Source organism: Channa argus, chromosome 11, assembly GCF_033026475.1.
Source record: "Channa argus isolate prfri chromosome 11, Channa argus male v1.0, whole genome shotgun sequence".
In the NCBI taxonomy this organism is placed as follows: Eukaryota; Metazoa; Chordata; class Actinopteri; order Anabantiformes; family Channidae; genus Channa; species Channa argus.
This window is the reverse complement of record NC_090207.1, coordinates 24,928,517-25,072,695: the sequence shown is the minus strand read 5'-3', so window position 1 is coordinate 25,072,695 and position 144,179 is coordinate 24,928,517. Positions and strand designations below refer to the sequence as shown.

General features: G+C 40.5%; 3 protein-coding genes across 8 annotated transcripts; all 3 read left to right on the top strand.

Moving 5' to 3' along the window:
• Positions 1–57,208: 57,208 nt before the first annotated feature.
• Positions 57,209–103,941, top strand: tncb (tenascin Cb). 3 transcript variants are annotated; one of them, XM_067521396.1, is made up of 23 exons: positions 57,209–57,588; positions 70,352–70,932; positions 72,281–73,501; positions 75,173–75,436; positions 75,535–75,650; positions 76,186–76,339; positions 79,796–80,065; positions 80,446–80,631; positions 82,104–82,193; positions 82,407–82,670; positions 88,869–89,144; positions 92,587–92,859; positions 94,077–94,199; positions 94,847–94,990; positions 95,078–95,197; positions 95,643–95,786; positions 96,900–97,030; positions 97,171–97,303; positions 98,069–98,220; positions 100,038–100,134; positions 100,438–100,599; positions 101,135–101,298; positions 102,404–103,941. In XM_067521396.1, exons 2-23 carry the CDS (start codon positions 70,446–70,448, stop codon positions 102,512–102,514), a joined length of 5,082 nt encoding a protein of 1,693 aa, XP_067377497.1. In that variant the 5' UTR covers positions 57,209–57,588; positions 70,352–70,445; the 3' UTR covers positions 102,515–103,941. The 3 variants fall into 3 exon arrangements, with proteins under 3 accessions (XP_067377497.1, XP_067377498.1, XP_067377499.1); XM_067521397.1 differs by lacking the exon at positions 92,587–92,859; XM_067521398.1 differs by lacking the exons at positions 88,869–89,144; positions 92,587–92,859 and having other exon boundaries at positions 57,210–57,588.
• Positions 103,942–106,109: 2,168 nt separating this feature from the next.
• Positions 106,110–108,837, top strand: b3galt8 (beta-1,3-galactosyltransferase 8). Its single transcript, XM_067521399.1, has one exon. The coding sequence runs from the start codon at positions 106,261–106,263 to the stop codon at positions 107,212–107,214; it is 954 nt and encodes a 317-aa protein (XP_067377500.1). The 5' UTR covers positions 106,110–106,260; the 3' UTR covers positions 107,215–108,837.
• Positions 108,838–112,754: 3,917 nt separating this feature from the next.
• On the top strand, positions 112,755–133,190 carry zgc:162952 (PKc_LIMK_like_unk domain-containing protein). Of its 4 annotated transcripts, XM_067521909.1 has the most exons (11): positions 112,755–113,055; positions 113,420–113,524; positions 114,843–114,915; positions 123,301–123,494; positions 123,896–124,017; positions 126,195–126,243; positions 126,580–126,729; positions 128,963–129,136; positions 129,375–129,458; positions 130,459–130,545; positions 131,214–133,190. In XM_067521909.1, the coding sequence occupies exons 3-11, from the start codon at positions 114,885–114,887 to the stop codon at positions 131,316–131,318; spliced, it is 996 nt and encodes a 331-aa protein (XP_067378010.1). In that variant the 5' UTR covers positions 112,755–113,055; positions 113,420–113,524; positions 114,843–114,884; the 3' UTR covers positions 131,319–133,190. The 4 variants fall into 4 exon arrangements, with proteins under 4 accessions (XP_067378010.1, XP_067378009.1, XP_067378012.1 ...); XM_067521908.1 differs by lacking the exon at positions 113,420–113,524; XM_067521911.1 differs by lacking the exon at positions 114,843–114,915 and having other exon boundaries at positions 112,756–113,055.
• The last annotated feature ends 10,989 nt before the right edge of the window (positions 133,191–144,179 follow it).

The following is a 144,179-nucleotide window of genomic DNA, read 5'->3' as shown; positions in this document are numbered from 1 at the left end:
TTGGGAAAGTAAACTCAATTCATGTAATTTAACATGGACCCCTGCGATTTTCTTTTGAAGACAAAAACAAAACATGAAACTCCATAACCTAAGTTCTCTGTTCACTCTGAATATAAATAAACCAAGTGGCCCCAAACTGCACAGAGACTGCACAGATGGAGCAAAACGCCTAGAACCGAAATAATTCCTGGGCAGCATCAAACAAAAGGCCAAAACCTCTACCAGGGGAGTTTGGGTCTGACTCTGACAGTGATAATTGTAGAACATGGAGCTAACAAGACATCCCAGCAAGGACTGACTGCAGAGAAGCTGAAATGGTACTGAGGGACGTGGTCAATGTAAGACAGGTGTGCCCGGCTATTAGTAGGAAAACTGAACAAAGAGGGGGTGGGGCTCAGTGAGAGAGAAGGGGGAGAGAATATGGTCCAGAGAAAGGTTCAATCAATTCAATTCAATTCAATTCAACTTTATTTATATAGCGCCAATTCACAACAAAGTCATCTCAGGGTACTTTACAGAATAAAGTCAAGATTATAAAGATATATAAAGAGAACCCAACAATTCCCCCTGGAGCAAGCCATAGGCAACAATGGAGAGGAAAAACTCCCTATAACGGAAGAAACCTCCAGCAGAACCAGGCTCAGGGTGGACGGCCATCTGCCTCGACCGGTTGGGGTGAGTGGAAAGGAGAGAGAGAAAAGAACAGAGCAACAAAAAGCAACAACAAAACATCGGGCAGATTGGTAGGACCAGTAGCTGCACGCTGGAAGACACACAGCTTCAAAGCCGGGGGACACCTGCAGAAAGGGACAGAGAGAGGGGGACAGAGGAGGACAAAGACAACTACGGGAGAGAACACACAGAGTTAATGACATACAGTGGTGACAATTGCAGGGTGAGAGGAGAGGAGAGATGGACAAGAGGAGGAAAGGAGCTCAGTGGATTGGGGGGTGGGTCCCCCAGCAGTCTAAGCCTATGGCAGCATAACTATAACTATCTATATGCTTTATTAAAAAGGAAGGTTTTAAGCCTAGACTTAAAAGTAGAGAGGGTGTCTGCTTCCCGAATCTGACCTGGGAGCTGGTTCCACAGGAGAGGAGCTTGATAGCTAAAGGCTCTGGCTCCCATTCTACCTTTGGAAATTCTGGGAACCACAAGTATAAGTAATCCTAAATCTCATTTGGGTCAGGCCTTGGCATTGTGTGTTCACATTTAGTGTATGAGTGTCCCGATTCACTTCAGGAGCAGGAAGAAGCCGAGTGAAACTGAAGGTGTTCAGGGCCACACTAAAAACCAGGGTTATGGTTAAATGGCCTGTAAAAATAGATTAACATGTAATTAACAGTTAGTCAACGAAATGACTTGGTGCAGTCCGATTCATATTTTCATATATTGTATTTAATCGTATTCAACGCTTTCTGCATTGCGTCACTCCACTGAAAGCAACGTGGGCAGCCAGCGGATGAAATTAGGTTGCTAATGTTCATGCGTTTTACCTGTAAGCTGTAACATTAGCAAGTGTGGACTGTGTTACAGAGGTGTCCCCATGTTTCTACACTCTATGGTTTTGTCGGGGGTTAACTAGAGGGTTAACTTCAGCCGATCAGATCAAAACATGTCAACAGACTGACCATTGACCAATCAGGTCACTGACTGGTCATCATTCATACAGGATCCTGACAGGTCTAAAAGTGATAAAAGAACAATGAATCAGAGAAATTGGTTTCCTGTGTCAGAGGTTATGGGTCATTCCAGTTTGAAACTGTTTCTTACCAAGTTTAAGAGACTCTATCACTAAATAACTAGCCTACATAACCATGATCAAAACTAACTGCTCATAAATTCTTTTATTCCTGACAGAATATGTGACAGTGTTGATTCTTTTTACAACTCAAATCATCAATTATTCAGTATAGTTTCTAGCAGCAGACAAGACCCTGAAATGGAAAACCAACCATTATAATAATCGATATGCAGTATTCTGAACCTGTCTTTAATATTTGACACTTATTTCTGAGTGTTTTTGCAGCTTTTTATTCTTTTCTAGTTATGTGATAATATGTTTAATTCGCCCAGCAGGATATTGTTTCATCTCTTTTGAGGTATTCATTGATGATTCTGTGGATGCTGCTTCTAATGAACAACTCTGCCTCTTTCACATGGACGGTGTGAAACGCCGTCCAGGTTGTGGTGTAGTGTGATCACAGTGTTTCAGACTCTCACAGTACTCTCAGTTAAGGAGACCACTGTCTCCTTAACTGGCCAGCTGTTTTTTCACCTGTACGGCCCAGATGTTTTGTTTCCTGTGTTCCTTTCCTGCCTGTTTATTTCACCACATACCCATGCGTGAACTTTGCTCCCCTCTTGATCTTACATGTATATTTACCTGCCAGCTTTTACTGTCTTTTGCATATTTTTATTGCCACTTCAGCAAATTGACCTTTTATTTGAACTCCCGTCTGTCTCTCCTGGCCATGCATTAAAGTCTTGCAGTAGAAATCCTATGAATAATCATACGAATCTTTCAGCATCTGCTTTCTGCGTTTGTGCTAATGAGTGACGTGAGATTAAAGGATAGTCTTTGTTTCGTTAGATATCCTATAGGCGATTGAAATTACAGTTCTCCGATGAGAATGGTGAAGCTGAACCAAAACCGTTCCAACAACACTTCATACATTTCTGCAGCAAATCTCAGAAACAAGACGTCCATGCTATGAGCACAAAGGCTCTCTATTCTCTGAGCTCTGTCCTGTCAACCAAGCATGACCTCTACAGGCCCGAGACTGACTGCTAAGAGAGTCAGCAGTTCAGCTCGGCTGGGGGACTTGGTATTTTACGCTTGCACTGAGATAGTTTTCTAGATGTCATATTTTCATTCAAGGGTGACTGCTATAAAGGAAGTGCAGGCAGTTGTCATAATAATAACCTGTCCAACTGAGGCACGTTGTTCAATGGGGGTTTCACGTGGGCACATATCAGACTTCACAAAGCTATTGAAAAATGTGGATGTGGAAAGTGTGAAGCAATCATGGATAGACTACGAAAACTAGCTGCTGTGTGTCAACCATGTTCTACATCCCTCCAGTAGCCAGGATACTGTCTTCGACTGGCTTTAAAATTTTCCATCTTTGAGTTGTTCTCCTTATACAGTACATTCAAAGAGACCGAACCATGAAACTTTTACTCTGTGTGTGCATTTGCAAAGAACCCAACACCAAGTCTACATTATGCTAGTTACAGTTGGAAACACACCTTTAGGTTTTCTGCTTCCATAACCAGAACCTTTCCAAACCAACCTCCTTGGACCATCCATTGTGACCAAATGACCATACAAACCAAGCGGGTATTACATCATACATATCATAGTTAATTTGCTTTCTGTTGAAACCTTTGAGGTACTAAAAGTAAACCAGTGAGAATGTTCTGTGACCATAGTGTAAGTACTGTTTGTGGACCATGGTTTGAACCATTTTGTGGTTGCTATGTTTAGCTATTGCCTCTAACACTGCCACATTTTATACAGAAAAGGATCTGTGATCTTTAGATTCACATTAGTAAGTAAATTCACAACAAATTATGACTGAGATATCAGTAGAGGCGTTTTTCAAAATATACTGACCAAGTGCATTCTAGGTGGTCAATGAACTAGGCAATGTCACATGGTGAGCAGTAATGGCCATACAGTAGATGTAGTGTAGAACTTTGAATGAATGCGGGATGTAGCTGCACATGATCCACATTCATTCAAAGTTTCATTTGTGCAAATTCTCTGAAAATCATGCTACGCTGTTGACTAATGGGCGAGTATCAAATCATCTTTGCAGCAACTCTGAATGGCCACAGAAGTGTTGAAGAAAAACACCTACAACTGTTGTTTTTTTTTTTGTTTTGATTTCATTATGCTCATAAGGAAGAAATAACTTTTTTTGTCAGGGATGGTTACGTGCCGGTCTGCTCCCTAATGGATCACATTTTAAATTCTCACACTCACACTGAAGATACAGCCATTGTCTAGATGTACATGTTTGCAAAAAGCAAGTATATCTAAGGCAATGCGCTGTATTACCTGAGTGACAGACAGGCTTTGGTGAAAATGGGCATTTGAGGTGGCGATTCAGAAGTCTATTTGTGTCATAGCCAAACAAGTGCCCATCTGGATCATCTGCTGAATAGGACTGTAATCACCTTACATCTAATCATTGTAAACTCTGGTGGATGGGTAACATCACTTTGCTAAGGACCCTGATGAGGTGCTTTTAAGATTAGGCTGATTCGGAAGGAACTGAGGTCACTTTTGGCATCTTGCCTCCTCTAGCTGTGGTCTTTTGTGGTGACCTGTAGCTGGCCCAGAGTCTGTGTGTGTGTGTGTGTGTGTGTGTGTGTGTGTGTGTGTGTGTGTGTGTGTGTGTGCAGTAAAAGCAGACACATGGAGCAACATGATGATTTCTATCCGTGTCATGGTTCTCTTAACATACAGTAGGAATCTTTTCCCATTGCATCACAAGCCTCCTGGGTACAGGACTAATTCTGTCTGAAGATTGATATCACTCTGGTTTTCTTTCCTTCTTCTGCTTTTTAGTTCAAACCGAAAGATTAATCTGACACACAGAGATTCTGCCAGTGAATATTGAATCTTCTTTTTCTATGATATCACTTGTACTGTCAGCTTATAAACTGATTTGTCTTCCCACAAATTGAGTTCTCATGGAGCTGAATTAAATGAACATATGGCAATTATTACCAATTATTAGCTCCCATCCCCCACTGAGGAGATCTGATGACACTCTGTTTTGGCCATTAGTGTGGAATAACGGTGAACTGAACTAAAGCCTAACTTAAACAGTTGCAATGATTTATGATATTAAATTAGGAAAACCAAAGACTGGGACCAGTTTAAAAGTCTCCCTCTGCACTGCTGACTAAATCCCGATAGATTGATTAGGTGTCCGCTTCTCTTCATCTGTTTCATTGCAACCATTAATCAAAATTAAATCTCCCTCCCTGCATCACTGAGTGAACCAGATGGCGATGGTGTTCACATGTAACTGCTTTAACACCCTGTTTAACAGTTTCCAATCTCCACTCACCTACAGTTGCAGAGGCTTCAGCCGTGCTTTACTTTGCCTTTAATTGATCCCAGTGGATTTTGTTCAGTGTTTGAATGTGGCTCTAGAGGATGAAGTCATGTGTTTTCAATGCGCTCCTGGGGTCAAGCCAGCGTGGTGAGACTGTGGGGTTGGTGGAGGGATATCTTGTCTAGGCTCTGCAATCCAAACCTATGACCAACAACGGAGTATTGGGAAAGAGCTTCTCGACAAGCTCCCATGTAGTCGTCTGGTGAGAAACGGTTTCCCCAATAACTAAAGTTATTTTGTGAAGTTTAGAAAAAAAGAAAAGTCAAACTGGCTATGACTGTGAGGAGACAGGATGTGAACAGTGGTCCCAGGACAAGAACTACAGTGTTGGATGATTTGGTAAAACACCAGATAATGACCATATTCACATCTTTAGTTTCCACCTAACTGCCAAGGTCACATTACTTCTTGCATCCAGACTCAAACCCAAAGGAAGTTAGCAGGTACCAAAGGACCTCACCTCTGAAGGGGATCATTGCTATCCGGCACTAAGACATTACATCTTTTAGTCCTCAAAGTGACAGGCTTGGCCGCCATTGATCTTACGCCCGAAGTGCATCCTGGTCTCATCACTTTCCTAGATGAACAGTGTACATGCACCCGAATATCGAATTCCTCTGTGTTCAAGCTCTGATGCTCGCTTTGAGATAGATAGGGGCTTTGGTGATGGTTCATGTCACCCCAACTGGTCTGCAGCTAAACAGCCCAATCCACAACAAACTAACATGCACTGAGTGTATTAACAACCCTCCTATTGGAACCAGCAGTGATTTACCAGCAATTTAGGCTCTACTGGATCTGACTACGCAAACTAGTCATTGCTTCGCACATCAGGTTCATAAGTATCGATGGGCAAGAATTGGGTCCAAACTGTTGGCCAGTTACTTTTTTATTGATAGTAAAATAAATTAACTAGTATTTATATTTTTATGCTCCTGTGTGTGAACATATATGAGCAATTGATTGATCATATTATTGCGACATACAGTAAGACCTTTTTTACAGTGATATCATTTTATGAAAGAACATAGCATCTGGAATACAGATTCAATTTCAAACATTTATCAAATAAAATAAAATAGAACATTTTGAATCAATAAAGAACGGATTCATCTTTAATGACTCATGGGACTGGATCGTTTGGAAATTCATGTGAAAACGTTATCGCTGACCTACTTTTCCATTTCTGGTTTAGAGAAATGACTCTTAAATCGTCTTGAGGACAGCGGAACAGTCACATATTGTTCTCATCTTTTCATTTTATTGTGCTGCCTTGACTTTTACTGTATGGACATCAAACTTTTCGATGGAGAGTACATTAATTAAACGGCCATAAGTGCACACCGGGCTTCATCAGACACATCTATTGACGGTATATCTATGTAAGAACAGATGTTGATGTCTTGAGAATGATGATTGAGAATGGAGTCAGTGGAAATCCCAGGGTAGATCATTAGAGTATCTACACATTGTGCCTCTCTAGCACAGTAGAAGTAGGATATGAGATTCATCGATTACACTTCGCCTCTCCTCCCTTCTCATGCTGAGGTAATTTAGGATCAGCAGTACTGCTCTTCAACCAACCTTGTACCTAAACGTTCGAAAGAGTGCTTTAGAAAATGATAAATATCTCTAGGTGAAGTTTTTTTTTTTTTTTTACAAGCTCTCAAATTTAGAGCACACACAATCCTGCAGCTGCCTCACTTAATTGTGTGTAATCTGTCCACACAACAAATCCTCTGAGTCTTGCTTCACAAAATGATGTCATCCCAACTCATTCACACAAAAATGCTGTGAGACACTTTTTCCTTATTCCAGGCAGCAGAGCAAGTCAAGTATTTGTATTGACAGAAATGCATTAGGGATTACTGACCCAACACAATTCAAATGTGAGAGGTTTTTCAACACCATCGGGACTAACTCTGTGTCTATAGAAAGGAGGTATAACATGATTAGCAGCAGCATCAGATTGTGCAAATTTCATGTGAAACCTCATCTCCTGAAAAGAGGAGTATGCATTTTATGTATCTAAACTGCTAAAGCAAATAGGTATTTGTGTTATTATTTATTTATTTACATTTATTATTATTATTATTATTATCCCAGTTATGACTGATTTCGGTATGTGTTTAAAGTGCAAATCTAACTTGCGTCTGTGGTTTGAAAGTTGTGCACTTTGTATGAAGAGTTTAGTTGTAGAGGAATTTAATTTTTAGGAGAGAGGGTGAATGTTTTAAAGTATAACTTTACTCAGTATCTGTTTTTTCTGAACCACTTCTTTGTCGAGAAGTTCTTGAACAAATATTGCCCTAAACACCATATGTTTTTAAGGCAAGAGTTAACTGAACATGTTGAGGATCTCTGGTGAAATTATGGAGATTCTGAGCATTTGTGGAAAAATTATTTTTAGAATATCTCAATCAAGCTTTTGGAGCGAAAAATGACATCACCCGGTGAAGTGGGGGGTCTGGCAGTGGGATTCTTAAGCACAGTACCATGAGCTAATTCAGCATGCAGAGTGACAGGCACCACTTGTGAATAGAGGAAAGTCAGTGTTGGTTTTAATATTTGTCTTGAGATGATGAAACGTTATTGTTGAGGAGAAAGAGATACTGCATTCAAACATGGCACCTCATTCATTCCTATGAAAATTGCAATGTGTCTATGTGCTTCCTCTTGGTTCTGTGTTTCGGGGCTATTGAGCATCAATACTGTTGTCCTTCTTATACTTAACCAGCTTCCTTGGGGCTTTTTGCACATAGGAAGGGGATAAAATCATTTTGCATACACATTTTGTCGACTTTCCAAATGCTTAGGACAAAACTAATTACATTCTGATCACAAAAACATCAACTTTAAGTAGGATTGTGATGCTCAGATAATTGTCTACCATTTTTCAAATTGTTGTGTATTCATCACATATTCAAAGAGAAACAACGTTGAACGTAAAACTTGGCCACCGCTCCAAAATCAATTCACAGCCCAGCAGTGTTTCTGGGGTCTTGCAGTGCTTGATCTGCTAAACTGATTGAAACAAAAGAAGAAATAGAGAGAATTTTAAAACCTACTGACAGCTGATACCATGCTGGTGTCCTCACTGCCATTATATGTGTTTAGCAAACGAACATTTGCTAATTAAAGTACAGCTGAGGCTAAAGGGAATGTCCAGGCAGCTATTTGGCCATAAAGCAAAGTATTGGACATAAAAAGTCAGAGCATCGCCAAAATATCCAGTTCATCCACAGGGGAACATGGATGTGTTTGACTGGAATAGTCTTAACACTTCAAACGGATGCACATGTGGACACTGTGTGTCTTTGTGAAGACTGTGTCTTCAGGCTGCAGGTGTTTTCAACATGACAGCCTTTTCGGCAGTTTTTTGCTCCTTTCCTATGTTTTGGCAGTACCGCAGCCTGAAGGTCCAGCACAGATGACCGAGGCAGTGGAATCACAGTGCTCATTCGTGGATTAAAAATAGATGGCATCGTTTTTAAGCTGGATCCTTTCTGTTTCCTATCAGCTGGGATGTGATGTCAGAGGGTTCAGGGAAGCCCTGGATCTGCTGCGGTTTGAGCTAGTGGAACAAAGCTACATCGGTGGGGGCTGGCGGAGGAGGACAGAGGGGTGGAAACCCAGCTGTCTGCCTCACAGTGCCACTATTGTTGCCCTGCCATTGTACCCAAACCTGCTCTCTCCTCCCCTCAATTAGCATGAACAGGATTACTGAGTTGGGTCTGTCTCCGGGCTTCCGGCCCCAAATTTAGCATCTTGTTGAAACTCTTTTAACTTGACTGTGGGAATGAAGGAAGCTGACTGGGCATTTCTGTTCAGCACGGTGTCTATTTCCAGATTTTAATTTGTACCTTCAAGAACAGTCATCTTTAGATTATCACATAGGGATTTGCACAAAAGCCCACATCAGTTTTGTAACATTTTTTCTTATGAGACTTAATGAACTGTCTGAAATACTCAAGCACTCTCTTCTAATCAGTGAACTCATTATTTAATAAAAACGAAGTTTTGCAGCTTCTCATTTTCATTTTCTCATTTTTTTTTATTTTCATCTAATTAATACTTGATTTCTGAACTAGCTGAACAGAACTGGTGTTGTAGCCTGCCGATTCGAGTTATCATGCTGTTGAAATGAGGCCATTGACTATTTATCACATTTTACAGTTACAGTGTTGCTTTTGTCTCTTACCCGGATAATAGCAGATATCGGCCATTGAATTGTGTGAGACCATTTGAATCAGGTGTTTTAGCTTTAAGTCAGCTGTCACCCGGTGTGAGGTCGTCCGTGAGTGTTATTTGTCTTAGTTGTACTGTGTCCTGCACTGCTGGCACTAGTGTCATCGACTGTTCAGCTTGGCAAACTGATGCATGAGGGGAGAACACTGTGTTAACCCTTAGAACACTAATGTATTTTTTAGTAACACCATCACCATTGTCAGGTATATTTTACTTGATATAATAGACCAGATAAAAAATGCTTCTCGTCAAAAAATATTAAACAACTTCTCGTATAACAAAAAAAAATGTTTTCTGGGGTACCAGAGTGAAAAATTAGGTGATTGAAACTTGCTCTTCGGTCCATCTGTTCCTGGAACGTGTGAACCTTTATCGGTGAACGTTCACACGTTCACACGATCAGTCTCCCTGTATCACTGACAACCGTGGAAGAGATAAAGTCCCATTAACGTCGGGTAAAAATCACCCGAACACGTGCCTGCTGAAAATACCAGGGATGGGAGAAGGGAAACACCCAACAACCCACACAACTCCGACAGGAGCAACACAATAAAAATCATGTGACATTGGAGTTCTAGGATTAATAATAGCAGTAACTTTATCAGACATATCCTTGATCACAAGTCACTATTAACCATCTGCGGTGAGTGAGAGTAGTGTGAAAATGGTAACATTGATTTTACACTTTTCCTTCCTTCTTTGCATGCACAAAACTTTCATTGTACTTCGTCGTCAGCTGTAGTCTTTACAGAGGTTTAACATAAATGCACCAAAGAACCTTTTTTCCTAAGCTGATGAATGTAACAAAAGACTTTAACTGTTAAATTCTGCACCTACATCACTCGACATCCAAGTGAAGTAACAGTGAACAAAAGATGCTTTTGGCAGAGTTCAAACCTGAAACCTGTTATTATTCTATCTTGGGCTTTAGGAAAAATTGAATAATGAAGCTGCCTCGTGTAGTCCACTGTGTGGACTGTTTCTGATAGGTCCCTGAAGGTTTATAACCTGTGCACAATGAGGAGGAGGAACAGAAAAGCATTTACAGTATTATTTTTACTAAACTTGTTTGGGTGTCAATTTGGTTTTTCTGTTCTGTTATGTATATACCATAAAATCTAAAAAATACTTCATTTCTATGACTCGGTGTACTAAGTCTGTAAAAGAGGTGCACTCTGCTTCCGGCCCCGGCTTTGGACTTGGTCTAGTGGGATACTGTTGACTTGTGTCCTTCCACAATCCTGTTTTGGTTATTATGCTGGCAGAGAGAGAGCTCAGACTACTGTAAATCATCTCCTTTGCCTTCTTTCCAGAAACCAAGTCTTGGTACTGTCATGGACTACACAGAAGAGGCAAAAGTGTGGGACAGCTGTCTAGGGAGTGGTGTTATGTAAGACGTCTTCTAAGACTGTAAGGCGATCGTAAATCCACAGGGAACTGACATTTTATACTGTGTACCTGCAGATATGAAACTAGTAACACACTTTCCTGCACAGATGGCAAAGTGTGTGCAGAGATACAACTGCAAATTAAATTTCAGGTCGGTAATTGTCCAGCTGTGCTGTGCAGCCGTTTTGACACACTTTACGTAAAAATGTGGAATGTGATATTTGATATTTCACACGAGTAAAACACATATAAAACAAGACTTTTCCCTGTGGTGGTTCTACTGTGAAGGTAGAGTGGATGGCAGAGGCAGGTTTGCATCATCAGGCCCTCTCAGCATTGGGAGGTTGAGTGCTACCCAGCTGAGGGAGGATATGTAGTATAAAGTTGAGAGAGATTATGAAGGCATTGCCATTGTCACTTTTTGGTGGTTGCAGTAGTTGAGATATCTAGTCTTAACATTGTCCATTATTTGAGATATCCTATGTATTTTGATGTGATTGAGTTCACCCCGTGCTTATCTGTACAGGTGGTAGGGTCCACTTAAGTGAGAGCATAAAGGTAGTTGAACTTTTTTTTTTTATGTCTTGCTATGAGGTTATAGTTTTCAAACAATTTCTCTTTTGTGTTTGTTCTTTACTTGGTTTGACATTTTGCCTCTGACGAAGCACAACTAAAGGAAAAAGATGGCACATAGTTAATGACGTGCTGACATACTGGTGGAATTTCTGCTTCTGTTTTATTTTTAACTGCACTAGTGGCATATTTGGCTTCAGGATCATCCTGTCAAGCTCGAGCACTTTTTTTTTTTTTCCATACTAAAATTTCTTGAAAACTATTCAAGGGATTTCCTTGTAAATGTGGACAGTCATTTATGGTCCACAGCCCAATTCAATGAAAATTAAAGCTAAATATTTACTTGTGAAATGTCCAGTAGATGGTAAAGGAGAAGTATAAAGAAGGACCCTGCAATAACTCATAATAATATCTGTTGAGAATCTCAGTTAGCCAGGTCACAGTTAATCCAAAGATGCTATTTAGCAGCAACTTGACTTACTTTAAAGGCCAGATGTCACTAACTTAATTAGCAGAGGAACGGTTTCAAGCTTCCCTCAGCGCTTCCTGTGTTAGAATAACTCTACTTCTAGAGGATCTCATTTGGAGAGTTGTTTCACCTCAGATGATTTCGGACTAAAACCCTCGCAGCAACCAGATGACACCATCAAAACCCTTCCAGATGACATCATCTGATGGAGTTGCTCACCAAAAGGCAAAGGGATGTTTTGGAAGTCAGGAAGCGGTTTTAATACCATTCAGGTACATGTACTCCCCCAACTAGAACCAGAGGATGCAAATTAAAATTCAGCTCTATAGCTGCCAGTTGCTCCACCATAATTCACATTGTCATTTGAAACATTGGTGATTATGAAATATTAATTATAACATACTTTAGTAAGGTTCAGCAGCAGAGTTGTATCAACAGTTTTTGACGCTGACTTGCACCAATAATCTGACCCTTGTTTCTTGTAAGTCATGGGCCTGTGTGGGCCAGTTATGGGACCCCAGCTTTCAGAGGGGAATGACGACCTAACTGTCTTACTACACCAGTGCTGTCATTTTATGCACAATCCTTAACAATCTGACACACACTTTGTCAGCAGCAGTTGATAAAAAAAAATAAAATAAAAAAAACTTAACACCACCTCTTAACTACATAATATGATTAATGGTGAGAAAAGTAAGGCGATTTGAAGTGTCAGAGTTTTTCTTCTTTTTGAAGACAGTCTCATCACCGAGAATATTAGCTTGTAGAATGCTTCAGAGGATTGCCGTCCATTACACTTTGCCCAGAGATGACAGGGGATTAGTCCAAATGACAGGAAGTGGGACAGGCAGGGGGTCGCCTGCAGTCTAGTCAATTTATTTTTCTTGATAACCCATCAATTCCTCAGTGCAGGACTAACAAGGTGCTTCATCATCAACATTGCTATATGACTGAGATGATGCTCTCGGGCGATGAGGCTTTTTGTAGTGAGCGTTTTTCTTCGGTAAATCCCTGCACATTACATCTTCTGACAGGCCAGTGTTCGACATGATAACAGTGTGTGAGTGCTGCAGAGATAAAACTCATTCAATTACACAGTGTCCTCTAACTTACAGTACATGAATGTCATGCCTCCTTTCCAGGACTGGATTTTCAGATTTATCCATTCCACCTGGGCAGACCTATAGTGCGTATGATAGTAAAAGTATAGCATAAGCATCACAGACTAAACTGACCCTCCCCTCTCTTTCTCATGTAAATCCCTCTTATACCATTATGCAGTTGATGGTTTCTCCTGCTGGCCTCCATCTTTCGGAATTACATGAATGCAGCAATGAGAGAAGAGAAGCAGGAGGATGCTGCGGTTGGAGATGGAGGCACAGCAGCATGCTGGGAGACTCAATGAGAATTAAGTCATTACCCGAGGCAAGTTCGATAGATCGTTAAAAGGAAACGCTAAAAAGTGGGATGACTTGGTTTTTCCTTATGTCACTGATGTGAGCACTCCCAGGCCGCCGTCCATGCTGAGTGTCAGAGATATTTCATTAATCACATTTTACTCAGCAATTTTCTTTGGGAAAATGTTCAAGTGTCCATCAGACTGTCAATGGAAAATAAACATCCCTTGTGCTGTAACCCTTTTTTTTAACTTTCACTACTTTGACTCAGATCGAATTCCATAGCAACGCATGCTTGTTACCATAGCAACAGTCTCTTTCAGTCATTCCAGGAAGTTGAGTGTGTTCGCTTCCTCTGCTGTAAAAGAGGAGCAAATCCACTGTTTTCCTCCTTCCCACAAGATAAACAGTGCCTTCTTGATAAATGGATCTTTATTTCCATGGCACATATCTGTCACTGGGTTCACCTACATTTGGTTTTTAACTATGAATTTGAGTGAGGAGTGTAGCCTACAGAGAACTTCTTTTCTTTGCTGCATCCTGTCATTATTCTGTATGTGGCCCTCTATTCACATGCTGGACTTGTTCTGTAAAAGATTTTCTAGGAAACCTCAAAGAATTTAAGGATGGCAACATTTTCTATGTACCAAAAATCTGAGACTCCCCCCCCCCCCCCCAAAAAAAGGATCCTGTGTAAAATGGAAATCTCCAACTTTTGCTTAAAAATAGTACAACCACATTTGAAATGTTCTGAGAAATAATATTGAATATGATGCTAGCAACACATATCAAATGAGTAGGGACAAGGGCAACAAAAGCTAAAAGCTAAAGGCAGAACAACTGGTGGAACATCTCACAGCTAATAGGGTTAATTGACAACAGGTCAGTATCATGATTGGGTATAAAAAGAGCAGGAGGTACAGTCTTAAAACCAGAGGTGATTCTGCAGTGAAAATCTTTGCATGGAAATCCTTTACAGTGAGTATAGTTTGTGCCACATTTAACTCTACCATTCAAAGAAAAAACATATATAAACAAGAGCCACCTCTAAGCCTGAGCTCATTTAAAAAGGACTAAGGTGGAATAAAAAACTGTCCTGTGTATCTCTCTAAGTCAAAATGTGAAATTCCCTTCGGAAATCTTGAATCCCACATTCTTCAACTGAAAGAGAAGAGGGATCATCTGACTTGTTTTCATCTGTCATCTGACTTGAGATTAATAAAACTGAATTTCATCTAGTTTTAGAAAACATAAATCAGCACTGGATTATCAGGAGATATAAGGTGACCTACTGCATGCATTTCAAACAGAATCCACCGCTGGAGCTGCCCTCAGTTTACATTTACTGCTCAGGTTATAACAGGGAAGCAGCCTGATGTTGGATGAAAATGTCTTTATATGGGTCTGTGATGGGGATGTAACCACCTGTTTTCTTCAGTTTCTAAATTAATGAACTGCACAGATCTCAAACTGTCTTTCTTGTCGTCTGGACAGCTAACTGTCACTAGGATGTTCCCAAACTACCCCATAATGCATCCAGTGACTTGTGTCACTGACTTTTCAAATTCCACTATACTGTGTTATTTTTTAAATGGCTTTTTTTTTTTTTTTTTTCGTAGTTGAGGATGATTGACAATGAATTTTGTCTCTCAGAGACGGACTGTAAAAGCAGCTTAGTGTTTAGGGTTTTTTGTGAAGGCTATACAATGTCATGATTTTAGTTTAGCCATGTTTTGGTGAGAATATAATCACATCCAAGTTGTAACTTTTGCTTTAATGCTTATAACAGCATAATAACCTTCAGGAAATGCAAGAAACTTTGTCTTGCGTGCATTAGAAAAAGCTTTCTCACATATGAAGGACAAGTCTGTAATCAGGTTAGGCTAATCCATCCCTTCACCAGTGTATCAGAATGTCAAACGAAAGCTTAGTTAAATGACAAAGCTTTGAAATTCACCAATCTCGAGGATTAGATGACTTTCAAGAATCAGACACGTTGCATGCAGGGATACAGTAGCTGTAAATGTGGATATCATCTTAGTCTCATAAAGAATATACAAAACACTGATACTTAGAGGGAATGGATGGAAAAATCTACAGGAAGAGGGAGAAACATGTTGCTGTCTTTTACTGACTTTGTTCTTACATAGATGTACTGACACGTGGGGGATCTATGAGTTTGTTTCCTAACGACCAGCAGCCCTATTAGATGCTCTGGAATACTATTAAAGACAGACGACAGCTATAGAGAGACATTTACATTGAAGTTTGCCATCATTCTCTAGAGAATGGAAACTCAAATTGCTCTCCCAGGAGACTCCAGTGTACTCCCATGTGTCTATATTACAGCTTTGCAGAATAGGCAGTCTGATTACAGGCTAGTACATCAAATCCAGGAAAAGTAAAAATAGGCTGGCGTGCAATGACATTCAAGATTTGTTTCATATTCAACCAAGTGTGAGACACTTTGTGGAGGCAAATACAACCTTACAATTTGTTTCAAAATGTACAGGATAAATTAGATTTTACCGCTCTGTATGTTTTCAGGAAAACAGGGACTGAACATATGAGTCGCTTTTATTGGCTGAGATTAGATGGAAAAGCAGCATGATGCAATATGTAATACTGTACTCAGTTTACCAGCCAACACGGTTGCTGATAAAATATTTTATTGGGTATCTGAAGGTGAATGGGCATCTGAAATACTTGTATTTGTTTTATTACAAGAATGTGGATTTGAGAAAAATTATCTACAATAAAAACAACTGTGCTCGTGTAAAATTCAATAACGGAAGGAAATAAGCCTATAAACATGTCACTGGTAAAAGTAAAAAATGAAGACTTACAATTTAAGATTAAAGAAAAGCTCTGCATCAAAGCATATGTACACACACACAGATACAAATAGTGTCCTTTTCTCTCCTCCTGACAGTTCTCCAGCCTCTGGCTTGTTCCTTCCACCCTCCCTGGCTTCCTCTACGTCTGGCTTCAATCAGCCTCTCTTGTGTCCAGGTTGAGAGTTATGTTCAGCCTGGTAACCTGAGGATGACAGCATCCCGAGGGCCTCAGCACTCCTTTGGCTTTCCGCTCTGGCTTGTTGGGTGAAGTCTTTTTTGTGTGTGTGTGTGTGTGTGTGTGTGTGTGTGTGTGCTCTCTGGCAGACTAGATCAGTAAATGAGGAAACCACCTGATACAGAGTTAGAGGGCAAGAGAAGGCCGACATGGGGTTCAAACAGAGGTGCTGGAGCTTCAATGTGATTATTACCAATAATGCTGCCTAACTTTTGTCAGTGGATTTATTAGTTGGCAAAAATCATAAAAGTAAAGCAGCTTTTGTGTAAGGTGTAGGGTTCAACCCGCTTAGTACCTGAAACCTGTTTTTTTGTATTTAGGATCTTTTCCATAGAGGCTGTGAAAATCAGGAGGCTCACTCTTCTAACCAATCAGAGAATTGTACTTATTACTGCTTGATTATTAAGTTTTGCAGCATTCTTATTTATTCTAATTTGACAGTGACCAATACAATGTGCAGAGTGTGGTGGTGTGTAGCAGATATGGTAGCAGAGCATTGCAGTGCAGGGAGACGGAGGGCTGAGTGAAACAGAGTGGACTGATTTCAAGTGTCATGAAATTGTGGCTTAATTACCATGTTGTGGCTTTAATATAATTATGTGTTTAATCCTTAAACACAGTGTGTGTTTGACAGGAACAGATTGGAATGAACATAATGTAGTTTGTCTAAAATTTGTTGAAACAAATTAACATAATGTGGCGCAATGACTCTGTTAGGAATATTCACATGATCCCCTAATGTGGACATTTGCATGATAAAGGGAGTCGCACCTATAGCAGCAAAAATAGAACTGACATTTTTCACGAAACTCCTAAGAAATAGCAAAACCTTTAATGATTCAATGCACTCAATGTTCAATTTGAGGATTTGATGTGTGCGCCTATTCTGAACGCCTTCACTGTTTTGACATGAATCACAATATGTCTATACCACATTTTGAAGCAAATGTGTAGTCCACATGTCCAATTCATGTACAAAATCATCATTGTCTGTAAAGGATGAAGGTTATTCCCCAAAGTTAGCCTTTAGCTAATCAGCTTAACTGGGTCTGCGTTTTGATGCAGATACAGATTCTAAGTAAAACTCTGATCATTTTTCTGTCATTATTCCGTTAAATGGAATGGAAAACTATAGTAACAAGAGCATTTTGCAGACGTTAAATAAGTAACAGAAGCTAGAAGGTTTATGACAGAATGTATTTTTAGACAAAAGCATGTCATCAACTTGTATTTAAAGGAAGGATTTGGTGTCCCCTTGTCTCTGCTGGAAATACTGGCATGAATTAGTTGGAAATATAGTACGTGCTGTGGTTGGACGTACAGTGCCTAGTACTTTGTATGACTCAGACTTCAGTCATCACACATGAATCCCACACTCACAGAACTGATTTACAACAGTGCCGTTGATACAAGTGTGTCAGGAAACTTCAACGAAGCGTTGGGAAGATTGAGCTCGGTATCCCCTGTTAAAGTATTTAGCAGAGGAAGAAGAGCTCAGATGGATATATTATTTTAAAAGTTTGATACAGGAATGACACATGTTTCCTCAGTTCAGTTTAATATTTTAAATACTCAATTAAACTCCTGATTAACCGACATGGGTCATAGCATTAAAAAGCCGTGATGTCCAGAATCCCCTGGTCCACAGACAACTGCTCTTCACCTTTGTCTTTCCAGACCACCCATGCAGCTCCTCACTGATCTGTCATCAGGTGTAGTCTTTTTCGGCGGCACTTTCCACACGACGTCACCCTCTTCCGGTCCTAATCTGTCTAATACTAAGTGAAGCTTTGAGCCCATCCTTGACCCACAACTTGTGGTTCAGTGTCTTTGCCCAAGGGACACCTCGACATGTAGCCAGGAGGGACCGCACAATGGTCCATGGATGACTGCCCACAGCCCGCTCCCAAATATAAGCTTTAAAATATCAAAACACATACAATGAAACAAGCCAAAACATGCAATGCTGAGCTCTGAGCAGTTGTGACGTTAACATCCACATTTTCTCTGCTACATTTTTCCTGGTGGCCGCGGGTAATCTGACAGTGAACCCAAAAACCAAGTGTGTGTTCAAGAAAACACACACTTGGTTTCTTCAACAAGCTCTAACTAGACGAGCTTTGATGTTGTGAATACAACCCCAAGGGACTAGTGCTAAAGACAAGACAGTTTCCTGCGTCCCACTAACCTACATTTTTTGCGATTTATTTATTTATTACTATATTTAGACTACATGCTCATATTCACTTTCTTTTGCAATATTAAGTAATACATCAACCTTCACAAGTTAATTTCAGGTATGTTTTTTTTTTTTTGAGTACTTGAGCATTTTGATTTATAGCTTAAATCTACATTTGCTATATGTTGAACTGCTTCAATTTAATATCTACAGATTTTAAGCAAAGGCTATGGTCACATATCCAACCAGGGGGTGTGAGTATAACTGACAGCACAGACTCAATATTCAAAGAAAAGTCAGTCTATTATAGTGATGACTAATTACCTTACACTGTCTTTCATTCAGGATCCCTGAGTATTAGTCATATTTAATGGAGTGATTTAGAAGAGCTATAAATCTTACAAGGACATGGGTTGTTGAAGCTGTGTGGTGAAACTTGACAGGTACTGACAAAAGAAAAGAAATGTGGTTGGATTTTTTTTTTCACCCTAATGTATGTGTCTTTCAATATGCTGCTAAAAATTAAAAAGACCTTTCTAAATCCATGGATGGATCACTGACTAGATCTACCAAGCATAGGTCCAGAGGCCCCTAAAGCTCAAGGGGCTCTTGGGTCTAACTCACTGAGTGCAGTGAGGAAAAGTCAACACTAAATGAGTAAAAATAGATGCACAACATATTTAAGAGAAAGGGAAATAACCACAAAGAAATGATGTGTTGATTCTGCTGCATAGTCAAGGTGGGTCATCTCATAAGCTGTCTGTGTAGAAATCATTGAGTCCAGTAGACCTCTAGAATAAGCATGAGCTTAATGTCTTAATGGCAGCAAAGTCAGCAATGAGGTGTCTATCGAAGACAGAAAATGCCAATAATTTTCATTTGAACCTCCCATTCTCTGGGCATGTTTAATCAATTTGAAATTCCAATTGGCTACAGAAAAAAACGTTTGACCCGATCTAGTGCTCCTCATTCATTTTAATGAGTTTCTGTCACCGCTGATTTCTCTTTTCCATGCAAGCCAGTGAACAATACACTGCTTTCTCTTCAATATGATTTCATGTCATCTGGAAGAGAAAAAAAGAATTTTGGTTTTGTTCAGCAAGTTTTAGAGTTTGATCATCTGCACCCCATCACCTTTTCATAATACATTTCACAGTAATGAGAGGTGTGTGAGTTTGGAAAAGCTAGTTTTAATCTTGTGAAAGCTATAAAACCGCTACCAGTAAATGGATACATTTACAAAACCTCCAGATGTGGAGAATATTCCACACATTATGATTATTATTGTTCAGTTTATTATTGTTCATTTTGAAGCCGGTAATCAATATTTCACATCAACAATTGGTCAAAGGATGTATAAGTGATTCACAAATAATAACCATCTGAGTATTCTCAGATTTAAATGTAGCTTTATTTATATAGCGCCAATTCACAACAAACTCATCTCAAGGCACTTTACATAATGAAGTCAAGATTATAAAGATGTATGGAGAAAACCCAACAATTCCCCCTGGAGCAAGCCATAGGCAACAGGGGAGAGGAAAGACTCCCTTTAATGGAAGAAACCTCCAGCAGAACCAGGTTTAAGGTGGGCAGCCATCTGCCTTGACCGGTTGGGGTGAATGGAAAGTGAAGAGAGAAAAGAAAAGATCAATAAAACATTGGGCAGGTTGGTAGGACCAGTAGCTGCGCACTGGACAACACACAATTTCAAAGCCGGGACACCTCCAGGAAGGGACAGAGAGAGGGAGACAAAGAAGGAGAAAGAGACAACTAAGGGAGAAAGAAGACAAAAGGTTAATGTCATACAGTGGTGAATAATAAGTGTGGGGGGAGAGGAGAGAGGGACGAGGGGGAGAAAGAACCTCAGTGCATCGGGGGGTGGGTCCCCCAGCAGTGTAAATGTATAGCAGCATAACTATAACTAACTATATGCTTTATTAAAGAGGAAGGTTTTAAGCCTAGACTTAAAAGTAGAGAGGGTTTCTGCTTCCCAAATCAGAACTGGTAGCTGGTTCCACAGGAGAAGAGCTTGATAGCTAAAGGCTCTGCCTCCCATTCTCCATTTGGAAATTCTGGGAACCACAAGTATGCCTGCATTCTGAGAGCGAAGTGGTCTACTGGGATGATATGGTGCTATGAGTTCTTTTAGAGATGATGGAGCTTGAATGTTAAAAGCTGTAAGAAGGAAGGTTTGAAATTCTATTTAATTCTGTTTATTGAAAAAGCTTTTGAGCAAAAAAAAAAAACCCCACCTGTCCAGCGCCAAATGGTGCAGCTGGCTACTGGGTATGTAGGCACTCAAAAACGTACAAAAATATTACTGGTCACTTTATGAATATTATTATGTGTGCAGTAATTTTCAACTATTATACAAAATTCTTAACAAAATAATGTTGAAATACTAATGTCGGAATGACTAGGTGCTGCCATTTGTAAAAAAATTAAAACAAGGATTAGCCAGTATTTGTTAACCAAATAAGAAACATACTATTCAATAAAATTTCTTATATAAACTATGATTTTATGGAGTTACTACTATCAAATGTAATTAGTAACCAAAATAGGCTCATTAAACTGTAAACTCAACAACCAGTAAAGTGAATGTTTTACGTAGAGTGAACTAATCATTTACAATGACGGAACCGTGACTACAGTGTTCAGTGTTATTTTACCCCCCAACTTCTGGATTTTAAAATAAACAATGATGGGCAATGGTATGTCAATGCTGGGTCTGCAGCTTGTTTATGATTGTGGCCAAAAAGTGCTATTGAAAGTTTAAAATATTGAGGGGAAAAATAAATTCTCTAAGTGCTTTAGATAAGTGTTTTCATCCATGCAACCTTTGCAGCAACATCAGTTTGTTATTCAAATATTCGTGTGCGAATGGAGAAATGGAGGCATCTCCCACTGCACCACTACACTTACTCATAACCTCACAAAGCTGCTTTGCCTCCTTGCATTGCTTAAAACAATTATTTTTGTTCAATTTTTACTTGTCATGCAAGAGGTCTGGTGTTCGGAAAGACTGGTGAGAGGATTTGTGGCATCTCGGGAGATTTCCAGCTGCACAGGATAAAAGGTCAAAGTCTCATAAATGTAATAGACATAGACAGTCTTTTTCTTGTTATTTAAAACTATGATGGGGATGTGGGAAAAAGATGTGTCTAAGCCGGTGTAAGATGGCAAATTGGGATTGTATTTGTAGTATTTGTGTTGTGATGCACGTATCACACAGAGCTACATAACTTTAGGTTAGATCCATTAAGAATATTGTTACTAAAATATTTAAAAACCCGCTGTTTTGAATCTCAGTAAACACAGAATTAGATTATTACATTATTATAAATTAGCATAAAATTACCTTGAGTAAAAGACTTTAGCTGATATTAGTGAATATTTGCTCCATTTGAACATGACATGCTTCTCATGTTTGTTCATGTTTTGGTCTCCACTGATTCCTGAGAAACTGGTACTTGTTGTACCAGATGAGGAAAGAGTTATTTCATTAATATGCAGGTTATGCTTTGCTAATAATGGTGTAATTGCCATAGCATGAAAAAGTTTGTTCTTATTTGGAGATTATGTTGCCAAAGAGCTAAAATGTATATGCAGTAGCATTAGAAAGCTGGTAACAGCTTCGCAAGAAATATTATGAAATCCAAAGATTTGATGTATTGAAATTCAGTTTATTTATCAGTTTTGATAAAGTTTTGCTCTGTCTTTCATTAAATTAATTTACAAGCGACATCTGAATGTTGGTAAGTGTGTCTGCTAGCGTGCATATGTATGTGTGTGTGTGTGTGTGCAAAAGCTCCAGAGTGAAATCTGACCTTGCCTTTGTCGTGAATAGCAGCAGCACAGCAGTGTGTAATGTGATAGATGTGATCTCAGTACACCCACAGATTAGCTGGGCCCTTTTAGATTCATGCTGCAAGGGCTGTGGAGATGAATGAATCTGTTTGGTCATTTGTCAAAAAAAAAAAAAAAAAAAAGCACAATGAGCTTTGCTATGATCCACTTGTTGAGTCAGAAAAGGTGGGTTAAGTGTCACAGAAGGACCACATCAAAGTCTCAGGCATTGTGTCCTGTGTTTTTGCGACTTTGTTACCCGCTCTTTTTATTCTCTCCGCACTTTATAAAAGAAGCTTATAGAATGATTTTTTTTTTTCTGATAGGAATAGAAAAGACAAACGTTACGATTAGAAACATTTAGTAAATAATGTAATACTCTCAGTGAGGTGGACGTGATTTAAAATGGCCAGTGATTCAATTACAATAGGACTTTAAACGGGCTTATTGTGTTGTGAAATAACTATCATACAACCAGCTGTCATGTCATCCATCTTTTCATACTATGGCTATGATATTTATGGGCTGAGATATCATTTTTGCCAACTCACCTTCGGAAAGAAACCAAAGTAGTAGGACTTACCAATTAACACACACTTACACGCCGATGGCACTGCTGTCACGCAAAGTGCTCACCTGACACACGAGGAGGAACTTAGGGTCTAGTGTCTTGCCCAAGCGCACTTCGACACGTAGCCGGGAGGGACCGGGCATCCGACCGCCGGCCCTGTGATTTGTGCACGACCGCCTCGCCTTATCTCGTGTGTCCTGCGTTCCTACTGATTTTTCCTCCCATCATAAAAATGCGAATGGGAATAGTGCAGAGTGATGGTTGTGCGGGTCATTGAAGAGTGAGCTTATGTGACACCCCAACACAAACATGGACAGAATAGAAGGAGGAAAAAAAAAAAAAAAAAGCAAACAAATTATTGTTCTTTTTAACACAGAAAACAAAGATTCTAGTTGCAGTTACATATCTATAAGCTGTTGGTAACATGACATAAAACACATTCCAGTGTTTGCGTCTGTGGTCCCTGTGAATACCTGAATGTGGCGTTGCAGCAGTAATCACTGAAGAATGAGCACATGTTACCACTCCGCAGTAAAGACACAGGAGACATCTGTCAGTCAGATGAGGACGAATGTAGGTCACTGTTGCTCGTGTGCTTTCTGAGCACGCTCTGATTAAAGCTGCAACCTCAGGCCTAAGATCTCTGTCCTGCTGTCACTGCCAAGTTACACAACATTTGACTTTTTTTTTTATATATTTAATTTTTTGCACTTGGGAAGGCTGTGTGATTTGATATCCTTTGTGACTGCCCAGCGCCTCCACAACTTGAAACCGCATAGATTGGATTACCCAACTGTCAGTCAATCGTACAGACTGATGGATGCGAGCCCACCATGAGACATCCCAAACAGATGGCCGACCACCACGACTTCCACGCGCGTACACCCCCCACCCAGAACTAGCCTGGATGTAGTCCCTTTGAGAGAGACAGTAAGCTCCTTAAATGATTTTTCTCATGCTTATCACTAATTTAGGTCTTTTCATCTAAGTGATCATAGGGATATTTTTTTGCACTAATAATAATAATACTCACGATGCCATCTTTGCTTCTAAGTTATCGGTTCCCTTAATTCACAACAATAAATAGATGTAGAGCATATAAGAAGGAGAAATGTCTTAATGAGTTAAGAAATCTGCGGCTGTGCTTAAGACAATAGCCTGCTGGGGGCTGAGCGATGGGTGTGTTTTGGGGCAGAGCGGCGACCCCTGACATGCGGGCCGGCAGGCAGTGGAGGAGGAGGCTGAGCTAGAGCAGGTGCCTGTGCTGACATCTGCTTCAGTTCACTGGGGAAAACACAAGCACCCTGCAGATACAGCATCAACAATGCCACTGAAGTGCCCCGGCTCCACATGAACAAGGTAGAGTTTTTTTTTTTTTTTTCACTCCTTTTTGTGGCCCTGGAATTATCCGACTGTCAGTGCAGACTTGTGCACAGTTCAGTGTTATTGTCTTGTAAGTTGAGCTCTTGCATATAACTCCGCGATTCATCTGCTAAAAGGTAAATGGCTTTGCACTGGGAAACTGCACATTTCTCATTTTGTGGTTAACTTCATTATTACTGCTTTATGCTTTTGACACTCTCTGTGTCCCGTGCTCATTTTCAATGTGGCAGCTTAATCCATGAAAAAAACATTCTCATGGCAGGGACTTGAGAGGATTCGACCCAGATCTCTTACAGACATTAAAGACAGACATCACTGGATGTTCAGTCTCATGCAGTATTGATGCTGTCGTGTTTACTCATCAACCCACTTTCCTTCTGAATCTATTCAGGTTGACAAGACAAATCCACAAGACTGTTGATTCTGATGTTGTATTGGCCCAAGTTCGCGCAAATGTAAAGACATTGTAGTTTAATCAAATCCTCTGTGGACCCCCCCCCCCCCCCCCCACTCCTCCCTGACCTTATCAGATATGGCACATCTATATATTGTTTCCCTCCAGCGTGTATACTGACAGGCTTTAACTTATTAACACCTTAATCAGACATTGATCTGCCTCTGCCCTGCTCAAACAATGGATTATAATAGGACAGCGATGTGATCGAGTGTGGAGGTGGCAGCAGGAAGATGATGCATTAGGGCAGATTTATGTTGAACTGAGGACCAAGTAGGTGAGGGGGGGCATCTGCAGGAGTACCTCATAGAAATTCTGATCATGTTCTGGGGTGGAGGTAAATCCCTTTCCATATGTGTCCTGTAAATGAAACAGCCATCATCTCATTGCTGCGATGTGACCTATAAAACGAAAGAGCAGCATTTTTTTTTTTTTTATCATGGCTGCTTCTCCAGATATACTTGAAAAACATGAAGGTTTTAAAGGAGAAAAATTGCAATGGCCCATTCTCACAACGTTTTTTTTTTCTTTTTTTAACTGTTTCCCTTATTTGCACCTGTTTTCCAGCCATAGCATTCCCTCTGCTTATTCCTATAGACAGCACTGAGTGTTATCAGACCCGTGTCTTTAAATGGATGCTATAGGAAACAGAATGGCAGCCGGGCTTTAGCGAGGCACACTTGTGAGGACTTTCCCAACTTCAAGTTATAAATGCATATTTGGTGTGTGAAAGCCTGGGACTGGGTTTATCTCTGAACAGGGGAGCAAAGCATTTTATATGTAAGAACTGAGTGGCTGGAAGTTATCATCCTGTATGTCTGCATTTATAGCATACGGAAGAGTAGCTGCATAAACTAGAATAAAAGTATAAAAATGTGATACGATACATGCAAACCCCATTTAAAGAAAAGTTGGGAAGCTGAAAACCAAGAGAATGTAGTAGTTGACAAATCATGCTTTGCATGGTAGAGTTTTAACTTACATTTGCGGATGCAGTGACCACAGTCAGTAAACACAAGTGGTTTTTCAGAGTTGTTCCTGAACCCGTGTAGAGATTTCCACTGCAGAATCATGTCTGGTTTTAATGCAGTGCTGCCTGAAAGAAAAAAGATCATGGTTACAGTGATGGTTTCTGGTCTGGTCCTTTTCTGGACTTTCTAGATGTTTTAATATTTTCAGAAATCATAGATGATGAAATTCTCTATTTCTTTGCAATTGTGGATTGAGAAATACTATTCTCAGGGCACTTAGCGATGAACCTCAACCCCATCCTCACCTCTGAAAAACTCAGCTTTAAATCCAATCGTGATGCTGACCTGCCCAACTTAATATTGGGAACCTTAGAGCTGAGAGTATGTACTTAGAATCTCAGCTTGAGTAAAAAATGTAATATGGTGCTTACTGCTCACTTCTCTATGGTTTTAAGTAATTTGCAAGTCGTAAGCAGCGACTATTAAATACAAATACTTTGAAAGTACTTATTATACAAAATTGTCAGATATGACGAACTCATGGAGAGAAATTCTACAACAGAGACATGCTGTAATAGAATCTGCTAATCAAACAGAACTACAGTAAATTGGTGGTGGTATGGTCTTGATATTCCTAAACCAGGTACAGAACACTTTGTTTTGCAATGTTAACTTTGCATAAATTGAAAAGACAAAACAGGGACTTTAAAAAGAATTTAGTTTATAAAAGCACCCAACATTACGAATATACTGCAAAACCTACACAAAGGAGGTTGTGTAGCTTGTTTAAACTATGCTATAGCGGTGAAAATGTGAAGAAAATAAGACTCAAGATGGTCCCACAGCATTCCTGCAGGTCACCCAGTGTAACACTGCGGTTCACTTATGTGCTTGAAGTCATTTTTGTATATGTTGGTGCTGCACAGCCCAGACAAATGACACACAGGTAATGGTTTTGGACTAGACATGCAGTAAGAGCCATTAACTGTTAGTTTGGATCTTTCCATGGGATTTGTTGACAATGAGAAAATATATAAAGTGACCAGTTTAGCAGTTTACGGCCTTTTAAAAATTGACTATTCTTGAAATACTTTTTCAAATGGAATATTGTTCAATAAATAGCAGATTTGTGTTTCTGACAGTGGTGGCTTACAGGGGCTAAATTGTTGTTGATCGGGGTCCCTCCAGCCTGAAGTCACTGCTGATCAGGCTGTCTGGGGACAGGATTAAGGGGTGAGTGTGGAGGTGAGCGCTTGTGGTGAGATCAGCGACTACTGACTGAGCCACACATGCAAACAGGCACATTATAAACACGACTAATTAACCCAACATTGTTGAGCACATGTCCACTGTAAATGGATCTGCTGCCTAATCCTCTCTGTGCAGATGCCAGAATATGATGAGAATTTAATATGACGAAATGCAGCAGCTCCTGTTAACCTTGCATGTCAGGTGGAAGAATAGCCAGAGGACGTTTCTCGTTGGAGATTGTATCATACAGTGATCTCTTGGGTTGATACTGAAGCCAATAAACTGACTTCTTTCCTGATTTATGTGCTAGTTGCTGCATTGTTTAAGTTAGCCATCATTTTGTTGGTACCAAAACCCAGATTAGTTTATCTTTATCCTGCTTATGAGAAATCCAAATAAGATACTTGGGATGTAATGTAATTAGATTGGATACTGAACATGTATCCTATTCAGGGCTGGATTTGTTAAGTGACTTTATGTCGCAATTGCCATAATATCTCTAAAGCCCGTTGGTAAGTAATTAGCTACAAGGCTGTTGTCTGAGCACTTTAGGCAGCTTTTTCTGTAGACACTTTTATAGGCTGCATTGATATTTTTGTTGCTGCTCCACTGATCATGACTGAATTTCAGATTCAACTTCAGGTGTTGACCTTTTAAATGAACAGTTGAAAATGTCAAATAAGTACAAGGGCGACTGTGGCACAGGAAGGTAGAGCGGTTATCCACCAATTTCACAGTTGTTGGTTCAATCCCCGGCTCCTCCGGTCACATGTCGAAGTGTCCTTGAGCAAGACACAGAACCCGAACTTAGTTGCTCCCGGTGAGTGTTGGCCAGCTGCATAGTAGCTCCCCTACTGGTGTATGAGTGTGTGTGTGATTGTGAATGGGTAAATAAGAAGCAGTGTAAAGCGCTTTGAGTGCCAATAGGTAGAAAAGCGCTATATAAGTGCAGACCATTTACCATTTAGACCATTTACAATTTGTCAGAACTTATTTTTATTGGCCAGTTGCCTTTAGCTTGTAAATAACAGTCTTGTACCACTAAACTGAAACAGTTAATAGTCTGGAACAGATTTGCACTTTTAAATCATATCTATTCACATGTACAACTGGACATAGGGTACTTAACACAGGCCTAGCGGCTGGAGAGGTTTTGGGGGTCTGTGGGTCGAACCTATGGAGTTACTTTTCTTACTTATTGTTTGAAACACTTCACTGAAAATACACAAGAGATGCACAACAACCACAAAAAGACAATATGACTCAAAAATGATGAACAATGATCTGAAACTATACAAAGATGTGGAGTGGTTAAAAACAGACACACAACATCTGAAAATAGACCAGTATAGACCCCTAACAGCTGTGCAGTGCCGGTCCAAGCCCGCTAGAAATTGTTTCAGGGAGGGCATTCGGCGTAAAAACTGTGCCAAATCACCATGCGGGCAATGATCTGCTGTGGTGACCACGAACTCATGGGATAAAAGCCAAAAGGACAAAAAAAAACAATTTTTATTTTAGCTTTCGGTTTGGTTTCCACTAAGACCTGATATCAAGATCTTGACCTTTTGCAGCTAAATGGTCCTCTGCTTCACTAGATAGCTATAACTAGATTACTAACTTTGAGAGTCTATTATTGGGTAATGAGCAGCTATTGTACTGTTAGATTTTTAGTGCCCATTTGTTAGGGACTATGATTGTTAGTAAAAGGTAGTTGAGGTTGAATTGCCCACTACTGTATCTTGAAACACTGAATTTTCTAGATTTTTGTATTTAATTTGAAACCACAATTTGAATACAGAACAACACCAGGGACAAGCATTTAATTGGTATTAGTTGTTCATTTTGTAGTAATTTGTGTGAAGTGAAAGTTTCACTAAACACACTGTGAATCTGTGTGTTCACCTGCTTGCTGTGCAGAAAAGCCCAGGATCACAATGTCACAAAATAAATAAAAAAATGTATAAAGTTACCATGTGGGGAAATCTCTCAATTTAGAATGGATCACTTTTATTGATCCTGCGGCCGTAGGGTGGCCACAGAGATTTAATAAAGTCTCTAAAGAGTGAATATATTCTTACATGTGTTTGGTCAGCATGAGGCAGTGTCTTAGGAAAACAGGACTGAGGTTGGCTTTGATGGATCAATGATTCATTGGAAATATAAAAATACAGATTAGTCTAAAGATGGAAACTGGCCTTCACGTAATGCGTGCGAGTCAGTTTCTGTTACCAGAATGTGAACCAAATGAACTTGGCCAGTTTGACCTTTGACCTCTATAGGATCAGTTATCTCCCTCTCTGATGTGTTTGCATTCAAATACTGTCACGTCCTCAGGGAACACATGGCGTTTAAAGCCTTGACCCTGTGTAACACAATAACCCCCCGCCCCGCCCCCACACACACACTCATCTGTATATCCATACATGTGTTTAGCTGAGTGTCAACAGTTCAGAGATAAACTGTGTTCGATGTGTTGCAGCATGAAGTGATGTGAAAATGTACTTGAAGTGCGGTTGAAAAATGTCAGTAGCAAAGCCTGTTTGAGGAGGAGGAGACTGATGGACAGGCACCAGCATGGATCCATGCAAACACACATGCACACACCCCTACAGCGATTTGCAGGAGATTTAGATCCCTTTTGAATATGTAATGAGTTTAACATTCATGATGAGCTGGTGGTTGATTCTTAGCGAAGCAGCTGTGATCCATGCAGCACATTCCGGATTATCTGCTGCTAAAGATAACGGGCAGAACAAAGCTGGGGAGAACGCTGGCGGCAGAGGAAGCCCTCACCACTCAGCAGAGCAACCCCCCCCCCTCTCAAAGCTATTTGATTGGAGAATTCCACATACATTACCTTTGCGTGCCTCCAGGCTTGCAACTCCACTTCTTGGGGTTGCGCAGCCTTAGGGGTGGCGGTGCTGATTCGGGGGGCACAGAAGCATTTGCTGTTTAGAAGGACTTTTCTGTGAAGAACAAGAGCTTCTAAAGTTGGCACAAAAACTTGTGCTTCTAGTAAATGGATTGTGTGTGATGCGTATGGGAAGGCGATATAGACATATTTAGACATTTGGTATTTACTGTCAGTTATAACTTATCATTACGGGTACAAAGTACCCACCCTGTACTATAATGGCCACCGTTAAATGTCTTTCAATTTATGATAAACCTGAGTGATTTACAAGAAACAAATTGGAAATTGTAATGTTTAAAACCAATTTGAGATTTTCCCGGCCTCACTGTTGGTGAGTTAAAGGTTCTGACTCTCTGTCGTGATTTTGAAAAATGTTGCCACAGTAGTTCAGCGCCACGCTGACCCCAAGGGACAAAACACGTATGAATATGAAAATGAAATGCTGATAGTTCACTTTATATATTTTATTTTTTAGATGAGGAAATAACCATTTAGATTTAAAATATTTACCTAAATATTACAATTTGGAACTTTATTCCCACGTTTTCTGTAACATGGTAGGGGGCTGTCATCTCACTTGAGATAACCTGATCAGTGTCCCATCCTCTCCCATTCATGTGGTCATTTACTGCTGGCTTTGCTGTAGGATGAAGATTTGATACATGTTATAATTCATTTCGTGTCATCATGAAATGATGGTGAGGTGTCCTTATGTGCAAATGCCACCCAGACAGAGCTGAGCTATGCTTCATCACAATGCTTGTTTCTGGACTTCAGGATGGGGCAGGATGACTAAAGTCATCTGCCATCAAATCCTAACCAAATCAAGCATTTCTATGCAGGTCACATAGAAGCAGTAACTTATTTCGGTCTGTTATATTTGGATCTTACTGTAGCATTATTAACCTTGAGTAATTTAAAGATCCTGCACTGAAGCAAGTTGATGAGATTGTGGACATTTAAGGTGGTTTCATATATTTTGTAGCAGTTGCAACCAGGCAGTTTATCCATGAAATTGATGGATTTTCCCCAACTGTTTATTATTTGTTCATGACTATTTGGAGTTAAGTACGAAAGTTACATATTTGTAATTTGTGAGACTGAACAAACCCTTTATGTTTGAGTCTAAAACCTTTTAAATACATTTCCAAATGTGCCAACCTATTTTGAGCATGTGCCCCAGTCCAGCCACCCCACCAACAAAACTCTACATCCACCTGACCATTGTAGCATTGTAACACCGTTAACCTATAAACAAAAAAAATGTATAAAAAAATTTAGCTTTCTTGCCTGAAATTGTGTCTTTTATGGGAGTGCAGGATAGTGATGACATTACCACAGCTCCTTTGTAATTCTAATATGACACAGGTGAAAATAAGTGGTGGCTAAACACATTTTAATCATGTTTTAATGTCATTTAAATAGACATGACAGACTACAGGCATTGTACTGTTTAACACACATTGAACCTTTTGTGCTACGCAGCAGTATAATCAGGTTTTTACTAGGACCGCTTTACATCTGTGTTAAGTCAGGAAAACCATAGTGTCAATGAACTGATTTCAGGTTAAAAAAGAAAAATTTGCTGCATGAGGTCGGTAGCAAAGTTGTTCAGTACTTCTCAAGCTTAAAGGTCCTGCGAGTGTTCACATTTTTCAGCTGGAGCCTCTCATTGTGGTGTAAGATGATCGCGACAGAAGCTGCAGAAAGTCACACCATTCACCTTGAAAGGGATCCTATTTTACTTGATACTTTTCCGAACAACCAGCACTTTGGGTGGCAGCTGATGACTAAGCTTGTTTGAAAATGAGTGGCTTGTTTCTGAACAGGTGCATTTTTTAAAAATGATTAATATTTTAGATGAATAAAAGAGGGCATTCATGACTAATGATTTGGCTTTTGCCTCCATCGTCAGATGACAGCCATTCGGTTGATTTCTGCAAAATGATCCTCAGGATCATGGCAGAGCTTCATGACCTTACTAACCCTAAAAAGACTTACAGTGTCTATTATAGTAAAAGATTCAGTGGAGAAATTTTTCTATTTTCCTTCTATGAGTGTTCTGTAACTGTTTTAACCTTCTCTGCAGTGGTGCGTGATGGGGAGTTTAAACATATCTCTTGCACACAGTTTCCTGCTCGACTTGAATAACCCAGCGACTTAGGAGGAATGCTGATAGTCTCTTTCACTTTTGGCAGCAGTGGCCTAAGAACTTACTTCCTCTTATACACAAGGCTTGACATACTGTACAGTTTTCCACCAAAGACAAATTGGGCCCGGGCTTAGCACCGACTTATGTGCGACACATAACAGCTACCTGATTATCCTGAAACTATCCGACTCGGTGCTGTGAGCCAGTAAAAACCCTCATCTGTTCTGGCCTCTGGCTTTCTGTAGACTGAGCTAAAGGTTTGTCAGGACAGAGGCTTAAACTGGCTACAGTCAGGTGCTGTTAGAAACCAATTAAAGGTTGCAAAAAAAAATAAAGAGTAGTAGGAAAAAGCACCTTCCATAGTGATATTTTCTGGAGCCTGTTTCCATGGGCACAAGCCCTCCGGTGATGTCATATCATGCGGGTAGTTACATCTCCACCTAATCTGAGCTCAGTTACATCTTTGCTTTATCTATCTGGAGGCAAACATTGCGACTTAAAGACTGCAGGAATGTGCCTTCTCTTTTTCTCCCCTGGTCTGGTGGTTATGCAAAGACGGATTCTGCTGGAGACCTTGTTTTTTTTATTTTTTTCCCTGAGAGAGGGCGGCACTTTGCCACTAGATCATCTGCCAGCAGAACTGCCACCGTGCCAACTTTTCATTCAATCAGAACAAACGGCTGCATTATTCAGGCTGCCATCTCCCTAGAATGGATCACCTATCGCTCTGCCAGGCCACTGGGCTACACACTTACCAACAGATATGTTTACTGTTCGCATTAGAAGACTTATCTCTTCAGCCGAGTCCATTTTGGGTGCTACTTTCCTGCACAAGGCATGTGCCAGAGAGCATGCCAGAGGATCGCTTCTCAGAGCCTAAACCCCAGGAGCGTGGGATGCTTTCTGCTGATTTAGAAGACAGTGATGCGCCCCAACGATATCCGAGTGCTGCTGTGAAGTGTCCATCCACTTTACCACTAGCACCCGTAAACTGACAGTGAAGTAGATGTAAGCATGTTCACACAGCGCAAATGTGTTTACACAGTGCACTCACACTAAGTGGCTGTTGAAACGCAGCCCATCTTCCTCCCCTCTACCTGGTTAATGGCCAAGTGATGATGTGTGGAAGGTCAGACGGTGGGCTGCCATGCCAGTGGCCCAGTGTGTCGGTGCAGCCAGTCAGCCTGCCTGCTGCTCAGTGTCATTTCACGCGGTGTCGTGTTGCCATCAGCACTAATGCTGGGGGAAGTGCTGTGCTCCAAGATGTAATCAGAGCGCCTGGTCCGCTCCAAAGGCCAAATAGGATTTTTCCTTAGTTCTGCCATTCTAACAAAGCGGTCCTAGGTCCTGGCACACTGAGGTCATAATCCTCCAGGGCTTCTTTTAATTGGTGTGACAAGTCAGGTCAGGTTAGATTTGGACTATTTAGCTACTGGGTCCCAACATAGTGTCTACTGTCTGTGAACTCATGCTTTCTGGGAAATGGATATTTTACTCACACAACTTTGCGACTGAGCTCAATGCTGGCTTTGATAACAACAATATCATCAGACTATGTGCAGATGTGTCTGTTCTACAGCTGTATGAATCATCCCCCTTAGAGAGGGTCCAGATCTCAATCTGCCACTAAATCTTCTGATGTCATCAACGTGTCTGACTTGGATGTGTGCAGAGGTGCTGTTGGAATCCAGCTTTGTTTCTCAGCACAAAGCAGAGCTGCCACATGTTTATATCCATCTTGTAATATACAGTAACAGTTGCAGGAGACAGATGTGTTTCTATACTCTGTACCTGTAGTGGAACATCAGCTAGTTGTAAAACATCTCATTTTAGTGAAGACGTATCAATTATAATGACACTTGCAAGTTCCTGTCTTTGTCTTTGCCTGGAAATGTTTCTAAAATTTTAAAGAAAATGAAACATCGTGTTAGTTTTTGATGCACCAATCCAAGCATCATTAATCAGACACTTTTGAAAATTTCAATGTAACAATTAACATTTTTAAAATTTAAACTTTTTTTAAATGAAATTAAAACTTTGCTAGTCAAGACAAGTTGGGAACGACTAATAAAAGGAAGATGAAAGTGCACATCTGCTGGGCAGAAAGGCAAAGCAAAAACTCCTCATGACTGAAAAATAGTTAAAGAAGCAATGGTTTAGCTGACACAGGAGTGGTGGTGCACCATTCCACTGAGCAGTGTTAGTGCAAAGTGTTTAGAAGGTGGAAGAGTCATCAGAAAGGATCCTTAGCTGTGCCAAAGACGCCTATTGAGACCCTCTGGTAGCTATAAGGGGCCTCAATTAGGGTGCTTTGGGGGTAGCGGTGGTGCACTGCACCCTTCATGGGATGCTGAAGGGGGTTTATAGTTTTAATTGCAAAATGTGCCAGTACGTGTGGCCACTGGGGGGTCTCTTTTCACAAGATGTTTCGTGGGAGCCCCAAACATCTGGAAGAACACAAGTTTTTATGGAAAAAGTTGAGTGGACAGATAAAATTTAAAGTGAGCTGTTTGAAGTAAGAAAATGAAGAACTTGTGTAGAGAACATTTAGGCAACTGTGATGGAAATATTATTCTGTTTGGATCATCTCCCAATTATAAAGAAATGGGTCCCTGGGCAGAAAGAAATAAAAGGACCCTATAAAAGCATCCATTCATTCTTTCATTCATTTATTAATTCTTTATTACACAGGTCCCCCAGACTGAAAGATAGACAACACAACTGAGGCGGTCATGTGTTGTCTGGGGTCTTTTTCTCTCTCTTTTTTGTGTAATTTCCAGTCTATTTTTAGTTTTTTTGTTGTTTATGTGAATTTGTTTCTTTTTACTCATTTTCTGTCTTTAATCCTTTGTGTTTGTAGTTTTTTTTTTTTTTTTTTAAGTAATTCTGTGTATTTCTGTTTGGTCTTTTTGGTCCTACAGTGCCATTTTGTGTCCCTATCTGGTCATTTTTCATTTATTTGTTATTTTGTGTCCAGTGTACGTGATTCATTTGGTGTCTTTGGAATTATGTAACTATTTATTTGGTCACTTTTCTAGCATTTTTGTTTCTTTGTGGACACTTTGGATCTTTTTTGCCATATTTTGTGCATGTCTTTGGTCATTTAGTGTCAGTAACTGAGCCCTGTGGTTTTCATACGAGAAAATAACACTCTATTCCTACAGAGGCACTGGCCCAGAGGACCCTGACCTCATGGGCCCTGGTAGGTCAGCTCAGAAATTCATCTATGTTATAAGCAGTGTGGCAGTCAGTGCTACAGGAGACATTGCACGGACTGAGACAAGAATGGTTCCCACTAAAGATCAACGGCATTCAGCTTATTGCACCACAGCAGAACGTTCCGCACATTGATTTAGCACCCTCCCATTTTATCCAAGCTCGGGACTTACACCAAGGTGCCCCCTTGATGGCTGGTTGCGGCCACACCTGAGAGGGTGGGATTCGAGCGTGTGGCCTTCTGCATCCCAGCTTCATGCGTTACCTATTGAGTCACCAGGCTTCCTCAAGAAGGTGTCAGGCCAGAGCGTCTTCATCTGTTGTGAATGTGTCTCACAGTCAGGAAAGAGGTGCTGGGGCAGTAGACATGTGAAAAAAGAGGAGGGAGGATTTGGAATCAGTTTGAGGTTAAAGCTGAGAACAGATGATCTAATCTTATAGTTATTCGATGCAGGACATGTTGGATCATCCATCTAGACTCAGAATGACGTGTCATTGTGGTGAAGTGGTCCTTAGGAAAAGGTCCTTTGCTCAGTCCACGATGTGCCCCTCTGTCAAGTTATGACTGGATGCTCTGTTTTAGTGGACATCCCACAAATATTCAGCTGCTGTGGAGAATACACTATCAGAGATTCACCTGGGACTCACTGCATGCGTCTTTAGACTTTATTATACTTTGATTCTTATGCATAAATATAGCAAAATGGGTCAAATATTTAACGGACCAAAACAGAGATAAAATGAGAATTTATTTTGGACCCCAGTAAACACAGAGGCGCACTGGCTTTCTTTAGATTTTTGTGATGAATGATTAACTGTTACTCTCCTTAGCCCCATGCTGTGCAGTCCACCAGTTCTTGGAAAACTCTTTCGCTAGCTTTTTCTTATTCCCAAGGAGTAAAAAACAGCTGCATTGTCGATTCCTTTAGCATTTAACACTTGAGATACCCATTGCATCAGGGCTGTCTGCAATGGAAATAGCAAAGCTTTAATATTTGACACCTTAAACAATGATGTATTATATGAAGCCAGAAGTACTCATAAGGTGATGGTCTACATGGTGGGATAGTACGAGATACAGGACTTTCCCAAATAAGACCACAGTTCAAGTCCATGGTGACATGGTGTGTGCTTAATGATAATCGGTATGCACAAGTTTGTAAGTACTGTATGTACGTGTATACATACAACGTTATCACTATGTGTAGGCATTTGATATTCTTACTCTATGTCTTTAATTCTTTAGCTTAACTTTACCCGGAATCTTTGGTGTCTAAGCCTAATCCATTCTCACCAATAAATCGAACACTGACATTGTGACGTTCAATCTGGACGGATGTAAAGTTAACCTAAAATAAAACCAAACAAACAAAATTAGGAAAAAAATAGGGAAATACATCAATGATAGTAACTGAGAAGAAGAGGGATGGTTGCAAAGCAATGTTAGTTGAAAGGCACAGTAAACAGTTTCCGGGGAGATGGGAAAACAAACATTTAATCTGGAAGCGATGAAAAGTCTCTGTTTTAAACAGAAAAAAAGAAGGGGTGTGAGCCAAAATGTGGTGGCTGTCGCTGTGGTAACTGCCAACCAGGAGAGAGGGATATGACTCTAGCAGAGGAGAGAGAGCTTGAAGTCATAAAGGGTGGAATTACTTATGTGACAGAAGATGCTCACTGTACGTCTCCTCACTGGGATGCAAGATATCCTTGGATAGAGGAGCCAAATTCTAACCTACTGGAGGCACACAGTCTTGGAGGGGGACGCCTATTTGGTTGATATACTCTCACCCCACAACAGCAAAGAGAGGCCTGACAAGCTCACAAAACAGGTTGAGAAGATACTCAAAGGTGGTGGCTTTTCTCTCAAACCCTGGGTCCAGTCAGGGCAAAGTGAGAGGTCAGAAAACACAGCTGAGAACATTGAAACAAAAAAGCCTGCTGAGAAAAGCAAAGCATTGATACTTCCAAACCAAATAAAAGATGAAGACAGCAAGGCCTTAGGTATTTGGTATCTAGTTGATCTAGTTGAAAATAAGCTCTATATGATCACCTCAATCAAGTTTTTAAAGAGGAAAGGAAAGATGAGGTAAAACCAAAGACACCAAACCCACTGACTAGATGAGAACTGCTCAGCCAAGTGGTGGGGCTCTATGGCCTAATAGGTCTGGCCCCACCTGCCAAGGAGAAAGGAGCTTTTCTTGTCAGGAAAGCCTTTCAGAAAGCTGTGAAAGGAGGACTGGCCCAAGACACATGGGATAAGCCACTCTCAGAAGGTCTGCGAGGGTCAAACTGTTTGAGGACTAAGCAGAGCTTGGCCAGGTAAAGGTCCACAGAGGTCTCTCACCAACTGCATGGCAGGAAAAACCATGGGGAATTACATTCTCAGATGGGAGTGAAAAGTCATATGGAGAAGTCATGTATCTAAGGTGGCGAACACATGGAGGCACAGCTCTAAGATGAGTCCAAGGCAAAGCTAGCACCACTGGACCAAAAAGGTGTTTGAGTCAGGGCTGAGCTTTGTGGTGCGGTTTTTGCAGCCAGACTCAGGAAATACTTTGAGAAGCACAGCCGCATGGGGATTGAGCAGTGGTTTCACTTAGTAGACAGCCGCACAATCCTGGGAGCAACTCAGCAAGATAGCTATGGCTACCAGGCCTTTTTTGCCAACAGAGTTGGAGAGATCAAAAAGGCTGGACCAGTTCAGGACTGGTGGTGGATTCCAGGCGATCTCAACATTGCTGATATTGTCACAAGAGGAGCCCCTCATGGAGAAGACTGCATGGCAAAGAGTTGAGGTGGCCAGTTGAGGAGTGGCCAATAAAGTCTGCAAGGGAGGTTGTAGCTGATGCATGAGATCCTGATGAGAAGGGCATTGTGAGAATCGTGAATTTCCGGACATTCCCAATCTACCCGGTCTCAGTATTAAAACCAATGCAGAAAGATCCCACAAGGAAAGACATCAAGACTCCCAAGAACATTACCAAGATTCCTGCTACTATTTTTCATAGAGGCAACTGGTTGTTTTAATTCCTGTAGAAGAGCAATAAAACGATGTGATCTCCTTGGGTTAAATAACCAGGAGCTCAATTGGGAGGTGTGAATTTGGAAGGATGTAATACAACACAAAAACATGAAACACAAAATTAGAAGAAGAAGGGGGAAATACATAAATGATAATAACTGAGAAGAAGAGTTGTGGTTGCAAAGCAACGTTAGTTGAATGGCCTGGTAAACAGTTTCCGGGGAGATGGACATAAAACATAAGAGCAGAATAGGTGATCTGGACGTAGACTGAAGTTGTAGGTTAAATTTAATCTGGAAGCGTTGAAAAGTCTCTGTTTTAACCGAAATAAGAAGGGGATGCGTCACCGGTGTGGATGACCATAATGATGACACTGGCTGTGATCCTTCTTCCGTTTCTCACTTTTAAAAAGCAAACAAAAGAAAGAATGTAAAACCAGTGGCAGTTCGGTTATGCAACTATCTCTCTTTACCACAATTACAGCTACACTAGCAGCATTTAGCTAACACTATTTAGCTTTTTATATTTTTACCATCTCCACTGCTCCACTTGCCACTATCTTGCATTTTTCTCCCCCTTTTTTCACTCTCAGAATGAAAACTCGACTTTATTTTCATCAGCTTTACATTGAATGCATTACTTGCAACAGAGTGAGAGTCGAGACCCTCTTATGTAGCTGGTATTGTCATTGCAAACTTTGCACACAGTCAGTGTTGTACATAGTTAAACTTTTGTCAGCCCTCAGGGGGACGGGGCCCCCTACTGGCCTGGAGCCCAAATTAGTTGCCTGCCTTGCCTGCTGGCACTGGCACCTCTGCTGACAGCTGTGGCCGAAAGAAGAAGAAGAAGGTTCGGCCCAGTTAATATAACAGTATTGATTAGATCAGCTGAATGTAGTGAATCATTTCACTGCACGACTGTGTCCACAGTTCAACTAACATCTCATCCTCAGCACTGGCACGCAAAGCTTTTGGCATTCGTTCAGGTCATCTTATGAGACAGGATTCACATTTAATCTTGTCCCTCCCAATCCTGCATTGATTTCAATCGTGTTTGGTTTCACCACTCACATATCAGTTTCTTTTGAGCTTGTTAGTGTCACACTGTTTGTTTTTAGTGTCTGTTCCCCTAAATCCAGCAAGCTTGTCATCCCGTGCTGCACAATGAATAAAATCTCCAAATTTGCCAAAAGACCACAGCCGCTGGGTCTGAATAGAGTGTCCGTGTTTACCGTGACCACTGCATCCACTGCATGAAATCATTCCACCTAGACATCAACGCACTGAGCTGTTTGTATCACACCTGTCAGCCACTAACACACTTGTATAGTATAGAATATGATATCTCAACTATGAGTCTCCACTGTTCTTTATAAGAATACTTGTAAACACACACATGTCCGCAAACACTACGCACACAAACACAAAAGGACGAATGAATCACATGCTCGGACGTCTAAGGGCAACAGTTTGGAAAGCTGAGATCGACATGCAGTACTTGTGCTATCTTTAATGTGCTGAAGTTAAGAGAAAAGTTGTGTTTTGACTCTGCTGGCTTTAGCAGAAGTTTGCTCAAGTTCACTCTTTCAACTGTTGCTGTGGCCCAGTGGGGTGAGATCACGCTGCGAGGCTCCAAAGCCCACTGCAGACTCCGTTTGCCAAACTGAACTCCTGAAAATATTTGGATTTGACAAATCCCTGCTGGTTTCACGCTATAGCCAAATCTGGTTTTCAAGCCCTGTCCACAGTCTCAGTGCAAGCAGTAGCCATGGTGATTGATGGATAGATACAGAGCTTCTTGAAAAAGCCAAGCCAGGTCAAAGCCAAATTTACTTGGAATCTGTTTATTTACGTGCTCGTGCCAAAGAGTTTCACAGCGCTTTAGGCATGAATACATGTACAAATACAGTATATACAGTACAAGTTAGGAATCACTGTGGACCCTCCTGATGCAGAAAGTGGGAAGCATCACAGGAGACAGTGAGTGTTGTCTGTAGCTGGGTTTCAGCCCGAAATGAAGACCACTGCTGAAAGCTGAGATGAGCTGTAAGTGTTTTACATTCACATCAGTGTCTCTCATAAAGCCGTCATACAAGTGCTGAATCTGATCCCTTCTATCCTCACAAGGCTTAGGCCAAATCTGTGTGGATCTCTATTTCACTGCCCTCCCTGTCCTTTTGAAGCAATACGACGGTAGTTTACGGGTGTGCAGACCAAGCATGCTGCTGCTATGAAATGGTCCAGCGTGAGTGCAGGGACGTCTGTTGTTTTCTCAAATGCTCCTGTTTGTAATTTAAGACAAAGACAGCTGAGTGGATGTGTGTTAGTGCAAAGGAGAACCAAGGATGGGGGGGGGGGTTCCTTAAAGGACTTGTTTGTGTGTGCGCGCAGAGGTGGACTCGGGAGGGTCAGATTTTTTCCATCACTTTATGTTGTTTGCTCCACTTTGGGGGAAACAGAGACCACTGTTGCGATATTTGTTTGTCTTAGGGCACTGCTCAATTTTCACAGACATTTGCTTCATTTTATAGAAAACGTTTACCAGCTTTTTAAGGTTTATGACATAATATAGACCATTTATGGTCTATATTATGGAGCATGTGTATCTCTCGCACAGCTGAAACAGGGAATCATTACAGGGACACCCCACCACTTGTGAATACGAAGATTCAATAAACTCACATGTTAAAGCAGAGCAGCTGTGACTCACATGTTAAAGAGTCTTTCAAATCTTATCCATTTTCTTTTCCCCATCCTAAACAAAATCTATTCTATAAAGTTGTTTTCTATAAAACAACTTATTTGTTTATTCTGAAAAGTGTTTGTCGTGGATATCATTATAAAGAACATCCTAAGTTTAACCCTTTATAAGCCAAGGGACCATATATGGTAACTTCCACAGGCTTTAAAAACATCACCCCCTCGTTTCTCCAACTGCCTCATAAAGTATCATGAAGCAGGACTGGACTGGAATTGACTTTGACAGGTGATGGAAGTTTTATGTGTAAAAAGTTGGATTTTTGGAAAGTGCACTTATTTGTTTACCATGTTTACATAAGGTTTGAAATTATTCTTACAATTTGTTGGGTCACTTGCGGTGACTTATTGCAGTTGTGTTTGCACTTTAGTGTGTGCGTGATATTTTGATACAAGTGACAAGTTTTTTAAGAAAAATAAATGTTCCTTCATCTGTATTTTTACAATAATTGATCTACATAGTATTCAGATTTTTTCTTGCCCTAGGTTGGTGAAGAACTGTATATATTGTAACTTCTTTAACTTTCATTTCCCGCCTAAATCTTAATTTTTTTTTTTTGTTAAAACAGAAAAAATGTCCCCTTATATCCACCAATTCCAGGGACAAAATTTTTAATTTCCAAGTATTTCAATTCTCTGTTTTATTTTGCTCTTATATGGGAAACACATTAAGAACAAATCTGTGCCCACGATTGCTTCTAGTGTGTTTTACTTTTCCATTTCTTAACATGTATTTTAAAAGGATCATGTTTATGGTAGAAGTATCATCATATCATGGAACTACTCAAGTTAAGTATCCTAAAATTGTTCAAGTAAATATGCCCTGAGCTACATCCACCTCTGGAAATAGTTATATTAACAACAATCATCTTTACAGTCAATGTGACTGCACCATTCAATCAGCAATTGTGAGCTAAGACATATTCTCTGCATTAGAAACAATAAAATATAGCTCAAAACCTCACTTGTCCAAAATCCCAGTATGCAGTACCTCTTTGAGGAATTCAGAGGTATTTTTCAGAGCATATCTGAATATCAGAAGAGGCAGAGCCAATGTGAGCCAGCTGAATGTGTCAGTTGGAGATGTCATCTTTCTTCCCAGAAACATATTGCAGTTGGTTGTGTTGTAGCGCTGTGAGTAGCTTGGCTCTGTTTGCCCCTAGGTTAAATTAAACTGTTGGTTGCTTTTAGATTAGAGAAAAGCGATATGGGTGGACTTCACTTGCAGTAAACTCATAGCTACAATCCACTGCTGCTCTTCTAGCAGCCTTTGTGAGATATTAATGGCCAAAGCATGTGTGTGTGAGTTTATTGCCTCGCGCTGTAATTAACAGTCTATTATGCTTTGAAGGGCCACAGTGGATGGTTTGTATGGCTTCGGCAGGAGGCCACTTCCATGAAGGTAGGTCAAACAAATGAAACTCACATTTCATTAATTCTATACTTTGGGTGTGCTAATATTTGCATAGATCCATCCGGTTCAGGGTATCCAGGGACTAAATGATGCAACCCAAATTGTAATGTTGACATTTGTAAAATAGTTTATCACAGTTCATCTCAGTGATCAATTTCCATGACGATCTCCATGAGATGTGACTAAAAGTTCCCAAAGAAATCTAGTAAACTGACTTTAAGGGCATTTTCGCATCTACCGTAAGTTGTTTAGTCAAATACTGGTTTTTCCCCCTTAGAGCACTGCATTTCTGCACTGATACCCATTACTGGATGTGCTCTCCGTCTGGTCCCAAATAAGCTCTGTGAGTCTCCGGAGCACTTGTACCAAAACAGCAGATCATTGCTTTTGAACTGGTTGACAGTACATCTTCTTTACAAAGTTTGGAGCTCTCTTGTATTTTTAACATGTTTTTTTGCCAACTGTGCAGTTGTTTCATGTTGAATTGCAAATTTTTCCTCACTTGCGAGTGCGTCAACAGCACTTTCAGAAGATGTTCAAGTGTCTCAAACAAAAACTGAGCAAATGCAATTCAACACTCCTTCTCTTCTAACAGTAAATTTAAGACATAACTTGCTGTAATTAATAATAATTCTGATACATTGATTAGTAAATCATAAATGTATCTAATTTATTCCTGGAAGTGACATGACAGAGCTCTAGAGCATGAGAGCTTGTGTATGAAGTTTTTTTTTTTGGTCCTTTTCTGGAATGGCTCAAGTTGATCCATCTGAATAAGTGCTGGATGTAAAGAAGCCATACTGCTCTTCCTATGGTGCTTTTAGTTCCAATTACCCAGCAGGCTCTCTGCTCTCACGCTAAAGCTGCCTCGGTAATTATAGGCTGCTGGAACTGAGGCTATAGCTTCACCTGTCAGCAGACTAGTCTTGTGTAAGCAACATAGTTGTGCACACACTGATGTCCACGCACACAAACACACACAGCACTGAGGAATGTGATGCAAACTGTGGACACACCATTCACGTAGTACTGTACTATAACCATACAAGAGAAAAACACAACATAGCAGTGGCTGATGAGTGGTCAGAGTGTTCAGAAAGCAGCAGCAGAGGCACATGTTAAACATACATATGGATGCAATTACATTCCCCTGCTGCTGTTCCAAAGAGAGCAGCCCAGCAGTGTGCGATCATTACTCTGAATGTGCAGCACAGAAACCGTAATCTCTCTGTTCCTCCCTATTCCTTCTAGGCAGGCAATGTTGGTGGCATACAGATGTGCAGGATATCTGCTGAGACCCAGGTCAGACGGGGGTGAACTGTGAGAGGAATAAAACAACACAGATTTGTGGAGGGTGTGGGCAGCAAGGGCAAGCATCCACAACCCAGGTAGCATTAAACTGAAGGTAGGATTGTGATGAAGGGACAGCAAGCACGATGACCAATGACCGGTAACATTTACCTTACCTTTGTCTGGCGTTCTGAGCAAAGCCCGATACATTTGAGTTGGATTCGAATAGGCCCAGTAGCCTGCCTTAAGCTGTAGTAAGCATTTTTAGTATGTAGCGTTTAAGCAAAACAAGGAAAAGGGAAAATGTATGATTAACCACTGGGAGTCAAGTGCAGAAATGTTTGCTGAAAGCTCCGTCACATCGTTATGCTGCAAACTGCAGGATTCTGTTTGCCACATGGCCAAATATTCAGGACGTCTGCTAAGACCTGAATACCTCCACGTCCATGAAACAGTAACATAGTTCGTAGTTCATTTGGAGCTTTAGGTGTCTGCCAGATGTACAAACGGGCAGCTGTATGCTAACGTGTTTGCTGTATCATGTTAGTATCCAGTGGAAAATGCTGTCAGTAGACTGTCAGTGTTGTGTTTTCAGCTTCTTGTGCTGCCCCCCCCCAAAGATGCCCAAAGCGTCCATTGATTCTTTAAGGTTGAAAAAGATTGCGCTTCTGATAAAAGTCACCAGTATCGCTCTCAAGTCTTTTTATTATTGAAAAGGTCAGTGTCATTACTCAGGATCAATTATTGTCCGTCCTGGTCATCTGCTTCTTACTGTATTAAGGGAGGGGGTTTATGCTTGGAATGTGATTATTACCTGGTGGGATAGGAAATCTATGGTGCTCTAGTTCCTAAAAACCAGGGTTTAGGACCAGTATTGTGGTTAAATCTATGATACATCCTACTGAGGACCCTTGATTTCCATCAACTCTTTTTTTTTTAACAGGCCACGTTCCCAAAAACAATTTCCTGTAAGCAGTAACCCCACATTAGAGCTGAAAGCTTGCATTTTTTTTTTCTCCTTCACTCTTTTTCCATCCTGGATTTGAATCCATTAGAATTTAAACAGATCTGCCATCGTTTCTTTGGGGTAAATTTGGATGCAGTTCATATTTGCAAGACTCCATAAGTGAGCACAGCAGGGCTTCCAGATATATTTCGCCTATGTTTTAAATGGCTCACAGGTTTAAAGAATAAGTAGAGCAGACTCTACACCTCGGGAGATCACTGAGCCCTCTGGAGTATCTGAAGCTTGTTTATCATTAATAAACACTTAGTGTTTCACATTTGCCTCCATCCTTCTCTTCCTGATTCTGTACCATCACTCCATCGCTGCATGGGAGTAGATGAATCATAAACAGCATTTTTCTTCTTTACAGATCAACATGCCTACAAGCTAAGCCAGCGAAAATAGCTTTAGACAATTTCATTCAGCAAGGGGCAACCTATTCTGAGTGTATGCAATGTGTCATTAAAGGCAATTTTATTTGTGGAGAACATTTTGCTTTGTGCAATGCAATTCCAACATTGAACATTAAAATGGAAATATAACATATACATCAAAATTCAAACTGAAACATCAAAGAAAACTTTTTTGAAAGAGAGAAAACTAATTGGTAAAAAGGTGGGAGTTAGAGTCAGTGAAAACCATACGTTTAATTGTAAATGAATCTGAGAAAAGTCTTCAGGCAATTTATTTTAGCTCTGTGGTGCAGTTTTCGCTTAGTTTTGACTTAATTAGCAAATAGTTACTGATAACCTGAAATGACGAGCATTTGGAGTGTACAGATGTAGGGAGTGAATTCAACAGCAACCTTCATCAAGATTCACATTTGTTTCCATTTATGTGAAAACAAACAACCGTGACTTCACTTGACATGTAAAGAAATCAGACAACAAGTTTCCAATCTTCAAAGAGAGTTTTGACTCAGTGCCTGGGAAATCAACTAATATGCAAGTGTTTTTTTATCAACTTCATTTCATGAGTTGAGTTAACTCGAGTTTTAAAACTTTATGACAATAAATGATAGAAATTTTGATTGAATTACCTTAAAATAATAAAACTCGATATGTGCGTTGATTTAAAAAATGCTGATTAGCTGATATATGATAATTTACAGTTCAAAGGCCCTTTTATGTTAAAAACTTTTGAAATTGTAAATTAGTTCAAACTTTATTAGTAGAGATTTGGGATGAAAAATATAATGATGGTCTCTTTACCTTTAATCCAAACCTATGATGTTGTTCTAAATGATGAACAATGACAAACAGCATATTTAATTATTTACTTTGGAGGAATTACTGCAGCTGGACATAGGAGCACAGAGCAGTCATGTCATAATGTGACTTTAACTGAACACCTTTTTTTGGACAAAGATCGCTGAATATGCAGTTCAAACGCTAATAAGAAGTTAATTGCCACCGTGTAGACAGCACGACTTGGCTGTAGGACAATGATGACAAAAAAGTGTCCTACTGTTTCATCCCTGTAGTGGGAAAAATAGAGAACAGCTGTGAAGTGCAGGACGATACACAGAGCAGAAGCACTTCACAGATGTGTCGACGCTCAGGACACATCCCACTTTCTACGCTATTGTTTGAAGGAACTCCTGCTCTGTGTTGACCTGCCTGCCCTCACCTCTCACCTCCCTTCAACCCAGCTGCTGCAGTATTATGATGAATGGACACTTCCCTCAAGGGTATTGACACGCTTCTTTGGACAGGAGGTGATTGCACAGCACTTTAAAATCATATTTAATATGGCTTTTGTGCAGTTTGACTGAGAGAGGAACGATTGGAGGGTTGCTATGTACTGTAAAGGTAAGAAACCATGAAGGAGGTGGGAGAAAGAACAGAAGGAGCCGATAAATAAACTGTGTGCCACCAGCTGAGTAATGTAAACAGTGGGGACATAAAAGCTATAAATGTTCATTGTATTTCTAAGGGAGTGAGCCTCATTAAAATTCATTGTGCCACTTCCTCCCAATACAGAGCTTACATCGGTTTACTAAACATGGCATTATTAACACTATGGCAAATTAAGCTATTGTAGACAGCAGTGGCATTGTAACATGACATTTGATTCACATTCAGGGACCACCGACAGCCTATCAGAGCCCAGTCCTGAGGTGGGCATCAATCATGGGAGCCAAAGCCGTGCTTGCCTTGTGTGCCTGCTCCTCTGGACAACAAAGGAAGGCTTTCACAAGGGCCCATTATTCAGCAGCTCATCCTCTGATGCTTCACACGTCACCTGTCAGCCAGCCTGGTACCCAGAGGTTGACATCCGTGATCCGTCACATCACCAACATCACATCATTACAGCAGCTGGGGCCTATGTTATATATTCATCTGCCTAACAAGGTGCTAGTAGATGCAGCAGAGGAATAGAATAAAAATTAACAGCAGAACAAACAAAGAACCTTTAGCTGATGAGACATGATCATTTGTACCAGCAGCAGAAAATGACCAAAACCTGGGATAAGTGACATCTAGTAGCACCTGTAGTGATGATGACACAGTCACATTGTATATATAAACTTCAGTTTATACAGGATGCGTCCAGGCACAGTAATGAGTATTTGTTCCTTACATTTTGCCAGAACCCAATCATCGCAGTTACTGTACGTGCATTTCTCTAATTGCTTTTAATGAGGAAAATCTCAACCCTCTTTCACTACTAACAGAATGAATCAGTTTAGCAATAGATACGTTAGGCTGTAATTAATCCATTGCTTACATAATATCAGAAATGGACCACCAAATAATTCTTTAGTGTCTAATGGGCACATCTGAAGTGGCTAATCATCGTGAATAACAACACTAGATATGTAAAAAAGGTGAAGGTCATTTTGACGATATTCTGCTGCAGTGTAAAATGCTCCTTGTGTTGCTGTCTGAAGGATTTGTGACACAGGAGAAGGGGTTACATGCAGCAGCAGATGGGGTGGGGGGTGGCAGGGGGGGGGGGTACACAAAGAAATATCCTTACAACATAAAAATGAAAGTGTGAAGCAGCAAATGTAGGTGGAAGGGTGGGATTGAAGTGACATTTGTTATAGGGTGACATTTAGGGAAGTCTCAACTCTATCTCCTTTGAACACTAAGGTCTTATCTAGATTGTAGAAGAAGGTCTGCCTGTCACTCACAGCCTGTAGTAGTACGTGTTATACTTGTAGTAAAAATATACAACAGAATATGATTCATTTTTATTTGGACTATGTTATTGAAGCTTTCTTTAAGACATAATGGAGGACAGAAGACCCAATTTTAGTCCCACTGAGTTGTTTTTGTTAGTTCAATTTTATGCTTTAAGCTGCCAAAACTACTTTTTAACTTTTAAGTGGAAGAGTAAGTCCTGATTCTGTGGCGATAATAACCAGTCAGAGGTCACAGTTCAGCCTCCTTTTTCTAAGGACCACATCACTGATCAGAACCAAGAGTTGCCATGGAGAAGCATGCAATCAGTTGGTGTTTCTCTCCCTCTCACCACCCGTACCCTCCTGCACCAGTGCCCTAGATGGTCACAAGCCCTGTTGTTGCCAGATAGTGATGGAGCATACTGTATGTAGTGTGGGAAGGAGGATGTCAGCTGTTCATCCTGGAGAGCTCATCTCTCCTCCTGTTCCGTTCCTAGGTGAGCTTCAATACTTAACCGGACCCCCCTTTTCTTTTGGTTGCCATTACCCAAACTAAGCTCACACTTACCCCTCCAATACACCCATGATCTGCCTTTTGTTCGGGCCCCAAGCTCCCATTCATTTCCCCTAGGAGAGCAGACAAAAGAGGAAAAGGCACAGGCCCGAAGCGTTTGTCCAGACAGACTGTGGTAAAGGGACCATAAAGAGAAGCAGGGCTTGAATGGGGCTGTGCTGTGATGGGAAACTCTGTAGCTTTAACTATAGAGCCTCTGTATGTGGGGATAACCCCCCCCCCACCCCAACCCCATTATATTGCATGTGTTGAAGGACATTTAAGTTATTACGTGCATCTTTATATTTCCACATTTTTATACATTAAACAAAATCAAACAAAGAAAACATTTTCAGCAGCAAACGTTGGAACACATACACATCCTAAATACAAATAAGACCTTCTGGCAACACCAAATGCCAACAATCTTTACAGACATGATTGAAGAAACCCCAAGTTTCTGGGAGCTACGAATACCACCAGACTCCAAGTCCCGAGGGCTAAAAAACAAAGAGGTTTGTGTGTATGTGTGTCAGTGGTTGTTGCTGTGTTTGTGGCTGGAGCTACTTAACTAACGCCATTAGTAATATAGCGACTATGTAAAGCTGTACACTAAGTGTGGACAAAAGGTTACATCCACTTACATGGCCGTTAAATAATTTCTTTAAATGTTGAATGATTGAACAGCATTCACCCCTACAAAATAAAAATCTCAAGACCCACAGTTTATTTGGAACTAACTTTGTTCGGACCATTGAAAACTCATACTGTGGTTTTTAAAGTGCACACACAACAAGGACTGTAAATATTGTCCCATCAGAAGGGCTCAAATTAAGAACCTGTCCATGGCCAGTATGAACAGGAGGAATGATCACAGCAAGCAAAACCACTTGTGTTCACATTGTGCACATGACTATTGTTATAGAGAAATTGTGAACCGATCGTTTAATATCTCAATTGTCCAAGTGCTAAAACTGAAATCAGCAGCTGATTTTTATGACTAGTCAACTTCGTGTTTCTTCTTTTGGTTGTGGTGTCTGCATTTTCTTCACCTTCTCTTACACCGCACATGTCAAAATGAATCTGTTGATTAACTGGCCAGTGTTTTATTAATTCTCTGCTACATTTCAAAGCTTGAGTCTCTTTTTCTCTATTTGCAAGTACTGTGTTATTGGTGTGTGTTTACTGATGTTGCAGTGCGTCGTGCTCTCAGGTCCGACACAGAAGACAGTGATGAGAGTGTGACCTCCACGTTAGTATGCTGAGGAAGGAAGATACATTTAAATTCATTTTGTGATGGTTCAACTTGCTCCTTATGATAAATGTTTAAAGTCAGATTGAATCCTGCAGCTTACGCTTCTGTTATGGTTTGCAGCACAAATCGCATCATATTTAAAACCAGAAATATTACTGTAGCTCAGGCTTTGGAGCCTTGTGGGAAGACTGTGAACTCCCTGACATGTTAATCTACAAACCAATGAAGTCTGACATATACGGTAGCTGTGTGTCTGTCTCCACCTGTTTGATCTTAAATATGAGTTTTGGTTCAGCTTGGAAACAACAGGTGGGGAACTGCCATGCTGTTCTACAGGGGCACCGCTTAAAATAGAAGGGATAACGTCTCAGGAGGCTTCGATGCTCTTACACATTGTTAGAAACACTATGGTGTGGGCTGTTATGTGTTCTGTGTAGAAATGAGAAATGCAGAACCGAAAGCTGAAAGCAAGGGATTTTAAAACGAGACGTCTGTTCTCTCCTAAAAAATACTATCTGCTCTAATAAAGAGTAGCATCTTTTACATATTTGCAGTGTGTGAGATGAATCCCAATGCTGTCAAGCTTGACAAGTGGCTGAACGTATATCCACAGGGAATAACTAACTCCAGTGTGATAATGAACTGCTTCAAAAACATGTGATGGAAATTCTCTTTACATACAGCAGTGCTTCATCATACTCATCACTATTGATAATCATAATTACACTGCACCACCTGGCTTTTCTAAACCTGGGCACATAAGTGGATTCCTGCAGTTTTCTGCCTGTATTGACACTGATGATGTTAAATATGAAATTTTTATAAAGTTCATTTCCAAAAATGGTTTCCATTCCCAGAAAAATGGCAGTACGAAGAGAATGCAACGACCAATTTTGGATTGTATGATCATGTGAAATGTTGAAACTCAGTATTGATTTTTTTTTTTTTCCCCTCCAGATTCTCTGGACGTTTGAATATCTTTAACCATAAATGACGAAATCCACAAATTCGGTGCAGTTTTACGTTGGGAATTGTTGTTCTGAAGACGTAGAGTGATGAATCTCACCCCATCCTCTGCTCTTTTTATACCTAATCATGATACTGACCTGATATTAAAAAAAAGCAATCAACACTCGGTTTCAGTGTTGGGCTCATTCCTCAAATATTACTCACTACTTTTTACTCTGTTCAAATTTATTATTATTACTTCACTTATTACTCTCTGTCTGGGGCTAAAAGACAAAGTCAATAGTGGATACTGGCAACGTTTCATCCATCACATATTCAGCCTCAGGCTTTGTTGGTTTTTTGTTACTGTCGATGATTAAAATGGAGTTTTATGTAGTTGTTTAGCCATTGATGGGCTTCAGCCATTCTCTGCAGCCACAGAGAGCTCGTATTTGCTGGCGTGTATATCTCCGTGAGCTTCACATTGTTCTGCTTTCTTAGTGTTTCAATGGGGTTGAAGTCATGTGTTTCACAGTTGAAAGAATATGTTACAGTAATGTTCCTATGACCTATGACCTTTTGTCCCAACACAATGAAAGTGATGGGAATATTTCAAGCTGCTGAATGTAGGCACTTCCATCTTCCAGCCACCTTACTGCCTCTGCTGCTGCTAATAGTGACGTGTGCAAGTACGACAACTACAACTGTTAAATGTCTTTGCAATGGTGACAAAAAGAGTGATGGAACAATTTCTTTTTGGAGGGAGTAACTGTAATATTTTCACAAAATTCTATTAACGTGGTTTGCACATTCAATTTTCCCACCGTATTTTGTTTGAGATTAAGTTTCTTCTGTAAATATGAATTAAATATGTCATTTGATGAAGACTTACTTTTTAGTTTACTGACAGTCCTATGTACGATTGCTGAACATGTCCATCTTCTCAGTTAATGTGGTTAAATATTGTACCAATAAAACTACTTGCTTGGTGCCGAGGGTGTAATTTCCAATGGGGATCTTTTAAGTTGCTTTGCCCCATATTTCACATTTATGGGTAGATTTCTATACAAGCTTCCCTTTCTTCTGTGTAGAGATTGTGGCTGAATGCAGCTTGTGAGTCCATGTGCAGACATTACTGAGAAAGTTTAAGTTTTTTTTTATTAACTCTTAAATTTAGCAGTTTTTTTAAGTTTACAGATAATTGTCCTTCCTGACGCAACCGTCCCCAATTTCTACCGGCTTGGACCGGCACTGCACAGCTGGGGATGGCAGAGGGCTGTTGGGGGTTCAGTTTTGATCCCTGAAGTGTCTTCCCCCGGGGGAGACACTTCGATATATAGCCGTGATCAGGGATCAAAACCACAGAACCTGTGAAAAAATGTAGAGATAATTGTAATTAAATGATATTTTACTAATCCAATGGAAGCAATGGAAGACAGAGCTTGTTGAGGTAAAGATACAGTTTGTTTCTCATCAATAATATTGCTGTTAGCCCAAAATTAAATATCAGAAATTCTCCTCAAAGGTATTAGAGGACTCTATAAACATTTAATTAAAAATTTGAATAATTTAATTTAATAGTGACACATTTTCCAGAAAACAGTGTTTTAAAATAATCCATCTAGTTAATGGCTCACGAGTTTTGATAGTGTACTGTTCTTTATGCATATTTGATATTTGTCTGTAAAAATCTTAAGGCAGCAAAGAAATAAAGTAGATGTTTCATGTTCTATATCAGTGGGCTTTGGTTTGTTTTCTCATCATTAGCGTCTCAGGATCCACCAGCGAAATTGTTTCATGAGGTCAGATATTGACCAGTGTTACCGTGTGGTGCAGTGCAGTATGGTGTCACTCGGCTTCTGTTTTGAGTTCTCTTGAGCCAGGAAAATCCTGCAGGAGATGAGAGGAGTTGAAAGATGAGAGTCTTGTAACCTGGGCTAACCTGGGCTCACTTGGGTGTCCCGGGCGGGTTTGTATGTCGTTGCTTTCTACCTGTCACTCCTCAGTGTGGTCTCAGGGTCATTTCACACAGCTTTTACTAGACACATTCCACAATGTACTAAAAAACAATTATTTCCTGCCACTCATTTATCTTCTGAATTAAAGATCTTTGAGTAGTAGCTTAGTTATGTCACGGAAACAACTTTTGTGGACAACCAGTCAAGAGGAATAGTTTTTTTCCCCGTTTCATTATTGTGGTGTTTAGTTTTTAAAACGGGACATTTATTATAAAAAGTAGAAAGGAGGGGTTCTCGCTTGGTCTGTGAATCATACTGCCTTCAAAAGTGGTTTCTTATATTATGCGTCATGGTCCTAGGGGCAAAATGATTGTATGAGCACTGAGGATTTAACACATGGCAAGTCGGAGGGAAGAGGCTGCCAACTGTAGCAACACAAAAGGTGGGTGGAGGATGGTTATAGGGTCAGAGGTCAAAGACCATAGGACACACACAAGATCCTGTCATAGTGTTGAGGTCATTTACCAGCTACTTGTACATATGGTTGCAGCAGTTGTGGCTGTGTGTGGTCTACAATGGCAGCTTCTCTGCCTTAGCGTTGCAGTGTTTTAAGTGTGTGAATTGCAATAAAAAGAAAATGCAATGATTTGCAAATCATTTGAAACCTATTGTGGTTGTTGGAACAGGGGTAACCAAAGACTGAAAATGTTGTGTAACGCTAAAAAAAGAAATGCTAGTGGAACAGTCCCCAAACTAATGAGGTTAACTGGCAACAGGTTGGTATCATGACTAATAAAAAAGAGCATCTCAGAGAAGATGAGTCTTTCGGGGGCAAGGATGGGATGATGTCTGGTCCACTGAATAACCTTTCTTAGTGTAAAACTATAAAGAATTTGGGGATTTCATCATATTTAGCTCATAATATCAAGAAAACAAAACCAAAAAAACAACTCTAAATGCATCTGATCTTCATTTCCTCAGGCAGCAATGCACTAAAATCAGATACGATTCTGTGGTAGAAATCACTGCATGGGCTCAGGAACACTTCTGCAAACCACTGTCAGTGAACACAGTTTGACTATGCATCCATAAATACTGTATATGTTCAAACTCTACCGTAAAGAAAAATGAAATAGAATCTAAAATAATAATTTGTAATAGATAATAAAAAAAAATTAGATTATTAACACAAAGAAATTGTTCAAACCTGTGAATCTGTGCGTCATGGCATTTTAAGACTAGAATCAGAGGGTAGCAAGTAGCCCAACTTTGGCTAAGAGGATGAAATAAAACACCAACATATATGTATATATATGCACATATATGCTTTACATACTGCATATGGCTATAACCCTCAACATGTGTTTAACTATAGCTGCAAATGTATGGAGTTGCTTCTGTATTGCCAGCGAGCGGATTCCCCTAACATTATATTTTTATGCTGAGCTAAATTAAACATATTGTGACAGATAATCACCTCAAATTACTGTTATTTATCCTGTGTTTAGCTCTGTTTTTGGTCTCCACTACAAGATGTGTGTCTTTAGCTGCTAAACTCTTCTCTGTTCAGCAGCTGTATTGTTTTTTTTTTCCACCCACAGTATATTAAATATTATTTGACTTTCTGTCTGTCCACACAGAGATGCTACCATGCACCCTTCATGTTTAAGGTGTTGTCCTCTCACTTTCTCTGGATGATTTCTTTGGCAAATATGAAGCAAAAAGCTGTAGAAATGCAAAACAGATAGTTTCTTATAGCCTTCATGTCTTTGCTATTGTGGGGCCCATCTATTCCCTGGGTTATGAATTATGGATCATTGCTAATAGGCTCTTTCTACCTTGTTTAACTTACATGGCCACAGGCTTATTTCTGAACCTCAGTGTTCATCAGCAGCCTTGTTCCTCCCATCACTATGTCTCCTTATTGCATTACAAATGAAGCGGCTTCAATAGCTTGTGGAAGAGGAGCCAGACTGGGTCTCTGTCCAAGTGACCCTCCCTGAGGACTTAACCCACACATCCAACCTTGCTTCTGCATGATGCATGAAGGACAGTCATTGGAGGGGGGGAGTGGGTTCCCTTATTACCTTGTGATTCATTTTTAATGAGGTAAACAGGTCTTTCCAGGTCACCTGTAAGCTCACACATCCATTGAGTGTGTCTTCCCCATCGGCTGCCTTCTTGCTGCCCGCTTTGACATCTTCCATGGCTGTAGGGGCTCCAAAGTATAATTAGGTCTCACTGTCATTGACAGAACGTGTCTCACTTCCCACTGAGTCCCTTTCCTTTCCTTCAAGTTGGATGCCACCAATTATACAGTGGCAAGAAGACCTTATTATAAGCTCCAGCAACCTTTGCCTTACTTTTCCTCTCGCTGCCACTAGATTAAGTTTTCCAGCAGTGAGTAATACACTGTGAATATCCCCACCACAATTAAGTCACTGTGTATTGTTCCATAATTGATTTCATTATGTGTTGCTGCTCATAAATTGAATTTTAAATAGCTTGTGTGGTGGTACCTGTTGTTGAAAATAGCCTGCCTTTTTGCAGAGTCTGGCAATGCTTCCAGCTTTATGCAACATCAAGGCTTTAACACTGAGTGCAGATATTTGCTCTCTTTTTGCTTGGCATGTTATCGTAGCATTTTCCCATCCCTCTATGTCTTAAATGACAGCCGATAAAACTGAACATTGCCGTGCTCTAATGGAAATAATAAAAAAAAAAAGGCCCCTCGAGCAGACGTCTGGTTCCAGAGCGGGAGAAATTGGATGACAAGCGAGGATGCACATACGGGGTGTCATTTGGGAAATCAAACCCACTCAGTTCACTTGCTCTGAAAGTCAGTGAACAGGTATGCCTTTGCAAACAAGGAGGTGGAGAACTCCCACAGCAATTCTCGGCGAAGCCTGGCGAGGCTGTGAAGGAAGGAGAGTGAAAGAGAGAGAGAGAGAGAGAGAGAGAGAGTGAGTGAGTGAGTGAGACAGGAAGGTGAGAACAAGAACAGATGGAGAGATGAAGGAAAATCTACATTTACAGTCATTTAAAACAGGTGCTATACATAGCCGCGCTTTCAACCCATCATCCCATCTATAAATGATATCATTACAGCCAGAAGTCATTAAAAAAATCTTTTCCCCAGACTGTATAGATTTCCTCGCTCTCCCTGGGGAGTGACGATAATGAAAATGAAAATGAATTTAGGGCCCCTCAAGTCATTGAGTTTGCTTTTTTATCACCCGATAGCCGTGCTACATGTGTGCCATTGTTCTGCGTATGGGATTAGAAAAAGGATCTTTTCTGCCTGACTGGCTACCAGCTCTCAGCAACAAGATGAGAATCATTTCCACTGCCGAGAAAAAGCTCCACTCAGCGTCGGCAAAACCCTCAGCGCACACACGCCACCAGTGTCCAGTACAGATCTTCTCTTCACATACCACCAATCTTTATCACAATGTGGTACCTGTAAATATCTTTGTTGGACAGAAGCCGTGCGCTGCGGAATTTGTCCGAGCTTTCTGTTCCTGTGTTTAGCGAAACGCAGCTCCGTGTGTTTACATCGAATTCTTGAGTGTGGAGTGGCTTTCATTTGCAATCAGCATACATTTGGGTCCCTGAGCAAACTCTAATCAAGACATAAGTAAACATGGCTGTTGGTGCAGTGTGTCAGGTTTCCACATGGTGGTCACCACCTGAGCAGTTGAATTAGCTGAGCCAGTAGCAATCAGCATAATTATCATCCAAAGTCATTTAGAAAGAGACATTTTGTAAAGATATTTTTTCCCAGACTTTACAGAATATGTAGATGAGCAGTGAAAAATAAGTAATATAAACACCAAATTACTGGAAATTAGGCTGATGCTTGCTACATTCAGCTACATCTAGATTGAAAAAGACAAAAGACACTTCACTCCTTGAGGACTTCTTTGAAAGACATGTCCACGGGAGAAAAAAAGGGGAAGACTCTGCCCCATACAAGTTTGAAACCATTTAGAATTTGTATTGCTAAAGGATAAACTGGAATTTTAATTACTGCATGAAAACACATGGTAAGAGACAGTACATCCTGTAATACTTGTGTTTTTTGGGGAGTTTTGACTAACTAACTGTTAAGAGCCAGTGTTGTGGTGGCTCTGGGTGTATGATGTATTATGAAGACGAATGAAGATGAATTTTCACTGTTCCACATATAGAGCATAACAAGGCTTTCATACGTTTACACACAGACAGACTCGCGACAATGAGGATGAGCGATGTATGTTTTCATCCCTTTGATGTCATTGCTGGTCCAGTGAATTATTCAAGATTCAGGAACTTTACTGAATCTTGACTCATGTACTCGACCATCATTTCAGAGCACATTCACTGTTTGCTCTATCTGCATCCTCATCAATCTTACAAACGCTCCCTACTTACTCCCTGCTTTCAAGTTCTTCAATGGTATGTTAATGCAGGCCTTGCATTCACTCATATCTTGCTTTCGATTGGCTTGCCCGCCGCAAATTGCAGCTAATGATCCAAACCCCCACCCCCACCTCACCCCATTTTCCTGTCCTACTCTCTTTCTTTCAGCAACTCTCTCTCTCTCTCTCTCTCTCTCTCTCTGTCTCATTCCAGCCTTGAGGCGTCCTGTTTCAGCTCCTTCGCTTTCAGCCACAATGCTGTGGAGAGGGTGAATGGGTGGGGGGCATTTAAGAGAGCAGTAGGTGGGAGTGGAGTCTGACAGCAGAGGGTCTACTGTTTAAGAGAAAGGGAATTCTCGCTCTCTCTCTCTTTCTGTGCCGCTCTCCGTCTCTCTCTCACCCTGTCCCCCTCTCACTCTCTCTCCTCACTGGCTGCACATCAGCCGGCTCTCTAGGTAGACTCGAGTAAACACTTTAAGAGAACAGAGAGAAGAGGGAAGATGACAGAGCTGTCAGCACTCTGAGAGATACAGACTGGTGAGAACATTTGTCACGGCTGCCTGATAAAGCTCTCTTCAACACTGCTTTCCCAATCAGTGGAGAGGCTGTTGGCATTGTGTGTGCGAGGTAAGTCACCTTCTTTACCTGCATAGCGCTGAGCTTGTTGAGCGGGAGCAGAATGAATGGACCTGACTGGCTTTACCTTATTAGGACGATTAAGAAAACTGAACTGAAGAACTGGGCAACTGCATAACTTCAATCACATTCTCTTTGCATTCTCCCCACTTTGAAATAAGTTGATCCTAAAACTTTGTGTGAAAATTGGTAGTTTTAGTAATTTATGTGAGCTGCACAACAGGGCTGCAAAGCCATTTTTCTGTTGACTCAACCTAGAATTTCTGTGACAGTGTCAAGTGAAAAAGGCAAACCCTCCAATATGAACAGCTAAAACTAACAAATTTAAGCATTTTGCCTGACAAATTAAAAGAAAACATAATAAATGAATTTTATAGCTTTGTGGCTTGTACAATATTATGTCTTTTCTCCAGGGAAGAATGTGGATGGTGCTTTTTATTACAGCCGCTCCAATGATTTAGTCATATGTTTTACAAGCAAATACTTCACAGACTGGGTTAGTTTTGCCCTTTATTGCATGCACCTGGGCGCTAATTATGTTTTACTGTGGAAGTTTTGCCTCTTCCTGGCTTTTTTTTTCTATTTATTACCACGGCAGTATAAAAAAAAGGGTTTTGCCTCCAGAGATGAACGTCTGTTATAATCTACTGGATTATTGTACTTGCATTAGGGCTCATGTTGGGCTGTGGTGTGATGGGAGAGCAGAGGAGAAGATGGAAAGGGTTAGTGTGTCCATGTCTGTGTGTGTGTGTGTGAGATGCTTGCCAGGGTAGATCCAGCTGTACACTTTATGGTAGCCAGCAGACAGTAGGCTTGTGTAACTCAGGAGACAGACAGCTGCTCTGTGTTAGAAGCTGCTGGTTGGTTCCTCTCCCAGATCCTCAACATACACACAGCAGGCTGCAAACTGGCAGCCTCATCGACACACGCGCACGCGCGCGCGCGTGCGCTCACACACACTGACTGTCTCCCAGCCAGTTGCTTACATGTTTGCTGTCCATCAATTGGTTTGGTTATAAATTGAAACTTTCTAAAAAATTAAACAATAGTTTTTGTGGTTACAAGTTACCAGTGTAAACGTAAATGCAAATATACATTGTTACCTACTGATAAGACTTTGTAGTTTGTGTAACTAACTGGGTCAGTGACATTAGCAAACATTAGTGATCTTAAGTTATACCCCACCAAGTGAGGGTGGGGGTATTAAAGAGTGTACGTATGTTATTCTTCACGTTAAGCCCTCTATACTATTCTTGTTGGAATTGATAAAACTAGATTTATTCCTCGCTGGAAATTCTACGGTCTTGGCCAAAAGCTCATCAAATTCTTAATGGGGTGATTAGTTCTTAAATACAGGAATTTGTGGTAGGTGTCTCACATGTAGACTGGTTACCACCGTCCCAGTTGTTGAGCTGTTCGAAGCTCCTCGTGGTCTCTGATATCGGTAGGCGTAGAGGAAAACGGCTGAATCTGGGAGAAAAGAGAGGAGTGGATGTATATGGAGATATAGCGTGGGCTGTGATGGAGGAGACCTCCAGGATGCCAGGGCAGCGACTGCAGGATGGTAATTGTGTACGATGGGAAGCTGCAGACACAATGAACATGACTTGTGTTTTACAGAGGTGTCGAACAGAGGATTGTGCTTATATGACCAGCTCTGCATAACAGGCATGTAATCTGATTCTAGGTGGCAGCGCAGGCTCCGCGCATTAATGTTTCATGATGCTTTGGCTACGCATAGGAGTAGCCACTAACAGTGACACTTGGCATAATGATGAGTTGGAAACAGGCCTTTGTTTGGACAGCTGTTAGCTCCCAATGCTCCATCCCCTGTAAAGCTCTCTGAGAGGGTAACTGTCTTTAACCCCACTTAACTCCTCCGCTGGTGATCGGGGACAAACAATAACCGTGACTATTCATAATGAGCTATTTTGGGGAAGATTCAGGAGAAATGCAGAGATGTTTTGGTTGTTCACAATTAATGCTGTCTTCAATTCAGGCTCATCTGGACGTCCTTTGCTGCGTCCTCTTCTTTTCATTATCAGTTCTTGGTCACAGTCGCTGGTTTTTGATTAAATGTCTCTGTGGCTCTAGATGTTGTGGTGTTAAATTGTTGAAATTAACATAATTTATGGGTAGATCTTTGGAAATTTTCATCAGAACTGTGCTGTCCAGTGAACATGGCCACATGTGGTCCAGGGTGCATCACTAAGCTTAAAAGACACGATGTCACCTTTAACACGATGCTTGATTTTTGACTTGAAGGACTGAATGAAAGAGTTTGAAACCTTCTGTTCTCCATTGATTTTATGTTGAAAGAAATATTAGACTTGAAATTTGCCCGCATGTGTATATTTTCCTCACAAGTCAGCGCCCCGGTCTTCTCATGTGGCTCAGTCTGCCCCAGTGCTCAAGCATCCCAGATGGTTTTTAGGTTTTGAATGACTCTTCGATGCTAATGTGCAACAGGAAAGGAGTTCAAGTCCTGGAGCTGGGGGATCCGGGATGCCTTTGTATTGCCCTGCCCTCTATTGGGGCAAGCCAGTAGATGAACACGTGGTAGACACTTTGCTGACACTTCTGCCGCTACCAATGACCTCACACATTGTATATAGCATGAGCTATGGTGTTCGAGGAACAAGATTGGGGCCCTGTTGAAAGGGACAGACAATTTAAATTGGGAGAAATGGTAAAAATGGGTAAGCCAATGAAGAGCCAACCCTGGGGACCGGGGTCATTAGGCTTATACAAGTGTCTGAATGCAAGGCACTCCCAATTTGGACACGCAACATGCTTCAGGCTTTCACCACAGACAAGGACAAACAGATGTCTGGGTATCAGAGCCAACATGCTTACTTCATTTATTGTGGAGAGAAAACTGTTTGAATGGAAGTAACCAATAAGCTGACTTTGAAAGGCCTTGAAAACTGGTGCACGTTTACTCAGCATTCTTTAGACTGTGTCAAAAATGGCAGAATCACCAGTCCCATCTCTCTTTAACACAAATGTGTAAGATATTCAACATATAAAGGAATGATTTTGTGTTTTTTTATTCCATTTCCATTTCTAGAGTAGTTTCCTTTGGTAGGCTACATAAAAACAAGAGTTCAGACATTTCTTGCCCTTTGAATGTATAAGTAATTAGTTTGTTATATATTTCTATGGTGGCCCTAGGAGGTTAAACAACAGCAATGTTTCCATGGGCCAAATTTACAAAAAAGTAAAAATAAATAAATAAATATATGTATCATTATAAGGTTAAAACAAATTAGAAAACTTGCTCGTTAGCTCATTTTCCAACAACAGTCAACTTCAGTACTTTATGTCACCATAGAAACTACAGCCATGTCCTGACCGCATCAGTTATTTTTTGTGCCCCCCTGGAAACATTGACACGACATGTTGTTGCTATGGTATCTCATTAAGCTACTGAAGTAATATGGAGTAATATTCCATTATATTTTTTTGGGAGCAGCAGTGGCTCAGTTGGTAGAGTGGCCGCCTACCGACCATAGGGTCGAAGGTTCGTGCTCCGCTCTTCCCGACCACATGTCAAAGTGTCCCTGGCCAAGATACCGAGCCCCCGACAGCCCATCCCCATTCCCAGCCGTGCAGTGCCAGTCCCAAGCCCAGTAGAAATTGGGGAGCGTTGCATCGGGAAGAGTATCTGGCGTAAAAACTGTGCCAAATCAACATGCAGACAAAAGATGAACCCTGAACTCAGAGGACAAGCCAAAAGTAATTATAGAAAAGAATTTGATTATTAATTTTTGTATTAGCGTATCTGTATTTGTGTTTTCTGTATTTCAATATTGCACCTGTTTTAATAATTTGACTGTCTTTTGTTGATTCGCAAGTAGCAGCACACTGAGCTCTCGAGGCCACCGTATATTTCAGTCTGTAGGTCTGACTCAATTTTATCAGTCTGCCAAATGTTCATGCTCCCATCGTGAGCCTATTGTTGTTGGAAGTGACAATCTTTCGAGACTGTGCTCTCACCTTGCAGCTGATTACCTGAGTGAAGGTGTTAGTTACATGGTAAGTATAGACAAGTCCCAGAATGTGATACCAATACCTCTGTGCAGCATTTTACCACAGGCCACAGCTAAATACAGGCCTGATTTTTACGGCTATTGCACTGCAGTGTAAATGAAGGGAAGAAGAAGCAGGCAGAATGGAGGGCTCTGCGCTTGCAAGTGTCTGGACAAAACAGCAGGTGGGTGTGCTGTAAAGGGAGCAGGGTTAGGCTAATAAACAGTAGGTCACTAGCAACCAGCATGTTAAAAAGCTCATGAACAATGACCAGCATCAAACCTCTCCATCTGGACCCAGTGAGAACAGCAGCACAAGACGGAGGCACCACAGGGGGATGAGCTATAAAGAATATTGATGGGTCTCATAGCAGGCGTGAGTCATATCGCGCACACACAAAAAAAGAATTTAACTTTGACTGTGACTGACCCAATGAGCGCTCCCATTCCTTTACCATTTGTTTTCTTCGTATCTTAGTGTCAGAGTCCAAAATTGGTTTTGGGTGAGGAAATAAACTTTATTGGGGCAGTATCAGTCAGACATGTCAACCATGGCCTCAAATCACTCCAGCGGTTCCCGGAGAATGATAGGATTTAGCCTTGGCAGCGAGCTCGCTCCGAGTACCCAGATAAGTGTTTCTACCGGTATCTCAGATCCAGCCCCCATTTACCCCTTATCAGCCATGAACACACCAACCCCCACCACTCCCCCACTATCTGTGTCATCGGATCCAATGGGGTCACAGAGGAGAGCCAGTGAACGCAGCCGTTCTTTTCATCCATCAAAAGCAGCGTATTCCCCATTTCATGTCTGTTTAGCAAGTCAAATTATTATATGTATATATATATATATATATATATATATATATATATATATTTATATATAGAGAGAGAGAGCGTTGAAGTCAATATATTAATAAGCTTTATTGATTTCATGTCAGTAGCTTCCGTCATATTCGTTTAGGGTGATTTTATTAGGGATTATTATTAGGGATAAAGGGCATATAACTAATTGCACGTTATTTACATTTACATCTTAGGGAATATCATTTACAGGAATATATAAATAGTCTTTTTCAAAGCCACCACTGGGACAGACGAAGAATCGGTTACCACACTGGAGGATCAGAAGGTGGTAGCTTCTTGGCTCGGGATTATAACTGAATGTAGAATCTTCCCCACAAGGAGCAATGACTAATTTATTGAAAGGCTGAAATAATTAATCATTAAATATCATTTCCAGTGAATTATATTGTGCACATTTAGGGCTGTGACACATCTTTCTGACAGTTCACCGACAGCCAATGATCAGCTTGGTGTGTTTCTCCCCCATTTTTATTTCATATTTTTGTCCTGCTAGAATTTTGATACAGTTCCAACCAAAGAGTTGAAATACATGAAGTTGTGTATTTGTCTTTTCTTACACTGGACACTAAGCATAAGCAACATTAAATACAGTTTATTATATCCACCAAAAGTTTTAAAATTTCAGTAACAACTTTTAGGTGATTTACTTAAATCTAATCTTCACTGAGTGATTGTTTTCTTAATTAGGGGGAAAAGTTTGAAGATAACAGTAACAGATAGTTCACAGTAACCTTTCCCCCCCCAAAGAATGTAATATAGAATTGTTGAAGATTTATCTTTAAAAAAAATTATTTTCCTACCCAGCAACTCAGTAGAGTTTTACACATGTTCAGTAAGAGATGCTGATTTACACGACCCTTTACATGATTGACATTCATTTTAAATCATAGTTTGAAAAAAAATAAATAAAAAATATTGGTCTCCTATTCACTTACTCCAGTGAAAATCCCTGTTATACGAGCAATAATGGTAAAAATAAAGAGTTTCTCCATAAATGGGTTCTAGGTAAGCTGTGCTGTGACCCACGCAATGGTCCAGCTCATTTTCTTTTCCCCATGTCCACTAGTCCTGCTACTACTTATGTGTGTGAGTGCGAGAGTACAGGATCATCAGGTACGCCAGCGGGTGTTTTATGGAGCTGGGCTCATCAATATATTGCAGTGTCCCAGTCTCACTCACACACGCGCACACACACACACACACACACACACTAATCACCAGAAGCTAACTGGCAAACGAGTGTGTTGCTATCATTTGAAGTGTCTGAAAGGATGAAAGCCCATGATGTGCAGCTCTTACTGTAGCCTGCATCCAATCCTACCTAATTACATGCTGCACGCTTCGCTCCAGCTCAGTTTCTTCTTTCCTACACCTCATCCACCAACCCTGCTTTACTGTAGCTAAGAGGCTGCTCTTGCATGTCCAGCTGCCTTTTCTTCAACCTCTTTTGGCTGCCGTTGCTTTGTTCCAAGTAGGCCACCCCATACCTATTGGGCATTGTGGGATGACTCTACCAACTGAGCCACTCTTCTATATTAGGATGCACAATGCAAAAAGTGTTGGGCTCCCAGCCACTTTCTAGTGTGTAAAGTCTAAAGATTCTCTCTAGAACCTCTACCTTTGAAATAGAAACATTATACTTTCCAGATGCAACAACAATTGTGGAAGCAAACCAAATTACAGTCTCCGACAGTTTGTTCAAAAGACCAGACATCACTGCACTCTTGCCATCCACTGCTTCCAGTGCACCTCTCACCTTTTCACCCGCCTTGAGTTTCTTACCCAAAACTCTTCCCTTTCGCTGATTGGTAAGATCGCTCAAAAATCCTCCACACCTGGATTTCTGATGATAAGTCTCTGTGGGTTCAACACTACAGTGACCGTTTTCACATTACACATAGTAAAAAAAAGAAGAAGAAGAAGAAAAATATTAAATCAGTAGCTTAGTCTGCAAGCTATCATTTCATAAAACAGCAGGGCAGGAAACAAGCCCACCCATCCATCCATTATCCAAACTGCTTATCTTGTTTTGGAGCCTAATCAGTAACACTGAAATAATTGACAGAAGGTCTGTTTAGCTGTGGGGAAATGGTGAATCGGGTGATACAGTAATTCTCTTTGGATTTGCACACAAAGTTTGTGACAATGAACATCTGCAATATTTTACATATTTGCCAAGTGACTGGAAACACAATTCCAAATATGTAGATACAAATGTTGCTTGGTTTCTACTGGATGTTTAAATGTACATCTGTATACAGTTAATTCATTAGTTGTTGGGGTGGCTGTAGATCAGCTGGTAAGGCAGTCGTGCACGGACCAAAGGGTTAGCAGTTTGATCCCCGTTCCTGGCTATATGTCCACGTGTGTCTGGTCTCAACTTTGGTCTATAAGTACTGACAATACATGTATTGACTATGCACCTGTAAATACACAATTGTATACAAAAATCAGAGAGAGAATTTTAAAATTTGCATATGTCAATCAAGGCGGAGAGCAGACGTATCTTTGGCCAGATTGCTGTGTCTTAATTTCACACCTGAATCGCAGCAATGACTTAAAGCAGATTAGTACTTTACCTGATTTTCTAACACCACGTAGCTTTAGCTGTTAAGGAAGCAGGTTTACTATTTCTTCTGCTGTCATGGTTTTGTGTGGTTCAGCGCAACGGCGACGGTCACGTCGGCCATAAAGAGGCAGAAAGAGAAAGATGCCGTGTGCCCTTCAGAGCGTGAGGTGATAAAATTCGAAAAACCTTTTCCTGAGAAGCAGCAACAAATGTGCCATAGATCAAAAATTTGAGCAGTTGACTCTGAGTTGTTGTGTCGCTCTCTGGAAATGAATTTCTGTGTTTGATGATTCTAACTCACAGCCATTGTGCTGCCCTCAGCAACTTGCTATCTCCCCAGCTATGACCTTGGTGGAGATGCAAGTTCCAAATCAATATTTACCTGCTCTAGCTCAGGACGTATGACATATAGGAGGTTTCTTTCATCTTGCAGTTGATTTGTGCTGAATATGTTTATCAGCACATATCAGTTCTAATAGGTTTTTAGCTAATATCTCTTGGAGGTTGCTACTAGACAAAGAACATTCTTTCATGATTCTTGACATGGAAGTGAATGTCCGTGACTGAGGTCCATTTCCTGGTCATTTTCCCCTCTTACAGTATGACAGCGGAGGTGAAAAGAGCCCCCAGACAATAACCTTTCATTCAGTCCTTATTGCAGCGACCCAGATTTGGTTTCTGTACCAAAGAAAGCAAGCTGAGTTTTTGTCATGGGTGACCTAAAAAACTACGCAAGCTTGATAAATTCTTCAGAAATGAAAAGAAAGCATGTGCATCCTGTGAGACCTGTTTAACATACAGTCCTGGGACTTGAGTTGTAGTTTTTAATTGAATATTTACAGCTTTTACACACCAAGTGGGGCATGCTGCTTCATTATTCAGTTTGTTTGTTGTTGGGTTGCCAGACAGATGCCGTGTTGTCTGTTCGCACCGCTGCCATTATCCATTGACGGTTTGCAAATCTTTTCTTTCATTTCACAAAAAGCCCTGCCTGCTCTTTCACATTGGTCTACTTCTAACCACACATCGCACACACCGATAACACTTTCTTTTGAGCAAAAACAAATTGAATTTTACCCTGTACAGATAACTGCTGCCGAATGCTTGCAGAGTAATTTTTTTTTTTTCTTGTTCGGATTTATCTTGCACCTGCAATGTGATTAGGTTTGTCAGCAGAAAAATCCTGTCTTCTGCAGACGTCCCCAAACGGAAAGTCTGCTCAATCATTCAGCCAACCTGTATCTAAAAGACCGGAGACTGTAGGAGGAAATGATAACACTGGTAAAGTAATCATCCTAACAGGATTTATTTATTATTTCCATTTAAACTTGATTGTCTGCATGGAAACAACATTAAGGCTAACTGATATGCCACTCTAATTCTGAGACAGATCTTAGCGTGGTGTCATGGACTAAGGGTGGTTTTTGTACCGTAGAGTCCTGGCTGTGCTCTTAAATGCAGCTACTTTGTCCACTTTTGGATTAAATAAATACAGATTCTCATGATTTTCTCAAAGACGAGAATTCTAAACATACAGTACACAACATGACTTGATAAATGTTTGCAACATCTGGAAGCTTGCTTAGAAACAATTCAAGCCCTGGACAAGGAAGGAGGCAAGAACTGCTGGTCGAAAATGGACACGTGATGATTTTTGCATCACAGAAAAGGGAAAAACAGGGATGTGTGAGGGCCAAGGTTTATGTAAAGGGACACTTCATTACAATGTAATGAGTGGGTGAATTGCAGGCAGCTGATTATGAAGGGATTTGGTCATGATGACAGGTGGTCCGGGTAGCTCAGTTGGTAAGGCTACACGGTCAATTGTTCGATCCCCAGTCCTGGCTACATAACAAAGTGTCCTTGGCAAGACACTGAACCCCAAGTTGCTCCTGGTGGGTCGTGGCAGATTTTATCTTTGTTTTTAAGTCAAAAGATTAAAGTAAATTAAGAAAAAATACTAACATTTATAGATAAACATGTTTTTTGGGGTGACAATACATTGCCTGGGAACATGCTAATATCTTCAACATATTTGCAAATTGCCAACAATTATGAACAAATCCTTACTATGTTAATAGAAGACATAATCTGATTTACATTTTTCAAACTAATACGTTTGCTTTTGCAGTTCCGTTGTGTGGGAATTTAATTTGTAAGAAGCAGAGTTGCAAGGGAGCGTAGATTTGTAGACGACTCAGTTCTCTCTGCAGATATTAACATGCAGGCTATCTCAAGAAAAATCAGCGCCACACTGGCATACACTTTCGAGGCCTAATCGCTTTTAAAATGTACCCAAATTGGATCTTTAATGTGTTTCCAAGTTTTCACGGTGTGAGAGGTGTAACAGTGTTTCCCCAGCACTGTTTAACAACAGCGTAAATGAGATCAATTGCACCAAATGAGTGAGTGTGCCAGCAGCTTTCTCCTAGTAAAATTCTTGTCCGATTCGACCACAAGGCAGGCACCATGTTTTGTTGCTATTTGAGAAGCTATAGCGCAAAACCAAGTGAGGAAATAACAAAGGAGCAGTAGTTAGATTGTATCAAGTCCATCTCTACGCTGCCAGAAACCAGCTGCATTACCGTAGTGCCAGGACCACAGCGTGCCGGCAAAGGAAGTGCAAACAGAGGCATTGGCTCTGTCTTTCCCAGAATCACACTCACATTGTCTTATGGTCGTGATTTTCCTCATGTTAAAGACTAGTAGCTGGCAGTTAACAGGAGAAAATATCATATCAAAATATTTCTTAGATTCTGTGTAATTGTTTTCCTCTTAATCTACTTCTGAATACTGCTGAGTTTTGCCAGAGCCGCAAAGTCTGAAACAAAGACGGCTTTGGTCTCTTGCTTAGAGGTCTATGTGGAGAGCAGCCAGCCATCGAAGTAAGAAAGCCAACCAACCGCCCAAAACTAAAACCTTAGCAGCAGTTCAATGCAATTTTCTGGCTATTTTGTGATTTAATCCTTGTTTGTGATGCTTGGGCACATTTGTGTAACTGTATTGGTGCATGTGTGGACGTGCATGTGTGACACAATCATGTGGGATGGAGGGGTGGTGGTGGTGGTGGGGGGGGGTTCTCTTTCTGAACCCCCGAGGGTCCTCAGTGCTCCCATCTTGGAGGTGCTCATCCCTGCCTGTCTAATCGGGGGGCTGGGGAGGGTGGGGGTTGAAGCTGTGGGATCCCTTAAGCTGAGCTTATCTGTTTATGTCTGCTTGCACAATCACATTTCAGGCTGGGATGAGGAGACCAAGGACTTCTTCTGAGAAGCCCCTGGCTGCAGATGTTGGAATGGAGCAGGGTGGGATTAGGGTTGGGTCAGATGTCATACACTTACCATATGTGGATGTTTGACCTGTACTCTGAAATTGATAGGTAACCTATAGTTGGTATAAACTGTATAAAGATTGGCCGTGATGAAATGTAAATTAGCTGGACACTTTTACATCTACATCTTTACTCAAAGATTCTAGATGAGTTGTCTTTTTTCAATCTTTTATGTTACGGAGCCTATGATTTGAATAAAACCACAGAATGAATTAGTTGACCACCACTAACCTTGTTACTCAGTACATTTACTGTAAATCAGCCATCAGGGGAAACTTATGAAGCAAGGTCACTAATTCTACGGTTTTATTACAACCTGCACTAAAGTGTGAAGTAATTTACAGCCTTTTTCCAAATAAACTTTATTCAGTATAGTGAAATAACTACTATACATAGGAAATACACCCTATCAAAGATAGAGAACACGTAACAAGATAAAAGACCTAGTTAAGTAGAGATTAAAGCTCGCTGAAGCACAAAAACATACATATTATTTTTATTCATTTTTAAATACGTTTTCTTCATTGTTTTCTGTATGTAGCCTATATCCCTACACCTGAGCTGGACATTGATACAGAGCTTTTAAAAGCAGTACTACATCTTTTAAGCTACAGAAAGCACAAACCCACATGCAAATCTGTATGATAAGTATCGGACAACTTACCCAGACCTAAACTATTCTGACTTTTGCAGTCATGGTTATTTGCCTCTTGGGATTTTACCTGCTGACACTCAGTCTCCTGCACATATTAAAATACCCAGAAATAATACTCTGTATTTTCACTTATCAGTGTAGTAAGGCACATTAAGTGAAGACAGTTACACTTCTTCTGTATCCCACCAGAGAGTTTGGATATGTAATGTGCAGGGTATCTGTTTTTTTTGTTCTTCCTTTTTTATGTTTGCTCACCCAGACATGTTAATTTGGTTGTTAACAGCTGCTATTAACCTTCAGAGCTGCCAAGATACACTGTGGATTTTATTAGCGGTAGAAAAGAATCATTGTCAGCATCTCTGAGAGGGTGGCATAGAAAGCACAATTAAAAAAACTCTTTAAAAAAAGTATATTTTAATAGTACCTCACCCTTTTCATTACCTTTCTGTGTGTAAATATATGGAAACCTGATTATTAACATGTTTTTGTTTATGAATAATACCTGTGTAACCAAGTGAGACCAAGTAAAAACATCAAGATTTAAGGCTCTCTGCCACTACCTCAGCACATTTTTCCAGCAGACCTCTTAAAAGAATCATGTCTCTCAGAAGGTAACAGCAATAAGAATCATGTTACAGTACTAAAAGAAAAGCCAGTGGCTGCCAGGAGAGTAGTCCAGGAATGCTGACCTACTGGTTTGTGGTTTCTGCAGACCCCTGTGCTTTACAGGAAGCACACAGATGGTATATGCAGGTATTAATCTGTCAGCTTGAGTTGTGGTCCAAAGTTTCAGGTTAAAGAGAGGGGGGGGGGGGTTCCTTTTTGCAGGTGCTCCAAAAAAAAAAAAAAAGAAAGCTTCAGATCCCCGAGGTCACACGCCACCCCTGCAGTGGTTGCACTCTTGTCTTTCGAAGAAATTGTGAGAATAATTCCCCGGTGACTTCCACTAAGTGTGTGTCTACCCCACAGAGATCAGATGGGCTAAAACAGGTCAGATGCAGCAACAGTGGTCTTTTGTTAGGGCCAATAGAAGAAGGTTAATTGCTTTTTAGTGGTCTATTATATTTCACTGTCAATATGATGTATTTGTGTGTGTGTGTGTGTGTGTGTGTGGAAGGGGAATTCAACGTGGAACTTTTCACAACAGGCAAACAAAAGAAGTGAATATTCAGCAGGATTTTCTATGAATTCTGTGTTTCCACATGAGGAACTGCATAAAAAAAGAATTGTGCCTAGAAAGTCAAATCTTTGCCAAAATAAATCTGCCTCATTTTCTCTTCTGTCTGTTCTTTCCTTTACTTTAGAATTTAAGACAAGAGCACCAATTTGATACCTGAATAGACTCAATTCTCCACTCCATTGCTGCTTCACCAGAACACGCGGAGCCAGGGTGTCACCATGTGGATGAAAGACTTTCTTTTAGGGTGCGTGACCGCGGCCCTACTCCTCCAGCTCTCCACGGCTGGCCTGGTGAAGAAGGTCATCCGCCACCGTAGAGAGGCCCTAATGCCTAAAAAAACCCAGGAAAACCTCACTCTGCCCCACCCGGACCAGCCAGTGGTGTTCAACCATGTCTATAACATCAACGTCCCCTCCACGTCCCTCTGCTCCGTGGATCTCAACTCGCCTGGAGGCACCGAGCTCAAACACAAGAGTGCCCCGATGGACATGCAGAACACAGAGCACATGGAGCACACGATGGATGGGGACAATCAGATAGTTTTCACCCACCGCATCAATATCCCCAAGCAGGCGTGCGGCTGCGACAACCAGCTGCCGGACATCAAGGATATCCTGAACAGGCTGGAGATGCTGGAGTCAGAGCTGTCTAGCCTGAGGGAGCAGTGCAGCAGTGGGACCGGCTGCTGTGGAGCTCAAGTTACAGGTAAACCTTTAACTGGATGCGTATACTGTATTTAATGTGTTTTAATGGCATTAGGTTTATAGGTTAGCCTGCATGCAGTCAGCTGACATCTTTTTTTTTAAGTGCTTCCTGTGAATTATATTTGAGAGTAAAAACTTCATAAACACAGATTGCAAATAAGGAAACAAATGCAGCACAATTGCATAGGCTGTATGTAAAAACAATAAGCACAATTTTTTCTTACTGTACAATTTATTCATTTAAACCTTATTACAGCTGTTACAATGAGTATGTCATTTTTGTTTGGGTAGTCATTGTGTGTTTTTTTCTTTCAAAATGATGCTCAGCATCACAAATTTGTCACTACATTGAATCTCAAATAATGGCAAACAACCAGAAACTTTTTGTAACACAGCAAAACTTTTTGGTTGCAGTCTCTCAGTTCTTGAATATTTGAGCATCACCTGCCCATTCTTCTTCCTGAGGCAGAAATTGTGTCATTTTCCAGTCCCTTTGTGTTACATGCTGACGCTTAGGGTACCCTGCTACAGGTGCATTGGTGATCAACGCTCCCAGCTTTTAGTGTATGTCGTACAATACATATTTTGTAAAGTGAAAAAAATCAGGGGGAGGTGGATGGTGCAATTAGACACAGGACTTTTCCACAGAACACCAGAGTTGACTTTAGTGGGAGATTTATTGATGATCACGATGATGCACGATGACAACTGGGTGCACATAGATACTATAGTATGTCATTTATATTGTAACTTAACTGTTCCCTGAAGTTAACCCTATCACAACATTGTGTCTTAATGGAACCTTACCCTGAAATAAACCTGACACTGTTTTTGTATAAAGTCGTTCCCGTGGCGTCACATGGTGGTGTCCCATACTAATGCTAAAGTGTACCCGTTGCTTCAATATAAGAGGGAATTGTTCCCTTGGTGTCAAATAGAGGTGCTCCTGAAGTGTCCAATAGTAAGGCAAACGCGTACCTGTGGTGTCAGGTTGAAACAGCAAAGAATGTAAAAAAGCGGCGCAAATTATGTTTCTATAATGCAACATTATAGGCCACCTGAAAATTAAGGATTGTTAGTTATTGGCTAAGAATTTCAAATCAATGGTCTAGACCTGAAGTAAAACTCACCATTCAATTACCAGGCTACATCACAAAGTGCAGTAAATAATCTGTATTAATCCAGTTTGCATGGGCAGCTTCTGTCATCCAAATCTAATTCTCACCTTTTTTTTAAAGGGCTTGGTGGTGTTCTGCTATTTTATTGAGAACTTGTTTATGTACAAATGATTCTACTGATTTGTGATCACAATGCAATTTACCTTTTTTTGTTTTCTTCCATTCCTGCAGGTGAAGTTACCACAAAGCCATACTGTAGTGGTCATGGGAACTGGAGTACTGATACGTGTAGCTGTGTATGTGAGCCTGGATGGAAGGGCCCCAACTGCACAGAAGCTGAGTGCCCCAATGACTGCCAGGACCAGGGTCGCTGTGTGGAAGGCAAATGTGAATGCTTTGAGGGCTTTGGTGGGGACGACTGTAGTATTGAGCTCTGTCTGCTCGACTGTGGTGACTATGGCCACTGTGTCGACGGGTCCTGCCTCTGTGAGGATGGTTTCATTGGCGAGGACTGCTCCCAGACTAACTGCCTCAACAACTGTCTGGGCCGTGGACGCTGTGTGGAGGATGAGTGTGTTTGCGATGAGCCATGGACGGGCTTCGACTGCTCGGAACTCATCTGTCCAAATGACTGTTACGACCGGGGACGCTGCATCAATGGCACCTGCTACTGCGAAGAAGGCTTCGCTGGGGAAGACTGTGGAGAACTCACCTGTCCAGGCAACTGTAACGACCATGGCATGTGTGTGAGTGGCAAGTGTGTGTGCCAGACTGGCTTCAGTGGAGAGGACTGCTCAAAGCTAACCTGTCCCAAAAATTGTAACGAAAGAGGTAATTGCTTCAATGGGAAGTGTATCTGCGATCCAGGATTTGAAGGTGAAGACTGTTCCATTCTTTCGTGCCCTGAAAACTGCAGCAATAGAGGCCAGTGCATCAATGGAGAGTGTGTATGTGACATAGGATACCAAGGCCAAGACTGTAGTGAACTGTCCTGCCCCAACAATTGCCAAGACCGGGGCCAGTGTGCTAATGGATTGTGCATATGCGACAAGGGCTTTGCTGGGGAGGACTGCAGCATCAAGACTTGTCCCAAAGACTGCATGGGACGTGGAGAGTGTGTGGACGGCAAGTGTGTGTGCTTCGCTGGCTTCACAGGTAAAGATTGCAGCGAGCTGACCTGCCCCAATGACTGCCTGGATCGTGGACACTGCCTGAACGGACAATGTGTTTGTCATAAGGGTTTCACCGGTGAGGACTGCAGTAAGAAGACGTGTCCGAAGAACTGTCTAGACCGAGGCTACTGCGACGATGGCAACTGTGTGTGTTATGAGGGCTTTACTGGAGCAGATTGCTCAATACTGACCTGTCCAGGAGACTGCCAGAACCAGGGACGCTGTGAAAACGGCGTGTGTGTCTGTGACATGGGCTTCATCGGAGAGGACTGTTCTGAGGGTAAGATAAGAAATGCTTCTACAGCTGTCTAGAGGTCCATTAAGATTTGGTTAGAAAATTATTAGAGATCTTTGGGGTTGATCCTGACGACTGGTATCCTTAGGAAAATAAAAGTCTGACAAGAAATGCTGGTTTTATCAACCTAACAAGAGCAAATGTGTAGGGATCCCTCTGGCAGCACAGACATACCTTCAATAGATGTGTCCAGAATAAAATACTTTGAATTGCAGTATAGACAATCAGAAACTACATTGTAAAGGTTTCTTAAATTCACTGCTTGCCACGCGGGCGATGACAAACAACTCGCCGAATTATTTTGCCAGCATATTAAAAATGAACGAGGCAGGCAAAACATTAGAACCACCTCTTCTTATAATGTACTCCAGTACGATTCCATCAGCTATTATGACCTCAATAATAAATACATAGTAGAATTTTCACCTTTCTGACAGTTTAAAGACGGTGAAATTATAAACTTGTAAAAGTAGAATCCATGGCAAAGCTGTACCTAATGAAGTGGCCAGTGAGTGTATATGTACAGTATACAATTTGCATTCTGCAGCTTCAGAGTTACTAGATTTAAGAGCTCAACATGTGCCCAACCCTTACTTTGACAAGACAATTTAAAAAGTATAACTACTGAAATTATTTAATTATGCATAATGTGAATTTCAATGTGAGAATAGTGTTCTCGGGTTACCAAAAAGTTCAAACGTATTAACCAGATAAGAAAAAAAATTGTTTCAACAGTAAATGGTCGGCACTTATATAGTGCTTTTTTACCTATTGGCACTCAAAGCGCTTTACACTGCTTCACCCATTCACACACACAATCACACACAATCACACACACACTCACACACCGATGGGGGAGCTGTTATGCAGCTGGCCAACACTCACGGGAGCAACTAAGTTGGAATACAGTGTCTCGCTCAAGGACACTTTGACATGTGACCCCAATTGAACCAACAACTGTACCAACAACCGCTCTACCTTCCTGCACGATTAAGCAAGCTTCTTTCTTATGACTGTGTTGCAAAAGGGAAGTCATCCCAGTTCTTCTTCTATGAAACACAATCTTTATGTGTGCTGCAACTAGATACTGTACTTTATTAATCCTTAGCTTGTGTCTGTTTTCCACGGTTCCTTTACCACTATTCAGAATATCCTTTATTTCAATCTGGGGATCCAGGAAGGTTGGATACCGTCTACTGGACTATTAACTTTTTAACATCATCTGTTTTCATAAGAGCATCAATCTGCTTTGAGACGGTCTATTAGCTAAATTTCCTAAGAATATTCATAAATATGGGGATATGTTAAAGGATCTGCACCTGCCAAATTAAAAAGATTCAAAAACCGAAACTTTTACTATCTTCTTGTTTTACTAGACTCTAATAGATGTATCTCTAAGAAAGGTCTACTTGTGAAGTGTGACTTCAAAATTTTCTTCCTCTAAATTTGACATTTGAGGGGTTTTTTATACTGATACTTTCAGTCATGCACATCACAATCATGCACTAATCGAGTGTTTAGTGCATTTGTGTCTTACTAATGTCTGTTCTATATTGTACTGTCCAGCTGACAAAGATCCCAGTGAAATCAAAACTCCAATTACTGTGTTAAACCTTAAAACCATAAACATAAATGCCTTTCAATGCACCTTCACAGTCTCACCGCCCAAGGACCTAACAGTGGTAGAGGTCACCCCAGAGACAGTGGACCTGTCTTGGCAAAATGAGATGCATGTCACAGAGTACCTGATCACCTACATGCCCACGGCAACTGGAGGACTGGAGCTGGACATCCGTGTGCCTGGGGACCAGAAGACGACCACTATTCATGAGCTTGAACCTGGCATAGAGTACCTGATCAGCGTCTACGCTGTTCTCAACAACAAGAAGAGCGTTCCTGTCAGTGCCAGGGTGGCAACACGTATGTCATTCCATCTCTGCAGCAATTGACCAAAAAAAAAAACCACTGTGTATCAATGTAGATCAAATGTGGTTATTATTTTCTTGTATTTCTCTCAGATCTTCCTGAGCCTGAGGGACTCAAGTTCAAGTCAGTGCGAGAGACATCAGTAGAAGTTCAGTGGGACCCGCTGAATATTCCATTTGATGGCTGGAACCTCATCTTCAGAAACACGGTAAGTCCTGCTACCCAATACGTTAATGGACCTTCTGTAACCCAAAACTTGGTTGCTCTAGAGCCTACCACAATCTATATCATTATCCACATTTTCCTCTGGTAGAAACCACATACGACCCAAGACAGTCCCTCTTCTTTAAATTCAGAAATTGTATAATGTGCATACCTCAGTATCAGGAGAAAACCCAGTGGAAAACGGCTTTAACTAAGCCAGTAGCTGTTGGTATGTTCCAACATTGGCAATAACCCTGATACTTCACAAGCCAATGTTACTTTATTTAATGCTTTATTTTCCTTTTTGAGCGCTCGTAGAAACCTTTCCAAATGGTGCTACTAGGTTCTACGTAAAGCCAAACTCTATTAAACAGAGTTCCCTCTCAACTCTGAAGTCCAAACACCACCCAGAGTGCCATTATGTGTGATTTGGTTGTTTCCCCCATGCAGACACACACACACGCAAACACATACTCCTCACATTATGCCAGGACAAGTCTTTGTAGTGGTTCATGACTGGTGTTTCTTGGTGCTGGCAGAAAGAGGAGGACGATGAAATTCTCAACTCCCTTGGTCGTCCAGAGACCACCTTTGAGCAGTCAGGACTGGGCCCTGGCCAGGAGTACGAGGTCAAACTGGAAGTTGTGAAGAACAACAAGCGTGGACCACCTGCTTCCAAGAACGTCGTCACAAGTGAGTTTACAATGTTCACGCTGCTAATTGGCTTACTGGCTCTTTTGTTTTAGACTGAAGGGAATGGTTTTATTCCAAGCGGGTGCACATATAGAGTAGGCTTAACCCTCTGCTGCATGATTTTTATTTCTCTTTCTGATATTTTATCCTGCTTTTCTGAAATACTTTTGTATTAAAAACCCACCACCTCAAGTCAGATACTGTATCTTTTTTATTGTTGCCTCAATGTGTGAGTTGTAAAAAAAAACACAATAATCCACAAAAAATCCATTATAACTTTGTGAGTAGTGGAACAATATTGCTTAACCCTGGGTTAAGCAATCTAATCTTACTCTATATAAAATGAGAACGTGTGGTTTCTGTGGGTTGGGCTCCGGAATTATGAAACCTATACATAGCACCGATCCCCAAAATTCAATTTACAGTTACTGTACCCTCAGGCTCACTGTCAACAGTCTCAGTGGAAAAAAACAAAAGGCTTTGTCAGATGTTTTTCTCCACATTGGACCATTTGATGTCTATGTGAATTTTACACTAGTATTACTCAAGTAGCACAAATGAGCAATGTTTTTATACCAGTCTTTATACTAAAAGTACATCTGCAGGATTATCATTTGCCTCTATTTTAAGCAACAAGTCCTTCAACCTAAACATTATTAGGTTTAGTAAAACGTGACATTACACTGGTGCCTCACAAAATGTACGTAACATAAAGCATATGACATTTTTGTTGTTACAGTAACAACAGCAGAAAATTTTGATTTTGTCTTGAGCTCCAGTATCCTGGGGGAAAGCCTTTGCTGACCCAACCGTCAACCCCTGACTTCCTCTCTACTAAACTAAAGCCTGGCTCACACTTGACAACTGTTCAGCCGATTATGAATGGAATTCAGTTGTGAAGACTGGTCAGACCTAGTTGGCCGAGTTCAATGGCAGACCGTACTACTCAGCACTGACAACAATCATTGTGTCCTCACTAAAAATTCTAGTCTTTAGTCTTAAGACTCTTATCGCAACCGATGACGTCAAAACTGAGGCAGACCTACAGTAAGTACAGATTTATCTGAACATGGTGTTGTTTTAGTTGTTTCACCTTCATTTTCTTTATTAGGTTTTACAGTTGTATTGTCATTGCCTTTACATCTGGGATTTAGCAGCTCCTTTTTGGTCCTTTCGGCTTATCCTGTGAGTTCAGGGTCGCCACAGCGGATCCTTGTCCGCATGTTGATTTGGCACAGTTTTTACGCTGGGTGCCCTTCCTGACGCAACCCTCCCCAATTTCTACCGGGCTTGGACCGGCGCTGCACAGCTGGGGAGGGGAATGGGCTGTTAGGGGTTCAGTGTCTTGCCCAGAGACACTTCAACACATAGCCGGGATCGGGGATCGAACCACTGACCCTGTGGTCCGTGGACAACTAATGTCCAACTGTTCCCTACCGGTCATTAAGTGTGTTGCCCCCAACTCATTCAGTCGTCAGGTGTGAGCTACTTTCAGATTGTTATAGACTAGATATCGGCGATAGTTGGTGGAAAATCTGGAAAGTGTGATATTCCCAGGGTATATTCCCAGCTTAAACAGTACATGTTATGTTTACCATGGCTGCTAGATTTATTCTGTTCATACAAACAGACAAAACGACCTTTACCCTAGATTTATTTAGAGTAGGACAGTGTCATTTGATCCGGTGCTACAGACGGAGATAGTGGATTTTCCAGAAATACGTTTATTGTAGAATAAACAGTGACTTTAGAGTCTATATATGAGTTATCCGTATTTCAGCGTTTAGTGACACTAGGTGATTATCTCAATAGATTTCGTTTCATTTTTGGTGTGTTTGTCTAGTAATAAAAAGACATAAGGTTTTCCAAACTTGCTCGATCAGGCTATAAAGTCCAATAGTATGAACCCAACGCTATGGAAAACAGAAAAACAGGGTTGAATCTGTGACCTCAGCTGCCACACCATCGTCCAACCTATTTTTTAAAAGTATCGACTGGGGGTAGGTTAAACCACTGCTCCAACTTCTGTTGAAGTTGGTAAATTTGTATTTTCTCTGCATGCTACTCCATTACATACTTTATATTCTACTAGAACATACATTGGAACATATAGAGCATTTGGGACAATGTGGTCAGGTCTTCCCTGCAGAGATAGAGGATACCTGGCTGGAATGCTGATGAGAGAGAAGATGCTTTACCCGAAGTGCATTTCAATAAATTGTTAATTTGCCTGGAAACACTATGAACTACTGGCCGTGCTCGTCATTGTCAGATTTCCAAGCAATCACCAAAAACTGAAACGGTTTGACGTTTCATTTTACACAGGCTTAGTTTTCTCATCTTTTGGCAGTTTCCCTTCATTAGCTACGGTAAAAGAATTTCCTTTATTTTTTTTAACCAAACTTATTGGCTAGATGGATTTAGTTAGACTAAACTTTGTAACACAAGAAAAAGTCAAAAGAGGATGAATCTTTTTTATAGCTTTTATAAATGCCTGCGTTCACCCATGCGTACAAATGTGTCTGCCCGTGTGTCAGCACTATCTGGATTATAAGGTTCAGAATTCTCCACGTTGCTCTCTTAATGTCTCCCATTACGCTTGCTTGCAGTGCTTATTGTGGGATTTGCATGCTGAGGGGCTAATTGTGTGACGCAAGCCCCTGTGCTTCTCCTTCCTCCCCCAATCTAACCCAATATGTGTGGGAGGCACCAGTCAGTCAAGCACTCGGGCTCAGAGGGCCGCCGGCCTCCTGGGAGAATGGGATTGTGACAAGCACATCACACTCACAGTGCCTTCAGAAGACAAATCAGTGTTAAGCTCAAACAGAGATCCTTCATTTATCACCCCTGCACAGAGGGCTGACTTCCCCAAAGTTGCTTGTGCGTGACAAATCAATTTTGGAGCTGGTGAAAAGGTGCCCTTCGTGGGCACAAGGACTTGATCTGTAAATGGTTTGTATGACCTGCTGAAATGACTGTATTCATGCGTATAACACCCTGTGTTTTGCCTCCACAATACACCAGCCCCTCTAATTCAACCTGTGCTTCCCACCATCAGTCTCTGTGCTCAGGATCAGACTTCTATTGATGGGTAAAGCAAGATTTAACAAGTATATAACTGTGATAAAACAATCTATCATGTCAGTCTAATACACTTGGGAGAGAGACAAACGCGTTTCGATTCCTGTTTGTGATATTATGGACAGGATCTAACGTCCAAGTCTATGGCCAAGGTTCTTTGTTGGAAAATGGATGGAAGTGATTTGCTGCCTTAGGAGAAGGACTTTAAATATCTCAAGGACTTTAGACTGAAAAGCACTTTGGTTAGGTTTGATAATGTCTGAAGTCACAGACTATGGTCTATGGTCCGATATCTTTGACTGAATGACCATATATTTATTTGAAGAAATGAAAATTACAGTTTTGTTTGTAACGCTTCGCTCTTACCCCTTGTAGGGATCGATGCCCCGAGTCAGGTCGATGTGCGCGACGTGACCGACACCACAGCGCTGGTGACCTGGTTCCAGCCCGTGGCCATGGTGGACGGGGTCAGCATCTCCTACGGGCCCAGCTCAAACCCTGCTGACCGCAATATAGTCAAGCTGTCCTCCACTGATACCCAGTACCATGTGGGAGGCCTCACCCCTAGCACCCAGTATGAGGTGTCCCTTACAGCTCAAAGAGGAGAAAGGACCAGTGTCCCTGTCTATGAGTCTTTCATCACAGGTACTGTTAGCATTTTCTGTGCTGACTTTCCAGGCATATTAAATAGGTCTGCATAATATCCTAGATGAAAAGAATTCAAATAAAATGTGTATTTTATAGTCAGGTTTAATGAGTTCCTTAGCTCTGTGTCTCAGCGGGGAGGGGGGAGGGTTGAATCACACATGTTTACAACATCCCTCCACTCTTGTTGAAGGAGGTTATCCTGTTGCTCTGTGTTCCTTGAAGGAGCAATTGTCCTTTTGAGTGTCCAGTGATGAGGAAAATCTCATCAGTCTTAGGGGTCCACAAGGTACAACTTTTTAGGGGCTAGTTCTGAACTGCAGTCTAATTCATGGTAGATTAAAGTTCATCTCTATTAAGTCCAGTTGTGTGTGTATTAGATCTGGATGCCCCCAGAGAGCTGCAAATGGTGGAAGTGACTGATGAAAGCATCACCCTCCAGTGGAAGAACAGCCAGGCTCAGGTGGACAACTACCGCATCAAGTATGGACCTCTGTCTGGAGGCGAGCACGGAGAGCTTATCTTCCCCCGAGGACCCAAGGACACCACTCAGTCCAAGATCACTGGTACTGCCATACAAGGCCACACACACACACACACACGTGAACATTACAACTGTTTCTGCAAGATACACACAATGTAAACCTGTTATTGGCCCCCAAAATCTTTCTTCCTAAAACTTTTTATTATGAGAATAACATTCAGGTTCCATTCTTAGAATCGGAGAATAGTGTGTTCGAAGAATCAGCGGTTTTAATTAATTTCCGATGCTGCACCCACTCACCGTGCAGCAGTGTTGGACTGATATCGATCACAGTTGCAGCACAAAAACAACTAAGTTCTGCTCAAACAAACAAATGAGCTGCTTCACAGCTGACATACTGTGTTTTCGGTCTTTGCTTTGCTTTTTTTTCCGTTTGCTTTACATCCACATCCGCACGGAGCTGAAAAGCCCCTGTGGGAAAAAAAAACTATACAGTGTTCATTCATTTCAGGTGTTTATTCTACTGATTGTTCAAGCAGAGTGTTTGTGGTGCTTCGTATTCAACGGTCAGTGTTATACTCAGCCTCCTCATATCCAAAACGAGTTGCCTTTGTGTTGGGAAATGTTTGCCCATCTACAAAGGAGCCACTTTATTAGAAAACCACCCAGGGAGGGCTTGGCATTCAGACTTTAAATGGAATAACACTGCCGCTTGTCTTACTGTGAGATCTCGCCTGAACAAGAAAAGCGGGCACGTCTTCATCTGTCTGCACGGCTGACATTAAAAAGCTATGCTCTGAGGCGGATGTGTTTTTTTTTTTTTCCCCTGTTTGTTTCCACTCTTGTGTGCTGCTGCATTGCTGGATCACACACCATGAGAAACACACAAAACAAGCCTCCAAAAAACAGGCTAATAGTGTCTTTGTCTGGTGCAATGCTTTGTCCTTGGGAGGCCCATCTCATGGAAATAAAGCACTGTGTCCATTCAGCTGATCCCCCTCCTTCTCCACACACACCTCAGCACTTCTTTCACGCAGTTATTATCTGTAATTGCTTTCACGCTTGTGATTTTATTGATAGAGTTTCCTGGGCATTAGGTGTAATTTCATGCTGCAAGAGCCGGCGTGATGACCTCTGTGGGAGTTAATAAAGGAATTAAAGGTGATCAGGCCTGGAGAGGGCTTAATTGGAGAGACCAGAGGGCTACCAGAGCCAACTGTATCATAGCAGATAGTGTCTGTGGGGGCCTACAGCTCCATCATTGCAAACACAACACTGATGTTCCACAGGCTCACCGTGAAATGCAATTAGGCTGAATTCTATTGTGCACTCAAAGCCACATGAGAGTATTTTTATTTGTGTGTGTTGTACATGGGCTCTGGAGTCTTTGGCTAAAACAGCTGGCCGCTTGACTACAGAGCCGTCATACTTTTAGTGACACCTCAGTGGATTAGCACAAACACAACACGCTTTTTATTTCGCAGTGCAACGTTGCTTTTTGTTTTTTTTTTTCCTTTCTGGATCACAGTGTTTTAAATTTGCCCAATTACGCAGGCCTCAGACCTGGCACAGAGTACGGTATGGGTGTCACAGCAGTGAAGGACGAGCGGGAGAGTCTGCCTGCAACCACCAATGCAGTCACCGGTGAGATCTTTCACGTGTCCTGCATTTACCTGTGTGCAAATACACACATCCTGTACTGTACATTTATACATTTACATGTAGCTTATTTTTAAAATGTATTAAGCTGCATCCAAACATTGCAACCTTTTATCATATCGATTACCATGTAAGCTTGGCAGGACTGACTGATTCTTAAACATCCACTCGAAACCTGTCCTCTACCCTTCTATTTAGCTCTGGATCGCCCCAAGGAGCTGACTGTTTCTATGGTGACCGAAACCACAATGATGCTGGGGTGGAAACGGCCCTTGGCCAAGCTAGACGTCTACAGGGTTGTCTACGTTTCCGCTGATGGCCAGAGGGGCGAGGAGGTGGTCCAAGGCAGCTCTGAGTCATACACTCTGAAGGGCCTGACACCTGGCATGCTATACACCATCAACATCACTGCAGAGAGGGGCCACAGGAGCAGTGCACCAGCTACAATCTCAGCCCCTACAGGTGAGCCTTGCCAAAAACACACCTACTACTTTATGTTTGAAGCCACTTCTCCTGTCTAAGTGCTTGACATTACAGTGTATGAGGTATTTGTGAGTTGACCGTAGAGGACAGAGATTGTAGTTCCAGTTATGGAGTTTCCTGCTGCCATTTGTTCCTGCATGAAAGTACTGACATTTCAGATCCTCACTCTGTATTCTAAGATATTTCAAAAGGGACGTTTTTTTGCACAACTCCGTTCCTCTCATTTAAAAGGGATGATTTATCCATTCATCTTGCTTTACCTATTTATTGAATCATTTATTTTAGTAGCATACAGGTAGTGTTTGATTACCCTGGTAGCTGAATGTTTACAGCACCTACTGCAACGCACCTACTCTGAGCCCAGCTGGGATCCTTTGCTGCATGTCCTGGCCTTTCTCTGCTCCCATATTTTCTCTGCCTTTTCACTGGGGACCATCAAATGCCATACAAATTCCAGAAGGACACAATTTAAATGTTTTGTCTTTCCACAAAGCCTGCCCTGCTAATTCTAACACAAAGACTCAATGCGCATTTCCAATCTTTTAGTCAGGTCTGAGCCGATGCTTATACTCCAGTGTGAACACCACAGCAGCCCAAAACTGATTTAGATCCGCAAACCTGACTGAGACGTGAAGCCATTTATATGAGTGGAGTCATGCAATTTCCTCAACAACTGATAAGGGCCAGAAAAAGAAGTTTCTCCATAAATGTCCATATCTCCCCGTCCCCTCCTTTCTCTGTTGTCGATCTCCTCTATTTTGTTTTACCAGATTGTGAGATGTGACACTGGCTGATGTGAGACGTAAAAAAAATTAAAAAACAACCCACCTGCATTCCGGTGCATTGTCAGTGATCAGACTTGAATCAAATCTAGGACCACATGCAAATGTGGCCAAGGTGTCAACCCAACTCTGTCTTTTGGAAAGGAGGAGACCATGTTCCTTCATATTGACATTTGAATTTTATTCCCATTCTTGCTTGATTTAAGATTTCAGCTGCTTAACAGTTTGAGGGCCCGAACTGTTTTACTACTCAGCTGTGTTTGTTGTACCATGCAGAATTTAGTGCCTTCACAATTAATGTACCTCCAAGTCAGACAGTTCCTCCTCTTTTCCATTTTGACTATTCAGACCATAGGATAGTTTTCCACTCAGCCTCATTCTATTACAAATGAGCTCAGGTTCAGAGAAGGTAGTGGTGTTTCTAGATCTTGTTTATATATGGTTGTTTCTTTGCCTGGTAGAGTTCAAACTTTTAACGTGTATGGATACAGAGACAAAAATGTGTTCACTGACAATGGTTTTCAGAGGTGCTCATGAGCCCATGCAGTGATTTCCACCACAGAAAACTGTTTGTATTTATGCTGTGCCACCTGGGGGCTCTGAGGATTACAACCACTCACTATTGATAGAATATTTATGTATAGCCTTGCTCCATGTTTACAGACATTTATCTCTCTTTAATCATATAAGGAATAATAGATGATCAAATCCCTGAATCTTTGCAATTTCACAGTGAGTAACATTTTAGGTTAACTACTGTATATCAGTTGTGTTTTGCCCCCATTCGGACTTTACTATTTATACTACAGATTTTAAATAATTTATAAATCATTGCATTGTGCTGTTCTTATTTACTGTACATTGTCCCAATTGTTTTTTTTTTTTGGAAAGAGCATTGGGTCTTTTTAATTTATTACACACACAGTGTACTTTCTACATGGCTGGATACAAGTAGAAATTAAGTGAAATTTTCTTTTGGATCTTACTGCTTCAGTGAGGTTTCTATCTGGTGCCACTGGGGTTTGAGGATAAGAGAAGTTAACCATAGGTTCAGTTTTGTTTTTTGTTTTTTATCCTCAGTGGTGCCGCCCGCACCAATGCAATGAATCGAATTCATTGTTGGGATCTCAATGTAAGTCACTTTTGTCTCGTCCTCCTCCCTCAAGGCTCATTTATAGCATACGGGATTACATTTTCTTTTTTCTCCAGCTTTTTTAAACCAAAACATTAAAAGACAAATGAGGTGATTGTGGCATATTTTTCATGCTGTGGTCAGGTTGCCTTCCAGCCAAACATTTCCCAAGTAAAACATCCACTTACGCAACGAGTGCCCATAAATGCATGGCTGCAGAAGAAATCTGAAATGGCTTGAGGCCTCACAAATGACTTATGTCTTTCGCTGCAATTCGCTCGGGTGTACACTGCCCGGAAGAATAAAACACAGGCCTATGTGATTGTGTGTGTGTCTGCGTGGATGTGGGTGGGTGAATGACTGTGCACATGCATGTATCAGGTCACTATGTCCACTTGTCTGTGTGTTCATGTGTGGTTTGTATGACTGAGAGACTGAAGGGCTAAAAAGACTGGGATAAGCTGAACCTTTGGGCATCTGTGTGTGTGTGTGTGTGGTGGGGGAGGGGGTGAAGGCGTTGTACGGACTTGTGTGTGCCCCGCACAATGTTCATTCATGTGATAATCGTTGGCGTGAGCCCCGCTCCCCTCTGGATTTGTGAAATTTGACCACGATGAACTGTGGGTCTGTCAGATAAAAGGCCACATGCTGGGTCTCCTGTTAAAAACATTGTCTCCGGAATCAGCAGCCTTCTAATCCACAGCCTGGCCAATATACAGGCTTTATTGTCTTCAGCCGTGCAGCAAAAACACAGATCACACTCGATTTATAGGACGGATTGAAGACAGAGGAGGTGTGGAGTGAGGTTACATGAGGCTTCATGAAAAGGATTACAAGAGTTACTAGAGTGACCTGCTGAGTCAATACCAAGCTAAAATATTCTCCTGAAATTCAGCATAGATTCAGAAAACTGACAAAATACTGAAAATAAATTAAATGGAGAAATCCGAAAACAAAAGACAAGATTATCATGATATAAGCTGATCAGCAAATTATAAGAGAATAATGTGGCATGTTTTATCAATCCGTGCTGAATTTAATCACATTGTACATTTCCAAGCTGGATTTTCAGTATATTTTAATTATCAGTTTGTAAAATTTAATCCAAAAACTCATGTGACTACTATTCAAAAGCTCTCAAAAGTTTAGCTGCTCAAGCTCACATGACCAAGATATAAGATAAGAAAGCTGTTTACAAAGGTTCATAATTTCTCCAAAGTGGACAGGCAAAGGCCTCTTGTTCGGGTTCTGAGTGAGGGTGAGAGGCTGCTGTCAAATATGCTGGACACAGAGAAACACAGAGAAACAAAGAGATCTATATGTTATTAAACCCTCCTGCACAAAATGCGAGGTGCCGAGAGCAGAAAGAGTGTGAGGCGGTCAGAAGTGCAGAGTTGCTTGCAAAATATTTCACTCTCATTAAAAACAATTACAGAAAGTCCACCTCAGGCTGCTAGAAAAAGTACATACTGTCGGACCTGGGCCTTAAGGTGAACAGGGCTCTCTAGGATACACCTAATTATGCCTATGAAAGTTGCTCATTGGACACATACACCACAGGTTTCTGCCATGTTTCCTTTGGCCTCCTCAGACTTAGACACATAGAGCCTTTATTAGCTGACTGTTCCAGGACTTTCTCTGGCCAAGCCGACCAACCTCATGCACACACTGTATAACTGCGATAAAGTAATGATACAGCACTTCTGTACTCTCCAAATATTATTGTCCTAAATTAACCAAATGATGTCATAACAAAGACCCATTTAGTTGGTTCATGGTCACCATGATACACACACCCCTTTTCCAAGTGACTGGTCCATTCCAGAGGTGGGATCTATTCCGTTTAGACTGCACTGCTTTTTCTTTATGTGTTGAATGTTCCGATCAACTTAACATTTTTACATTTACTTTCCCCAGGTTATTAAGATGGCTCTTCAAAGAAAAGTTCTTCAGTGACAAAAAGAATGTCTTTGTTGTACACATTATTGTAAAGCGCTTTGAGGGCTACATAAAACGCGATTTGATATTTTTCAAATGACTTTTTTACATTGCCTGTTTATTTAAATTATATCTTTTATATTTTCTAAATTAATAATTTACTGTCCGCGGACACCGTACAGATGAAAGTAACTTGATAGCTTGTTCGCCTGTGCATTAGCTGACAGCCAGATACACCACCACACTGGTTTTGTGATTCCAAAATGTGTGGTCAACATAAATATAGTCAAAACTCAAAATCTGTATTACTCCACAAGTCCACCACTTGTTGACGCTATGTACTGTAAGCCCCCCCCCCCCTTTGGGCATATTATGAGCTCTTTAAAAGATCAGAACTGGCTTTAAAAAAAAGGCAGATCAAAATCTGATCTTTGCTGAACTCTGATATGTTTTTACTCCCTCACAGGGTGTGAGAACATGACAAATCACTTTCTGTCATAGTGACAGAATTCACACGTTGAGGTTTGCAAAAGGCATGAAAATAATTATTGGGACAAGCTCAGCTTTCCAATATAAAATGACTTGGATCAAGACCAGGGTCAAAAGAGCTTGGTACATTCCTATAAAATTATTTTATTTATTTATTTATCTATTTTTGTCCTTCAGTGTTCAGCGTCTCTAATGTGCTATAATTCGTTTTGTCCTCTTCTTTAACAGAAAAAGCAGGATTTCATTTAAGCCTGCTTTTAGCATTTACATGAAGCACTCAAATGGCCGTCTGGGGGTCACCTTGGGAATAGGCAGAGGTTCAGGTTGAAGAGAGACTGGGGTCAGGTTTTACATCATAATGAACAATTGGTTGGAATAAGTCATCAAAAAAGTCCCCATCTTCTTTCAGCTACCTTCATTCAAACAAAGCTCAATCTAACCATTATCCTAGTGTTGTGCACAATACTAAAACTGATGCTTGGATTTAGACCTTAAAGGTTCCTCCAGTATCTCTCACAGGAAAAACAAACCCAGTAGCAATGTTGTGCATGAAGAGCAAGTTTATTGAACACACACTTTTTTTTTTAAAAAAACCAAAGCAGATGAACGCAGGGTGAACCTAAGCAGCAAACGTTTTTTCACTCGCTTGTGGGATGCTAGAGATATTAACCTGAACATTTGCTCATGAATGTGAGAACTAGTTATTTTAATTTAGCTCTTGTGAAGTGTGAACTTGCATATCCTAATCATCACGGCCACTGCTTTGTTATAAACCATAGTGTTTATAAACTGCTTATAATTGATGATTAGGGTATGTATTATTTCCGGCTCTTTCTTCCTTTAAGTCGGGAGCAATTTTGTTGGAACTTCGAGAAAAAGTTGGCAGCTGTGAATACAGTTGTGAAGACAACCTCGACTTCAAATCTCCTCAAGCTTCAGACTCGGACATTCACACATACAGTAAATGCATTTTACTTACCCATGAGACAAGCACTGGTAAGAAATGATTAGCTGCCCACCACCACCACCACACACACACACACACCATACCCTCCATCACATTCCTATTGTCTATCATCCCATTTGCTCCCCACTCTGCCACATACTGAAAAGAGGATAATGGGAGCCTTGATGTTTACCTATCTCCATCTCTTTCTAATCTACAGTTTGAATGCTTGCACACACAATGGACTCCAATTATAGGCTGCTGCATGTGGCTCCGCATGGCCTCCCTATAGGTCCTGAAGTGAACAGTGTACTTCTGCCATACTGGCTGGGCTACACTGCACCTTCAAACGTTAATGGCTCATTCACAGCCATTAATGCACACACAAACTGCATTAGCATGTCTGCCTACCACTTTCTATCTTCCTCTCTTATATGGTAATATAGAAGAGATGGCTATAGGCAGCCATTGATAACAAGGCTTTGTGTTCTCTCTGGTCTTTTGTAGTGGAAATAAGCGAATGCTTCCACTCCAGGCAGGGCACTGACCTTTTCTCTCTCTCTCTGTTTTTTTTTTTTTTTGCTCTTGACAGCAAAATGAAATGTTTGAAATCCAAATGAGACATCATCAATGTCAACTAATTTTTTCAGGTGATGTTGTCAAGGAGGACTCATCCGCTGTTGAGCAGGACTTGTTTTGTGTGTTTCTTTGTTTTACAATGTACCTGTCACCAGGAAATGTTGGTAAAGAAACAAATTATTTTCTTATAGAACCAATTCTAGATGTTTAACTCTTGTCAACGTCAGTCTTCTTCCTGTCCAAAAACCCAAAAAGTGTTTGCTTTGATCTCAGTTCTGTAACTCCAAACTGATATGTTTTTCATCACCCAGAGGAGGAGAAACCTGTGGTGAACAACATCACTGTCAGTGACGTGACATGGGACAGCTTCCTCCTGTCCTGGTCTGCAGAGGATGGGGTATTTGACGCCTTTCTGATCGAGGTTACAGATGCAGAGACGGGTGCTGAGTGGCAAAACCACACGGCACCTGCTGATGCTCGCAGCCTCACCATCTCTGGCCTCTCCCCTACTACCTGGTACAGGGCCAATCTGTACGGGGTGTACAGGGGGGTCCTCTTAGAATCGGTGTTTGCAGAGACCATTACAGGTATCAGTGCCATCAATGCTGGGGCCTCACTCTTTTCATTCTTTTCTCCTTTGTTCTTTTGCTTACTCTGTGAATTAATTAGTGTATTTCCTTTGTGGACTTTCCAAATGTTAACTACTTTGGGTAGGTCAATTGGTTTTTGTAGGTTCACATCCCTTTGATGTGGCTGTTCAGTTCAGCAGAGTCTTAGGGTGTTATATTGTTATATATTGTGTTTTATTTGCTCTGCAGTCCAAACAATGTCAGCCTTACGGAGCTGTTTGGACGGGTTAGGGTACTTTAATTTACTTCAAGAGAGGTTTAGTTCATTTTCCGGAATAATGTAGAAAAAAGCGAGGGCTTGGAACTGGCTGCATGCAAACAGACAGATATGATAAATCATTGTGACTGGCACCTTCTTAATGCTGCACCTATAGGAATGGGGCTTTGTTTTGTTCATCCCTGTGGAAATGTTTTAAGGCAGCGACTCACAAACTGTTTATCTTCAGCACCGATAGTACATTTCAAAAAGGTAGACGTAAGGACAATCTATCAGCTATCTATCTGGCGGAAGTTGTTCTTTACAGAGTAAACACAACCTCCTTGTCATTCAGACAGTGTGCACAATGTGAATACCCATACAAACCCCCCTCGTCAGCCATCAGTCATCTATATATCCCTTCCTTTGATGCACGTTTGTGAAATGGGCTGAAGCTCTGAGCACTACAAAAAACCCATTTATTCCATATTACCCCAGCTGCAGATATGTGTTTGATCTACCTTCATCTATCGCTCTGCCTGTCCGGACGGAGACGGCACCTGGTCTGTTGTGTGAACAGGCCGTAAAACATACAAAAAAGCGTTGATGTGTGCTGTTTAACTGGGGCACAACAGGTGCGCCGCCTTCCCCTCCCAGCACACCAATGACAGTCATTATCAGTGATTACCATGCTGCGAATTACAGTATGTGTCTAACAAGTGCTTCAGAACCAAAACCAGCAGCGAAACCAAAATGTAACATCTAATCTAACGGTGCCTTGTATTAACCCACTAAGCACCTTTACATAAAAAAAAAAAGCAATACCTTTTTGGGCACCTCGTGGATTCATCGGGCCAAACGAGAAGGTCGAAAATAATCAATTTGGGAATAGTTGGCTTTTTTTTTTTTGTCAGCATCTCATCTGGTATTATCATTCAGCAATTCACTGATGAGAATCAGTCAAGTGGAAGAAAGATGGGAGGACTGACAGAGGAAAAAGAAAACCCTGAGGCGCTTTTGTCACTTTGTGTGAGGCCTCTCTTCTGTATGCATCCCCACTTCCCCCAAGTCTGGACTCCTCTTCTTTCACATGCTGCCATTGCCCCTGGGCTCTGGTGCTAGGGTGCCAGGGGCTTCTGGGGCCACGCAGAATATGGCATGCGCTCAACACGGCCCATTGTCTGCATGCTAATGGATAACCATCTTAACATTTTTCATTAGCATCGCTTAATCCATAAAACATTCCAACTTGTGAATACAAGTGCTAACTAATTTGATTATGCTATGCATGGTGGACGTCGTCAGTATGCTGGAGGACAATGTTGTAGGGAAAATAAAGTCCTCTGTTGGAAAGGGGGTGAGAAAACTTTGATTAACGGAGAAAGAGTTTTATACAACAAATTACTAATGGACCCACAAACGGACGTGGATGGGATCCAGATTAAGCTCAGCTGAGTTGCGATTCATATCACCACAAAGTGCTTTTGCAAAGTTATCAGGGAAGACTGGAACCAGCTCTGGGGTTCTGCTCGCAGACCCCCTTTTCAGCAGGTTAGCTGGCGCCGATGTGTACCTCTCCAGTAACAGGCTCCCTTTTGTGAACGGGGATTGTGTTCCCTCAGGTCCTGGGCAGCTGAGGGGGGGAGGGGGGGGGGGGGGGGGGGGGGGGGGGCTAGAAGTAGCGCTGGGAGGGTGAAATCAGCAGCAAGCTAGCACATGTTAGCTGATGGATCCGGCCCTCCCTCTTTTCCTCTGACCAGCTAAAGCCGACCAGCAGTTAATGAAGAGTGACAACTCCCTGGGATTTGTCCGCTCTACTTCTCATTTCCACTGCTTCTTCTCACAACAAATGCCTTATGCGTTTTCCCTCACAATAAAAAAAAAAAAGGTTTCAGGGTAGTTCAAGTACCCCTGAGACCCTCACATTTGGTGTAGTGTTTTAATGAGCAGTGGAACTGGGGGCTTATTGAGGCTTTCCTGAGCCCACTTATATCTGCTTCTATCCAGACTCCTTTCAAAGCTCTGTCCAGTCCACGTATCCATCTGTGCCGCTACCGGAAGTTTCCCCAGCTAATTAGCTGCAGTGGACTCATCCTCTGGACAAACAGAACTTTTTCCTCAGCAACTGTAGGATCCTGCTGTCTCTCAGCCCCTCGCTCAATGTATCATTGCAGCTGAAGATAACTATTAGTTTCTGCAGAAGCCCCTGCATGCACTTCATTCAGTTGCACACAGTTTGAAGTCTGCACTGTCCTGCATGTGAACATTAATAATGCATTTTTACTTTGAAATCCCTGGTAGTGGTGCAGAAATAAGATCAGACCACAGCTGTCACTTTGTTAAAAGAATCAAGTTCAAATTTAAAGAACTTCAAATGCTCACGTATCCTATCGTAAAAATTTGCATTTAAAATGGTGAAATCAGTTAATCCCAATGGAGTTAATGTGGGTGGGGATTTGTTTGCCAGGAGAAACTAAATCGTTAGTTCTCTCTTGATGCATTAAATACCTAGGTTGCACCACTTACCAGCAGTAAGTCGTGCAGCAAGTCGAGCAACTTTAGGTTGATCAGAGTGTTGTGCTCCCTGTCCTTTATAACCCTGTACAATAATCAAATTAAGTCCTGAAAATAAAAGCTACAAAATCTGGCAGTGAAATAGAAGCAGCTCTGAGGAGGCTCTTTAATTGTAATTCCTTAAGTATTTAATAACTGAGGTAGACAGGGGTGGCCAACTCTGGTCCTCGAGAGAGGAAGCCCTACTTGGTTTCTGTCCTGTCCCTACACTACCCACTGCTGATCACCTGCATCAGGTGTACTCAGCCAATCAGAAGCTGGAAGATTAGGGCGTGGAGGGGCCATTTTAAAACAAGCAGGATCCCAAGTGATAGCAGTAGATCAGAAATTACAGCTCAAGGTTTCTGGCCACAGTCACAATGTTAACTAAATCAGTTTTTCACTTTACTAACCACTTAACGAGAAAGCAGCTAAACCTATTCCCTGTTGCCTTCAGTTTATTTCTGTCTGTGTGGTTAAACTCACCTCTTGTCTTTCCTCTCTACAAACTCATGCTCTTGGTGATTGCTTATTTATGATTGATAATTGATTCTGAGCTTCCACATAATCAATGCTGGCCATGTTTCTCAAATATTAAAGCACTCTTTAAGTTTCCCAGAGACCGCAAACTGACTTCCCCCTGTCACTCAGAGGCTGAGCCGGTGGTGCAGACTCTCGTTGTCTCCGACGTCACCACCGACAGCTTTAGGCTGGCCTGGTCAGCAGAAGAGGACTCCTTCGACACCTTTGTCGTAATGGTTAGCCAGGCTGAGGGCTCAGGCCAACCAAGAGAGCTGGTGCTGGGCGGCGAGGAGCGAAGTGCGGCGTTGACAGATCTCACCGAGGACACCGATTATAAAATCGAAATCTTTGGGCTTATTTTGGGAAAACGCTCCAAGTCTATAATCAAGGGAGTGAGAACAGGTACACAGGAAAGTATGAATACAAGAAATCAAAAGTGTGAGCTTCAGCACTTGTCAGCATATAGTCAGTGTTGTCAGTTTGGTCTTTTATGGTAACAGCATGCGGAGTCAATAATACCTGTGCTTTAACAGTTGTCTGTTTTAGAGCAGAATTGTCATTTGTCTACTAATTTGGTAACAGAGCGTCATAATTTGTTCAACGCTTAAACGTGAAAAAGTCTTTCTGGCTATTTTAACACTCGTGTGTTTTTATGATGGCCAGATAAGGCTATTGTGTGCTTTGTGTCACTGTTCTCAAGGCTGGAGGCTCCAGCCATCAGACCTACATGGGTTTAGCAATGTTGCCCTTCTATTAAAATGGTTCTTGGTCGACCTGATATGATGGACATGTGGCAGCGGATACATTATTATTGCAGAATTATTCTGCTTGTAATGCAAAACCAGGAATTTTATCAACCCCTAAAGAAATAAAAATCGCAATAAAAACAGTGAAAGACAGATGGGACTTCAAGGCCTTAAAAACCTCATATCGGTCGACCCCCCTCCACTCTGGACATTTATTCAGCTTTTTACTCTGCTCCATCGTTGTGTTGTCTCCGTTCTGTCCTTCACCCAAATGGTTTTGACTTTCTGGCCCCATGTGTGTCTTTGTAAATGAGGTGAGGTGGGGCCGGAAGGAGGGGCGGGGGATTGTCTGTGTCACATAGAAGGAGAGTGACTAAGGGCTGTGTCCCCCCCCGCCCCTGTCTTCCCTGGGGGTAAGGCTTTACTTTTTTGTTGTGTGGTGCATGTATCACTTTTGTGTTACCATGAAATGGGGGCAAGTTAATCTCTTCAGGTCTGTCATGCAAGATACTGGCTTGCAGTTAGCTGGGAAGAGCTCCTCCATGAGCCCAGGCCTCCCCAGGCCCTCTTTGTCTGTTTGGCTCACTCTCTTTTACACACTCTCTGTTCTAAAACTAGTGCCTTTCAGTGGTGGATGTGACCTGGCTACAATAACAGAACATGTGTGTGTCTTTTCTTGTCCTGTCTGCCCAAATTGAAAGTAGAAAGTGCTCAATGTAATGTTTCTACTGTGCCTTTGTGAGTTATCTGAGACATATGCTGCCTGTTCTGTTTTTCCCCTTTTCACAGGAGGCTGTACACATGTTCACTAAACCACTTTTTTTCCCCCCTGTCTTTGCCCCCTACCTGCTGCTTCTGTCTTGTCTGCATCAGACCTGGGCTCACCCAAGGGCATCCGCTTCTCTGATGTCACCGACACATCCACCACTGTTCACTGGGTGGTTCCAAGAGCTCGAGTGGACAAGTACAAAGTGACTTATGTGCCTGCTCATGGAGGTCAGAGTCTTTCATTCATCAGTGGAACATGGTAGATCAGACCAGTTAATGCATGACTTTGTTAAAAAAAACATTCATGTTGACCTACAGTGTAAAATATCTATAAATAGATTTTACGAGAAAATCATAGCTTTTGGAAAGACAACACAAATGTACAGTGTAGACAATTCTAAATTGTGCATAGGTTACAGTTATTATCGCTATTGAAGTCTCTGTCATTGCTAAATTCAGTTTCACCGCAGCGAAGCTCTTCTCTTAGGATGGAACGATGATGCCCCCTAGTGTTTATGTTTAGGTACTTCTACTAAATGAGGGACAAAGGTCCAAAGATTTTTTTATTTATTTTCTTTGGTCCTTTCGGCTTATCCCGTGAGTTCAGGGTCGCCACAGCGGATCATTGTCCGCATGTTGATTTGGCACAGTTTTTACGCCGGATGTGCTACCTGACACAACCCTCCCCAATTTCCACCGGGCTTGGAGGGGAAGGGACAATGGTCCAAAGATATTTGATCATCATATATATATATATATATATATATATATATATATATATATATATATATATATATATATACACAAGACAGTTGTAGTAGATAAGCAAGCTATAAAGGGTTGCATTTAGGACACATCCATGTGTTACTTCCTAGGTAATGCTAAGACGCTGACAGTGGATGGTTCTGAGTCTCAGACTGTACTGCCCAACCTGACCCCCGGGGTCACCTATGAGGTCACCATTGTAGCTGTCAAGGGTCAAAGGGAGAGCGAGCCTGGGTCTGACAGCGTCACTACAGGTAGAGTAAGACTCAGAGAGACACACATTCACTGTTATACTCATGTAGAGTAGGTGTCGGTAACTCATGTGAATGTGTGTGTTCCAGCTCTAGATAAACCTCGTGGTCTGACTGCAGTCAACGTTACAGACACTGAAGCTCTGCTGCTCTGGCAGCCCGCCATCGCTACTGTAGATGGCTATGTCATCACCTACAGTGCAGACTCAGGTATGGCATATAAAAATATGATGATACATGGATGAGCATAAGTAGTGTACGTCAAAAAATTACCTGCCATATTCAAAAGCCATTTTATATTTAATACAAGCTTTTACTCAGTGATACTTGGGGACATTTTTCAGTTGTCACACCAATGACACCATGGATCCATCCATTGTTAAATCGTGATCCTGAATCAGGATGCGGAAAAATCAATGATGTACATTATTAATGTTGCCTTTAAATAAAACACCAATCCACATTACTACCTACAGCAAAGAAATCTTTTAGATATTCAAAGAAACCTTTCATTGACATAATATTGGCTGGAAGCTACAGTAACAGAGGGTTTTGAAAATATTCAAGTGAGTAAAACGTCAGTATTCACACAAGAACACACTTTGGATCCTCTTATACATATTTGTCCTTGATGTGACTGTCTGCATTGTTTCAGTTGCTCCAGTGATGGAGCGTGTGTCAGGAAACGTGGTGGAGTTTGAGATGACTTCTCTGATGCCGACAACACACTATACTGTGAAGGTTTATGCTGTGAGGGACTTGGCTAAGAGTGCAGCCACCACGACTGAGTTTACTACAGGTGAGCTACCTGAAAGCTCTTCTCTTCCAGAAACGTTTTCACATTTTTAACTAAGGTACGCAATTGTTCTACAAGTCCAGGTTTATTCATGCCGAATACAAAACTTTGGCTGCTCAACAACCGGATTTTCCTCTTCATATTAGGCCCTACATTTTCTTTAGGAAATAGTTTTGGAATGCATTGATGACTTTCTGGATGGTCTTGTCTTTCTTTGGTACATACTGTAGAACTCCATCTTTTGTTATCTTAAAACAGACGGTAACTCTGACTGGTCTATTGTTATTCAGCTCTTCTGACAGAATTTGTTGGTGTTTCTGCAAATAATTAAACAGACCAGTTATGGATTTTTCTTTGTGCATAAGAGTGCAGTGGCAGACTGCTTGACAATGGTTCTCTGTATGAGCGTGGCATGGTATGATGATTTCTCTTGCAATGTCACCTGAGGGCTTGAAGGTCACACTGTCTTTTTTTAAGTAAAGAATGTTTCTCTGCTTAATAACAGCTCCAAAATCAGTTGTAATTTTAAATAGCTGAATGAGAAGCAGTGTAAAGGGCTTTAAGGACCAGTAAGGTAGAAAAGCACTATATAAGTGCAAACCATTTATTATTTGCCTTTGGTGGACGTTCGTCTTATACCCAATCATGATTACCTCACCTATGCCCACTTACCCTGCTGAGTTTGAAATCATCCGTAACAGTGTTAATAGAATATTTTATAAACTTCTCATCATACTTTGCCTCTCTCCTAATTTTTGTTAAGTGTGATGAAGGCATTGAACTTTAAAGTTGCTTCTGTTTATAAAATACAACTAACTTGATCAGTGAAAAAAATGGAAGTTTTCTTTTTCCAATTTCTGTCATATAAAAAGCTTTAAGTGAATTCATAAATCACTGATTTTAGTTATTATTGGCCTTCTGGAAGTAGGATTTGTAATTTACCACACATTCTGGAGATAGTCTGTTGTTGTACATTAACAGGATTAATATCAACTGCAGTAACATTGAGTGAAGACGTGTGGAAGATAAAACATAAATCACCAAAATACAGTACATACTGTACATTATACTGTATATACAAATATTATATACATTAAATAATTGCTTTGTGTTTAGATGTGGATGCCCCTCATGATCTGGCTGCTAGTAACATCCAGACAGAGAACGCCATGCTGACCTGGAAGCCCCCTCGTGCTGACATCACTGGATACATTCTCAGCTTCCAGTCTGCAGATGGCACCATCCGGGTGAGTAGAGACCAGAATTCCACAGATACTGGTCTTACTAGTACGTAGTACGTGGAATATAAAATATTACTTACGTAATACTTATATTATAAGTACTATAATATGAAAAATGTTAAGAAATAATGTTTTTCCTTAATTAGGAGGTGGTCCTGAGTCCCACTGCTGTATCATACAACATGGCTCAGCTCAGTGCCTCTACAGAGTATTCAGTCAAGCTGCAGGCCATTGCTGGTCCCAAGAGAAGCAGAGTCATCACCAGTGTCTTCACCACCAGTGAGTACATCAACATACTGCACTAAACTGTTTGTCTGGGAAATTAATGGGAGAAAACAGGATGAAGTGTATTCGCAAGGTGATGGGCCACCACATGCCACCAGAACAGTTAATTGATTCCTCAGGTTTCTTTAAACTAAAATTCTTCAAAAAGATACTCCCCCCCCCAATCTGGTTTTTAGGTAGATGAGGATGATGGAGAGCACTAACCTGTTGGTCTAAACTGTCCCATGGGTGTTCAACTGGGTTGAGATCTGGTGGCTGTGAAGGTCATAACATAACACTGCCTGTCCCAAAAAAATCACTACTTGGATTTAACTAAGCAGATATTGGATAATTAGTTCAGCAATTATGTGTCTCAGGAGGCGGCAAGTTATTTAACTCTAACTGATGCAACAATGTCTGAAAACATTGTGGAAACGCTATAACTCTGTATCAGAAGGGTCAAATTATAAGCCCGCATCAAACAACAACAACAAAAAAGGAGATTGCTAAAACAAACTATTTGGTTAACGACTGAATAAGTTATTATTAAAACCTAGAAGGATAGAGTTTGATGATGGGTGAGTTTGTATTTGGATTGGTAGTGTATGATTCACTGACCCTTCATGAACTATGGACGGGGAATTGTCATCCTAATGGAAGCTTTTATGTATTCAGGCTTTTCCTTTAATTTGTCACTCATCATTTGTTCTTCAATAAAGCAATGTGAAGAACATTTTTTGTTTACACTTTGTTGCACTCTGTGTGTGCTTTTGTGTGTAGCTGGTGTGCTGTACAGACACCCCAGGGACTGCTCCCAGGCCCTGCTAAATGGTGACACCTCCTCAGGCGTGCACACCATCTATCTGGGGGGAGACGAGAGCCAGCCCCTCCAGGTCTACTGTGACATGAGCACCGATGGAGGTGGATGGATTGTAAGTCACTGGCTCACAGGGACACAACGGGTGATGCTCACTATGTGTGAATATTCAAAACATACACATTCATCCACGTTTCTGTATTAATGATGGATCCAATGATTTTGTAAATTCTCACAGGTGTCACAAACCCTTGTTTTCAGCCTCATACTGTTGGCAGCTGTTTTTTTGCAAAGGCTCTGATAAACCTTAAAGACAAAGATGGGGCCAGCTGGTGAACGTAGTATAACATTTCGCAAGCTCTGAAAACATTTGTTTAGTCTCTGAAAACTCGTATATAAAGCTTGTAATTGCCAGATGTATCATATACAGATAATCAGCATCTGAAACATTATTCATTCATTCATTACCTTAACCTGAGTGTGAATGGTTGTTTGTCTGAACTAACAGTTGCCCTGTGGACAGATTCTCCCAACTGAGCTGTGGTTCTCTGCAGCTCATCCTATTCAGGGTCATGGGAGCTGCAGCCAATCCCGGCTGTCATTGGTTGAGAGGCACAGGAAACCCTGGAAAGGTCTCCAGTCTATTCACCAGACGAACAGCCATTCACACTCACATTCACACCTACAGAGCGTTGCAAAAATATTCCTACCCCTTAAAATGTTCCACATTTTGTCACGTTACAACCCCAAATGTAAATGTTTTCAAGTCTTGACACGGATTCTCAGTTGGATTTAGATCTGGACTTTGACTGGGCCAGTCTAGCACATGGATTTACTGTGATCTAACCCATTCCATTGTAGCTCTGGCTGTATGTTTAGGGACATTGTTCTGCTGGAAGGTGAACCTCCTCGCCAGTCTCGAGTCTCAACAGGAAAACTCTAACAGGTTTTCTTCTAAAATTGCCCTGTATTTGGCTACATCTGGCTTCCCATCAACTCTGACCAGCTCCCCTGTTCCCTGCTGAAGAAAAGCATTCGCACGACATGATGCTGCCACCGCCATGTTTCACGGTGGGGATGGTGTGTTCAGGGTTTTGTGCAGTGTTAGGATTCAGCCACACATAGCGTTTTTCTGTTAGGCCAAGATGTTCAATATTTGTCTCATGTGACCAGAGCACCTTCTTCCTCATGTTTGCTGTGTCGCCCACATGGCTTGTGGGAACTTCTTATGGCTTTCTTTCAACAATGTCTTTCTTCTTGCCACTCTTCCATAAAGGCCAGATTTGTGGAGAGCACAACTAACAGTTGTCCTGTGGACAGATTCTCCCACCTGAGCTGTGGATCTCTGCAGCTCCCCCAGAGTTACCATGAGCCTCTTGGCTGCTTCTCTGGTTAATGCTCTCCTTATTCTGCCTGTCAGCTTGTCTTGGTAGGTTTGCAGTTGTGCCATACGCTTTCTATTTTCGGATGATGGATTGTACAGTGCTCCGTGAGATGTTCAAAAGGTTGGGATGCTTTTTTATAACTTAACCCTACTTTATACTACTCCACAACTTTATCCCTGAGCTGTCTGGTGTGTTTATTGGACTTGATTCTGTTTGTTCACTAATGTTCTAAATACTGAGATTTAATTACACGCAGGTGGACTCTATTTACTAATTAGGTGACTTCTGAAGGCAATTGGTTCTACTGGATTTGTGTTGGTCTATCACATAAAATCTCAATAAATACATGTAAGTTTGTGGTTGTAACGTGAGAAAATGTACAAAGGTTCAAGCGATGTGAATATTTTTGTAAGGCACTGTATGGGCACAGTTGGTCAAGGTTTGAACCAAGAACCTTCTAACTGTGAGGCGGCAGCACTAACCACTCCCCCACTGGGCGGCCCAACATTGTTCATGTCATGTTATTGAAATTTAATTTTCTATGCAGGTTTTCCTCAGACGTCAGAATGGTAAACTGGAGTTTTTCCGCAACTGGAAGAATTATACCGCTGGCTTTGGTGAAATCAACGATGAATTCTGGCTGGGTAATTTCTAGCAAACAACATATTTAATGTTTAGCTATTAAAAAGCTACTAATCTTATTTATAAAGACATATCCAAAGTTATTCAATAGTCCCACTGATTACAAAAAATATCTCTGTGTAATTTAAAATCCTCCAGTTCTTAACCTTAAAATATTATTTAGCCTTGATAGTCAAATGCATTTCATTGTTTGTGATAATACTGTCTATACCATAGTATTGAGGCCGTCATTGTAAGAGCTGTCCATCACTGCTTTCCGTCCTGCATATAAATACACTGTATATATAATCTCCTTTCTGACTCAGGTCTGTCCAACCTGCACAAGATCACAGCTGCGGGTCAGTACGAGCTGCGAGTTGACCTGTCAGACAAGGGAGAAACAGCCTATGCTCAGTACGACAAGTTTTCTGTCTCTGAACCTCGAACCCGCTACAAAGTCCACGTAGGAGGATACAGTGGAACAGCAGGTAAAGCTGCTTTCTGTAGCCTGCAGCAAAACATGTCCACAATGCTTTAGTCGCTCTCTGAAAACTCAGAATACTTTTCAGCCCCCAGTACATTGGTTGCTGAAGACATTCTGTAAATAAAGCTTGAAAATCTGCTCACAAATATATAGTTTCATGCATTTATGTTTTCTGACAGTTTATTTTCCCAAACAGCTCAAACATCACTCAAACAAGACAAATTCAGTACATTTGTCTCAGGGGCACACTGATACATTTTCAGCAGCAGGATATTTTAAGTAGGATTATATAAAATTAAAGTTTGTGTGTAATCATGCTCATAAAAGAACATGTCACCCAATGGATCACTTATTTGTTGTTGGACAGAATAGCAAAGGATACACAAGACTGTTTTATCTGAAAATATAAAAAGAATAAAACAGCATGTGACTGTGGCACAGGAAGATAAAGCAGTTGCCACCAATCAAACCATTTTGATGTAATTTTGCATGAATTATTGTATGAATTATTGCCTCCATTTGCCTTTGTATCTGCGTAGGTGACTCTATGACCTACCACCATGGACGTCCATTCTCCACCTATGACCACGACAATGACATCGCTGTCACCAACTGTGCCCTGTCCTATAAGGGAGCCTTCTGGTATAAAAACTGCCATCGTGTCAACCTCATGGGACGATACGGAGACAACAGTCACAGCAAGGTACAGTACAGTATGGCTGCATACAGCAGATTTTATTGTGCATACAGTAGAAGATGATTCATAAATGAGTCCTGGAGATGCTTAGTTAGGTCATTTAGGATCTTTAAAGGAGTCCCATAAATTTCAGTACAGCTGTGTCTCAAGGGTTTTCAGGGATTTCTAATGCGTTTTAATTGGCCTTGGATGAGGATCCTTGGGTCCTGAAGAAGGTTTAAAGTATTTAAAGAGGCTCCATTAGTTTCTCTTTGCCTAAGCTGAGTGTATCTACAGGCATACACACAAAAGTTATGATGTCACTGTATGAAGATGTAATACAACCCTTTCATTTACCTATTACTTGGATGCCTAAAACCTTGCGATAGATAATGTGTATTTGCATTTGAATGATGCTTAATTCTAGTGCCATTGTCGACCATGTTAACTGATACCAAAAAGTAGGTGAATGTGTGCTGCCACTCTATATAACTCTCGGCTCTATCAGGGAGAAAAATCTGGTGCTGAGCTATGAGTGAGTGGCTGTGGCTGTGAGGCAGTGGGAGAGTGAGTTGCCCACCAGTCACAGGGTTGGTGGTTTAAACCCCAGCTCCTCCAGTTCACATGCTTAAGTTACTTTGAGCAAGATCCTGAATCCCAAATTGTTACTGTTGTCTATACACTATACTGCTTTCTGTTCCTGACTTTTTCCCTTTAGCTCCCCTTAGACTTTTCTCTTGAGTTTACCATAAGCAAGACCTTTAAAAACACTGGTTTGTAACATACAGTTGAGATTGGAAGTTTACCTATTTTTAATTTAGATCATGTGTTGATGTCAGGAAACCTCAGCTAAATTAAACCTTGTGCACCAAATTCTTGGGTTTATTACCTACTAAAGATCATTCTGCCTCAGCAAAACAACAGTTCAAAGAAACCCCTTAACATCCATGGTGATAAACGTGTGGTCACAGCTGTATTCAGTAGTTTCCAGAAGTATCCAGTGTTTTGTCTGGTGATAGGGTTGCTTTGGATTTAATGTGAATTTGTAACAGGAACTTGGCTAAAAAGAAGTCTACCTCTTGTTCAGTGTCTGTTTTCACTGACATCAGATTATCTACCTCCTCTTTCTTAGGGTGTGAACTGGTTCCACTGGAAAGGCCACGAGCACTCCATTGAGTTTGCTGAGATGAAGATCAGACCTTCCAACTTCAGAAACCTGGAGGGGAGAAGGAAACGATCATAAATGATTCGGAAAGCCCCATCAGCCTCCACCACCACCACCAACAACAACAACAACAACAGCAACACTGCTACTACTCTGTCTGGACTCCTTATAGACCACCTCCACTCCCACACCCACCCACCCAGCAGCAACCAAAGCCACTGCCAAGAGCCCTGCTGCCTTCATGCAAAAACCATTGTACCTTCCGCTGTCCCGTTTGCTCACAGACGAGCCTTGACTCCACCCTCACCTCTTCTTCCTCTGTGATGTGGTCTTGGAAATGCTGCCAGTGCTGAAATTACCGTGCATGTTAAAAACTGGACTTCTATCAAGCCCATACAGATTCTACTCACGCACCAAAGAGAGCAAAAACGACTCCATCTCACCCGATTCTGATCTTTTCTCTTGTGTTGCAGAATTTGTGGGGAAGCGTGAGTGCAGCTCGGGCATTTTGTTGTGAACTGTAATAGATACAGTTCCCTAATAACACATCCAAGCCACGTGTGGCGTTTTACAAAAAGGACAGTCTGTTTATAGCAGTCTTGTTTATGTGGTCTTGTTTAGGTTCATGGTCTCTTCACTAAAACTGATAATACATTGGGAATTCAACAGGATTATTATAGAAATTCTATTCCTTGTACAGTACTGTACATGTATACATTTGATTTAAACATTTGAAAAGGGATAATGCTCAGATGGCACTGGTCAGCTGTCAGATATCTCAATTGAACTTGCCATTCGTTTGTCTTTGTGTGATTTCACTTGTCTCTGTGTCACTTTATCCTCCCCAGCTTCCCTAATCTCCATCAACAATAGCCAACATCTTAAGTGAGATAGATGGAATGAAAAGAGAAAAAAAAAAATCTATGGAAAAGTATTTTACCAGCCACAGCCCACGTCCTTGTAGATGGCAGTGTTTCTAATCATTATGTGAGCCCCTGAAGGCATTATGCTACAGCCATGGTATTGTGTTTTTAAGAAGTACAGACAAAAGAAAAGCTAAAGTGTTTGGATTTTTTGGTTTCCCTCAGCAATCCCAAGCAGGAACTTGAAACTATCGATTCAATTTGAAAGGAAAAAGCAGTGATTACATATAATACCTTTTTTTTGCAATATGTGAATACATGTGAAACAACAGAATGTCATGTTATTGACATAAAAGATGTTAATGCTTGAAATATAAAAAAAATACAAATTCCAATTGAATTCCAGTTGATATAGTAAGGTCTCTTAAAATAATGTTCGGCCAGGCCAAAAGCAGAGAATTAGTCACTGTTTCTACACCCTGACCCCTGTCCCCTGCTACAACAGGACACTAAACCACTGACCTTCTAAAGAATGCCTGTGTAAATTATGTTGGATTTTATTGTTTTGTTTGTTTATAACTGGGTGTCCAAAAGGTGTTTCTCTGTAAACTGAATTACAATAAAACAGTTTGTTTAAAAATATGTTCAAGAGCTTCAATATTTTTATGTCTCTGATAAAGAACATTTATAGCAAAAGGGGGGAAAAAACATAGCAACATAAAAAACATTCAAGCATTATGGTACTATCAAGACTGCATGCAATCTGCATTTTAATTTCTGCTAGAGCAAAAGCAAAAAAAAAAAAAAACATAAAAAACATGTAAAGCATATAAAACATAAAATAACATAACATAAAAAACTTAATGATCACTTTAAAATGCTTTTCCAAACAGAAAGGTCTTTAACTGTTTTTTGAAACAGTCTGTGGTGCCCTCAGGTTCTCAAACAGAGCCTTCCAGAGCCATGGAGCAGCTGCTCAGAAAGCTTGATCCCCCATTGTGTGGAGTTTGGTTCTGGAGGGGTAGAGGCGATAAGTGTTGGTGGAACGAAGGTGTCTTGTTGTAGATTGTGATGTGAGGAGATCTTTCAGATATTGTGGGCCATTTCCATGGATGCACTGGTCGGTAAGTAGACAGAGTTGGAATTCAATGCGAACGTGGATGGGGAGCCAGTGAAGTGTCCAGGGGAACAGGAGTTCAGGATATTATGTATAACTATTTTTGAAATGGCCTTAGTTTTCAAGTCTGTCAGGTCTGAAAATCAATGACTAAAATATAACTGTCAGTGTGTAAGAAATAGCTATAATCCAATAAGTCTAACAGAGGCCTAGTATTATTTACATTTTGTCCATTGTTCAGGAATCCAGATTGTGTTTTATTAACTAGAGTTTAGATGTTTGACTCTGTTGGCAAGACAGTGAAATCGTTGTTAAGGTCTGTTATATGGTGCCCGTTATCGATACAGAGAATATGAGTTTTATTTATTTTTTTAATGAACGTAATGGTGCCCTAAGTCATTGATGGACATCAAATTCTCTTGGACTATCCTCAAGCCAACAGGTCTGAAAACTCACCTTGGAGTCAGTGTAGAATTCTAAGCTTAAAGTTGGCTGTGTCACCAGATATGCTTTTTTACATCTCAAATATTACCTCAAATAAGGCCATTTCTGTCCCTGAGCCACAGGGGAAGACAGGTGCACAGTTTTATATCCGGCAGACTGAACTCTTTCTGGTCGACCCCAATATAGCTCACAGACCAGTTACAATTGATTCAGAACTCTGCTGCTCCTAACAAGGGGCAGAAGGACACACATTACACCTGGTTGCCTGTCAGATTCTGTTTTAATTTTAAAATTCTTTCACTTGTTTTTAAAGCATTTCATGGTCTTGCACCAGGCTACCTGTCTGACATGATTCCTGTGTATGAACCAACCAGCCTGTTCGCTCAAATCCACTGGCACGAGTCTTTTAATTGTTCTAAAGTGTAGGACAAAACCTTTTTGTGAGGCAGTTTTTAGTGTTTCTGCTCTGCCTGAGGATCTCAGAAAGCCATCTTTTTATTGAGACATTGTATGTGCACTATTCATTATATATGAATTTATTGTATATGTATGTATGCACATATAGATGTAGATGTATGTATGTACATACATCTATATGTGCACGCATACATGTGTGTATTTTCTGTTTTTACTTTCAAATGGATGAAGTTTTTAAAGGTCTCATGAGACCAAAACCACTCTTTTGCCTTTTCTTCTAGTTTTTAATCTAAAATTAATGCATATTCGTTTTAATGCTTTTTATGCATCAGAATCTTTATTTTTTTGCCTGTGTATTAGTTTTAGCGTTTTATAGTCTCATGCTGTAGTTTTATGTCTTATTGCTCTTATTTAGTGCCTTGTTATCGACTTCTATGTCTTCTTTTGTTTTTGATATTCTTTGCGTGCATTATCACTGTTTTTATGTTTTACAGGGGACCCACGTATTTGTTATGCACTTTCATCAACTTTTCAATCATCTTAAAAGTACTTTGAATTGCATCTGTACAAAGGTGCTGAATAAATAAAGTTTGATTTGATATCATTTGAAAAGGCGTGATTACGCCAACGCAAAAGGCTTAATGGAATTCCTCAGTGATGCCATAATTCAGCACTCCATAGTTTGAATAACTTGTTCAGGGTTAATGTAATAATCACACCATACTCTCTCATCACCATTAAGACTTTTACAGTGAATAACTGAGTCCAGGAAGAAGACTGATCACAGTTACTGGATAGTCAGCCGTCAGGTCCTCGCGGTCTTTGGCCGATGTTCATTTCCTGGTTCGCCCGGCTGGGCGTGGCCACAGATCTCCGAACAGATATGAGGGGACTTTCGTGTTTATGTAGGACATGTAAGACATGATTGAAGCTCTGTGTGCGCCGAGTCACTTCGGCAAAAATAAAGACTGGCGTTAGGGACAATGAGGACAACTTTTACCTGTAGATTAGTGAAGTTATTCGCAGTTATTTCCGCGCTCGTGCTGTCTGCCCATATTTTAGTGAGTACGCTGAGTAAACACGTACCAAAGCCATATCCCGTTCCCGTTGAGGATTACAGGGTCCTGTCGCCTCAAACGTACCACTATGTTCTGAACCAGCCGACTGCCTGCAGGGACAGAAGCCCCTTGCTGGTTTTTATGGTCCCAGTTGCTCCTCACCAAGCTGAAGCAAGGGAGGCCATCAGGGCAACATGGGGTGCTCCAAATGAGGACACCCTCACTCTGTTCTATGCGGGGCTCCCTGAGGAGGGGTCCGGCGTCCAGGACAAGCTGGAGGACGAGAACAGAAAACATGCAGACATCATCCAGATGAGCTTTCAGGACACTTACCAAAATCTGACCATCAAGACCATGATGATTATGAACTGGTTGGCCACTTACTGCCCAAACGCCAACTACTTCATGAAAGTGGATGCTGACATTTTTGTAAATGTGCTCTACCTCATCAGGTGGCTCAGGAGCTCCCCACAACAGGGTTTCATCACGGGATCAGTGATAACTGATGGCAGACCCAGGAGGGAAAGTAACAGTAAATGGTATCTGTCAGAGGAGGTGTACCCTGAGGACAGCTTCCCCCCGTATGTGTCAGGAGCTGGGTACGTCCTCTCTGCAGACCTGGCCGGCAGGATTTCCTGGGCATCCAGGTTTGTCCGGATGATCCCCATGGAGGACGTGTATGTGGGGTTGTGCCTGCGTGTGCTGGGGGTCCGGCCGGTGTACTCCTACAGCCTGCCCACCTTCAGGAACCTGTTTGAAATAAGAAAGGTGGAGTACAACAGGTGCAGCTTTGCCAGGTGTCTCATTGTGAATGGGTTTAAGCCCTCTAAGCTGCTGCACGTTTGGACGGACTTCTCCAAAGGTCACACTAGCTGCTGACAAAGTTCAGAGACCAGTTTCAAAATAATGAGATAGTGTGTAAGTAAGGTGCTGTAAAGGAAAGTGAGCCATTACACACACCACCACTGAGGGGCTTTCTGCCCTGGGGGGGGTTCTCTCTCACACCTAACTGTGTGAGAGAGAACATTTTCATTAAAGATATTTGGACATCAGTGGAAAAGCACTAGTATAAATAATTAAATGACTGACTGCCTTTTACCTGTTTCATCGCTCTCAGTAGATGCAACTATTAAAATATTAGTAAGACTTGTGTTTATCCTCTGTTGAACAGTCCAAATATCTCTGATGAAAAAGTCCATATCCTAAAAAAAGGAAATTCATTTAACCTTTTCGTTAAAACGTTTTTAAAACTAAATTCTGGATAGTTAACAAATACTAGTTACCTATTCAAAAGAGTGAAAAATTATACTATCATGCCTACGTCTTGCAAATAATAGACATGCAATCTGTTTCATGTGGCTGCTAGTACTACTACTACTTCGGTTTAAGGCTACTACTGGTCTAAGTCAGTTCTCAAGTAAAAATCGTGAAAACACAATGCTGTACCTTCTTGAATTAAATGAGTTGATCCTTTTAGAATATTCCCAATTTAATCTTTTTGTATTTTCGTCTGGTGAAATAAAACAAGCAAGATGTTATTTTGGAGGTTGTAATTGGTATTGTGGACATATTTCTGTCACACAAACTAAATAATTAACTAAATAAAATCTATAATTTAAATTAAGGCAGAAGCTTGCAGTTATAAGCGACAAACTGACAATAGTTTTTTTACACATAGGTCACTAAACGTTGTAAGTTAAACAAGCTCTACAACCGATCAATTGGTTTGGTCGTGTAGCAAGAACATATACAGTACATATACTGAAGACATGCTGGCTGTAGTTTTTTTTAAAGATGACAATATGATGATATGCAAATGATATGCTGCCTTTTTATTTTTAGGTTAAGATTTTCAATTTTTATTTATTAAAGACATTTGACAAAGTAATAAAAACAAAAACATTTTTTTCTATTTTCTTCTATTTCCAGGATATTTCTTTTTTTAATTTACCTTTAAAAATGTACTCAGGCCAGTAATCAATATTAAAGTAGCTGCAGAGATGCAAAACTCTTTTAGCCGTTTACTGTAGGCATCTTCATCCAAAGTGCTGGAATAGTCACATCATTTTAAGATCCTCAGAATTAGCAATTGACCAAAGACTACTTAAAAGTAGACTCATTGTACTGATTGTGCCTAAGAACAATAATGTGTTGTAGTAATATATCTCCACCACCTGGTGGCAGTATGTGACAGGAGCATTACATTTAGTAGAAACTTTTAAGTACAAAGAGTGGCCTTTACTGTTTGTTCCTAAATAAACGCCTGTATTACTGCACAGTGAAGCTCGGGCTAAAGCTATGCAGTAATAAGCCATTAACGATTACTTAAGTGTTTGTCAGTGAGCCCGTTCGTTATTTGTTTGCTTAGTTTATTGTAATTCATTTTCAGAGTCTTGTACTTCTTCTCATTGTTGTTCCTTTGCCTTAACTGAGAGTTGAATGTGTTGTTCTGTAACAAATGTTTCTAACCTAAATAAATGAAATTATTGGACAAATATTAAAGGTGTTTCTTGTATTTAAGTTTTTTTTTTTTTTTTTTGGTGTTTAACTTACTGTAGCGATGGATAAGAATCATCCTTTGGAAGTCTTCACTTTTTACTTTGTATAATATTGAATTGTGGGCAATATAATAAACTGCAGCTTAGGTCTTTTACCAGTTACAGAATTTAGTCTGATGGCTAAAAATCTTAGTATTAGTCTCATCGGACCTTTAAAAACTTCATCCATTTGAAATCAGTTTCCACTACATTCCTTCTGACAAAGTTTTGCCACTAAACCAAGCAGAGCTTTATGGGCAAAGGCCAAGAAAGACCCAGTTGCTGACAAAAAGACAAATACAAAGGAATGACTGATCTTAGCCAAAGAGAACTTGGACAAACCACAATCCACCTGGGAAAAAGTTCTGTGGACAGAAGAATCAAAAATTTAGTTTTTTTGGCAAAGCCCACCAACGATGCAATGAAGTATATAAGGACAATAACACCCTAACAGTTAAGTGGAGGATCAATATTGCTGTGGGGCCGCTTTGCTGTGTCTGGTACTGGAGGCCTTGACCATATCATCAGCGAAGAGATTTTTTTACCCACGATAAGAAAATTTGGTTTGAGTCGAAGATCATGGGTCCTCCAGCAAGACAACGACTCAAAGCACAGGTCTAAAAGCACACAGGAATGGTTGAAAAGGAAAAAAATGTTGTTGTTTTTTTTAAATAAATGGTCGGCAATGAGTCCAGATCTCAATCCCAATGAAACAGTTGAGAAATGCAAGAAGCTTATAGATGGCCACAAGAAACATTCGGAGGCTGTCATTGCTGTCAAAGGGTGTGCAACCAAATATTGAGAAGCGGTGGCTTCATTACTGTCCATGCCATTGTTTCTGTTTCTTCTTTGTTTCTGAAGATACTTTTCAGTTTATGCAAAAAATAAAGGGGTTGCCAATAATTGTGTGCAGGACTGTATTAGAAAACAAATGAGAGAAACCGAGATTTCAATGTCATCCCATAGACCTGTAAAACCACCCTCGATAAGATAGATGAAACAAGGGGCGATTAGAAAGACTGGCTTAAAAAAGCATCGCAACGGCGAGTGCAACAAAATAGTCATGAGAAAGAAATTGAATGCAACAGACAGGATGGTACAGCCAACAGCATAAACAACATGCAAAGCACAGCAAAGTAGCTAAACGTGAGATTCTGCTTCCATGGAAGTCCTGATGCATCCACAGGCAGGATGATGGTAGAAGGTAATAACATTAGATGCTGTGTAATGAGCAGTCTGCTGGCTCACTACTGCTGCAGGGCTGGCGAGCGGCTCCTGCTTTATGATTCACCAGTGAGACGGAGCGTCAGCAGATGGCAGTTGCTGGTGTCTTTAATCAGAGGGAGGAGAAGACAGATACTGTGTTGTGTCAAGTGTTTGGCCATTTATCAAAAATCTGATTTTCCTGAGAAGTATGAGGCTGTTTAACTGCTTAATGCTTTGCTACATTCTTCCGTTTCAACTTATGTGTACAGTTTGATGCAGGATTTAAGAGAATGTGGGTTAATCTGAGATTTTTGCTGCTATCTGCTGCAGATGGGAGCAGTGAGACGGAATAAAAACTGTCAATTGTGGACTGTAAAACCAAACCTGTGAGAACTGCTGAAACACCAAGGGGAACTGTGAGCCGGACTATCATTTCCCAGTAGGTTTGTCACTATACAAACAACACCTTTTGATATTACTAAATATGTCCATTGTTTATATAAAAAATATCTTAAGACCTGTAGAAACCCTGGAGCAGGAGTAATAACTGAAGTTTTACCAGGTTGATTTATTTGCTTTCTTTAATTTCTTCATTGAAGGGAACACTTTACTTTTACTTCATTGCATACATATTTTTATATACTGTTATAGCTTAAATCTGTTACATGTTGTGTTTTTCACGCCATTGTGACTGAGCTTAACCCTGTATCCCTGTTTCACCAAAAGCTGGAAGCAAACGTAATCTTAATACAACCCTTTGATCTTCCATAAAGATGAGGAACCTATTAGCGGAAACTGAAGAGTTCAAGTTAATCAGAGTTTTTCAGTATTTGACCATAGGTCAGTCTCTAATGATTCTGATCCTACATTTCCCATAATGCAACTCAGTACATAACTTGATTAGGTACATTTTAATTAGGTCTTTGCTATTGTTCCCCAAATTTGCACCAAAGGTTTTTGTCATAAATCCATACAGTGGGAGTTTAAAAGGTCCTGAAAGGGTTCAAACTCTTCAAATATATCATATGTGAATAAATGACTCAGTAGAAAACAGCATAAAGCATGAAAAATCTAAATATCACTACCTACAAAGTACCTCATCATGCCTCTTCTTTCTCTTTATGGTGCAATCTCTCCAAAGTCATAATGTCAAAAATGTCCCTTTTCTATTTAGAATTCTGACATTTTACATTTTTATTCCTCAGGAAAAACAATCGAAAGCAATTATCATGTATAATTATGTTTGTGAAAAACTGGATCCATTTGCCTCTTATGGCCTCTAAAACAAGTCATTCATTTCTTGAACTGCTCACAGGCTATAACTTGTGGGCTACATGAACCTCCAGCTCATCAGCTTAAGTTAGTCTGTGTTGTTGTGCCCCTCTTCCCATCTCACCATGTAACACGTTCCCTCATTTTTCATTTGTCTGTTATTTGTGTGCCTTCTGTTCGAGCCTATTCATTTCCCACAATGACAGAGTGGGAGTTTATGCTCTGGGCCAGAGCTCTTCATTGTTCAAAACACTCCCACCTCTGTGCTGTATCTAGATACTTCTGCTCAGCACAAACAGCTTTTAAAGGAGACTTTATTTTATTTCAAATAGTAGTTACAAAGCCCAGTAATGGTATTGTGCACATTTTCCTAAGGTGGGAGCCTAAAGAGGTCCTGGAAGGGTTAACATAGCAATTGCTATCAATTCATTAATACTTTTATAACAGTATAAGCATAGATATGTCATAAAACATACAAAAATAATTGATCAACAATGAATGAAGAACTTTCCCAATCAACACTGTTTTCACTGTTTTTTTTTTTGTTTTTTTTTTGTTTCAGTTGAACTATACTGTATAAATGCCATATACAGTATGTAAAAGTCTTCCTGGCTTAAATAATAAAGTGCAATTCTCATCACCTGTACTATTGAACTAAAACTAAACAGTACGTTTAATAGTATAAACGTAGTACAAGATCACAGATATGCAGTTTCTCAGCAGCATTGGCTGAGATTTAAGGATGTTTTCCAATATTCAAATTATTAATAGTAGATATATTTCAGTGTACACTGTAAAAAAAAAACAACGGTGTGATTTACATTTACTGTTGCAAAGATGAATTCAATCCAACAGGGTCCTGAAGGAAGATGCAAACATAAATTAAAACAGATTATTACACATAAGGTCTTGGTAAAAGGATGTGGATAGTTCTTATTTGTAATATTTGGAATGTTAATATTTGTTTTTCTACTCACTGGTAAATGTGTGAAGACTGTAAATATTTGCACTCTGTTGTTTGATGTGGGAATTAATCAATGAATGTCTTTAAAAGTCTCTTTCAGCCTTTCCCCTGATTCATGTTCTATTAACCTTTAATAATATAATTTGTATATTATAATGTTACACACTTACAAGTATAAAAGTGTTTATACCAAGAATGCTGGGCATCAGTAACGCAAATACCCAGGAGGGACAACTTTTATACTATTGGAAAATGCCCCCCCCCCCACCCCCACCCCCCCTCTTCTGCACGTGCAGTAAAGATCATTTATCTTCACTGATGGACCCAACAAAGATCATCCTGATTTTAAATAGTTCTTAGAAATTTGAAGTCGGGGGTTGTCGCTCCTGCTGTGCATCGCCGTAACAGCGACCGACCTCCTTTCCTTGTGGGCGGAGTTTCATCAACCAACACGCTCGTGAAGCTGGTTCCCAAGACAACCCGTGAAACATGCATTTGCACCGACGAGGTTCGTTTCACCACCGCATCCACAATCGAGACAAGTGAGCTGCAGGAAACTGAACGCAGCACCTGGACGCTGCAAGAGGCACAGCTCAGCCACTGTGGGTGTTAAAAACCACCGGGACTTCCTGCGCACACATCAAACTAGAACGGAACATAATGTATAGTATTTCAGCAAGAACATAAACCTGAACAGGGTTTTTTGTTTTTTACTGACAACGACTCTGGGACTGAATCCTTGTAAGTAGCCATCTTATTCATACATGTGTAGAAAGTTTAAAACTAACATTATCCTCTACAAAGTTTAAGAACCACGTAAAGTCTGCTTTATTGAAAATTATAGACAGATATGTCTGCTTTGGGAATTTAAGTAACGAGGTTATTTTAACGTAGGCTACTGCGAAGTTTGCTGTTAAAAATGAGCTACTAGTCCAAGTACGCTCTGAAATTTTAATCGAAATTTTAAGTCCAGTCCAAATTTTGAGCCAGTAGACGGAAGCTTGTCGTCTACAGCAGAAAGTACAAATATCTTTGTTAAATCACACACAGCAGGCGCCCTGCGTTCACCGCTGTTTATTTAACCTCCGATCTCTGACACCTTCAGCAAAGACTGATGACGTTGGTACAAACGAGCGATAACTCAAGAGCCGCTGCAAGCGGCGGGTTCCGGGGTCAGCGCAGCAACAGCTAAACCTCATATTTAAGGCAGGTTGGTGAACTGTTTAAGCATTGACCTATGTGTCCAACGTGCTACAGTATTTATTTAAAACATTGGTTATTTGGATGTTAGGCCAAAGTCTGTGACCCGTTTCAAGAAAGACCTCGCCTTCAGGTAAAGTTACGTAAACACCAGTGTTTTATTTATTAGACGTTTACTGAACGATAAAGTAGAATTAATTTTAGCTTAAGCTGGCGATAGTCTCAAAACTGTTATTTAGCCTACACCGGAATGTCCATGGTTGAGTTGGTTTTTATTTCCAACTGATATGAAACTACGGTTTTAAAATATACTAAAGTTTTAAAATATGTCATTCCCAACCATATAAACAATTCAAACAGCTTTAGATTGTGGTTCCATTTGCAAATTAACTGGAGTCAGATTTAGCAAGTGGCTCCTGCAAATTTGTCTCACTTTTATCTCGAGGCCCTGCCCTGAAGATGGGCCCTGCATCAAAATCTAGGTCTATAGCCTCCACTATTTATTTGAAATTAAGCAGAGGAGATATTAGCTTTAGGCTATATCCCTGAAATTGCATTAAGGGATAACGCTGGTTATTTTTAGAATAAATCATATTTTTTAACAATGTAGCTTATTCCTTTGTGGTGTAGACCTCTTTTGTCCAAAAATGATTAAAAGACACCATCTCCTAGTGAAATTAAGGAGATTTATGAGCTTTTTTTGGTCACAATTTTTTAAAAATCTGTCCACCAGGCTCTCTGGAATGGAGAGAAATGTCACCCAGTGGTTGATGTGTTCATTTTCTGTAATGCCCTCCTGAAAAATAACAAGCTTAGGATGAAAACGACTGTTTGGTTAAACTCTTCAAAAATGTTTCCCAAGGATTATTAGGTCAGAAAAAATTGCCATGTGTATTATAATCAGTTTGTAGGTCTGAATTGTTGTCCCTTAAAAACAAGAATAATGCTTTCCCATGAAAAAAGAATGAATTTAATAAATAAAAGTGTGCTATGTCTTACAACAAAACAGCTGAGAGCCCCATATCTTGTCCATCATTACTGAAAACTGGACTTACATTGATCAGCCACAGGTAGTTTTAATGCTGTGGTGGTTCTGACCCCTGCCAATTATAACCAGCATTAACATTTTCCCACGCTAACCCAAGTCCATCACAACATAAATATTGTGGCTGGTCTGTGTATATGAAATCACCGGTACATGTTGTCTCATGTCCATCAGTCAGTTGTCACTTTTCAATGTTGCTTCTATGAGAGTTTGTATGTGTTGTCCTGTGTTTCTGCTTTTGCTTACATATTTGGTGTTTGCATGTATGTTGTTCCTCCTCCAGTTTTGCCACAGAGACCTCTGGGTGTGTTCCATTATCCACAAGATGCATATGAATAACTTATTAAATCAATGGAGTAAGTATTAAACAACTCAAATTATTTTCCACTGTTGTTTGTATTGTTTTTATAGGGTCTGTGACACTAAAGCAAGTAATGTTTGATGACTTTCAGCTATATTTCATATATAGATTCACTCAAATAACTAGGTGACAAACTAGTCTGGCAAACTCTAAAGGGTCCACTTTGCTATTAGTCTTGGTCTTTGTTTGCAGTTCTTTGTTGTTTGAAGTCTATGTCTCACATCTGTTACAGCAGTTACTGTGTATGTGGATAATAACCTTACCATTAAAAACAGATTAATCTTCAATTTAACATCTTTGCATCTTTATGCTGTCTCGCTATGCTCTGTGTTCCTAATATAATGCCAGGTGTGGCAGGTCCTTCTTGTTTACTGTAACAAACGCACAATGAAATGAGAAGATATCAAACGTCACGTTTCTGTGTTAAACGACGATGCCAGGGTAAATCAGTGCATCTACTTTTGTTTCTCTCTGTCTCTCTAACCCCCACCCCCCCCACCCCCCCCCACACACACACACACACACACACACACTCTGGCTGTTTGCTACCAGTTGTTGATTTTGCTAATACCCTGCCAGCATGCAAAAAAACCAAGGTTACTTCTCAGACTTGCAGATTGTAGTAAGGGGGTTAGGTCAAGAATGAGTTTCTACCGATGTCATTAAAGCAGGTTTTTCTGGTTTACACCCAAATAGGGTTACTCTGTTCAGATCTGCCAAAATGGACTATACCGGCATACGTGAGAGGAAACTAACAAAGGCTTCAGTAATAGTGCAGAAACAATTGTAGTTTTAAAAAGCCCATATTCCCAGATCTTCTTTTTATATTTGGTTATTTTTGTGCTTTGTAGAGTTTAAACTTTAATTTTACACTTTAAATGCCACGGGTTCGAATCCCAACCCACCAGGTGTGGCCCAGCGGGAAGGTTGCAGCAGGAAGGGAATGTGGCTTTAAAAACTCAAGCCAATTTAACGTTGATGTATTGATCTTTGATTCTGCAAAGGGCATTTTTTTTAACATTACACAACTTTTCTAGACTTTTGTTTCCCCTGTCCCAACATTTTTGAAACATGTTACGTGCATCAAACTCCAAACAAGCTATCATGAACAAATGTATTTGAATGCACAGTTTGAATAACTTTGAATAACATTGAGGCTTCGTGCAGTGTTCCCTAGTGGCTGTCCTCAGGTTGTTATCGTGATAGAGTATTTAGTAAGTCAGTAACTGTGAGTAGTGATTGCTTTACCTGTGGCCCATGCATCATGCCCAAGAATTAATATTTAATGATTTACAGAAAACCAACTGCAGTTTTGTGAGATTAGAAGAATGATTCCTGCATCTCCCGCATTTACTAGACTGGAATTACACTATGATTACCATTACTAATTACTACATACTGCTTGCATATTAGGCCAATATTAGATTAGTTGGAAAATTGATTTGAAATGATTAATCTGCAGTAGGATCCATCTTCCATGGATCCGTGTAGATCCTGCTATATATTTTTATTACTATATTCATACTACTGTACATTTAGATATATCCAGTCTATGCTCATTGTATTTAGAGCACTTGCTGTGCTACTTACGTGTTCACATTGGAATTACTTTAATTAAAACGTTAAGGAACCACAACCACGCATCCTACGCTTAAATGTAAATGGATATTAAAACAAGAACTGGACTTAAAACAGTTTATTTATTTTGTATTTTGCAATGGTGGCATAACCCCTCATTATGGTCCGCGCCAGCGGGGAGCCACAGCTATGTGTGGTGCAGTTCTGTAGTTCCATCTCTGATGTCATCCCATTCAACATATCACTTATCAAAACTCTGCAGGCAAAAGCAGATCTTTTGGCTGCTTTGGAAAATCCATGAAGCTTTCAGCAGCTGCTGTGGCTGCTTTAATGAAGTAGGCTTCAGTCAAAAATGCCATGAGAAGAGGTATTGAGGTAGATTAATGTCCTGCTATGGTGCACTTGCATGCATCTTTGCATACTTTCTGGCTGAAGTCACAGCGGCTCTGAGTCTGCTGTTAACCACCCAAACTCTTACCAGAATCTGAACTCTAGGCTTAGTTGAAATTAATTTGAATTTTTTCTATGGGGTGAACATAGAAATAACCCATCTTTGTTCATTTGCTCACTAAATATGTTGACCTTCAGGCTTCAACTATGAACTCAAAAGTCATTCATTACTTGACGTCTACTAATGACGTAAATATTCTTTTAAGCAGTATCAGGTAGTGCACGTTTCTGTGGAATGTACTATGTCATAAAGTTCATTACTACCCATTTCATGTTTCATGACACCTTTGTTTTCGCATGATATGACTTGTATCACTCAGGCTTCAACTATGAACTCAAAGTGATTCATTACATGACGTCTAACTATGACGTAGATTACGCTTCTTTGGAAGGTGAAACCGGCTTTGGTTTTTGGGCATAGGTACAGACAGAGATATCCTCTGTGTAGAGCTACTATCACATTCCTGTATGTATTTTGGAAATTCCTTAGAGAGAGTTGTGTGTTGTGTGTGAAGTTGCTCTGTGGAAAAACCTCACATTGCTGTAAACAGATTTGTACTGTGAAACATTCCTGTGCAGCATTCCTTATCAGTTGAGAGGACGTCAGCATGGTGACCGCTAGCCTGTGATATTCCTGTTGACGGTGTGGTTACACAGCGGTCCGACTCATAGTAGTTTTCCCTTCACTGCACACAGACATATTCCCTGTATGTTGCTTGTGTAAGTTGATGTGTGGAAAAAAATAGAAAGACTAAGCTGGTGAAGAAACATGTCTTGGCTCAAGTGCAAGATTTCTGAGTCAGAAAAGCAGACAGAGTGTGAAACAGAATGTAGAACAGAGAATATAAAGCGTGAGAAACAAGAAGGGAGACACAAGCTGCAGAAAGTGTCAATCTTCAGCAGCAACAGTGGGAAAAAAAAGTGAAATTCTGTGACATTCTTCTCGTTTGAAGCAAAGATTTGTTCATTCGTGAGATAGAAACGTATTTTTATTTCCATTAGATGTAGCGGAAATTCCTCAGATTTCAGTTTTTTCAACTTCAATGAGGATCACTTGTAATGACAAATCTACAGAAACCTATCGCCAAACTTTGCAGTTTACATCAAATCTATGAAGAGTTCAGTGTCTTTAAGCTTATTGTTTTGGTCGTGTGGGTCACAGCTTTACCACAAGCAAATGTTTTCAGCTGTAAAAGCTTTAAGGCTTCACTGTACTGTTCCTGCCCAGCAATAAAACGCAGACAAAGTTAGCAACGAGCTGGAGAACGCTGTGGATAAACCTCATGAATGATTTCGCTTCAGAGTCAAAACAAAGAAAAAAGAGAAAAATGTGTTTCCTGAACATTTTAGCAAGTCCTATTACACTTTCCACATTAAACCTTTGCTGATCTAATATATAATAATGTTGGTTATAAATTAATTTTTAAAGAAGGTATTCCAACACCTTAGATGGCCTTGTTGAAGTCCCTAATTCTACCTACTGTAGCAGGAGACTGCTTGCTTGTGAATCTCACTTTCACAGGGTGTAGTGCTCATTAATGTGGAAATAATACATGTATTAATAAATAAATGTGTTAGCAAACAAAAAAATCCATACAAAGATAAAGATAGAAATAATGAATACATGTAAAAATTGTTCATTTATTTATTTTTCTTTAAATGTATTGTAATATAAATGTGTTTAGATTTGAATAATCTCTTTTTATTAGTTAGTTTATTTATTTACTTGCCCTTGGGCCTCCATATTTGACAGAGAATAGAAGCCAAAAAAAGTTATTCATTATACAAATCATTTTTAGAAAATGACAAAGCCTGTTTAGTGTTTGCTGTGTTGTTAACTTGCAGTTTTCATTTGCTGAAGAGAAACATATTTTATATTGTTAACAAAGTTGTTGCACTTAAATTTAACTGGACCTTGTCTGCTGCTAGTTATTGCTCTACTGTGTTAGGATGTTATCTATTACATTGTTATCTGATGAAACTGAAAGCAGTGAATGTGTGTAGTGGCATGACCCTGCGAAGTGGAGTGTAAAAAGTTTCTGTTTGCTGAAGTGCAGGGAGAATGGATGTGAAGTGGTGACGGATTGAGACAGCAGAAAGCAAACAGAGGGGAGGCAAAGAGATTGACAGCTAGATGTTAGCGTTCTCTCTGATATTGTTGGAGCAAAGAAGTGCAGCGATTGTTTATTCTGGAGCCAAATAACCAACAGCAGTCTGAAAAGCTGGAATTGATTCTCTCGCTTGATTGTCAAAACCCTTGCCAATCGTGTAGGCGTGCCAGTGTGTGCTGTGTGCGAGAGTCCGTTGTCATGGAAAAAACTAACTTCGACCTTCAGCGTTGTTGTGCCACTGCTCTTTTATTATTATGGACTATCCCTGTCCATGAACCAGAGAGCAAGTTGCAAAGCTCAGCCACATTTTAAACATTTAAATAAGTAATGGCAGTTGGGCCTCTGTCTTTGATCAGCATCCGTATCTCCTCAAGATCTCTCTAAATATATATTCTGCACAATGGAATTGATGCTGCTTATCCATATTACAGTTATAATTTGGGTTATATATTTAGTGTTGCAGGTAGAAATTGCTGAGTTATTCGTTAATTTGTCTGTACAAATTACATTTATCATACTGTACAAAAGTGTGAGTGCTATTGATCTGCTCTCAGTATGTAGATTAAGGGCTAAGAAAGCACAGAAGTATATTTCCAAAAAAGTGTTAAAACTTTTCCCATAATCTAAAACTCTATATGCAATAGATAGTTTTCTTTTGTACTGCAGAGTGGACAGGTACATCGATACAAGTAAACACTTGGTACTGTGTTTTTATACATGTATTACAAACAATAGAAATTTGTTTGAAATCTTTGCAAATGTATTAAAAAGAAAAACTTTTTTAAAAATTAAAAAGTAATAAAGTCTTTTTGAGTATGATGCTGCATGCTTGGCACACCAATTTTTGGGCAGTTTCTCCCATTCTTCTTAGCAGCACCTCTAAAGTTCCGTTAGATTGGACGGGGAGCGTTGGTGCACAGACATTTTCAGATTTCTCCAGGTTTCGAGTCTGGTAGTGTGCGGTGCCTGGTCTCCTCCAGACATGGCAGTTGGCATTCAAGCCAAAGAGTTCAATCTTTTTTTCAGACCAGAGAATTTTGTTTCTCTTCATGCTGCAGAAATGTTTCTGTACACCCCAGATCTGTGCCTTGATACAATCCTTTCCCAGAGGTCTACAGACAATTCCTTGGACTTCATGTCTTGGTTTGTGCTCTGACATGCACCTCTAACTGAGGGACCTTATATAGACAGGTGTATGCTTTTCCAAATCATGTCCAATCAACTGAATTTCCCAGAGGTGAACTCCGATCAAATTATAGCAACATCTCAAGGACGATCAGTGAAAACAGGATCCACCAGAGCTCGATTTTGAGTGTCATAGCAAAGGCTGTGTACGTGTCATTTTCTTTTCTTTTTTTTTTTTTTTTTAATAAATTTGCAAAGATTTCATGAATACTTTCCGGATGCACAGTAATTAATTAACTGGCCTGTGGTTGGTCCCCCGGTCACATGTCAGAGTGTCCTTAAGCCAGACACTGAACCCAGACATAGCTGCTCCCAGGGAGTGTTGGCCAGCTGTGTAGCAGCTCCCCTATCGGTGAGTGTGAATGGGTGAATGAGAATCATTGAGAGAACCAACAGGTAGAAAAGTGCCGACCGTTACTTTTATTGAGTACTTTCTTGTAAGTACTTATAGCAAATTAAGTCTGGGTTTTTTTCTTTTTATACACAAACTTCAGTTTTGTATTAGAAGCTTAGAAATGAGACAGTACATTATGCTTTTGGACTGCCAACATATGACCTGACCACTTTTGAATAGTGTCTGTGTTCAGCGATCAGCCCTATTACCTATCAGCCCTGCCGATATTTCAGGCCTCACATTATACACAGTCTTTGTTTCGTCCAGTAAAGTGGAGGCACTTTTCATTAATCAATGCAGCTCATAAGTGGGAGAGAGAAATTAAACCTTTTGTGAGCTTCTCTTTCATCCGAGCTCCCTTTATTCTGCTGCAAAAAAAGCCAGTTTGGTTAATAGACAAAAACAGTTTCTCACTTCTAATTGTACTGTACCTACAACCTGCGTTCTTTGTTGTAGCCCGCCCCTTAATTGTTAGCCACATATTCCTAAACACTGCTTGCTTACTTGAGTGGTGTTACTAGTAAGAGTACAAAATAGGAGACATTAAATAGCCTTATTTTTACCATAGATTTCTGTATAAGGTGTTGGTTTCATCAAGCTTCCACATGTTTCAAATGTGATTTGAATCTCCAAAAAAGCAACAAAGCTACCAAGGAGATGGTTATGGTCTTATATATATGCTATAAAATAATATATAAAGTATCTTAGGTATCTTCTGCCACTATCCTAGGACAATAAAGGGCGGTGAAAAACAAAAAGCCATATAAATATTTGAAAAATAAAGGAACATGTTTCAGTAGCCCCATAGGAACATTTTCAGTGGCAATACTCTATGCCAAACAAATTCTTATGAAAACTGTTGAATCCCAGATGCAATTAAAAAGAAAAACAGAGTATAATTAGATCTGCCGCAATACGCCATATTAACCACAACAGACCCAAACAGTCATCAACACTCAAGATCTCACCTTTTAAAACACATTTATTCTGCTATGATGTTTGTGACAGAGCATCTACATAGAGCTAATAAAGTGTCCACGGTGATCCACTCTGGTGTCAGACATAGTTGCACACAGACCAGGGACAGACTTACAGCATTCACTAAATTTTTAAGAAAGAACGATTGAAAGTGATACGGGAAAAATCTGGATCTTAACAAAGCCTTTAGTGCCATTCTAAATTAGACATCTGGCCCTGAGACAAAAGCGGGTCCGGATGTAGTCTGTCTTGGATGCAGACCTGGGCTAGGACCTCCTGTGGCGTCACCAGGACATCTCTGTGTGCAGTAAGCAGGGTCGGGCCATGTAAATACTCTGTCTAATGAAAGGACGTTTACACATGGTCGCCCTTACCAATCCAGCCTTCCTGGCTATGCCACTGACTACAACACGACTTCTTTACCATCGTGTTTAGAAATTCACAGCAGTTGATCAAGGTTAGAAATATATGTTGGCAGCCTTATTTACTGTAAAAACAATCTTTCTCTAAACTTAACCAAAGTCCCCTTGCTGCCCAAGCCCAACCGCACACAGGACTCAGTCACAGTCAAACTCATGTCACTAGTCTGACTGTTTTGTGCTTTATACACCAGCAATCTACTCCAACCACCTCTGATTCTTTTAATAAATGTAATGTTCTCCCTACAGGGTTTTGTGAGATTGTGGTGAGTTAACGTTGAACCCTCTATGGGGTGTGGCGGCTTCCCCTGTAAGAAAACTTAGTACATCAATCAGGTGCACTTTGAGAGCAGAACTAAGAGGCTATAAATCTGAAGAACTGTGTAATCTTATAAAGTAATTTGTGCCCTAGTAATGATTTAAACAATCTATGTACTTATCCTTAATTTTAGGGGTATTAGGAAATTTAGTTAATTCATTCTGACTCTATTCAAAGGATTGTTGTTTTACACACTGCGGTGCCATTACAGCCTGTGGCTCCCCTGGCTCGTAGAGAGCAAAAACCCCCGACATCAGTTTGAGTTTGGCCTCTCATCAGTTTAAGGCTGGCCATTAGTTAACCACAGCTGATCAGCCTTGGCTGTTTGACACTTTAATCAAAAACAACAAAGATTAGCGCCAGGTAAAATAGGGGGCTGCTAATGTTAGTTGAAGGGTCAGAACCACGGTCAGGACACGCTCACGCCTTGGAACGGGGCCAATAGAGACAGAGAACCAATATCAGCTGTGTCTCTCCCCAGCAGTGGCACAAACCAACAAAAATAAAATACAATTTAAGTAAAAACAAAAAAACTCAGAAAGAAGCAGCTTTTGTCACTGAGCAGTCAAAGTCTTTAAGCTATGCTTATATCATAGATAGAGGAGAAGTCAGATTACATGTCTGCTGTATTTATATGCTGATTTCCAATATCCAAATGCAAGCTTGTTTCCCAATTACCTGAAAAAACTTTATTCTCTGACTAATCGGGTTAAATTCTGCAAGTGGATGTAAATGCTGTGTGGAAACACCAAAATCACACACAAATCTGCCCCAGCCTGCTAAAGCGTGTCTTGTCCGATTACAGCCTATGACCAAAAAAAAAAAAAAAATCCTCTTTTGCTGGATTAGGGGTGAAAAGCGATCTTCATTGAGGTGAGCGCAAGCAATCTGGTTAAAAATGTCAAAATTCTGCAAGCTTATGTTCTGCCTGTCTCTGCTTTGCCAGCGGACATCTCCAGGATGTGTGATGTGGACGTATCCTCCGAGCCCGCAAGTCCCACCTTATTAGGCGAGTCTTCAGACAAGTACTACAATGTGGACCGATGGCAGAAGCTCCGCACCGCCGTCCGCAAGCTAGAGTTCTGGGAAAACTTTACAGCTGAGCTAATTGGGAGTGGCTTCTTCTCCAAAGTCTATAAGGTATTCCCTCTGTCCTCCCCCCATTTTGCCTTGTTGCCATCCTACATGTGAGCTGCCATCAAAGGTTGCTTTGTTTCAGCCACTAATTGGGACATTCTTGCCATTCCATGATTGTCCCACCAGACTATGGGGGCACAGTGGTCATCCCCAGCCGAGCCATTATGTAACTCCTAATGTGTAACTACCAACTTATGCTTTTGCATGATTAAATGAGCTAGAAAAATGCACAGGATAGATAGTTGGGAAAGTCATGTGAACATATCAGTAGAGAATACAAATTGATTTCCTGTGTACCCAGGTTTCAGTCTCCACTGTATCTCAGCTGTTCCCCCCCATCACCACTACTTTAACTACTTTTAGTTCCACTGTCTCTGCTACTAACGGACGCAAATATCTATTAGGTGATGCACAGTACCAGTCGCAAGGTGATGGTGGTAAAGATCTACAAAAATGATGTGGACCAAGACAGCATCATACGAGAGATCAGCCTACTGCAGAAACTCTCCCACCCCAACATCGTTAGGTAACAGTTTGCTCATGTTTCACCTGGTGCTGAAAGCCTTCGTGGTTTGTATTCTGAGTTAAATTCCTGCTTGAGGATTTCCCTCCGAACACATTCAGTCTCTACAGGCTCTACAACCTCCCACACATCGCACTCTCAATGTCACTCTTTTTTTTCCTCTTCTCAACTTCACAGTCTGTACTGTGGTACCAGTATTTATGGCTGCAATAGTTATAGAGCAGTTTCATGGTTTTTAAACTTCTTTTTGCTTACTCATATTATAATAAATAATTATACTAGCAAATTGACAGAACACTTGAAACGTAGTCTATTGAGTGAAAAATATTTAAAGCTCTTTTGCTGCTAATCAGATACATGCCCATCACATCTAATTGTTTTGCAAACCACATCAGCAACATTTATACTTTCACATGTATTATTTCACATATTCAAGCAGCCATTTATTTCTGTATTATCTCTTAGCAGAGTCCAAATCTTTGTTGAGGTTTGTAATCCATCACAAAGAACCTTAAAGGATGACTTCAAAGTTTTTCTACTTGCTTCCTATGGTTCCAATTTCCGCATGTCAATTATATTACATTTCTGTGCCTAATGTTACGTTCGTACTAGAGATGCTAAATAAGCTGTTGGTGATTTTACTGGAAATAAAGCACTCTTGATTGGTCCTTGCCCGGCTGTTAGTGGCATTCGTCACAGCATGAAGCTCAGTTTCCTTCAACTTTTCTTGTCATGTTGGGCAGTTTTTCTAGTCTCCTGTCACATAACAGGGTGCATAGAGCAACACTATATTGATTAAATAAGCATTATAAGTGTTTGGTAATACATTTTGATTGGTTCTTACAATATAACATTATTGAAAGAGTCTGTGCTGAAGCCAATACAAGTTAAATGAGACTTTCGGTGTTACGTGTATTTAACACAGGCCAGGAACTGAGAGCAGTTACGTAAGGTTTCTGTCAAGGCAGACATACAATAAGAAATCTTATTCTGGGCATTTATCAAGGTCACAGCTGTATGTTTATTATTGCAGCTTACTTTACCTGCTGATAGTCTGATTAGTATCTGGTACAGTAAACATCTAGCAGCTCACACACTCTATTTTTTTTTCTTTCGGCTTATATCTGGTAAGTTCAGGGTTGGCACAGTGGATCATTGTACGCATGTTGATTTAATACCGTTTTTACGCCGGATGCCCTTTGTCCCGGGCTTCGGACTGGCACTGCGTGGCTGGGGAGGGGAATGGCCTGTTGGGGGGTCAGTGTCTTGCCCAGGGACACTTAGACATGTGGTCGAGAACAGCGGGGTGCGAACCTCCAACCCCATGGTTGGTGGGCAGCCATTCTACCAACTGAGCCTCTGGCTTAAAGCAAACCCCATAGTGTTGTGGGCAAATCATTGTGTGTCTCAGACCACTATAATGTTGCTCAGTTTATATACAGTATAACCATTATGAAGTGATGTTTAAAATAATGGTCGTGATTCACTTACACATTTACACACAGTGATATTTTCCTGGAAGCTGGGTAGTCCATTACTCCCAGTTTCACCGAATCTGCGGCCAGTCTCCAGAAGATCCCAGCAGCTATAATTGAGCTTTTCATTTCACAGTTATGAAAGATTGACAAAATGACTGATTGATTTTATTTCCAATGTAAGACTGTTGTATCTACGCCACCATGACAATAAAAAAAGGGCTCAATTTTTTAATTAAAAGCATGCTGGTAAACCTCACTGTTCTGCTGACTGACATGTTCCTTTATTACCATCAACACACACTGTGGTTTATTTTGACTCAGTCCCACATACAGCACATCATCATGCTGCTAGATATACTGGTAGGAACATCATAAGTGGATTTTTCCTGCATTAAAAATAATCCCCAAACAAACCACTATTGCTTTCTGTTTAAATAATAATCCGTTTTTCAGTGAATTAGGTGCCAAATGCACTTCATCCTATTTTATGTTTATATATGGTTTATGTTAATCTATCCCTTAATTTTCCATTATTAGGTTGATTTAGCTTGAACAAAATATTTCAAATAACAGAGAAACATTGAAAAGCATTAAATACTGTACACTTACAGGACATGAACACCAACAGCAGGCTTTGTTGGGAAACTCAACTTTGCTGACGAAGCCAATGAAAAAGTAAAAATGTATTTCCTCTTATTCTAGATATCTGGGGATCTGTGTAAAAGACAACAAACTCTATCCAATCTTAGAGGTGAGTCCCTCTTTTTTGTAATTGTTTTGCTTGCCACATGTGAGTCATTGTCTGTAGGTTTACAGGCTGGTTTTATTCAGAGTGTGAGCTGATAGTGATAATGAAATCGTGAGGTGTTTGTATAACGCTGACCTGGGTCCAGCAGCGTTTGCGGTTATCTTATATCACTGATAAAGCTGGAGTTAGTCATTATTCAAATGACATTCAATCTTATATTCACACTGATCACACAATTAATATTTAAGTACATTCAAAAGAATCCAGTTAATATTCTTTTCAGTTCCACTTGTTCTGATGAAGCTTTTATTTTAAGCAGCATGTGTTGGCTGTTTGCAGTACGTAAATGGTGGCTGCCTGGAGGAGCTTCTGGCCAGGAAAGATGTTCCCTTGTGCTGGAGAGAAAAGGTGGACCTGGCCTGTGACATAAGCAGAGGAATGATTTACCTGCACTACAAGAACATCTACCACAGAGATCTCAACTCCAAGGTTGGACCTTTCGTCTCTTTCCTGCTCTAACGTCCATGTCCCCACAAGGGTTAAATTGGATTTAGTCTTAAAAGATTAAACCTTTATTGATTTCTAACATAAACCTCCAACACATGGGTCACTCTACTGAGCCATGGGTCAGTAGGATATTGTGTTCATGCTGAAATTCTCAGCCACAAACAAGAGGTTTGGAACTGAGGCCTTATCAGCATTACTATATATATATATATCCATCTTAAAATTGTAATTTCAAAGAAGGCTATTTCAAAACAACAGGAGACATTTTCACCACACAAATGATGACAGGACGGCAGTGTGGTGGACGCATGTGCAGGCAGTTCACATCAAATGTGCGAAAATTGACTTTTACGTTCCTATTTTTCTTTTTGTTACACTGTGCAGGGGCTGTCTACCTCCTCTGGTTGCCAGGCTTTATAGAAGAAAGGGTCAGCAATGCAAAGTGACAGGGCAGCATGACTATTGTCACTATTGTCATGTTAATAGATTGTTGCTAAACTACTTTTTACATGTGTAAAAGAAAAGAGGTCTCTTTCTCTCTCCGTGCACCCTGACGCAACTTCTCTGGCTCCATCCCAATTCCTTTTATTCACATGAAGGCCATAGCGGATTTGCGTCAAGCTCTGCTTACAGAAAATGGACTGATCTATAGTTGATCCATGTTAAACGATTCATCCATAAATGGATCAACTCTCACTGCACTAATCAATAGGTTTTATCAACAGACCAAAAGGGTTTGTGAGCTCATGATAAGCTCTTCAATTCCCCTCAGCTTTCCATAACCATGTAGCTTCTTTAAGGTAATAGTTTGTTTTTCTACAGCACAAATTCCAGTTTCTTGCTCATCTAGTTTTAAAGGTGATGCCTAGTTCCCATATTTCTCTCTCTCTCTCTCTTTGTGATGCCCTTCTTGTATTTACTGAGGCTTATTTGGATCCAGACCTCTCGAAAGCTCCAGTCCAACCCACAGACTTTCTGGTCAGAAAGGAAGTTCCCCCTGCCTAGACTCCTCTTCAGTTCAATCCCAATGTCTGACTCTCATGCAGGATGTTGGGTAGAAGGCAGTTAACTTTATTAAAGTGAGGGGGATTAACCCAGTTGCACCTGTATGGGTGTAACTGATGTGTCACATGTTGATGTGGCGTTAGACATAAAACTGCATTAAAGAACGTCTGGCACGTATTTGACTTGAAGAAAACCAGTTGTGGTGGAAGTGTCGGTCAAAATGATGAATGCAGTGGTTTTGTCTGTTTAACTGTGCAAGTGAGCTTGAATCAAAGTTGAAGCTGCTGGACATTTAAGTGCCCCTTTAAAAATTAGGGCTTACAAGCTGCTTTCCTCTCTTTGTAAGAACAAAAACGTTCCTGTTGTGTTCTCCAAAATGTTCTGCTTTCCTTGGCACGGAGATGAGAGGCCAGCGCTAAAGTTAGTAGCAAAGCCTGGAACAGAGTTATATTTTTTTTACCAGGGGGCCTTTATAATGACAGGCTACTGAAGGGAAAAGACTTCTGATGCAATGGGAGCCAGATGCTAAGAGATGTCACACACACACACACACTGAAAACTGACAAACGTTACAGGCAAGCAGGCACACAGCTTGCGCTTTTATGTTTTTATTTTCTGACACGTTTTTTCCGCGATATCACCAACACGTCTCTTCGTGTACATACAGATGTATACATATGCACTGCCATCACACATGTACTCATACACACACTTCAGGCCACCCACTAACTGTTATGCAACTAGAGCTTCCCCACTGTGTATCACACCTCCGGCTCACAGCCTGTAAACTCAGCAAACCATGATTTGTCTTTTTCTGTAGGTGCAATAATATTTCCAATAAGACAGTCAAGCGGATTAAGGCTACTTTTTACTACAGAGAAAACTAAACAGAATCTCTTCACATGTGGTATGTGAAGAGGAATTATCGTGTTGGAACCCTATTCAGACTATTGGTGGGTGGAAAGAACAATGAGAGACAGTTTGTCTGGCAGCTAGATGTTTCCTTTGTTCAAGGGAACACGTGTACATTCAAACATCAAGTCTATTTAAAAATACAAGACAAAGCGGACAAAGGCACTATTGCATCTTTTTCTTTTTCTTTTAAACATCGACTGCACACTGCCATCTGCAGACAAAATACCACATGGCTGTTTCATGAGTCTTCTCTACAGTTATTCTTCTTTGGTATCTCCTGTTTGTGTTTCCCCAGAACTGTCTGATCCGGGTGACATCTCGGGGAAGGGAGGCCCTGGTGACAGACTTTGGTCTGGCCAGGGAGGTGGTGGAGCTGCCGGCTAAAGACCCCGACAGGAAGCTCTCACTGGTGGGCTCAGCCTTTTGGATGGCCCCGGAAATGCTCAGAGGGGAGCCGTATGACCGCAAGGTAGTTTCTGGAATTCACACACACACACACGATTCTGCTGGATAGTGTTGAGCAATGTTGCACAAATTAGTGGTTACACAAAAGAATGTTTGGATTTTTGTCTATGTATCTCATTAAATGTGCATATTATTCTTTAAGTGTACATTTATTTTTCTCTTTTTTTTTTTAAACAAATGAATAGATTTGATGTTAGTTGGGTATGAGCATTAATTATCGAATCCGATTTTACTTGTTCCAGGTGGATGTTTTCTCCTTTGGTATTGTGCTCTGTGAAATCCTGGCCAGGATTCCTGCTGACCCAGAGATTCTGCCCCGAACACAGGTAGAGCTCAACAACAGGAGCCGTTAGCGCAGCAGAGTTCCCCTCATTTTTATTCTGTTTCTGAGGGGAGAGAAACCTTACGGCATAAACTCTCATGCACAGTGTTGCAAGCAATATCAATATCAAGAGCACTGGTACTAACCCCCTTCTAATAAAACCCTCAGGCTGGATCATACAAATGTCTGTCTCTAAATGATTAGGCAGCTAAAGGTGGAAGTATATGATGAATTTATAAGTTAAAAGTATCTTCCATTCAGAACTTGTTGTTTCATGACACAGTTTGTAGGTATATTGTTAAAAAGAAACAACATCACATGGAAGTTGCCCCCCATGTCCATGTCGCCCCATGTCGAAGTGTCCCTGGGCAAGACACTCAACCCCAACAGCCCATCCCCATCAGGAAGAGCATTTGGCTCAGAGCTTGACAGAAGTGCATAAGGGAGCTGAGGGGTCCCAGTGAGATCAGACCATAGACAGGAGGACAGAGAGGACTGAATGCTCCTTTTATTTGGTTTAAGATATCACATCTTACATCATTCTTAGATGTGATATTGCATAATTGCAATATTACAGAATGTGTGTTGAGCAGTGTCACTAGATGCATTTTGATTTCTTTCCACTGGCCTCCAGTCAAATTCAGAGTCCAGATTAAAATTCTTGTAATTTCTCTTCAAGCCTGGGTGGTACATGACACAGCTACTGCAGCCGTATACCAAATAGAAATCTTTGGTCCCCTGTTCAGGCCCTGTTACTTGACCCCCAACTCTAAGCTTAAGACAAAAGGAGCCTGTACTTCTGTTGTAGTTTCACAACTATGGGACTCTCTCCTATTTTATAAAGCAGCTTAAGACCCACTTGTTTAGATGTGCATATGTTTGGCTTTTAGAATTTAGCTTCCCTCTTTGTTTTTATTGTAAAATGAGTCTGCTTTTAGTGAGTCGAATGAGTCTGCTGTCTTTAGTGCAAGACAGCAGTGATCACTGATGCTGATGTATTTCAGGACTATGGGCTGGATGTGAAAACATTCAGGGAGCTGGTGACAGACTGTCCAGCACGTCTTTTGGAGTTGGCAGCCAGCTGCTGTATGGTGAGTAGATAGATAAATACATAAAACACGGGGGTTAGAGCTGTTCTGAGGTTTCTGAAAAAAAGCAACATGTAACCACATGGAATAATTAATGTCTGAAGGCTTTGTGCCATAATACGTGTACCAGGTACTTCAATTAGGGTTGTAGCTTGCTCTTACAGTAGCCGCATTATTTCAAGTGAAGTATTTTGTGAGAGCGATCATCAACAATTTTCATAAAGTTCATGTACCTGCACTGAGATTTCTGCCAATTTCTACTTTTTTGTGGCAAAGTGAGGTGAGTGAAGGTGTAGACTGTCTAAAGATGTTTTTAAGTAAAGGTTATTTTTATTATTGTAAACTGTGCAGTTCTCCACTTTTCCTCTGTGCATTTTGCAGAAGGCTGCAGTGTTTCTGGATCTTGTTTATATCCGTTTCTTTGCAAGCTAGACTTTTAACTTTGAGCCATCAAAATCTTTACACAAGATTGCATCAATAAGACATAACATAAGAAGAGTATCATAATAATATACTATATACACTCACACACATATGGAAATGTAATTAATGTAGGTAAAGAATTTGAAAACTTCTTCCTTTGAGAGATAAGAACGAAACATTGAGCAATCAGACAGACTCCATTAAGCAGATATATCCTCACAGGGCCACTTTCTTGTCTCCAATCCAAGGTTGAGTATTTCAGACGGCCTGCGTTTACAGAGTTGCTGGATGAGTTGGGAGAAGTCGCCGAGAGCCTGGAGCCACCGCCAACGTCTGATCTGACCACGCGCTGATCCATCTCCATCTGCAAACTCCAGCTTTCCAGGATCAGGCTCGGAGGGTCCGGGATCATTTGCCACTGTCTGGAGAGTAATCTGGACTGAAATTAAGCAAAACACACCTAGTCAGGTGTTCAGCCGTCTCTGGCATCACTTTCCTACAGTGCACAACATACAGTATGACCATGGTGAAGCTTGTCTTCACTGAGGTGGTACAAATACACAGTGCGACACAGGATTTCAGTGACCAGTGGAAACTTTTTTGACTTCTAATGAACAATTTGGTTCAGTTGTTGCGGTGTCTTCGTTTATTTTTATTATTTTTTTTAATTTGTTTTGTTTTTTTTGCTTGACACTTGACAAAAAATTTAGCCCGTCTTCCGTTCTCTGTTCTTCCTGTCCTTTGCGTACATGAGACTTAACTTACTGTATGTTCTGCTTCTTCTGACCTATTCAGTGCTTCAGCAACAGAAAATAGCAATTGTTTACTGAGCGACTACATCCCACTCTCAACTGGGACGTTAATAAAAATATCACCGGATATCATGTAGTATAATATGGGATGCTACAGAAAGCAGAGCAGCCATTGACACAAGCAAAAAGGAGCTAAAGAGGTTTTGAGTTGAGCTTGAGACAGAAACTTCAAGGTCCCGCACAAATGTGCCTGCACACAAATGTGTCCAGGTTCAAACATATTTAATATTGGTCTTATTTTATAGTTTGCATTAAAGTATATTTTTCTTCAATACTACATATACAATGTTATATTACATATATAATGACTTAACATTTTTAGAGTTCTCCAGTGGGTGTTACTGAAATGATCATGAATTTCTCAACAATAAAAGTGTGAAAAGTGGCAGATTTTATTAACCGTGTGTACAATTAAATACTTGCATGTTTTTCCTATGTTTGGAGTTAATTTGAGCTGAGCGTCAACTAGACCTGTGTTATCATCCACTATATATTGTGATAAATACCCTCACAAGAATTTGTCATATTGTGATATTGATGATGTATTAGTAGATGCAAGATGACTTGTGTGCATAAGTGCCATAATGTCGGCATCTCCCATGAGGCTACAAACAGCAACTAAGTATGGAAATGTGAACTAAATTTGTTTCACCAATTTGAAAGATGGACCATGACCAAAGTCCTTTGGGTTTTGTTCGCCAGTGGTTCTGCTTACATTTGAAGCCATTATTGTCCAGCCTGAATATGAACAGGTCTGACTGGTTCTTTGTGCCTACCTTCCACTAATATACAGTACAAATGCTATATCAAGGGGATCAACCTAATAGGCGTCTTTCCTTTCCTGTAGAAATTAAACCGAATTGATAATAGACTGGCCAAGGAGATGAAAGTGTTTCCATTCGAAGCACAAGGGCAAAGGCCTCACTCAGACAGAGCCCATTTTGGCTATGGCCTTAGCTGAACAATCGATAACGGCTAATAACTCGTTCAAACAAACAGGAAAGACAATAGACAACTCTGTCAAAGAGATTCGTCACTGTTTAGTTCTTTCGCTCTGTTTCCTGTTACACCCAGAGGTGATGGAAGGTGAACATGTATTTGTTATCCTGCTGAGATGGATGCAGCTCCAGAGTATCTGTTCCTGTCAAAGAACCACCACAGTCTGTCTGTGCCTAATCCTAATGTCTGTTGTGGTTATGTTTTTATTATATTATCTCATATGGTTAAAGTGGATAATGTCTTAAAGTGAAATAATACAGAGCCTGTCATAGGCAGCTTAGCAGTTCAAATCCCTGAACTCTGGGTGTGACAAGTGAAAAAGCAGCACTTTTTCCTTCCTCACCAAGGCACTGAAGATAGAGAGGTGCCCTCTCTGCAAATCTTTTCTGAATTAATAAAAGGTTTAAAAAATTATTTTCACTCAATAATGCATTTTTGTTACAAGCATAGAAAAACAATGTGCCGAATGTGTTTTCTTCTTCCACAGTGTTTTGTTCTTAAACTGCACTAAGAATATTTGCAATGTTGTTTGGTGTTTTGTTTTTTTTTTCCTTTTTTCTTTCCGTTTGTATCTGAACTAATGGCTCTACAAGTACTTAGGTTTTGTCCTTCATCCGTATTGTTTAGCTCAGTGCACTTACATTTACCAAATGACTGAACAGTCTAAGAGGCAGGGCCTCAACATGGGTAAAGAATGCACGACTTATCTCAGGGACTGTGGTTACGGGTGATAAAACCAAAATTACAGGTACTGAAAAACAGTTTTGCATTTTGAGAACAGTTTTTCGGACATTAAATGCATTTCAATTCACCTTTTTTTTGTACATCCACATAACATCCACACACTTAAACACTAAAAAAGAAAAAAATACAAGGAAAAACTAATAAGGTGAAAAGGTGCATTGCTAAAAGTATAAAACATCATCTTTGTCTAAACTAATAACACAATTATATTTTTCAATTCCTTATGTGAATGCAGCCATTAAAGGTAAGTGACTTGCTTTTATTACTGATGAAGATAAGGTGAAACATTTTAAAAGGAACTTTCAGTAAATACAAATCCAGATAATCCTAAATGATTAATATAGGTCACTTGTTCCTGTCAATGTATATGAAAAGCAAATTAGTGTTATAATTTAGTCTGGGTTTTTTATATTGTTCGAGCTATTTAAAAGGCACAAAGTGGTGAATGGCATCGAAGTGGGGAATTAGCTCCACCAGCTGGTGATCTGTGTCAACAAACTCCTTTTAAATATTTTCTGGAATTTGGTTAATGTTTAATTCATTGAAGTGAACCTGTCTATCATTTTTTTCAATACTACACAGTTGTTCACACTCACTTAATAATGGCTACTAACAAAGACAATGATGGAGACATTACAGTTGTATGCTCTAACTGACTGACAAGGTATTTTGATGTATTTTTTTTAATCCATCCTGAGATTTGCATGAATGACTCTATGAATTACATGTATATGAATGATTAAGTTGCAAATCCTAAAGGGACCAAATAGTCCACCAAGTCTTTAATATTTGTGTTAAATCTATGTGAACCTCTATTGTTTGAAGAGAAATTACAGGTTACAGTCAGGTGTTTCAATCAATAGGATGACAATCAGGTGTGAGTTTCTGAGGTCCTGCCTTATTTAAAGAAGACAAAAAACGATTTTCTGAAGCTTTTAGACAAAGACTTGTTGATGCTCATCAGGCTGGAAAAGGGTTTAAAAAGAGTTTCTAAAGAGTTTGGACTCCACCAATTGACTGTCAGATTATGTTCCACTAGAGATCAATCAGCCCCACTGTTACTCTTCCCAGGAGTGGTTGACCAGCAATGATCCCACTAAGGGTGTAGGCACAGGGTAACATCTATGGCCACTGTTGCAGAGGCTAATTTCAGTATTCATGAATCCACCATCAGAGGAACATTGAACAACAATGGTGTTCATGGCAAAGTTGCAAAATTGAATTTATTCATGTATTTTTGGAGGTTCATCAGTTCATCTAAACTAGATGAAGTTCAGAACTGAACTTGTTTTGTCATTTGTGCAGTACATCTGTAAGCACAATAATCATTCAGTAATTTCTAATGGATCATTGAGTTACACACTGATGAGGTGTGCTGCCACATTTTGGAACATCTGCAAGGGTTTGATTGTGCATACCAGTACCCCATTACCTTGTAGAGGGCAAATCTGCATTCTCTAGAGACTTAGGAGATGTGGTCCTTAAAGCTCAGTTGGTCGTCGATAATGACCCCCAGATTTCTGGCCGACCTAGTGGGGACAATCACTGTAGATCCAATGTTGATGCTGATGTTGTGTAGTGTCGAAGGTCTGGCTGGAAAGACAAGAACTTCGGTCTTGGAGAGGTTGAGCTGAAGATGTCTCTCTCTCATCCAGGCAGAAATGTCTGAGAGACGGGCAGAAATGCGTGATGAGACAGTGGAGTTGTCCAGTGGAAAGGACAGGAAGAGCTGTGTGCCATCAACACAGCAGTGATAGGAAAGACCATGTGAGCAGATGATAGAACCCAGGGATGTAGTATAGACAGAAAAAAGAAGAGGAGCAAGAACTGAACCCTGCATCACACCGGTAGGGAGGCTATGAGAATGAGAAAGATGCCCCCAACAGGATACCTTGAAGGTTCGACCGATAGGTCAGACCGAAGCCGGGCTAGAGCTAATCCAGAGATGCCTAAGTCAGAGAGTGTGGACAAGAGAATCTGATTGTTCACAGTATCAAAGGCTGCAGATAGATAGAGTAGGATTAAGACAGAAGACTGACCTGCGTGTTGCAGCTCGAAGACATTCCACGACAGTCAGGATTACCGTTTCTGTGGCGTGACCCCTCTTAAGGCCAGAGTGGTTGACATCGAGGAAGTTGTTTTTTGGAAAGAAAGTCTGAGAGTTGATTGAAGACTGCTCGTCCCATTGTCTTGGCCAGAAATGGAAGAAGGGAGACAGGTCGGTAATTCTCCACAACAGAAGGCTTCTTGAGCAGTGGGGTAATCTGGGCCTGCTTGAATGAGGTCAGAAAAGTGCCTGTTGTGAGAGATGTGTTGACAATTTGTGTAATAGCTGGCATTAGTGCGGGTGCAACACACTGAATCACCACTGTTGAGTGTGTTTAATGTCACCTGGACTGGTCACTTTGGCTAAAACTAAAATATTAAGGGTGAGATGTGGTTTGTTCACAACGAAGAATTTTCTGTTGTATGTACCTGTACCTGACCTGTACCTTCACAATCTATCTAAACAACAATTAATCTTCAAAGGGTCAATCAAAGACGTTAATTTAGTTGATTACAGAATTCATGTGCATCTAATTTTTTAACTTGATTTTAAGAAGAGCACTAAAGGGAAATTCCATGTGTAAAGCCAAAACACAGCACACATACCGTTGTGTTGTTGAGAGACACTACCCTGACTCTCCGCAGGGTGGCACTGTTTACCCAAGATTCTCCACTTTCTTCCATAGGTTAAACTGCTGTGGCCAACAAGTGACTGGGGCGGAAAAGTCAGTGCACTTTTTATTCTGAAAGAGCAATTCACCAATCAGCTGTTTGTTTGATGCTACACATCTGCTTCTATAGAAAACACCTGGCAAACTCTTCTGTCTCACTGAGCTCATGCAAAAAGCCATAAAAGCAAACTGCACTGGGATAAAACCATGGTCTCCCTGCTATGTATGGTACTTTCTTCAGGATAGTCCACCTGTGTGAAACCAATACAGAAAGCATGTGTGGGGAAAAGTGCAGCTCAGATTTACATACTTCTTCACTTCTCCACCTTAACCCTGAACTCCACAGCCTCGGGTAACAGTAGATTCCGTTGGCACATATGCTAAGTGTTTTTAAAATTAAAAGGCTGGATTGGACAAAAAGAAGGTTTCAGGTATCGACAATAACATTCTTTCTATTCAGTTATTGTTTTACGACGGCAATATATCAGTAAACTCTATATTTCTCTCTTCCTATTTCCTTTCCTCTTTCCTATTCTGTCATTTGATGCTTTGCATGCTCATGCTTTTGGTCTTTGCTTCTATCTGCTTCATCTAGTTTGATAATTTTCAGCCCTTTGGCCTCGTTCTTTAATTTCCTCTGATTGATCCCCTACCAGTATTTATAACCTGTCAAAAGACAGAATATGAAAACAGTTCCCAAAAGACAATTGAGTCATTAAAAAATGATTTGAGGAAACAGAACTTGGGACAAGGTTTATTTTGAGGGAGTTAAAGACGCATATAATTAAGTCATTTAAAAAAGTGGTGTGCAAGCAGAAAAACAAACAGGAAAATAACCTAAAGTTATACAATGTGCATGTAAAAAGAAAATTTCTTTATATCAAATATTATTAAAGACCAGAACAAAAGAAGTGGAAAATATAACAAATACAAAAAAGTTGACCAACATCCTGAGAAGACAGAGAAAATCTTATTATAGTAAATTAATGGGAGAAAACGGTAACATATAAATGCCACATATAGGAAATCATAAACACAGTAATTAGAGATGATATTGTGGATTTAAACTATCCAAATTATTTTGTAAGAAAGGACAACACAACCATGTTAATGTTAGTCCTGATCTTCTTGAAGAAATGCCTGAAAGAAGTGTTGCAAGGTAAACGGCTCCATCATTGACATCCTGGTGGATGAGATGGGAAATCAAATCATTTGTAAAGGATTGTGAGGGACTGGAGGATTATAGATTGCATGGTCAAGACATTTACATATAAATGTAGCTTGTCTTTTAAAACTGGAGTATTTGCAGAACTGGCAAAGGGGAATTGTGGAGTGCAACAAGTATCAGTCTAAGGACCAATTTTGTTTAATTTGTATATCCGTGTGCTGAAGGAAGTAAAAAGAGAAATGCCAACAGTAAAAAAGTGGTTTCAATAAATTATCCTTAAATCTTGCAAAAATTAAATTCATGTTTAGAAACGGAATGATCAATGAAGATGTGATTGGTCCAGTTGGTAAGCAGGGCGACAGGTGAAACTAGTCATGTCTAGACCCTGTCCCAACCAAATAGCTTAAAGATGTTTTACCTGTAATAGACACATTATTAGATAGAAACAGCCCGAGATATTTATAGAATCTGACGTTACCAACAGACAAAATGCAGCTGTTATGGATTCTAATTTTTTACCAAGGGAATATTATTATTTTGCTGAATGCTATGATCTTAACCACACTGCTCTTTGCCCTATAGAGACTATGTCTGCTCCACGGCCACCTAAACTTTTTAAACCAAAAATGAACACAAGGGGAGTTAATCATAAAAATCTAATACAAGTTAAGACTACTGCTCATACTGAACCAAAACCCAAAACTTTCAAATGTGGATTATTAAATATCAGATCTCTCTCTTCTAAATCTCTGTTAGTAAATGACTTGATAAATGATCATCAAATTGATTTATTTTGTCTCACTGAAACCTGGTTGCAGCAGGAAGAATATGTCAGTTTAAATGAGTCAACCCCCCAAAGTCATATTAATTATCATGTTCCTAGATGCACAGGCCGAGGTGGAGGAGTAGCAGCAATATTTCACTCTAGCTTATCAATAATTCCTAGACCTAAACATAGTTATAACTCATTTGAGAGCCTTACTCTTAGCCTTTCACACGCAAACTGGAAAACTCAAAAACCACTATTATTTGTTATCGTGTACCGTCCTCTAGTCCCTTATTCAGAGTTTTTGATTGAATTTTCTGATTTTCTATCTGATTTAGTGCTTAGTACAGATAAAGTCATTATAGTGGGTGACTTTAACATTCATGTAGATGCTGACAGTAACTGCCTGAGCACTGCGTTTAATTCATTATTAGATTCAATTGGTTTTTCCCAAAATGTAAATAAACCCACTCACTGTTTTAGTCACACCTTGGACCTTGTACTTACATATGGCATTGAAACTGACAATTTAATAGTATTTCCTCATAATTCTCTTCTGTCTGACCATTTTCTAATAACATTTGAATTTACAATAACCGACTATACAGCAGTTAGGAAAAAATTCCACTACAGCAGATGTTTATCTGAAAATGCTGTGAATACATTTAAAGAAATTATTTCTTCATCTTTTTCACCACCATGTGTCAATACTATGGTGAGTAGCCATCTTACTCCTGTGCAAATTGATTATTTAGTTGACGATTCCGCTTCCTCACTGCGTAGGATACTAGATACAGTTGCCCCTCTAAAAAAGAAGGCAGTGAACCAGAGGAGCCGACCTCCATGGTACAATTCACAAATGCACAGCTTAAAACAGGCAACACGACAGTTAGAGAGGAAGTGGTGTTCCACTAATTTCGAAGAATCCCGGTTAGCCTGGAAAAACAGTTTAAAAACATACACAAAAAAGCTCTCCGTGATGCCAGAACAGCATATTATTCCGCATTAATAGAGGAAAACAAGAACAACCCCCGGTTTCTGTTCAGCACTGTAGCCAGGCTGGCTAAGAGCCATAGTTCTGTTAAGCCTAGTATTCCCTTAACTTTGAGCAGCAATGACTTTATGACTTTCTTTACTAGTAAAATTGTAGCCATTAGGGAAAAGATTGACCAGATCCTCCCTACAAATATTACGGCTAGATCTTCATGTACAACAGCTATAGAATCCTCAATAAGGCCCCAATCCATCTTAGACTGCTTTACACTCATAGATCTCACTGAGCTAAGTTCTAAGTATCGCCTCCTCAAAACTAACAACATGTCTTTTAGACCCTGTTCCAACCAAATTGCTTAAAGATGTTCTACCTTTAATAGACACTTTCATATTAGATTTGATTAACCTATCTTTAGAAACTGGCTATGTACCAAAGGCTTATAAAGTTGCTGTAATCAAACCATTACTTAAAAAACCTTGTCTTGATCCAGGTGATTTAGCCAACTATAGATCAATATCAAATCTCCCGTTTATTTCTAAAATCCTTGAAAAAGTAGTTGCAAAACAATTATGTGATCACCTTTACAGGAATAATTTGTATGAAGACTTTCAGTCAGGATATAGAGCTCATCACAGTACAGAAACAGCACTGGTAAAAGTCTCCAATGATCTTCTCCTGGCTTCAGATAATGGACTTGTGTCTGTACTCGTCTTACTAGACCTTAGTGCCGCATTTGACACCATTGACCACAACATTTTATTACAGAGACTAGAACATGGATTTGGGATTAAAGGAACCACATTACATTGGTTTAAATCTTATCTGTCAGACAGATTCCAACTTGTTCATGTTAATGATGACTCTTCTTTATGCACCAAAGTCAGCTATGGAGTTCCACAGGGCTCTGTGTTAGGACCAATACTTTTTAATCTGTACATGTCACCTTTAGGCAAAATTATTAGGAAACATTCCATAAAATTCCACTGCTATGCAGATGATACTCAGCTCTATTTATCTGTGAAACCAGAAGATACTAACCAATTTGTCAAACTTGAAGCATGTCTAAAAGACATAAAGACCTGGATGTCCTACAATTTCCTACTTCTAAATTCAGACAAAACTGAAATCATCCTCTTTGGGCCTAAAAACATGAGAAATATGCTGTCTAACAATATAGTTACTTTAGATGACATAACTTTGGCCTCTAGTACTACGGTGAGGAACCTTGGAGTTATCTTTGACCAAGATTTGGCGTTTACGTCACATATAAGACAAATCTCTAGAACAGCCTTCTTCCACCTACGGAACATTGCTAAAATTAGAAGCATCCTGTCTCAAAGTGATGCCGAAAAACTGGTCCATGCATTTGTTACTTCTAGGTTGGACTACTGTAATTCCCTACTTCTGGGGTGTCCTAATAACTCTCTAAAAAGCCTTCAATTAATCCAAAATGCTGCAGCAAGAGTGCTGACTGGATTAGGAAAGAGAGATCATATTTCACCTTCACTAGCTTCTCTTCAATGGCTTCCCATAAAATTTAGAATAGAGTTCAAAACCCTGCTTCTTACATACAAAGCTCTTAATGGTCAAGCTCCATCATATTTAAAAGATCTCATAGTCCTGTATCGCCCGATTAGACCACTTCGATCCCAAAATACTGGCCTCCTTGTGGTTCCCAGAGTTTGCAAAAGTAGAATGGGAGGCAGAGCCTTTAGCTATCAAGCTCCTCTCCTGTGGAACCAGCTTCCAATCCAAATTCGGGGAGCAGACACCCTCTCTACTTTTAAGTCTTGGCTTAAAACTTTCCTTTTTGATAAAGCTTATAGTTAGTAATCCTCACTCAACCCTAACTAGCTTTTCTCTATACATTTATTTGTCACCACTGTATGCCATTAATTCTGTGTCCTACAACCTGTACAATGCTTTGCTGTTGTTTTTTTTTGTTGTTGTTGCTTTTTGTTATTGTTTTGTTGTTGCTTTTCGTTGCTCTTTTCTTTTCTTTCTCCACTTTCCACTCACCCCAACCGGTCAAGGCAGATGGCCGCCCACCCTGAGCCTGGTTCTGCTGGAGGTTTCTCCCATTAAAGGGAGTTTTTCCTCTCCACTGTTGCTCAAGGGGGATTTGTTGGGTTACTTCTACATACTTGTGTAGTCTGGACTTTATTCTGTAAAGTGCCTTGAGATGACTTTGTTGTAAATTGGCGCTATATAAATAAAGTTGAATTGAATTGAATTGAATTGACACTACCCTGACTCTCCGCAGGGTGGCACTGTTTACCCAAGATTCTCCACTTTCTTCCATAGGTTAAACTGCTTTGGCCAACAAGTGACTGGGGCGGAAAAGTCAGTGCACTTTTTATTCTGAAAGAGCAATTCACCAATCAGCTGTTTGTTTGATGCTACACATCTGCTTCTATAGAAAACACCTGGCAAACTCTTCTGTCTCACTGAGCTCATGCAAAAAGCCATAAAAGCAAACTGCACTGGGATAAAACCATGGTCTCCCTGCTATGTATGGTACTATCTTCAGGATAGTCCACCTGTGTGAAACCAATACAGAAAGCATGTGTGGGGAAAAGTGCAGCTCAGATTTACATACTTCTTCACTTCTCCACCTTAACCCTGAACTCCACAGCCTCGGGTAACAGTAGATTCCGTTGGCACATATGCTAAGTGTTTTTAAAATTAAAAGGCTGGATTGGACAAAAAGAAGGTTTCAGGTATCGACAATAACATTCTTTCTATTCAGTTATTGTTTTACGACGGCAATATATCAGTAAACTCTATATTTCTCTCTTCCTATTTCCTTTCCTCTTTCCTATTCTGTCATTTGATGCTTTGCATGCTCATGCTTTTGGTCTTTGCTTCTATCTGCTTCATCTAGTTTGATAATTTTCAGCCCTTTGGCCTCGTTCTTTAATTTCCTCTGATTGATCCCCTACCAGTATTTATAACCTGTCAAAAGACAGAATATGAAAACAGTTCCCAAAAGACAATTGAGTCATTAAAAAATGATTTGAGGAAACAGAACTTGGGACAAGGTTTATTTTGAGGGAGTTAAAGAAGCATATAATTAAGTCATTTAAAAAAGTGGTGTGCAAGCAGAAAAACAAACAGGAAAATAACCTAAAGTTATACAATGTGCATGTAAAAAGAAAATTTCTTTATATCAAATATTATTAAAGACCAGAACAAAAGAAGTGGAAAATATAACAAATACAAAAAAGTTGACCAACATCCTGAGAAGACAGAGAAAATCTTATTATAGTAAATTAATGGGAGAAAACGGTAACATATAAATGCCACATATAGGAAATCATAAACAGAGTAATTAGAGCTGATATTGTGGATTTAAACTATCCAAATTATTTTGTAAGAGAGGACAACACAACCATGTTAATGTTAGTCCTGATCTTCTTGAAGAAATGCCTGAAAGAAGTGTTGCAAGGTAAACGGCTCCATCATTGACATCCTGGTGGATGAGATGGGAAATCAAATCATTTGTAAAGGATTGTGAGGGACTGGAGGATTATAGATTGCATGGTCAAGACATGTACATATAAATGTAGCTTGTCTTTTAAAACTGGAGTATTTGCAGAACTGGCAAAGGGGAATTGTGGAGTGCAACAAGTATCAGTCTAAGGACCAATTTTGTTTAATTTGTATATCAGTGTGCTGAAGGAAGTAAAAAGAGAAATGCCAACAGTAAAAAAGTGGTTTCAATAAATTATCCTTAAATCTTGCAAAAATTAAATTCATGTTTAGAAACGGAATGATCAATGAAGATGTGATTGGTCCAGTTGGTAAGCAGGGCGACAGGTGAAACTAGTCATGTCTAGACCCTGTCCCAACCAAATAGCTTAAAGATGTTTTACCTGTAATAGACACATTATTAGATATTAAGAAACATATATTAGATACATTATATTATATTTGATGAATCTATCTTTAGAAAATCTACCAAAGGCCTATAAATTTGCTGTAATCAAACCTCTTAGAAAAACTTTGTCTAGCCAATTATAGACCAATATCCAATCTCCCCTTTATTTCTAAAATCCTTGAAAAAGTAGTTCCAAAGCAATTATGCGACCACCTGGACAGGAATAAGTTCATCATGGTACAGAAACAGCACTGGTAAAGATCAACAACGAGCTTCTCATGGTCTCAGATAATGGACTTGTGTCTATACTAATCCTACTAGACCTTAGTGCGGCATTTGACATCATTGACCACAACATTTTATTACAAAGACTGGAACATGGATTTCGGATTAAAGGAACTGCACTGCGTTGGTTTAAATCTCATCTGTAAGACAGATTCCAATTTGTTCATGTTAATCATGAATCTACTATATGCACAAAAGTTAGTTATGGAGTTCCACAGGGCTCTGTGTTAGGACCAATACTTTTCACTCTGGACATTACCTGTAGGCTACATTATTAGAAAACATTCCATAAACTGTTACTGCTATGTAGATGATACCCAGCTATATTTATGTGAAAACAGAAGATACTGACCAATTAGTCAAACTTCAAGCATCCTTAAAAGATATAAATGCCTGGATGTCCTATAATGTCCTACTTCTAAATTCAGACTGAAATTATTGTATTTGGGCCTAAAAATACGAGAAATATGCTGTCTAACAATGTAGTTACTTTAGATGGCCTAACTTGGGTCTCCAGTACTGCTGTGAGAAATCCTGGGAGTTATCTTTGACTAGACTGAGACTCTAGCCCAGAGGCCCTCCTGATTATTTGTTAGGCCTTTTCCATAGACAATTCATACTTCCACTTCATTCTGACATGATGATAAATACAAACATAATGATGAATATTTTAATATAAATGTAGTGTAATAATTTCCCTCAAGGGTAATAAGCATGAGACTGATGGACAGAGTCAATATCCTCCACTCAGCACTGTTTCAGTTCTCCTAACACACACACCTCCTCCTAACACTCAGCCATTTGTTTGAAGGTTAATTAGGTTGAAATCCAGGTATAGATTATAAAGTA

Excerpts from the sequence above, each read along its gene's own strand:
- tncb (XM_067521396.1), top strand. The coding sequence starts at position 70,446 with ATGTGGATGAAAGACTTTCTTTTAGGGTGCGTGACCGCGGCCCTACTC. Across the intron at positions 95,198-95,642 it reads CACCTACAGTGCAGACTCAG|TTGCTCCAGTGATGGAGCGT; the intron begins GTATGGCATATA and ends GCATTGTTTCAG. Across the intron at positions 95,787-96,899 it reads CACGACTGAGTTTACTACAG|ATGTGGATGCCCCTCATGAT; the intron begins GTGAGCTACCTG and ends CTTTGTGTTTAG.
- b3galt8 (XM_067521399.1), top strand. The coding sequence starts at position 106,261 with ATGAGGACAACTTTTACCTGTAGATTAGTGAAGTTATTCGCAGTTATT.
- zgc:162952 (XM_067521908.1), top strand. The coding sequence starts at position 114,885 with ATGCATATGAATAACTTATTAAATCAATGGA. Across the intron at positions 123,495-123,895 it reads TCTTCTCCAAAGTCTATAAG|GTGATGCACAGTACCAGTCG; the intron begins GTATTCCCTCTG and ends AATATCTATTAG. Across the intron at positions 129,137-129,374 it reads GGGAGCCGTATGACCGCAAG|GTGGATGTTTTCTCCTTTGG; the intron begins GTAGTTTCTGGA and ends TACTTGTTCCAG.